General features: G+C 44.8%; 1 protein-coding gene and 1 non-coding gene across 4 annotated transcripts; one reads left to right on the forward strand and one right to left on the reverse strand.

Moving 5' to 3' along the window:
- Positions 1 to 21712: 21712 nt before the first annotated feature.
- On the reverse strand, positions 21713 to 111358 carry Tgfb2 (transforming growth factor beta 2). 3 transcript variants are annotated; one of them, XM_052737945.1, is made up of 8 exons: positions 107138 to 111350; positions 93602 to 93685; positions 51326 to 51489; positions 31671 to 31803; positions 31444 to 31554; positions 29556 to 29733; positions 27826 to 27979; positions 21713 to 24583 (listed from the first exon to the last, which is right to left on the reverse strand). In XM_052737945.1, the coding sequence occupies exons 1-8, from the start codon at positions 107481 to 107483 to the stop codon at positions 24425 to 24427; spliced, it is 1329 nt and encodes a 442-aa protein (XP_052593905.1). In that variant the 5' UTR covers positions 107484 to 111350; the 3' UTR covers positions 21713 to 24424. The 3 variants fall into 3 exon arrangements, with proteins under 3 accessions (XP_052593905.1, XP_052593906.1, XP_052593907.1); XM_052737947.1 differs by having other exon boundaries at positions 24443 to 24583; positions 29556 to 29618; positions 107138 to 111358; XM_052737946.1 differs by lacking the exon at positions 93602 to 93685 and having other exon boundaries at positions 107138 to 109516.
- LOC128110251 (small nucleolar RNA SNORA70) lies at positions 79095 to 79229 on the forward strand. Its single transcript, XR_008218195.1, has one exon. It is a non-coding gene; the product is annotated as a small nucleolar RNA SNORA70 (small nucleolar RNA).
- Positions 111359 to 120718: the final 9360 nt, after the last annotated feature.

The raw sequence follows: 120718 nt of genomic DNA on the forward strand, positions 1-120718 counted from the left end.
CCTAGAAGGGGAGGGTGGTTGTATTGTCATTTCTTAGCTTCTTCAGCACTCATCAGGCTGATCCCATCTCACACAGCCCAAAGCTTCGCAAGCCAGGGCTCCCTCTGCTTGTCTGAAAGTCTACCAGAGCTCCAACAGCTCTGGGGCTGCATATTCTCTGATTACCTGAGTCTCCAGCACCAGCCCATTGTTAAGACCTCCATCAGTGTGCTGGATCCTAGACCTTCCCTTTCTCTGCATTGCAGGTGGAACCCGAGGAGCATCTGTGGTCATTTCTAGGTCAGTCCCTTCCTCATCTCTACCTGACTCCTCCCATAGGATGCAGGTTTTGGAGTCCCAGGAGGAGCTTTGTATTACTGGTTTAATCTGGGCCTTCTTCCTCTATCAGGTCCCTGGCAATAAAAAAAGAGCAGGTCAACACCTCCATTTCTCCATATCTTTTATTCCATTTTCCCTTCTAAGTTGGAGGCCAATATGGAAAATGCCAGCCACAAGTACCCCTCTTGCTGCAGTTCCCCATTTATACCTGGTCTTCCCCAGGATCTTCTGGGGAAGATCTCCTATGGCAGTGGGCAGGCTGCTTCTGCAGGTGCTTGTGATAGCTCCTTCCCTGATGTGCTACACTTCCTGTAGAGACAGACCACCACATCACAACACCCTCTGTGAACACCACCCTCGTGCGATTTTATCTTAGGTGTTTGTCTCGTTCCCCACACCCGGGAAACACCACCATTGTTCTTCCTGCACTCATCTCCACTTTCATCGTATCCTGCAGACTGTAGGTGTGCAAGTGTTGCCCAAATCACCTCCCTGGAGGAGTCGTAAAAAAAAACATCGACCCCCTCATTCTAAGGTCTCAGCAACAAATCGATTCCACCAAAGTTCAGTCTGGGGGAATCAGTGAATTTATTAGGCTTCCTTACAGAGCACGGGAAAGGGGTGACTTACTGGAGTTGTGAGCCCTTTCCCCAAAAAGGCCACACTGAAAAGTCTTTACCTAGCGGGGATGGTGGCTTTTTCTCATAGCTGCATAAATGGAGGCTCTCTTCCCCTAACCCCTCACTGGCCTACATACTGCAGCCTCTCCCAGAGGCCATGTGCAATTAACAGAGAGGTGCATACAACCAGAAACATGGAGAGGCTGGATACTCAACTGAGGGCTGTGGCCCTCCCTGCCAGCATGAGGTTGACATGCTAGTCCATGCAAACAGTCACCAGGTCCAGCTGGGACAACCTTTTGCTATTGGACACAGCTGAACTCTGAAAGATGGTGGTTGTTTGGCTCAGAGAGAATAGTCCTTTTGCAGCAGTCACAAACCAAAGTTTGGCACTCAGAATTTGAAGTTGGGCAAGTGGATCTTATCAATAACCCCACATGTGGTCTGAATCTTGAGGTGACACAGAGTAAGTTCATGGGAATTTGAGGGTGTAACCCAAAACATTGTCCAATGCCCTGAATCTCACTGCTCTGTCCAAGCCACTGCTCTCCAAGCACTGTTGGAACCGTTTCCATCTGCCCAGCTGAGCAGCTGAGTCATTCATGTGAACGTTGTCCATTGGCATAGAACTCAAACACGTAGATGGGAAATGTCTTCAGGATCATGTCATCTGAGTCACGACAGGATACAATGACATTCCCAACCTCTCACAGGGAACAACACTCCAGAGACACCTTTATTTTCCAGATCAGGCCATTTCAGTCCTTTAAGACTGAGCCTTAGTTGTAGCTCTGACATTCCTTTTTCTCTGTGCTACAAGATTTGCTTTAGAAAGATCTGGATTATTGTCAATAAACATCAAAGGAAAGACATGCTGTTCACTCCCAGTATTTGCCTATTTGATTTCTGTCTCTTAGAGAAGTCTTTTTACCTTCACTTGCTGTGGGATGTTCTGTATGTCAAATGTGTTGCTGATTAGTCAATAATTAAAACACTGATTGGCCATTGGCTAGGCAGGAAGTGTAGGCGGGACAAGGAGGAGAATAAAGCTGGGAAGTGGAAGGCTGAGTCAGAGAGACACTGCCAGCCGCCACGATGACAAACAGCATGTGAAGATGCTGGTAAGCCACGAGCCATGTGGCAAGGTACAGACTTATAGAAATGGATTAATTTAAGCTGTAAGAACAGTTAGCAAGAAGCCTGCCACGGCCATACAGTTTGTAACCAATAAGTCTCTGTGTTTACTTGGTCGGGTTTGAGCGGCTGTGGGACTGGCAGGTGAGAGAGATTTGTCCTGACTGTGGGCCAGGCAGGAAAACTCAAACTACATTCACTTCTCTCTAAGTCTATCAGGAAAGCTTGGCCATTACCCTAGTGCATCATCATCAAACTTGGGTGAACAATTAATCATTGACTGGAATGCACTGAGTGAGGACGGGCTAAGCACATAGCACTAGATTGGCCACAATTAAATACATAAAAAGGAAAGGCAAATATTGAAGGCTCAGATCCAGCTAAGGGAATGAGACACACACACACAAATCCAAAAGAGCAATCCCCTACAGTGTGTGCTTTAATGACAAATACATTGAGGAGCTAACGAGAGGGTAAAGGGAATAAGTCTTGGAAAGTTTAATAGAAGCAGTGACATTCAGAAGAAAACCCATGTTTTCTACACCTTGGCAAAGGTAGAATTTCTCTTCTAGGCATTATGGATGGGATTGTCAGTCTGATCTCGAGAAGAGGCTTTCCCTGAGCATTGTGAGATGTCTAGTAGCACCCCACCACCAAGTTAGGAAATCAAAATTCATCCTATATAGAACAACTGGGGAAAGATGATGTTACCTGGGTGAATTTTTCAGCTCAGCCTTAGAGCTGAATCCTCTGTGCTCAAGAGAGAAGCCAGACAGCCAAGGGTTGGGAGTGTTGAACACACAATGGAAGCGATGAGCAGATAACAGGGAGGAGTTTTTTTGTTTTGTTTTGTGTGTGTGTGTGTGTGTGTGTGTGTGTGTGTGTGTGTGTGTGTGTGTATGGGGGGGATCTAAGAGAAGAGGTAGACCCGGGGCCAGATGTAACACAACACATAATTATATCTAGTTTTTGCTCTTGGGCTGATGTCTTGAATGTGATTAAAGTGCTCCCGTCTTGAGAGTGGAGGGTTTACAAAAGTAGATTCTTTGAAATTCTTCCAAATAAAGGGAGCAGATGGCTGCATAGAAGTGATTATCACAGGAGACATGTAAATATCTTTGAAGACATCCAAGGTCCTATAGGAGTGAATGTGATTACAGGCGTGGAATCCAAGTTCCTTTGCTGTGGTAGGTTTTGCCTATGAACTAGAAAGCTAACAAGAGTGCCAGGAATATATTGCTAGATGATATATTTCAAAAGAGCAATGTTTTCACAATTCATCATAAAATCTCTTCCCAGAGGGCTTTTTTCCCAGCATGGCTTCATGTGGGTAAAATCCCAATCAGTGCCACACATAGCCTCTGGTTTCCCCTAAGTGCCTAGTGGAGCAGGTCAGCGTAGAGGGAGGAACTGTCATCTACAAACGCTTTGTCACTCTGCTTATGACTCTGGAGGCAGGGACACGAAAAGGCACTGGCAAAGGCCAACGCGACAGCACCTCCTCTGTATCCAGGAAGGGACAACTTCAGCAAGCTCCTTGTCTCCCAGATTCGTTATGGAATGGTTCTGAGAGGCCGTGGGCAGCTCAGTGAGTCACTCACAAATACATCCTTTAGAAACAAAGAGAGGCAAAGAACCCTACTTGACCTCCTCAAGCTGTTCAGATGTAAGCCGCTTCCTGGTTTTTCTTGTTTTCAAGTCTCCAGGCAGACAGGTACTGAGAGGAAACATGAAGTGTCCGTCAAGGTCATCCATTAGGAGGGCTTTCCAGGAGCTGAGAGCGGGGCAGTGGGCTATCTCCAAAGCCTGGCCAGGCTTGTTGAATTTGTTTCCTGCAGTGCAGCAGAGCAGAAACAGTACCGATTCAGAAAGTTAGAAGCCAGAAAGCCTGCAGAAAAGAGGAGAAAGGGGTTCTGACTGTGTTGGGTGGCTAGCAGGACATGACTCTGGCCTTCTATCTTTGCTTGTACAGAAAAAAAAATATCAGAATCTTTCCAAGTTAAAAAAAAAAGTAAATAAAATCAGAGTTTTAAAGCAGCTTTTTAAAAAGAATATTCCTTTTCTTGTGATTTTCAGAGTGTTCTGTTAGACTCCAATTTGAAATGGCACAAGAAAAAATCGTCTGAAGAGATTTCTCCTTTATTGTGAGACAAGACCATTCTGATGGAGTCTGTGAAGCTATTGATGAATGTTAAGGATTTTGGTGCATGATATCTTTGAAGTTATTGATAAATATTAAGGATGATTTTTTTTACTTTTCTTTCAAAGGCATTTGCTTTAAAAAAAAAAAAAAAGTAAAGCACTTCATCATGGCCTACACTTGACTCGGTCCAGGACTATTCTTAGATTGATATATAAAGAATTCACTCACCACTCCCTTCAGGATTAAGGAGCATTGACCTTTGGAACATGGTCTTTATATGCATGTCAGAGTATTTTTAAGAATGGGAAAACCCAGGATACAGATAAACAACAACCAGTTCCAAAGGAGAGTTATTTTTAGACCTGAGATTCCAAAGTATATAAAACCACAGACACCCGAATGGTTCTCACTCTAGTCACATGCTTTCCAGTCTCCTCTGTACCCTCTCCACCCTTTCAGCATGTGCTCACACTCATTGGGACACACACACACACTCACAATCTTTGGATCCTTTTTGAGATGCAGTCTAACTATGTAGCCCAGGATAGCCTGAAACTCACTGAGATGTTTTTGGTGAGTGTGTGTTGGAGAAGAGTGGTGATAACACACAAACTTATTCTTACGGAGGCTTGGATTTTGTGTAGGGTTCCCCAAGAGCCATCTACTTTGATTGCTGAGACAGTCTCTCACTAAATCCAGAGTTCCTGATTAGACCAGGCTGGCTGGCCAGTGAGCCCCAGGGATCCTCCTGTGATCACCTCCCCAGAGCTGGCATGACAAACACAAGCCAGTATTAGAAAAAAAACGGATGATCACAGTGTTGGACAATAAACACACCACACAGCAAACACAACTCAGCAAGGCAATTCTTTATGTAAAAAGGCTGCGCCAGAACCCAAACCAGGCCAGCAACACCCTGGGACCAAGACGGCTCCCATCTTTGACATCGCACAACTTCATCTCATTGCATTGGTGGGAGGCTGACTTCACAATCCAATGTGATTTGCTAATCAGAGGAAAGAGAAGTGTGAACAAGTACATGTGCATGTGCGTGCATGTGTGTGTGTGTGTGTGTGTGTGTGTTCAAGAAATATGAGTCCTTGCCAGGCCAACTACCTTTGATAAACAAACAACTACAGCAGAAAACCTGAAGTGTTTCTCACCCACTCTGCCCGACTTGGAGCTGGGGATGAATCCAGGTTCTAGCATTTACATGTTAAGCACTGGTTACTTCTCCAGCCTGGATCCTCTTGCCTCAGCCTCCCAAGTGCTAGGATTGCAGGCATGCACTAACACATCTGACTAATACCTAGTTTTGATAATAACTCAACCTACAATGAAGAGTAAAATGGTACATTTTCTTCTGATGAAAGAAAGCCCAGTCTTTACGAGGCTTTCCCACGAGCCCTCGGCAAACATGTCGGGGTGGTTGCAAGCTCTCCTATACACACTGAAATCTGGCTCTTTCTCCTAGCAAGTCTTGTGCTCTCAAGGATATAATGGGAAAATTTGGCAAATGCTATCCCTTCTGCTGCCATTATGGATGTCCAGTCTCTGAAAATGTGTCAGATAGTCCATTGAGAAGATCGAAGATTCCTTACATGATATTGCATATGAAATCTATAATGGAAAAGAAAGTTTCCCTCACTTGAACTGACCCAGAGCACTCCACAGAGGCGTCCTCCTCCATTCTCACACCCTGAGTCCATCTAAGCATGGAGTACTGTCTAACAGGTCTCCCACGCTGCACTAAGATAGGACATCTGCTGCCCCTAAAGAGCTAATGGGCTCTAAAGATAGCCTGTACTCTCAGCCTACTCTAGAGAGAACAGTGGGTGGATGGCTCTGGCTCTTGGAAGAAACCAGTTTCTCTAGATGCTTTTATCCAAGTCATCTGAGTATAGTTATGTTCCAGAAATGGCATCCTATTCATAAAAAAACCCTAGTCAATTAATAAAAATATCCAGTATTTCTTCCAAAATAATCCAGAGGAAAGAAACAGAATGTAAGTAGAGATATAGACCAGTCATAGCTGGGTGGAGCAGGGAGAGGCTTCTGTACTGCTCTTATTACTTTGGTGTATGTTTGAAATTTTCCATAATAATAATACATTTCAAAACTCTTTCATGGAGCTATTCATTATTTTCAGTACTAATTTTTGAGTGTTCTCTTTCAAAGGGAACATTTTCTTTCTTTTTAAGATACTGCCTTTCTGTGTATTTATTTTAAGTTAGCAGACAAAGTAATGGATTTCATTACAGCATTTTTATGCATAAATGTCATTATACTTCATCCTAATCCATCCTCTCCCCAACTGCTTTCCTTCAGTTCCCCCATATGTACTTTCTGCTGTCATGTCTCACATATTCCGTGACTCTCTCCTTTAAAAATATGTTTTCTAAGCCAGACATGGTGGTGTACACCTGTGATTCTGCAGGCTCGGCACTGAGGGGGTGGATGCAGGAAGTTGGAGTCTGAACTGGTCAGAGCTACACTGAGATACCCTGACTACAATAGCAATAAACAAATGTACATGTTCCTAGTTTAATTCACACTGTGAGGACATTCTTACTGCAGTAACGACCAAGTTTGGGGAAACTGAAAGATAGCATAAACAATAAGACCCCCAGAGACCCAAATGTTAGCTTTACCAATTACCATCAGATTTTAGAGAACATCACTTAATGCCCTCTGGATTCAGCCATTCCCTATGTAACCAGGGATAGCAATGCCCACTGTATCATACAGCTGTTAAGGAATCCAGACTGGCAACAAAAGACCTCAATACAGTAGGCGCCTAACAATAACCCTAGGCTTGTTTTTCATAAAAAGCATCCACAGCATACAAAAAGTGAGTTCCAGGACACCCAGATTTACACAGAGAAATCCTGTGTCAAAAAAACAAACAAAAAAGCTGAATTACATAAAGCACATCATATCCTATATCTCCTTCCCTACCAAAAAATAAAAAGTGACTAGATCTTCACTTAGACACGTATTCATCCTACATATACTGAGCACCATTTGTATGCATTTAATGGTGCTGGGTGCAATACAGACTAACATGTGATCATGGCTATAAGATTCTGCAGCCTAGTGGTAGACAGATAGGTGAATTGTGTGGCCCCTTGGCGAAGAGGTAAAATAAGGACACGTGTATAGAAGTCCTGGTGTTCTGGGAGGAAGCTGTGAGTTCAGCCGGGAAGGGGTCAGTGAGCAGCGAGCCAAGCACCCAACTAGGGCATCCCACTGACAAGTGAGCCCTTCTCCATAGCATCCCAGGGCTCTCAACCGCTCTTCTGCCTCCTTTGGCCATATCCTAGGGAACCGATGGAAAGCCACCAAAACATGTCATTCACAGTGGAAGAAAACCAGAATAGCTTCTGGCTTGCCCATTCGCTTCAAGACAGTGCATCTGAACCACTAATAAACAGAGAGAAAAGCTGTGGTGAGATACAGAGCAGACTGGAGAGAGAGTCCAGCTGAGGGGCCGGGAGGCAGAGGGGAAGGGGAGGCCTGGCAAGCCCCCCTGGACATCAGGAGACTGTCTCTTGCAGTTTCTGCCTTCAGTCAGGGGACAAAGAAGGCTTGGAAACGGACAGTGAGAACTAGCTGGCAGGAAAGCCAGGGTGCGGAGAAAGAGGCAAGGCTCCAAGTCACTGGCCCCTCCTATTTTCTATTGGCACTATAAATACCATTCTAAAATGTTACGGTAACTTAAGGAGTCTCTTTTAGGAAGCATTTGGTAGTGAGTCACCAGATAGCTATGTGTGCACCCTGCTGTGACTCCGCAGAGCTCTGCCCCTGGCTCTCAGGGCTGTCTGTGTCAGAACCCCCACTCCATGACAAGGAAGAACTTTTACCTTTTTGCACAAAAGGTCACCTTTGCTGCTGTGGCATCACAGACCGCTCTTCCTTCTGTCTTGCTCTAGGGACTTCTGGAGAGGAAGAGGAGAGTTGTAAACCTGGATGCCATGAACGGGATCCACTTCTAGGAAGAGAAGGCTGAAACTAAAAGCAGTGACTGTATTGTTTCCGGAGCAAGACTGTGCTGGCTGGTTGTGTGTGTCAACTTGACACAAGCTAGAGTCATCAGAGAGGAAGGAGCCTCAGCTGAGGAAATGCCTCCAAGAGATCCAGCTGTAAGGCATTTTCTCCTTTAGTGATCAATGAAGTAGGGCCCAGCCTGTGGTGGGCAGAGCCATCCCTGGGCTGGTGGTCCTGGGTTTTATAAGAAAGCAAACTGAGCAAGCATGGGGAGCAAGCCTCCCTCCGTGGCCTCTGCATCAGCACCTGCTTTCAGGATCCTGCCCTGTTTGAGTTCCTGTCCTGACTTCCTTCAATGATGAACAGCAATGCTGAAGTGTAAGCCAAATAAACCCTTTGCTTCTCAACTTGCTGTTTGGTCATGGTGTTTTGTCGCAGCAATAGAAACCCTAGGACAAAGACCCCTTTTGGATCACAAAAAGGGAACTGGGCCCGGGCCTCAGTGCAAGGAAACTAGGAACCGCATCTTATTCCCAAATACACTAGGTGCACTTTCATCTGGTATCATGCCTATAGCTGTGGCCAAGCCGCCACGTTGGCCACATGACAAGTAAGTTCTACACATTTTCCCCTGGGAGACCTCCCTTAAGAAAGTCCTCGGGCCAGTAGCTGCCGGTAATCAAGGGTCTATACGGAAGACAAGTGCTAGCACCTGGATAAGAGAGGAAGGACCTTTGGGGTATATTTAATCCGGCCACACCCTGTGCATTGTTTACTGGTCTTAGGTTGCTATCTTTTGAATAAAATGAACTATTGTATACTAGCAACACATCTACTGCATGGACATTACATAGAAACGGTAACACCTAAGCATGGCTGCTACTTCTCACAGACACGGAGATGTAGCCTGTCATGTGTGGTATGTTTTTGTGCTGACAAACAGTGCATAAAGACACATATTCAAGGGATCATTACCTGCTTCTTTGTGTGTACTTAGCTTCTCCTAAGACCTGCGTGACTTAAGCCAATTGACTTGTGGTTTTTCTTTGTTTTGTTTGAGACAGAGTCTCTCTATGTAGATAGGACTAACCTGGAACACTCTATGTGATTCACACTGACCTTGAATTTACAAGGCTCTTCCTACCTCAGTGTCTTAGTTTGCTTCCTAGTTGTTGTGATAAACACTATGACCCAAAACAACTTGGGGGGGGAAAGGCTCATTTCATCTTTCACTTCTGGGTCACAGTTCATCACTGAGGGAAGTCAGAGCAAGGAGCTCAAGGCAGGAACCTGGAGACATGAACTGAAACAGAAGCCCCAGAAGAGTGCTGCTAACTGGCTTGCTCCCCTTGGTTTGCTCAGCTTGCTTTTATATACAACCCAGGACCATCTGCCCTGCGGTGGCACTACCCGCAGTGGGCTTGGCCCGCTCACATCCATCATTAATAAAGAAAATGGTCCACACACTTGCCTGTGGACCAATATGATGGAAGCAATGATTGAATCGTGGTTCCTTCTACTCAGATGACCCTAGTTCTTGTTAGGTTGTCAAAAACTATAACTAGCATAATCAGCTCAGAGACTTTACATTCCTCACCAATATTTCTATTTAACCGTTTCTCTTTGTTAGTAGTAGCAAGGGAGTGCTGGCTGATCCGTTAGCCACCAGCCACATGTGGGGCAGGCCACAAGCACACGTGAGTCTCAGTGTGTAGAGCACACAGCAGATCTTAAAGACAGGACTCTGAAAACGAATGTAAGATTTCTCAATAATCAAGATTTATATATATATATATATATATATATATATATATATATATTCTATTTTAAAGTGATAATTATTTTGATAGGCTATATCTAGAGTTCTTTTTATTCATTTCACTGTACTTTTTTAAAAGAATGTCAGAATGTCTAAACTAGACACATGACAGGCATCCTATAGAATTTGAGGGCGGAATCTGTGGAGCTCATGCATCTGTTGAAGCAGCTTAGCCAAAGCCAGGATCCAGGCAGCAGCATCTTCTGGTTTGGGGGCCAGAACCTTTCTGGCTACATCCCTAGAAAAGGGAAATCAAGGTCCCTGCACTGTCTTTCTGTGTAGGCTGCTGTTTACTGAGACTCTTTCCCATGGTGTCCAGGAACTGTGCTGCTTAGTAAACATCTGTATATAGTCCAGGCTGTGGTTTGGTTTTGGTTTTTCTTTTCTTGTTTTCTAGCTGGAAAAATCAAACTCAATATTGCTCTTCAATATACAGAGGTTGTCTTACATCTCATGACCCAAGAATCGCTAACTTTGTATCGGTGTTTGTGTGTATGCACACGAATGAGTGTACATGTGTGTATGTACCAGAGGGGCACATACATGTAGAGGCCAGAGGTTAGCTGTCTTCCCCAATCACTCTCTACATTATTATTATCATTGTTGTTTGGATTTTGTTTTCTTTTATATTTTGTGGGTTTTGTTTGATTTTCTTTGCTTTTTTTTTTTTGTTTTTGAGACAAGTTCTCTCACTGAGCCTGAGTGGTATTGATCCAAGTATGTGCAAGCCTTAGGGATCCTCCTAGCTAGAACGACAGGTCCACAATGCTTCACTTAGATTCTTTTTCTTCACATGAGAGCCGGGGATCTGAACCCAGGTCTTCACACTTGCGCAACTGAGTGCTTTCCTGAGTGAGCCATCTCTTCAGCCCAGAGTTGTGCATTTTCATAACTGTATTACTCCCTAAAAGATGAGTCTGGGGAAGAAGAGGCATAGTCAAACTGTGAGACAGGCACATAAAAGGGATTATGAATAAGTCAAACCAAAGCCTGACTTTTTAATAAGAATCATCTAATTTGGAAATTGTGATTATTCATGTGAGGGACTGAGTTTTGTACTGCATTCCTTGACAACAGTTTTATTTTCCTTTCATTGGTTTATTACCTGTGCCTTCCCTACTCAGGAAGGCTGATTGGCAGTGAAATAGAGTAACAGAACAGGCCTTGAGTGATAGCAGAGGAGGAAGGAGAAGAAAATTCTGCTTGCTCATAGAGACTCAGGACATGCTCAGAGCAGACTTTAAAATTCAGCCCTGAAGAAGCCAAGATAATCTATGGGCCACATTCCCCTAGTCTCATTAAAGAAAGCCTCCTATTACAACAGGAAAAAATGTATTTTATTTAGCAGTTGGCTATAAGAGGAATTATTGCATGGTTTTTTGTGTATGAGAGCACAGAGAACATACAGAGGTTATATATTTTACATTTTATCTGTGACACAGATGCTCTTCTCATAAACATTCTTCATCTCTTTCTTATGATGTCCAAACAAAATATTATTTGCTTTTAAATTTGAATAATATCTTTAAAAGTTAACAAACTTAAGATCCTCCTGTCTCAATCTCCCAAGTTCTAGGATTACAGACAGGTGTGTGCCATCTTTCCTGGCCATGATGCGAGTTTTTAACTGATTCTCTCTTTGGAAAGGGTCCCCACGCTCTGCAGATGCAGCTTCAATGGGCCATGACCATACTGCCCCACTACCATCAATCACGATGCAACCCATAGCACCCAGAAACCATCACCTCCCAGGCTTGTGGGGTGGGGGCTAGGCAAAGGGAACAACTAAGACAGTGGAGGGTCCCAGCAAGACAAGTCACCGCAAACCTCTAGCCATGCCTCCCGGTGGATTCCTTTCTTTGGTAAAGTTTTCCTTTGTGGGTTTCTTTGAGTGCTTGACCCATAGCCCATGGAATGTGTCAGCTTTAATTGCCTGTGTGGATTGGCACAAGTCATGCCTCAAAATTGGAATGTTGTCACATATAACATAGTCTTTCAGATGGATAAATGTGGAAAATGTTTTACCCATGCATTCCTTAGAAGCAACTGTGCTCTGCCATGGGAAGGAGGACCCGGACCAAACCTAATGAGTATATTCCCAAGGTACCCAGGTTTCATTGGCTTTTGGGATGCTGCTGCCTTACCCTATTCCTAGAAAAACAGGTGCCCCTCCCCCAACCCCATGGACATCAGACAATGGCAATTGCCTGCTGGAGTATTCTGACACTGTGGTAGCCAAGGCAGCTTTTCAAGAGAAGCGGGTAATTGAGTGTTGCGAGGACAGATGAGGGGTCTGAGGGCCTGGGATCCCTTCGTGTGAGGTTCTTCATTGAAGACCAACTTACATAAGTACTGCCTTAGAACCAGGTAATAGCTGCTAAGAAGGTCCTTTTGTAACAGGGTGCAGAATATATGACTCGCTACTAAGAATGATGCTGTGAGGCTAGCATCTAAGGAGAAGAAAAGACACTGGCGTGGGTTGAGCACCTTCTCTGTGCCAGTCGTTGTGAACTTAATCTCGAGTCTAGTAGTCAAGCCCTCACTGTGTGTTCATCTAATGTCTGTTTTCTTTGGGGATCGATTGTGGCCCTCTTGATAAATACAGGGCTGTTCGGATGGATCGATTCTTTGCTCCCTTACTCTATCGTTACCCTCACTAGACACCAGTTAGACACTGATAGAAGGATGTGTTTGGATCAAATAGCAAAGTAGAGCAAAGATCATTTCATATGCCGTAAATCCAGAAAACATTCTTCTTTCTACAGAAACAATCCTCATTCAAGGAACACAGTCAAACACCAACATGCTGTTACAAAAAAACAAAAACAAAAACAAAAATCAATCAAAATATTATTTGGGGACCTGAAGCTAATAAATGTATCTGTTTAAGGTTGGAGGTAAAATTAGTTTAAGTTGTTTTTACCATGAGATAGAGTTAACTAATCACAAAACCAGAACTTTCCATCAGCTGGGGAGGGGCAATTAATAACTGCCCCCAGGGAAGGAAGGTCTCTCTTCAAGAGAAGCCAGCATGAAAATTCCCATAGAAAATGAAGGCCCACAGGAAATGTCTAGTTGAGATGATGAATCACAGACGGCCCGGCATGTCAAACTTCCATTCCAATCTCTTTCAGGCGCCATCATGTGAAGAAATTGTTTTCATCCTAGGGTACATCTTTTTGGGAAAATAACAGTCTGTGAGCTTCTAAACATCTTGTGATTGATAGTTGACATTTTCCCAAGACATTGGGCCAGGCTCCCACCATGCAATGGGATGGAGGCAAAGGATGTCCTTCATAGATCAGCAACCTTGCAGTTGGAGAGCTAGACAGACATACAAGGATTTCCTACTTAAAACATGAAGCCAATGAGCCAGACCAATGATCCATTGCAAAGAACACTTACAAGTAAAGATGTATGGACTAAGGAGTACACTGTGTGACGCACTGGGCCACACTACAGCTTCCATGCTGAGATGTTTGGTTTTTGTATTGGCTATACTTTTAAATTTTCTTTTGTTTTGTGGGGAATCACAAGGACAGAGGGCAGAGGTGAGAAGACAAGGAGATGAAAGGGATCAGGATGCATGATGGGAATCTGCAAAGAATCGATAAAATGTTTGAAAAAATAAAACAAAAAAATGAAGCCAAGATGACTGGGGTTCTTGGATATAAGAGCATAAGACTGCTACCATGAGGCATTATGGGTATCCATCTTCTGCTTGAGAATTTTGAGAGAAAGTCTTTCAAAGACTAGTAGTCACAGAAAAACCATCTCCCACTGAAGTGGTCACATTTATGTGAACGTGTTTGTGGCACTGGACTACATCAGATTTTTTTTTTTTTTTTTTTTTTTTTGTGTGTGTGTGTGTGTGTGTGTAAATTCTTCTTTCTGTTTTCCCAAATTATCTCAGCAGGACTAGCATAGACCCAAGAAGCTGTCATTCCCAAGCCATCCTGAGGAAGTGAGTGGCTGTGATGGAAGCTACGTGAAACTTTCCCCATTTACTGATTCAGACTTTGATGTGACCATCAGCTTGGACCTTGGCTGGGGATGCTGGCTGGAGTCATGAAACATGGTTTCTTCACATGGCTTGGGTTTGCTATAGCACAGTGGCCATTTCCTCGAATACAAGAAAAACAGGTAAAAACTGTATTCTTATCTTTCATGGCCTAACCCTAGGTACCAAGGAGTTTGAGCTTCCACTGTTTTCTCAAGCAGGTTCCATATGTAGTGAGAGGAGTGTCAATGTCATGTAAGATGAGTAAGCAGGGTAGGATTGATGCAGAGGCCAACCCTGGAAATCATGGGTCTATGGGCTTTCCTGTAACTATGATAATTTGTCTTCCTCTTCTCCCAGATGCTATAAATACTTAAGCTGTCCTTTATGACCTCCCCTTTTTACACTATAGACTTCAGGACCAGGTGGTGTCACCTGTATCAGATACAGGTATGAATGAGATGCAGGTGAAATCCCATGCACATCATCTCCCCTGAGCAGTATTTCTGACCTCGAGACCGGGAAAGCATCCCCGCTCCCCACTGCATGCCCAATCTAGGATATGATTTCTTTCTCAAAATGAAGTGAAACATTGCAAGAGAGTAGGGAAAGAGGGCTAGAGGAAATGGCATGCTCTTAGCTAAGGAGAAGGGCCAAGCCAGTTAGCTTCCTCATTGCAGTGGCCAAACACCCAAGAGGTGTTTACAGGATGGAACTACCCTGAGTACTGCAGGGAGGGGGGGCCAGAGCAGAGTAGTTCACACCTTATGGTGGCCAGAAAGGAGGGGCAGGGGCAGAGGGGAGGGAGAGGGAAAGTAGAGAAGAGGGAAAGTGGGGAGGGAAGGGAGGGAAAAGGGAGAGAGGGGGGACCAAAAGAGAGGGAGAGTAAGTGAGAACACTCATGTGCCTATTGTGGGGCTTTCTCCTCACTTCTTTTTTTCACTCCAACTGAGTCATAATGTATGAGATGGTGCCACCTGAATATCTCTGATTATACCAATGAAAAGGAAAAACATACATGTGGTGATATATTGTGTCCCCCAATATATTGTGTACCCTAATAAAACTTATCTGGGAAGAGAACAGAACAGCTACTAGATTAGACATAGAGGCCAGACGGTGGTGGCATACACTCCTTTAATCCTAGTATTCTGGAGGCAGAGATCCATCTGGATATTCAGATATCTTCTCCCAAGGGCAAACTTCCCTGAAACCCCCTCAGTGATACACCCAAGAGGTGTGCCTTACTAATTCCCTAGGTGAGCCTGAACCCAATCACACTAATACTCAAATTAACTACCACAGGGAACAAGGTCTCTCACATAGGGTAGGTTTGAGGGAGTCCCCATTTCCTGGGCATCTCAAGCTATACTCAGCAATTCTATTTTTAACAAATGAACCAATGAATGTATGTATAACACGAATTGCTAAACGGTCTTATTAATAAAAAAAAAACCATGGAGCTAGATATTGGGGTAAAAACCCAAGAGATCAGAGGATAGGAAAAGCCACAGCCAATCTCACCTTACAGATGCCTCCGTCTCCAAAGAGACCTGCTTCCTGTATACACATGCCTATATGCCTTTCTGTTCTGCATTTCACTTCCTCTCTCTGCCCAGCTATATCATTTCCTGTCTGTTTGTACAGACCTCCAGACCTCTATGGTTAGTACTGGGATTAAAGGTGTGTGCCACCATGCCTGGCTGTGTTTCCAGTGTGACCTTGAACTCACAGAGATCCAGATGGATCTCTGCCTCTGGAATGCTAGGATTGAAAGTGTGTGCCAACACTGCCTGACTTCTATGTCTAATCTAGTAGCTGTTCTGTTCTCTGACCCCAGATAAGTTTTATTACAGTACACAATATATTGGGGGACACAATATATCACCACATGCATGTTTCCTTCTCATTGCTACAATGAGAAAAAGACACGCAAGGGCAATCTAAGAATCCGGAAAACCAAAGCGGCTATGAAGGGCTTCACTGGTGACCTCTCCCAATGCTTTCCTTTACTGAAGAAGCCACTGAGAAGTCAGTCACAAGGTGATATCACAGCCCCACCTGTGCTTCTCCTCAATTTAACTAACATATTTAATTAATTAATTAATCCATGTATATGGATGTTCTGTCTGCATGTATATATGTGTACCACATGCTTGCAGTGCCCATGGGGGCTAGAAGATGGTGTCAGATCCCCTGAACAGATGGTTGTGAGCCACTATGTAGGTGCTGGGAATCTACCCTGGGTCCTCTGGAAGAGCAAGCAGCCAGTGCTCTTAACCACTGAACCATCTCTGTAGCCCCAACAAACACAGGACTGGGAACCTATGTTAAATAAGCAGATGCCCAGAATCGGAAGCACAGAGCAGGCACAGCCACTATTCTGAGACTCCTAGGAAGGAGGAGATGGCATTCCCTAGACCCAGGACAGCAGGGCAGAGGCAGGACAGGAGCCACAGCATTTCTTCAAGCAGTCATCTTCCAGACTCTCCTGAAGACAGTGGTACAGCAGGGCTCCTGGGTGAAGTTAAGCCTTACTGGCCTCTTTGTTCTGTTGGTCTTTTTATATTTTGTCCCGATTTTGCCTGCTTGATGTTTGAGACAGTGTCTCACTTAGCAGTTGAGACTGGCTTAGAACTCACTATGTGCACTGTGCTGGTCTCGAACCTATAGTAATCTAGTCTGCACCACCCTACCGAGTGCTGAGGTTACCGGCATGGATCACCACATTCCACACAGGCACTGCAGTCTTCCTTAAAGATGCTGGTCACATAGTGGATGCTCAGTACCTCTCCTCCCTTTCTTGCCCACCTCCACTGTCTCTTCTGCCCTTCCGTTCTCGTCTGGCCTGGAGGTCTTCCTTTGTCTTATTGGTGTGGGGTCCCCAAGGGAAGTGAATAAGTTGGTATCAGTTTTTAAAACCTTGAGTTGTAATTATTTCTTATGCTGCACCCTTAAGGACATTAAACATACACACACATTATATGTGTGTGTGTCCATATATATGTACATATAATATATAGTATATGCTTATAATTATGCACATACATGCTTATATATATAAACACGTATCTGTATCTTCATACTTCATATAGCAATGATGGTATCTTCACTACTTTATAGTTTCATAGTAGACTGTCAGCTCTATAACAAGAAAATAAACTCCAGAGGTTGCTGGACCTCCTGAAGACTCAATGCCCCTCCCACCCCAGCTTCTTTCTATGTGTCCTCCTTGTAGGAGTATGAATGTAACGCAAGGTTCCTTCCAACAGCAGGCCATGAGCAAGGGGAAGGCACACACATGGCAATGGGAAACTCAATCCAGCACTGCCATTTGGTTGAAAGTTCTCTTCAGTTTTCTGTACTGTTTAACTTTGTTTCAAATGAAGAAATCTGTGTTCCACCCATGCTTGAGACCGAGCCAAGCTGCATGACTTCACACTGCCTTTAGGACAGCATTGGATTGCATAACTGCTGAGCTTGTTTGCTCCCAACATCCTGAGATGGAGGATCTGCTATATGATTCAGAACGGAGCATTGGGCCTGTGGAGAGGTCCAACCACGGCTGGCTGGAGTTGGGGACGTTAACCGAGTGACACATCTGTGTTCTTCCAGTTGAGCTGGCATCTGCAGCAGGGAAAGCCCTTCCTGAGGGAGAAAGCCTGGGAGCTTATACTGTCCTTTTCTTTACAGCTAGTTTTTCTTTGTTTAATTATGTCTACTCTCTTTGGGTGGACCATTTCTCTAGTTCTGATCACACAACAGAAAGCGTCCCTCAGTACATTCTGTTCCTTTTAGTAGGTCTCTACTCAATTACAGGAACATGCTCAACTCTCCTCCCAACAGCCATTACTTGCTGAAATTTAAAAAAGTAAAACAATTACAAAGCATTTTCAGGGAAATAAAGGCTCACTCAGGGAGAAGCCTAAAACAATCTTTTAAAGATAAGGTTACTGGAAAACCTTTTCTTTGCAATCTCACATAAAGTTAGGTAGGTAAGCAGGTAGATGATAGATAGATAGATAGATGATAGATGTGAAGTAGATAGATAGATAGGCAGACAGATAGAAAGATAGGTAAGTTTGGTGGATGATAAAGAGATGGTAGATAGATGATAGATAAATAGAGATAATAGGTACATGATAGATGATACATAGAACAAGATGATAGCTATATGACAGATATAGGTGATATATATTTACAAAAATGATTGAAATTAATTTACATAGATACAGAGGATAGATACATAATAGATAGATGATAAACAGATACCATGATCTAATATTTGTATTAATTACTCCAATTTCATAGCATCTAGTAAGCACAGTTTCAAAGGAAGTATGAAAATAACATTTCCTCTGTTGCCTTTGACCTGAAATGTTAGTAAACTCAGGGTCTTACTTTCCTTCACTGTAGGATGGGACTGTGGAGCCAAGGGAAGCAATAGAGAATGGAGCAAGCAGCTTTGGAGATGAGTAAAGAAAGAATGAGGTCTGAATTTTGCTAGAAGTACAGTCATAGTCTTTGAGAGAAACAAAGGAATTAGTTGCTAAAGATGAGTTTTCCAGGATCTTTCAGGATGCATTTCCTGCCTTTTCATGTCTGTGGGCACCTTGTAAGTCTCTAGCTTTAATTTTGTGAGTGAAATACATTAATTTCAGGTTAAGTACCCCAGGGATAGAAAGTCTGACTCCACCCCTTGAAGGTCCAATAGCTAGAGCCATGCTACATATCTTCCTTCCTGGAAAATCAACACTGATTTATGACCAGTGACTTAAACAAATACAGTAAGTGTTCAGGTTTTTATTTTTCCTTTAAGCAAGGTAGGAAAGATTGCTACCAGAACATTGATGTAGCCTTATGGGTTGAAAGAATTTGGTTCAATAGTTCAATATGCCTAGGAAGAGGTCAAGCTGCCCCTCTCCATTGTTAGTAAGCAACCACCAATTCCACAGGGACTTGGGCACTGAGGTTTCTAAAAGGTCCATGTTTTCCTTCTGACCTTTGTCATTGAAGACTTGGTATTAGGCTGACTCCTAAAGGTTGACTGACCAAAACCACACTTTTACAGGGTAGGTCCTAACTTTGTTCAATCACGTATTAATTACAAAAACAAAGGTTGATAATACAGTTCAGGGGAATAATTTAGCCTTTGTTTCCAGACAGAGCTGCTTTCAAATTCCACAGTACTGCTAGAGGGGAGTGGTATACCTCACTGGAGGATGAGACAGTCTGGGATACAGAGTGAGATTCCATCTTACAGACCAGAAGAAATGGAAAAAAGAAAAATAAAATCTACACCAGAGCTGTCTCATAGAATAGAACTCAGCTCAAAAGACAAAAAATAATTTTTTTAGTAAATAGTTTTAAAGAAAACCAGGTGACATTAATTTTAACCATGTGCTTTATTTAAACTCATGCATATCTAAGAATATTTAGATATATAATAGGTATAAAAAATGATTCTATTGAGAAAGTTTAAGTTTTGCACATGTTTGTACCTAAGTCTTTAAAATTTTAGTGGGTATTTTATACCTGTAGCCCATCTCAAGTCAGATTGGCTATGTTTTAATTTCCCAGGTACCACATGTAACTTATGTATTGGATGAAACTATTCTAGACCCTCCCCTTGCAAATGGTATGGTTGTGGGGGAGTGATCAATCCATTGTGAGTCCCCACTTACTCTCCTATAATATGGTGCTATATAAAATAGAGTTGGGGCTAGAGAGGCTTTTCATTGGTTAAAAAAGCATACTACCCTTGTAGAGGACCCAAATTCCCTTGGAACTTCAATTCCGAGAGGCCCAACACCCTCTTTGGGCTTCTGCATGAGTTTTACTCATATGTACACACACACACACACACACACACACACACACACACACGTAACTAAAAGTAAAACAAATCTTCAATCTTCAAAAAAGACATCTACATGTAAGGTTAAATGTGAGAGCAAATCGGCTGAGAGCAGTGTCTAGTGCCAGACCACAGTTACTATTGTCATGCAATGACATTCAACCACCTACTTTTCAATAATTTGGGGCCTGTCGTGTCATCAAAAGGCTAGTCCACAGAACTATGAAACATCCTCAGGGATGACTGATGGCTTGATCCATTTGAGAGATATGGGTCTGGAGAATTTTATACATTTGAGTATAAATTGAGGTGGAGATGTGTGGTCCCAAACCACAGTCTAGAAATGAAGAGTTCATTACTGAAAGGACTGCCATGACCCAACACAGAACAGGCATAAGAATATCAAAATGGATGCTCAATGATGAGTCGAAACAGAGCTTAGGATTTCCCCTCATGGTTATTCACAACAAGTAGGCGGAAATACAAGTCAGGTATTCTCCTCTTCACTGGAAAGTAAAGAAACATCTGGGAGTGTAGCACAGCCATACTACATTTTGGTCAGTGGACAGGGTACCCTACTTTCAGTCCCCAGCACTACCACCAGAAAGGAAGAAAGGAGGAAAGGAAGGGAAGGAGAGAGGGAGAGAGAGAGAAAGAAAAAGATGGAGGGAAGGAGGGAGGGAGGGAAGGAAGGAAGGAAGGAAGGAAGAAAAAAAGGAGGGAGGGAGGGAGGGAGGGAGGGAGGGAGGAAGGAAGGAAGGAAGGAAGGAAGGAAGGAAGGAAGGAAGGAAGGAAGGAAGGAAGGAGGAGTGATACAGTTAGTAAAGGAAGTGAATGGGAAAATTTCTATTGTTTTTGGGGCTGCTAGGTGGATCTTTTCCTTGTCTGGCCTGTATACTACCCTTTCATTCTCACCCATCAATTAATTGTGCTATGAACTGGGGTAGGTGACCGATTTTGACTAGCTCACTCTACACAGAACCCTGGACTCAGGTCAGAGTAAAACGCTTCCTCCACTTAAGATCAAACAAGATGTGATGGCAGAAACAAGTGACAAGATGGCAGAGAAGGGACCCATTCTCTATTCTACTTCCATGCTCAAACTGATGGCTTGTTTCTGTGACATGTGGACAACACAGTGGGCACCAACTAAGTTCTTGCATTAGACAAAGCAAGAAGAGCAGACCGAGTCTCATCTATTTTCTCAGTAATTCTATTTATTGAGAGGCTGGCAACTCACTTGAGAAGTGGGGTCACATAGGTAAGAACCAAGGAGATCTGAGAGAATGGTGTGTGTGTGTGTGTGTGTGTGTGTGTGTGTGTGTGTGTGTGTGTGTGTGTGTGCAGTGCTATGGGTAAAACTGAGACAGAAGTAACTGCTCTCAAGCAACGACCCCAGAGTGCACATGGCTTTTGTTATATCTGGCCGGCTCAGTAACTATCCAAGTTATGGGGCGACAGGGGATCCTGTCTAGACCAGTTCTTTTGGCCTTGGGTTTGGCAGAACATAGAACCAGAAAGCCTAATCATGGCCCAAATATCTCTGCATTTTTTTTTCCTGGTAGACAGTCAAGCTGGGTGGAAACTAAATCCCAAACAATTACCAAATAGTAATAAATGAGAAAATAAAAAGACAGCAAAGCCTTTCTTTGGGTCTTGATAGCTGTGTCCTGGCTCTGAAGCCGTAGCATGGTATTTCTGAAGTGAACAGCTGTGTGATAAAAGCACAGGAGACAGCTTTAAGCACAGCTTTTCCAGTGTACACAGTCACCTCTAGGTCACATGTGGTTTCTAGTCTCAAACATGATTCTTTGACAGGAAGAACACAGCAACATATAACTGAAATAATTTATTTACCACTAGAGCACCACAAAAACCAGACATACATTGTGTTAAAATACAGTATAATTGGTCATCAAAACACATAACAGCTATTCTTATATTCCATTCTTTAAAAACCATGCCAACCATAAAATTGTACTGTTGCTTAACACATACAATCTGCTGCCCCACCCATATGCTAACACACCCCCTGCCCCCCTCCTACAACCCCTCCCATGGCAATATTTACTAATAGGAAATAAAGACCTGTAGACCCCACAGACTTAGAGAGAGAGAGAGAGAGAGAGAGAGAGAGAGAGAGAGAGAGAGAGAGAGAGAGAGAGAGAGAGACTTAAAAAAGAGCAGTCAGTGCATTCAGAAGGAGAGACAAAATCATACAAAACAAAAATGTCATTTTATCTGAGAGAAAAATATCTGCAGAAATAAGAGGGGGTATACAGAAATAACAGAGAAGTGTAAGGGGAAGGAAAATGAACACACAGGCAAATCTGGGTTTGTGTTGTGTCTGATACAAGGGTCATTCACCAGCACTTGCTCTGTCTCTTTTTTTGACTTGCAAATCCTGTTCTTTGTCTTAATGAATTTTGAGGAAAGCTCCCCAAACAAGTATACCATATCAAAGACATTCTCTTCGTATTCACACCTCACTGTGTTCCCCTTTGGGTGAGACCATAAATATTTCACTGTTTTGTGGACTAGTTTGTATCTTGAAGCTAAGGAAGTGACGAGGATACCCTGCAAAGCCCACCGTCAGGTCCCGCCTCTCAAAGATGAGACCACCTATTTCCTCAAGCCAAAGCCAACCTCCGCTGTAGAGCATTCTCATTCAGGTGAAAGGAAGAACATTTTGACAATGGAGAATTCGGCTTGTGCTTTTTCAGCCTTCAAAGAATTTCTTTGAAAACCTGAACTTCAGGGAAGTTAATGAAATGATGAATGCTGGTCAGGACTTTTTCCTCCTTTGAAAAACCCAACCAAAGTGTATATCTTTCAGTTCTCCCCATAAAACCAAAAGCCTGATTAAAGAAAAAGGTGCTTTTTCTTTTTAAATGTCTGCTTTTTAACAGCAATAAAATTCCACAAATATATGAATTAAAGAAAGCCAGAGAAACTTTTTTTAGCCCAGTCACCAAGATTCTGAGTTCAGATTATTAAACCCTCTCTAAAACTACATTTGTGCTCAGTTCTCTGTCTTCACACATCTCCATCTTCCCAGGAGAAGCTTTGTCATCGGACCTGACGAGTTAGTCCTGACAGAGAAAAGATTGAGGACGACTGTAGAACTCAAGCATATCTTTTTGTTTTTGTTTGTATGTTTGTTTTTGTTTTTTTTATCTTTTTATGTTTGTTTGTTTTTGGAAAAGAAAAGGAAAGGGAGAAAAATGGACCCGAGTATCTTATGTCATTTAATGGACAATACATAAAAGACAAGCAGAGAAGATACTATTTAAAAAAAAAATGAATTTGTAGTGCAAGTCAAAATCTAGGGGTTTTATTCAAAGATACTGGCCAGCTAAAGGAAACAAACATACAATCTGAATGACCATTAAAAAAAAAGTCCAAATTTAAGTTCAATCTAAATCATAATCATTATTACAGAACATCAAAAATACGGTAAGGATCTACATATTACATATAAAGTAGTTAATGTTTTGATTTAATAGTTTGTAAAACAGATCTGCAGATGTGTTTTCAATTATGCTGGCTTCTAGACCCATCTATTTTAATAGTGTCAGTGTGATTACATATCCCAAGACAAAGGAAAAAAACCTGTATCGGCGCTCTACGGCCACTTCACGGTCCAAAGTCTGACAAAACACGTCAAAACAGGTCAACATTTCACTGGCTTGCTTAAACTGGCAAAGAATCATTTACAATTAAAAGAAAGAAAAAAAAAAAGCAATCTCCCAGAGTCCCACTGACTCCAGGCTTTCTTCCTTAACAGGCCTTCTCAGTGTATGGCCGCCCGTGAAGCAGGCAGTTGGTGCACAGCTCGTGTTCCTGGGGCTTCCACACTTTTGCAGACTGAAGTCCTCTCTATATAAGGACTCACAGGGATTTCATCCTGGTGTGACTGCCTGCTTTTCCGGCTCGTTTGAGTTCAAATTCCTTAAGCCATCCATGAGTCTGTGGCAAAGCATTTGGTCTCCATTTTATACACCTGTTTTGTTTTCCAAGGGCAATGAAAGGTTCATTATATAGTAACACACAATAAATAACCCACTGTTAGCTCAGAGGAAGGGACAGGGAAGGTGCCCACTGCAGAGCAATACAGAGGAACCAGGAGAAGCACGGCGAAGTGTGGGTGCAAACGATACGTACAACTCCACTGAACGGATTTCCTGTTTTGTTTTTCTTTCACATAATTAACACTAACAAATTCTTCCAGTGTTTATTTTTTCCTTTAAAAAAAAAAAAAGATGTTTTCTTTTGGTGTCTCTCATGAAGTAGGCGAAATGCAGACTGAAGCCTTCCGTGGTTTTTTGTCGCTGTAATCTCAGGTGCCAGTTTTAACAAACAGAACACAAGCTTGCAAAATGTTTGAACTAGTACCGCTTTTTCTCCATTTTTTCCTTTAAACACTGATGAATCAAAACTCCCTCGTGTCATAGACATCATCATCATCATCATCATCATCATCATCGCTGTCGTTGTCATGCGTCATTGTCACCGTGATTTTCGTGTCGTGGCTTTTCTGAGGACCTTAGCTGCATTTACAAGACTTGACGATCATGTTGGAAAGCTGTTCGATCTTGGGTGTGTTACCAATGTAGTAGAGGATGGTCAGTGGCTCCAGATCTTGGGACACACAGCAAGGGGAAGCAGAGGCTTCAGGATTTATGGTATTGTACAAACTGAGGACCTGAGGGACACAACACAGGGACACACACACAAGCAAGGGATTAGTTTCATTTGTGTTTAAATTTTGTACTTATGTGCATGTGTGTGCACCTACAAGCAGGGGCCAGAGGTTGGTGGTGGATGTCTTCCTCAGTCTCTCTCCACTTCATTATCTATCTATCTATCTATCTATCTATCTATCTATCTATCTATCATCTATCTACCATCTACTTATCAATCATCAATCTATCTATCATCTATCTATCTATCTATCTATCTATCTATCTATCTATCTATCTATCATCTATCTACCATCTACTTATCAATCATCAATCTATCTATCATCTATCTATGTATCTATCTATCAATCTATCTACCATCTACCTATCAATCATCTATGTATGTATGTATGTATGCATGTATGTATGTATCTATCTATCTATCAATCTATCTACCATCTACCTATCAATCATCTATCTATGTATCTATGTATCTATCATCTATGTATCTATCTATCTATGTACGTATGTATCTATCTATTTTAGGCTGGGTCTCCCGCTGAATCTGAAGCTTGTTGATTTGGCTTAGGTTGGCTTGGTCAATGAGCTCCAGGGATGCTCCTGTCTCTGTCCCTCACAGCCTGAGGTTATAAGAGGACATCACCACATCTGGCTTTTATGTGATTGATGGGGATATGAACTCAGGTCCTCATGCTTACCGCATTTTACACACTGAGTCACTTCCCCAGCTCAGGGCCACTGAGTAGGCAATCTCAATTATTTGTTTTCTTACCTCTAAGTTATTGTCAGACTGGCTTGTGTCCTTAGCAATGACAGACTTAGACTTTTCCCACAGGCTGCCTTTTGTTCTTTTTGTACATATTAAACAAATGATCCCATAAAAAAGTCTGATTACACCAAACTGTTCGGTTAGCAGATTTTCCTATTTTTTCCCCAATAAATCTACTGGCCTTTGCTATACAAAGGCCTCAGTCCTCCTGCCATATCATCTTGTTTCTATATAAATTCCATATAAGCCAAGGTTTCATGAATACCCATTTTATATTCCCACACAGGTTAAATGCTCCTTGAGTTCAGGGACTCTGCTCACTTTGTTTATGCCTTGTAACTCTAGGAAGTCTTGTCTGGACAGTATATGACTCATATGCTCAGGGACAAAATGACAAATAGAGGAATAATAATTCTTACAAGAGCTGTAATCGACCCTCAGGTATAGACAGGATGCCCGCCTGCAGTAGGATATCTTCCTGTCAAACGACTTCACAAGCCAATGAAATGTCACTTACATTTTCTTTTTTAAAAAATCCTTTTCCTTACAATGACTTATAATTAAGTGATGTTAAGAAGGGAGGAAAAATCAACATGAAAGCCACATAAATTCTTCATTTTGTTTCACTTTGATACAAAGTCTTCCTTTGTAGCCCACACTATATAATAGACCAGGCTGGCCTTGAGCTTATTATATAGCTCAGGTTGGCCTTAAACTCACAATCCTCCTGCCTTAGCCACTTGAGTTCTAGAATTACAGGTGTGCACTACCCTACCCAACTAGTTAATCTACAGTTCCAATTGTTCATTTTCTTTTATTTTGCTTAAATCAATAATAATAACTGGCCCTCCATTAACATTCGTCATGCTAAATGGGGATGACCAAGTTCAAGAACTAAATACCTAGTCCTAGAATAGAAGAGAAAGTGCTGTACATAGGTCTGTAGTTTTATCCCATTCTCCATCACAGGAGTGTGTGGCTCTTATTGAAGGAAGTGTGTAGGTTACCCAGTGATGACAGAGATATTTCCAAGGATGCCATTAATGTGTTAGTCAAACAAGTGACCTTTTCCTCGAGATTCCCTGGGATGTTTTCAACTGAGGACAAGAGACCTGTTGAGCACAGCAACACTGAATACTTTATTAGGCTACCCCTGGCTTCTTGGGGAACTGTCCAAACCACATATTTGTGACCATGACAGTTATTCTTCCTTCTCCTTGAAAAACAAGCTTGGCCTCAGCCTTCACACACTCCCTCTGTGTATCAGGGAGGAGAATTACGTTTCGACTTGGCATCTGGGCCCTGCCCGCGTTACAGCTACTGCCGCTGCAGTCCAGATGAAGCAGGCTGGCCAGAGAACTCAGACAAAGGGACGGCATGAGCCAGCTTCCCTCACATGGCCAAGCACGTGGTCAGCCCTGAGTGCCAAGCCTACAGGGGCACTGGGAAGATGACTGGAGGAGGGGAAGCCATGTTTGCTCATTTCAATTCCAGTCCAGGCAGGCATTTAGAAGTAAATAGACCTCATATTCCACTAATACATAATTTTGCATAAGCAGGAAAGAGCCATTTTTTAATAACACAGAATTGTCGAAAATAATTGATAACCCCCCAACTCTTGAATTCAGCCAAATGCGATCTCTCTGGCAGCAGATTCGTTTTCCTACCCTGCAGTGAAGGCAATGTTTCTAATGCCTCTTTAATAAGGAGATTTACAGAGCATAAAGAGCAGAATAGAAACCTCTCCTTGCTGCCACATTTTAGGAATTAAGCTCAGAAAGATGGAGCAATGGGGACTGGGTTATAAAACAAGCGGGGCTGCGATCCAAGCTCCGGGCTGCCACTTTTTTTGCTTTCATCTTGGTCAAGGCACCCACACAATCTAAATCTAATTTCTTTGTTTTTAGAAAAATCCTGTTTGAACAAGACCACGTCTGAAGTCTTCCCATCTCTAAAACCCTACATCATAAGCCACAAAGAGGAAGCCCATGGATGAATACATCAGTACGTAGAAAACGTTGTGCTCATCTGGGCTGGGGACGCATGGCATCCAGTCTTGGAACTTCTTGCTGAGTTAGTCCTCTGTCCTCACTGAAGAAACTTGATAAAATATTTAGCTATGTGTTCGCTTTGGGTCCTAGTCATAAAGATTTATAGAGACAGAAGTGGTAGTGCATGCCTGTAATCCCAACACTTGGGAGACAGAAGAGACAGGAGGATTGCCATAAGTTCAAGGCCAGCCTGATCTACATAGTGAATTTCAGGACAGCCAATGCTACACAATGAGATCCTGTATCAAAAAAAGCAACCACCAACAAAAGAAGTTATAGAGATATCCATCTTAAATATATACATTGTATTTCACAATAACTATTGAGTTTGGCATTGTTATTGTTGTTATTGTTGTTATTATTATTATTATTATCATTACTGACTTAGGCAAGAGTAGGAGAGACAAACAATTCAGATACGTACCTTGGTGTGCTGAGTGTCTGAACTCCATAGATACGGGCAAGCCCCAGCACAGAAGTTGGCATTGTACCCTTTGGGTTCATGGATCCATTTCCACCCAAGATCCCTCTTGAAATCAATGTAAAGAGGGCGAAGGCAGCAATTATCCTGCACATTTCTGTTAAAAGAAGAAGCAGTGGAGATTTGGGAGTTGATTTCACATGTATCTCACCCTGAGTCAAAAAAAATGACCCATTAACTCATTCCACTCATAGCAAACACCATGAAACTGGCTAGGAGGGCTCTCTTGTCACCTTACATGATGTCAACAGTGAGATACCATAATGAGTCCCTGGACTACTGTCCCGGATGTATTCTATACCCTGGCCTTTTTGTCTATGACCTGGAAAAATCAATATTTATCTTCAATGAATTAAGAGTAAGCGAGCAGACAGTTGAAAGGGGCAGAGTCCTTCCTGCTGAACAGCTACCATCCAGTCTCTACTGCTGTTTTGTGCACACAATGGACAAAATACAACAGACATTTTCAGAGAGCCCCTGGAGGCATTTCCCTTTGAGAATATATCCTATGCTTTACCACTTATTAGCTAGATCTAGGAATGAATCAGAGTTCAGGAAATATGGAGTCTTGTTGCCATAGCCACTGTCTCTGTCAACCGAAATGTCCTCCTCTACCTGTGACCTATGACACGGTGAGCACCTCATGAAGAGGCCCCTGCCCCTGATCCACAACTTCTAAAACAAGGAGTCCTCCCCCTATAGGAAGCACAGAAGGTCATGCATGCATCTTCCCCTTCAGGAATTCATGCAAAAGTGGCAAACAAATTCTTGCCGCTCAAGGTATGGCCATCAGCCTTCTTGTACCATCTTACTTCTATAACTCAGAAAGAGATCAGACCCCAGGCGAAGACTTTACATAAGTGATGGGTCTTACTGATATAGCCAAAATCTCAAGGAAACTTACATTTGTTTTGTGAGCAAAGAGTATTCAGAACTTATCAGAACCCAAGCACTTCAGAGAGACTTGAAGAAAACACCCCCGGGGCTAGTTTTCTCCCTTCCCACCTGGTTCATTGCCAGAGAGCTAAGGACCATAGCACAGAAAGAACTGTTGAAAGTCCTCAGGAAACCTCAATGATATGGCTACCTAAACAAGGCCTGAGCAAGGACAACACCAATTGACATGCCAGCATGGATGGGGTAAATGTCACAGGGCCCTGCTCCCAGATGAAGGTCTATAGATGATCAATGACGGCTAAGAGATGAAGAACTAGTCTTCCCCAGACATGTAACCCTTATTGGTTATCTAACCCAAAGTGATCAGCCTAAAACATGTATAAATAAGTAACACTAAGTAGAGTAAGCAGGTTGCATTTATGTGGTTTTTTTGCGCGCGCATGCGTGCATGCGTGTGTGTGTGTGTGTGTGTGTGTGTGTGTGTGTGTGTGTGTAAAACAATAACAGAAAAAGAGGCCATGAATTTGGGAGGGAGCATAGGATAAAAGGAAGGGGTTGGAGGGAGAAGTTATGTACTATAATTATATTTTAATAAAAAATAAAATATTTTTAGTTAGTCCTTGGGGAGAATGCTGTTATGAGATTCAAAAGCTTTACTGTCTCTACAAACCGGCCTTGAGCAATGACTTCAATTCAAGTCAATACATGGAGGCAAAAGCAAAGACAATGCAGGGGTTAACAGAAGCGATCATTTGTTTTTAGTTTCATTTCTTTACCTAAAGCAATAGGCGGCATCCAAAGCACGCTTCTTCCGCCGGTTGGACTGTTGTGACTCCAGTCTGTAGGAGGGCAACAACATTAGCAGGAGATGTGGGGTCTTCCCACTGTTTTTTTTCCTAGTGGACTTTATAGTTTTCTGATCACCACTGGTATATGTGGAGGTGCCATCAATACCTTAAAAAAACGCATTTGGGTAATAAATATTTAGCTTTACCTTTATCAAATATAAGCAGCAATATTTATATCATATAGTTTCCCCATGTATGCGGTCACAAACAACAGTGATGACTGCCGCAGCTGCATCGACTGGCTATCACCATTCCCCACAGAAACAGATAGGGCACAGTGGGCCCCCCACAAGCAACAATGAACACATCTAAATGGGCCTCTTGTCCAAAGGCAGTTCTGTGTTGAAGGCCAGGCGATGACTGGGAGAAGTCACTACAGAAGAAGTCTTTGACCTATGGTCCAAGGGCAACCTAGGCGGTTTATTTTAGTCCATCCTCAGCGTGGGCTGTGTTCAAGCTCTCAGCAACAGAGCACACAGCCATAGAGCATGCCTTGTCACCTGGTTCCGTCTTTCCTGAGACCATCAACCCAGCAGACTTTCCTAACGAGCATAACCCGAGGCGCAGCTAAACAGCCGTGAACTAGGTTCAAGTGAAACAGAACTCACCCTTACCTAACGCTATTTTGGGAAGCTGCGCAGAAAGAGCTTTTTCATTGATTTTATGGCATCCTCAACACTTTTCTGATTCCATCTGAGATTTAGAAACTTGAGCTCCCCAAAGCATGCTCGAGAGACTGCCAGTTTAAGCATTTAATCTCCACTCAAGAGAATCGTGGCTAGGTTAGAGACCAAAATAAATCTCTACACCTTCAGGGAGTATTTTTCCATGAGCAAGGGCCACCGAGGATTTCTAAAAGTGGATTGAGGTCCCAGGTGAGGTTATGAGGGAAGGCTGGCAGATGCCACATGTGTGGCATGGACTTCCCTTTCACCTCCTCACCCAACAATTCTCTGTCTCATAAGTCAAGTGGCATCTTCATTTACTCCATATGTTGATGAATTCAACTCAAAGGTGAGCAGGAGAAATGAAAGCCTCATTCTGTGTTTATTAGCTGCTACAGAAACCTGGTAAAGAAGCCACTTGCAGTAGTGGGTGCAGGCTAGAAAAAAGGTGCGTCCCAACACCGGGAAGGTGAGTTACAGAAACTGAGATGTGAGACAATTCTCTTCTTTAGTGAAATGTATTTGTTGATGCTTGAAATTTTGCTTGGGGGTGGGCAGGGTTAGAAATGGATTTCTTTGAATCCTTGTTATCTACTTCAATATCTCAGCAGATAGGAAGCTGGTTTGCTTAAGTGAAGAATTAAGGGCTTAATAACTGAGCAGTAGTTCACAGGGTTACTTAGCCAGTTTCGTCACTAGGCATGAAGCAGTGAAAATCTGGAGTATATTCCTTTCTTCCAATCCTTCCCACATAAAAGAAAGTATTTTCATTTTATCTTTTAATTGTGTGTGTGTGTGTGTGTGTGTGTGTGTGTGTGTGTGTGTGTGTGTGTATGCCCTTGAGTGCAGGTGCCCTTGGAGGCCAGAAGAGGTCGCCAGATTCCCCTGGAACAGGAGTTATAAGCAGTTGTGAGCTCCTTGGTGTGGGTTCCGGGGGACTGAACTCAGATCTTTTGCAAGAGCAGAACCTGCTCTTAACCACTGAGTCCTCTCTCCAGGCACACTTCGTACTTTCTTCTCTCTCCCACCGAGCAGATCATCGCCCAGATAAATGAAAGTTTCCGCCCTTCACCAAACAATGCCATTTTCACACGCAAACTGACTTCGCCCCTCAGAAGAGACTCTCAGAGTGAGGAGAAAGCCTCGGTTACCTGCAAATCTCGCTTCGAGCTCTTCACTTTTATTGGGGATGATGTAATTATTCGATGGCACGAAGGTACAGCAGGGGCAGTGCAAACTTATCTTGAATCCCAGGTTCCTGTCTGGAAAACAGAAAGTTAAGGAAGTCATTTGTACATGTGCCGTCTACGTCGTCTGCAGCCCAGTCACGCGCTGTTGGGCCCACATCTAGGGAGAGAAGAAGGAGGTGCCGGGTAACCTTTGTGGTGAAGCCACTCGTGCACGGCGTCAGTCACGTCGAAGGAGAGCCATTCGCCCTCCGCTCTCGTTTTCACAACCTTGCTATCGATGTAGCGCTGGGTTGGGGACGTTAAGTCTTTGGATTTGAGGATCTAGAGAGGGAAAAGAACAAGAGAAACCACTCAGCTGGATGCTGACCGGATTACCAAACCCAAACCGGTCACACTATTCCAAGTCATTATTGACGTTTAGCTCCAGGCCTGTCTTCATGCATAGCCATCCCGACAGTGTGGCTCCGTGCATGAGAACATAATATCAGCCATTTGTTCTGGAAAGTACAACTACGAAATCCGCTGTGTGTTTTGATAAAGATGGCAGCAACCATAAAGTCTGGTGTCAAAGAAAAGTGACAGTCGTTATTTTACTTCGCTGACAAAAGTTCCGTAACAATCCGCCGTATTATTTTTTTAATGCTATGAAGTTTGTGGCTTTGTTGTTCTGTCTCCTTACTTCTTTAATTTGGGGATCTGGGAGATGAGGGTGCAGTTCAGAAGACCCTCCCTCCCAGGTCCCTGGATTATACATCTTTTCAGAGAGAGAGAAAGGGCTTGCCCCTGTTTCCTAAATCTGCTGGCATTAAAATATGTGCCCTGCTTTTGAGGTAAACCTCTGGCTGGGATTTTGACTCTCAGTGTGATGTGTGATTTATGATGAAATCCTGCATCCTGCCATCTCAGAAGGACTTTGGGCAGGAATGGTCTGGCACAGTGTGCCAATCAGAGTCTGAAAACAGATCCGCCTGAGCACCAAGACTTCAGGAAGATAGAGAAGGAGCTGTGACGGGAAGCTCTAGGATTTCAACGGGGAGTGTACATCTGAGGCAGTTTCTACAAGTCTGTTTTAAAATGATCATGTTTTATGAACTAAACTGTGACCTTAAGTTTCCCGGAGCTCTAGTGAATCCTATGTGCGGCCCATGGCTTGCCCTTCAGCAGTACTGAGGGGCTCCAGGCATAGTGTTGTATACAGATCTTCCTGATTCTCAGTCTACTTTTGAGGGTATTTCCTACTTAGGGATTTGGTCCCTCCGGTAAATCATAAGCTTCTGCAGATCATGGGGTCATGCTATCAACTTGCAGCATTTCAAAGAGTAACACTCCACTGATTCAACAGCTACTAAAATGACTCTCTAGAGATCTAGTAGATAGATTTGTTCCCTGGTAAGCTGCAAAACCAAAACACGTTACCTTCCAACTAGTTGTTAATGCATTCTTCCCCCTACCACCCACCTGTGTGCACACATACACACACACACACACACACACACACACACACACACACACACACACACACACACACACACCTTCACAGTTTGCTTCAGATAATATGGCAACAAATGCTTCCTGGGATCTTTGGAGTTAGAGTACATTCACCCCAGGATTGACAAAGTACTGTGAGAAGAAAGAAGCCAGAATTGGGGCTGCAGTTCAGTGGGAGAGTGCTTGCCTGGCATCCCCAAACTAGAGAAGGAAGGAAGGAAGGGAGGGAGGAAGGGAGGGAGGGAGGGAGGGAGGGAGGAAGAAGGGAGGAAAAAGGAGGCAGGAAGGACAAAGAGAGAGGGAGGAAGGAAGGAAGGAAGGAAGGAAGGAAGGAAGGAAGGAAGGGAGGGAGGGATAGGGAAAAAAGGGTGGTACAAAAGAAAATAAAAACTGTAAAGGAGGGGGGAGGGAAAGACAAAGAGGAGGAAGGATGGAGAGAAGAAGGGAAGAAAAGAAAGAAAACAGACTCATGCATTTACATGCTCAGGTGTCCTTATGACCTTTGGACAAATTTACTCCACAGGCCTGTCCCAGGGGACAAACCCCACTAAACGGAAGAATGTAGGGGTAATCATGACCCTGTAAGAGGCAAGAAGTTCTTTTTACCAGTTAAAGAAAAACAGTGAATATGACTTGAGGGCTGGGTACAGTGGACTCCAGGCTTAACGCATGCTATTTGGTTTAATTTAATCCTCCAAAGATTCCTATAAAGTAGATTAAGCAAATGGAAAATCAGGGAGGATTCAAAGCCCGCCCCACCCCCAAGCCATTTTCCTACTTTGTTATGACAATCAGAGTGGAGCTATGGGGTCACGACCCTTTTTCACAGGATAGAAAGAATTCAATAATCAAAGCAAAAATCTTTGAAGAAGATTATACTAAATTTTGATGCAGGCGGAATGCACACCTAGTTGACTGAGGATGACATAAAACGTTAAAGACGCAGCCCTGCATCCATGAGTCCTCCATGGAGAAGAGCTGTCTTGAGCGAATAAGACACAACTTATCCAACTGAGAAGTGGCACAATGACAAAAACAAGAGTGGAAGTGGAATTTCATCCACTTCCCCGACTGGCCAATGGTTCGGAGCATGCCCAGACTCATCCTTCTTTCAGGACTTTTCTCCTAGTAGGTCTTCTATGAGGTGCTGCATTGTTAGGAGGAAATCTGGATACTTTCTGTGCTTTTAATAGCCTATTCATCTGCACATAATTAACACTTAGGGCTACTACCCAGAACAAAAACTCAGTTTCATTGTTGAACTAATTATATCTAAATTACATATTATATAATTATTTGATACTATGATAGAACAATTTTTATGATTATAAATTTTGAATGTAAAATTAAATGTATATCCAATGTCTATGATATATATGACACATTTACATGATTTCATCTACTCACACACACATATGCATATACATAATATCTAGTCTCACTGAGGACAAGAATATCATGACCATATTAACCAAATGGATGAAAAAGGCATACCGGCAAATTGATAGAAAAATTTTTATTCTCTTTACATTTCTGTACATGTGTGAGAGTGTCTGGAAGCACTTATGTCATGGTAGGTGTGGTGGGCGGAGCACAGGATACAGGTGTCGCTTCTCACTATCACTGTGTGGGTCTCAGGGATGGAACTTGGGTCAGCAGGGTTGGTGGCAGGTATCTTTGTCCACTGAGCCACCTCACCAGCCTATTGATGGGGATTCTGTTCCTTACAGGGGAGTAAATCTACATTATCCTGATTTCAAGAGGGGGAATAAAGGATAGCAAAGGGACTCTGGCTTTTTCTGTTGTGAATCCCCTGAAGAGTTAGGGATTGCGGCTTCCTCAACCACAGAGCACTGCAAGGCTCAGGCAATGAACAACTCACTTTTTTTTTTTTTTTTTTTTTAGATCAGAGAAGAGCATGCTGGATTGGTTTTATCCAGGGTTAAGTCATGAAAAGGCCACAAGTCAACAACCCCAAGAAAGACAGGAGGCCACGTAATTCTGGGACAGAGAAGTGCTGGTTTTTCTTTCTGCGCCAGTCAGTGTCTTGAACTCTCCAGACAATGACTTCTTAAATTCACTCACAGTCTTGACTCCACTCTTCTCCTGTCCTGAGCAGAAACAGGAAACAGTTGTTTCTCATCACTCAGAGAATAGTCCCCTTGCTCCTGAAGACTGTTATTAAGTCCCCTCAGCACGCATGTTTTCTCTCTAAGCTAAATAAACGGAGTTCCTTTAGACCGTGTTTAGAGGGGCAGACTCCCAAACCTTTAATCATCTGAGAGGCTAACAAGGACTGATGATGCTTTTTAAAAGTGTACCTCCACAGGCTTCATGGTTTCCCCCTCAGAACTGTCTAGAAAAGCTTCTACTCACACATTACCGTGGAATCTTCACTTCAAAGCTATCTTCAAAAGCTATACATGCCACTCCTCCATTCCCTGTTTATTACCATTTATCAGCATGTTAAATTAAGTCTAAAGAGAAGATGTATCCCAGGGAGTAAACCTGATGTCTCTCTTCACTGGGCCTTTCCTACATTCGAGAAGTCATAAAAGGTGTTGGGAAGGTAATTCTAGCAATAAAGTGCCTGTCCTGCCAGCAAGAGGATCTGAGTTCAGATTCCCAGTACTCACATGAAAAGTCGGGCATGGTGGCATGCATCTGTAACTACAGTACAGGAGCAGAGGCAGGAGGATTTCAGAAGGTCACCAGCCAGTCAGCCTTGCTGAATGGATAAGCTCCAGGTTCACTGAGAGGCCACTTAAACAGTGAAAGGCTATCAAAGAGCACATCCAATATTGATCTCTGGCCTCCACATGCATGTATACACACACACACACACACACACACACACACACACACACACAGAAGTCACAGCAAAAAAGGACTAGACCATTTTTAGCCTGTGCTACCTGAGCTGTTCTCTTGTCTCTAACCCAGGGCATCAGATGTGACCAGCTGCGGGGTCCTTCTGGATCCAAGGTCACTTGTTGCTGTGTTTCTTTCCATAACTTAGGGCAGAGGTAATTTGGTCAATGAGCAGCTATCTTTCTTGGCCCAGTTACCCAATGCTGCCCATCCATTCCAGATTCTATCCTCAGCTGACCAGAACCTGCGAAATTCTGGGGCTCTTCTAGAACATACTTTCTAACCACTTCTGGCCCTTGCCGGGTGAATTGTGCTTAGCAAACATCCATTGTGCATGTTTCCCAACTGGCTGATGACAGCTGCACTTGGTATTGAAATGATGCAAGTTAATTAATTGCCTAGAAGCTGACCAAAAGAAAAGGGAGCTAGTACTTCTGTGAAAAACCAGAGCGTTCTAGAAGGTATTCAGAAGGATGACTTGCTGTAAGAGAAAAGTGCGTTTTTGAAAAAAAGTTCCTCCAAAGAGTAATGAGAGTTACCACATGACCCAGAAAAGCCACTCCCACCTATAACCCAAAAGAATTGAGAACCCAGATACAAACAGATAATGTATATACCAATTATCTCAGACACTGTTCTTTTGCTATGAAGTAACACCATGACCAAGGCAGCTTATAAAAGAGCGCATTTCATTGAGGGCTTGCTTACAGTTTCAAGGGGTTTGTCCATGACCATCATGGTGGTTAGCCTGTCAGGCAGCAGGTGGACACGATACGATACTGTAGCTGTAGCTGAGTTCATATCCTGGTGCACAGGCAGGAGGCAGAGAGGGTGAGAGACTGGGTCTGGCATAGGCTTTAAAAACCTCAAAGCCCACCCCCAGTGACACACCTCCTCCAACAAGGCCACACCTCCTAATCCTTCCTAAACATTCTACCAACTGGGAACCAAACACTCAAATCTATGAGCCCATGGGGGCCATCCTCATTCAAACCATCACACCAGTGTCCACAGCAACATGGTACACAGAGCCAAAAGGTGGAGAAAGACCAAGTGCCCATCAAAAGATGTGTGGATGGGCACAACGTAATATATGCATACAGTAGACTACTATATACAGCCAGAGAGACAAGGGGAGTTCTGGCATCTGCTGCAACGTGGACAAATCTCGAGGACATCAAACTCAGTGAAGGGTGTCAACACAAAACCAGAAGCATCTCACTCACATGAGAAGTTAGACTAGGAGAATTTAAACAGAAAGAAAGTAGGATAGTGGTTGCAGGGGTTGGGGGAACAGGGTAATTAGTCATTATGGATAAATGGATGAAGTCTCTGCTTTGAATGATTAACACCAACACCACCAACAAATCCTAGCCTGGTGAGATGCTCAGTGGATAAAGGCCCTTTCTGCCATGGCTGATGAGCCAAGTTTGATCCTCAGGACCTACATGGAGGGAGTACTGACCCCCCCAAGTTGTCCTCTGATTTCAATTTGAGCAGCATTGCAAACACACATTCACATACGCATACACTGACAATAACTTCAGTTAACTGCAGTTTAAAAAAAAGGGAGGATTTGAAACTCCTGCCAGTGCACAGTGGTGGCTGACCTCACAGCACTGAGAGCGTGATGCCCACGGCAGTGAACAGAGACAGCCAAAAGGTGAATTTTAGTCTTTGTACATATTTTATCATGATATTTTTTTCCTAATTTTAGGTGTGAGAGAGACAGCTATAAAATAAATAACAAAACAAACACTATATTAAAAATCTAGAAGGTTTTCTGCTCTTTGGTTTTCAGTGATTTTCTTGAAACTCCTCTATTTCAAAGAAAAGAAGCGTTAAGGATTAAGGATGACAAAGGTTGATATGCTTTATGGAAAAAAAAAACATAACATAGATTAGCAATTAGCATAGCTATGTAAAAAACACCCTTCAACAACATGCTAATGTGTGAGAACATATATGCACGCACTCACATATATTCATTTCAAGTTGAGGTAATTTAAAGTTTATCTCATTTTTATAATCCTGTGTGTGTGTGTGTGTGTGTGTGTGTGTGTGTGTGTGTGTGTGTGCTCACTCACGAGTGATAGATACAGTGACCATGTAGAGGTCAGAGGGCAACCCTGACAAATCTGACTCTCCTTCCACCGTGTGAGTCTTAGGGATGAAACTCAAGTCTTCAAGTTTGGCAGCAAGCACCTTTACACACTGAGCCATCTCCCAGGCTCTACTCTTTTTTTTTTCTTTTCCAATAAAGAATTGATCTGCCGGGTGGTGGTGGTGCACGCCTTTAATTTCAGCACTCAGGAGGCAGAGCCAGGCAGATCTCTGTGAGTTCGAAGCCAGCCTGGTCTACAGAGCGAGATCCAGGACAGGCACCAAAACTACACAGAGAAACCCTGTCTCGATAAAACCAAAAAAGAAAAAAAACAGAGTTGACCAACCATAGTTCCTCACTGACTTAGAAGCAGGGGCTCCTAAGAGCTTGAAAATGAGATTCCTCTGTCTCAGGCTCAGCTACCACCCATGGGGCTGCCTTCACGGCATTACTGATACGGACAAGTTATATACAACATGTGTAAAGTACTCACGTCTCACCTTTGGCAAGACTTTAAGTTCTTCAGTGAGTTACAAAACCCCTACACAAAAGGATTCATTCATCCCTCCACCCCTGGAAAGTAGCCAGCTGGGGGTGGTTAGAGGTGAAAGTCACCGTGTTACCGAATAGTTTAGGGGTTTTTAAAAAAAGTAAAAGTATAGTTGGAAATTGCAGCCAGAGAAAAATCTTCACCGTAAAAGAATAATACTGTAAATCAACTTGGGATTTGGCTCGGGGCCAAGAGTGACATCTCTCCATGACATACCACAGCATTGCAAGAAGGTTGTGGGAACTGGACATCACTATCCGTATCTGGACATTAATGACCCTGCAGGAGAACGGAGGAGTCAATTCAACCAGTCTTCTAATGGAAAGGAGATTTCACAACAGGGCCATAGAGAAAACCTGCGTTGGCCTCACTGGTGCCAGGCCATCTTGCTGTGACAATCTTAATGTTTCCAGTGTTCCAACTGTCATTAATGTCTACGTGTGTTTAAATATGACTAGAGTTTCCAATAATATTTATTAATGAATACTGATTTAAGTGTACACTCTGTTGGCTGTGACCATGAACCTCTTGGATGTACTTGACACCAAGTTATGCACTTCTGAATCATAAAGCTCAAGACTGGAGAGACACTTCAGAGGCCAGCTGCTCCAGCCCGACCAGCTTACTCCCATCTTTCTTTTTGTAAAAGCCTCTCTTCACGACTTTACAAGAAAGGCCACCTGTCACCTCTAGATATTTCAAATTCTTCAGATTCTGCCTTCTCTGAACATTCCCACCAAGCAGGCTGTTAATCATAGTCCCACTGTCTTGTGGCTCTGCCATCAGTGGAGCTCTTCAAATATTTCCAAGTTTGTTTTTAGTCCAATAAAACCCCTGTGCAGTAGACATTACAGTTCTGAGTCTCACATCCTCTAGCTAAAGGGGGAACCCTGAAGGACTCATGTGCATTGGCAAAGCTTGGGAGCAAGGGCCTGGATGCATAGGGAAGAGGGTTTTCCAATATTGTGTTTTGCTTGCTCTAGTAAAATGTGAAATTCTCTCTCTTCTCTATGACAGCCCCAGTCATGAGGGGCAGTTTCCTTCAGGTCAAGTTCAAGGTGCTTCACTGTTCTGGTAATGGCCCTCCCACACCCCCAGTTCTGGGTACTGAACCCCGTGATTGTTAGGCAAGCGCTCCACCACTGAGCTGTATCTCTAGTTCTCTTTTTATTTTTAATTTTAGCACGGGGTCTCATTTAATTGCTCATGCTGGCACTGAATTTACTACGGAGTCCAGGCTGACTTTCAACCTACAACCTTTTACCTCTGCCTCCCCTTCTGGTAGTTGTAATTTAGGTCTGTGATACCAGGCAAAGCTGTCTTTTCCATGTCTCTCTAAAGATGAGTTCTTCAATAAAGTCCATGTGTGATCTAGAGTATGGAAAAGATACAGAGGATGGTGAACGTGGTCTAAGGGGCACCTACGTTCCTTATTTGGAGCATACGCTTAATGAAAATGACTTCATTTGGTCAGTAGCCATATCCATCATCCATTGAGTCAGGCATTCGGTCTCTGTCTCTCTGTCTCTGTCTGTGTGTTGCTTCCTCTCTCTAGCCCAGTCTCAGCATTTCCAGTTTCATAGGATGAGAACCTAAGACCCTGTATTTTGTATCACATTCCCATATGATACAGAAGCATGGAGCAGGGAACACTCTGGACTTCACTGTTGTAGTCTACATTTATGGAATTTATATTTGGATCACAAACACAAATGTCTCCCTTTCAACTTTGAAGTTGATTATTCTATCCAGGTTTTTAGCTTGCTGGATTCTCTCTGAATGCTGTTTGCCACTCAGTATATGATTTGTAGATATATTATATAATACGCATAGCTTCCTTTGGGCATTGTGTCTGTTACTGCTTACTCAATGTCTTCATCATGTTGGTGTCAAAGCTAACCGCCATGGCACCCAAACCAGAACCTGTTGCTAGATGCAGTTCCTTCCTGGCTGCTTGTCTCTGAAATCACACTTTATGGTACACTATCTACAGCCAAGAAAGTGGAATTTCAACAATTGAGAGCTGCAAGGCCTGTTTAGGTGAGCAGTCTCACTCACCTCCATGAAAGGACCGCTTATTTCCCCACTCTGTGGCCCTTGATGTTCCCTCTGCAAAGTGTCCTTGAAGATCATCAGTGCTGTGATGGTCTCAGGGACTTTGGGAGTTAGGCACACCCAAGCTCTAACTCTCTAGACCTGTGAGGTTTTAAAAACAACTTACATATTAGCTAAAATGTCACAAGCTGTAATTCTTCTGGTGCCTCTCTGATTTCATATGGCCATCTTGTTGTGGACACTGGTCAGATGACTATTAGGGGCCTGTCCTCTTCCATATGGTCCTATCTTAACTAATTATCCCACAGTGAATTTGCTTGAAAATCAGATCACAGTTTAGGAATAAGGGTTTGAGTATATCCGTGGGGAAGTGGGAAGAAAGCCAACTGCAACGGTGAGTATCACACACCATGCTGTGTAGACAACTTTGACATGTGTGACCAGACTGTAAAATCCTTCAGTGGAAGAACGTTCTTTCTGACACTCCCTTACTGGCCTATCAGCCTTCCACTGGCACCTTATACAGCCCAGTCCTGTATAAATTCCCATCACTAACAAACCTAGAAACACTTGGTCAAGTGATAAGTAAGTCACCATCAAAGAATGAATAATCAGTCTTTGAAAGTGGCAAATGAGAACTCCTTGGGGTTCTTTACACACCTGCAGACCAACCACAGCAGTTACACATATCTCAGAGAACAGAATCATGAAGGTCTGTGATAGGATGCTCCACGAGACCCTTTCTGCTGGGTTACATGTTACTAGGAGAATGCAAATAGGGGGAAAAGCAGAAAAGAGAATTGCCAAGTGATGGAAAGTGGAACTTTCTAGAGAATCAGAGCTAGGCAAAATTATTCTTTTCTTTTCCAGAGGCAGAAATGTAACTCTCTTCCCAGTCACACTGGGCCACCTAAGGGGTGCCTGACAAACCACGGCTAGCATCAGTAACCTTCTGAGGTGGCTCAGCACACCCAGAACTTACTACTTCTGCTAACACCATGTCCCATAATTGTCATGGCTCCTTTGTAATTGTACCCTTCCAAGAAGTCCTGAGTAATGTATGCCTGGCAAGGACTTCTCTGGAGCCTGCAGAGCCAGCCTGCAACAGGCGTCAGCTCTGGAAGACAGAAGAGAGTGAAAACAGACTCTCTGGAGCTCAAATCCCCTGTGTTGCCATGAGTGCTTTCTCTTTATAGTATATATATATATATTACACAGCTCGGTACTTGATAGACACCTACGGGATGCATAACCAAGTGTACCTGCAACCAAGGATAAGAACACATGGGATCTTTTTCACACTAATGTCACCAGATATGTGTTGAAACATCCTCCCCGCCCCCCTGCGTGCGCGTGTGCGCGCGCGCACACACACACACACACACACACACACTCCCACTCCTCCTCTGTGATGGAAATACCTTACAATTCTCTATTGTTCTCCCTCCTTTCGTTCGTTCTACAGATGGGCCTTTGTGCTGTGACTGCACATAGGCATAAACAAGTAAATTCACTTCTCCAGGTCTAAGGGATGAAAGAGACCTTTGTCACTTGAAAGAGCCAATGCTGCAGCTCAGAGGGACATGCGCGGCCATCGCAGACATCACACAGCTTAGAAGGGATTTGACAGACTAAATAACATCAGTGCAGGAGATCACGCAGCATAGCATTGATGGTTCAAGGCCACGAATCCTTTTGTTGGCTGAGCTTTCTCACTCCCTGAGGCTATACAGCCTAGTGCTGTCAGCAGATGTGGATGAGTCTGAAATAGGCCCATGACTCCCGGGAGCTACCTTCTGATTTTCTTATCTGACTTTTTATTCCGATTCTCTGGTCTGACACTAACACAGATGGGTTTGGAGAACACATTTCTAACACTTCATCCTACTTCCTGGTACCTACAATATACATTGCCTGTACTATAATTTATGCACATATTTACATTCAGCTGAGCATTTCCATTAGTGGTTGGGGCTATTCAGTACCAAGTTTTAAAAAGTCAAGAATCAGCTCTCTTTTTTTTTTTTTTTTTTGCTTTAAAAAGTATAGAGAGCTCAGGGATTCTCTTCTTAGTTTGATTCCTGTTGCAATGACAAAATACCCAAGGCTGTGTACTTTGTAAAGCAAAGAGGTTTATCTGGCTCATAGTTTGGGGGGCTGAAAGTGAAAACTTGGGCAGTCAAATCTGTTTGGGTTCTGGTGAGGGCATGTGAGTTACATCACAGCATGGTGAGAGTATGAGCCAAAGTGGCATGAATGAAGAGAGAAAGTCCAGCATATGGTAGCCTTACTTTACAATGTATGTAAGGGACACAGGAACGACACCACTGAAATGGCTGTTCCATGGCTGGAGGTGGGTGTTGTGGATAAGAGAGAGAGAACATCCAGAGGCATCTGGAAGAGTCCAGAGCCTAGAAAAAGAGAAACAGACTGAACACGGCCAGGGCTAGGGAAGTGGGGAGAATGGCAAGAGAGAAGATATCAAGAAAGAGAAAGTAGAGAAAGCTAGAATAGTGGGGGGGCTTGCCCTTATAAAAAAGGGGTGAGTCTGGAACAGCCTGGGGTTATTATAGTGGAGGGGGTGGGGGAGGTGAGAAGGGCCAGGAGTGTGGGTGCTTTGCAAAGTATAACAAGTAAATATGAGTAGGGACCGAGGGGGCCTGGAGGCCAGCATGGGCTTTGATATGCTAATAGGTGCCACAGATATATGTCAACAGAGAGCCATATGCCCCTTCTGCCAGAGGAAAGGGAAATAACTCCCTTTCTTAGATAAGTATCCCTTTCTCACATTCCTGAGGAATGCTGATTTTTATCTAACCACCAGAAATCCTTCTATAGTCCAGCTTGAATCGGGCTTAGACTCAATTTTGGACCAAGTCAGTGGGCCTGCCCTTTTGGGGGGGGGAATTGGGGTACCCTTTTGACCTGACATATAACAAGCCACTTGTGGGGAAAGAGTAACTCAGTCTCCCTGGACCTAATCCTTACTACAACATGGAAATTAACCACTGTCAAGGATCTTCCTTCAAGGCACTAATTTCCCACTATGCCTCACTCCTCTGATGCTCTATCACTTGTCAACACCCTTCCACTGGAGATGATGCCTTAAATGCATGAGCCATTAAGGGAAAAACCATTCCTAAACCCAAGAGTATCAGTTCCATTAACTTGTTACGGAATCTTATTTTTTTAAACCTACATTGTTATTATCTACTTTGCCAGTCGCTAAATAAATAACAGAAAATGGGTAGGCAAGTACATTTCTTTCTCCATAAATATTTGGAGAGAGATCTTTAAAACCCAGGCGGGACATTTTCCAAAGCTAAAGAAGCAAGTAATGGTTCTTAAAGGACCTGTTATGATGTCACACATTTATTTTAACAATGATCTCGTTATGAAACCTTTCTTGACTTCACTCAGAAGCGGCTACAGAGTACTCATTATGCCGGGAAGAGGAGCAGGGTGAGGGAAAAACAAGATGAAGACCAGTGACCGCAAGATCAAGTACCGTGGTGATGGAGAGCATCAACGAGTACAGCTGCCAGCAGGGCTGGCTCTGTTGGAAAGGGGACCCCGAGGTGACAGGCAGGGTGGGGCCCAAAGTCACCAGTGAGTCACAGGAGGGGCAAAGACCTAAGGGACTGAAGGAGCCAGACACACGGATAGCTCTAGAAGTGCATTGTGGATAGAGAGAAGAGTAGACACGAGCCTTAGCAGGGAGTGAGTCAAGCGTGGATAACAAGGTCTAGGGACCAGCATATGGGAGCTTCACAGTAGTTGAAATCAGAAAGCAGCACTTTTCAGACAAGTATGGCCAAAGGTGTGGCTGGAGGGACCTGATTTCATATCTAATGGAAAGTCAGGGCCATCACCATCTGCCTTATTGTCTAAACTCTCCAACAGAACTGTGGTAGTTTTCAAAAAGTAAACCAATAGCACCTCTCCAACATCCAGATCTGTCCCTGAAGAGGTGTCCTCAAAAGCTGTGAGCTGAGCCTACTTCTAGAACAGAAGTTCCACCCAAAAAACTATTTTGAACTTTATCAAAACACCAGTCACAAAGTAAGCGTGTGTTCTCCCTTGGAAGAGACTTTGGGCTTGAGGAGATTATAGAAGAGTTGAGATAGCAAACATCTGTAGCAGGATAAAAAGAACTTTATTGAAAATCAATTCATAGGGGGCTGGAGAGATGCCTCAGTGGTTAGGATTTCTTCCAGAGGACCCATGTTCTGTTTGCAACATCCACATTGGGAGGTTCACAAACCTTCTGAACTCTGTTCCTGGAAATCGGATGTCCTCCTCTGGCCTCTGCAGGTACCGGCACATGAGGTGACATACACACGTGTAGGCACCCACTCACACACGCAAATTTAAAAACTAGAAATCAATCCGAAACAGAAAATCTCTTTGTCGGATGATGAGCCAGGAAGTAGAAGCGGAGGGTAGGGAATGAGGTAAGGGATTGTCCCCATTGATTTGATTGCTTTCTAGTAGTTCTTCAAAGAGACAAATGAGACATGTCACAGTTCCCAGCTCACTCACTGTCCTCCTTAGTGATTTAATCTGGCAAACGCACAAGCCATAAAATGACATAAACAATTGCCAACCCCATCACTCTACTCTGCTCTACTCATAACAGGAAACAGATCAGATCAAGCCCAACCAGAGATAATGGACAACATCATAGTGATCTTCTAGTCACATGCTAGTTGTAGAAGAAATACTGCCACCCACCCACCCCCCAGGGGGCCAGTAAAATCCAGATAATGGTCCACCTCTGCTTCAGATTTGCCACACTTGGAAGGCACATTACCTCAGAGACTCATTCAAGAAAACCTTTCCCTCCAGTTCACAATGTAGAGGCTCAGAGAGAAGGGGCATTTGTTGGACCCAAAAGCTAAAATGGAAATAGGTAGGAAGCAAAAACAGGCCCGGGGCTGACTGGCTACGAAGCTCCTCTTCTCTCTAAATGGCTCATGAGCAGATGGTGTGGGAAACACTCTTTAATGCCCTCAGGCAAACTCGTTGGGGAGCAACCAGGAACCAGACTATACCATAGGGACTACAGTGCTCAAGCTTTGGTTTGTACCATACAGGAACCGACTGTAAAGACGTTGTTCTACAAGCATTCAAAAGAATGCCTGGGAAACTACAATGGTAATTGCTGGGGAGACAGAGCCTGTGTGAGGTTTTCATGTGTGAACCTGATAAATTTCTGACAAACAGGTGGTTGTATTTGTAGTGTACCAACTTGCAAATATTTCTAGCCACAGGACTTCCTTGGGATCCCAAAAGGGCAAAGCTCTGCGCTCAGCACACATGGTCCCAACCTCACAGCCTTGTGCTTTCTGCTGCTAAGGTGAAGATGTCGAGAATATGGTTCCTGGAGGCAGACAGCTTGGGTGGGAATCCAGGCATGGCCCTCCTCTAACCCAATGGCAACAAAGTCACTGAAGTTCACCAGGCACCAGTGTCCTTGTTATAACAAACAGGAGATGGCATTACCTACCCTTTCTAGGGTTTTTATAAAGAGTGAATGGCTTTTACACACACACACACACACACACACACACACACACACACACACACACACACGAGAGAGAGAGAGAGAGAGAGAGAGAGAGAGAGAGAGAGAGAGAGAGAGAGAGAGATCACTCATAGCATTGTGCAACACACGGTGAATACTGGATGTATTAACAATAATATCAATACTGTTCTATTGTTCCTGGGCCATAATATGGAAAAAGGAGTAATAGCACTATTAGTTACTATTGCATGATCAGGGACTTTTTTTAACTCAGTCAAGAAGGATTGGTGTCTGTGTGACTTTCTGAGTCCCAGCTACTCACACAGCTAGCTGACTCCAAGTAGTATCATGACCTAATGGAAATGATAACTATTCAACTTCCTTCTGAGGCAGGCATGCCATTTGATCACTTTGTAAAACCCTGAGATACTGATGGCCTTGTGTAAGGAGTATTTTTTCATACATCATGGCTGTTTTGTTTGTTTATTTGTTTTGGAGGGGGGTTGAAATGGTTCCTATGCTGTGTATGTCTCCAATGTGGCGCCAGAGGTGAGGTCAGTCTTAAGGGGATTGTATGTTGTAAAATTCCATACAACAGGAGCACAGTATAACTTTTTTTTCAGTAGCATATTTTGCAAGTCTAATTTAACAGACAGTCAGGGTTTTCTGGCTGACCTCTTTTTTATTTTATATCCCCTTGGGCAATATGAGAAATGAAAGCCGAGAGTCTCAGTCTCTCTCTCTCTCTCTCTCTCTCTCTCTCTCTCACACACACACACACACACACACACACACACACACACACACACACATATACACGAGTGGGGGTGGGGGAGGAAGAGGTAGTTTTCATTAACTCCATTAGCACTGTTCTCCCTACAGTAGCTAGGAGTCCCTCCTTTCACATCTTAAGAACCCAGATCTCTCCAAATGCAGGTCTAAGCCACCCATCATCCACCCTAACTTCCAACCTAAAGCCTCAGAAATGCACATTTCAGAATCTTGCATAGATGAACTATGTAGACTGTCAGCTTAGGTAGGGGATGACTTGCTTTCACTACTAAAATAATTCAATTATTTACACACAGGTGTGCATTAGTGGGTTATGAACACGTGGGGACACACACACACACATACACACACACACACCCTCACACCCTTCTGCACAGTGCCCTGAAGAATCTCAATGTATCTTAATGTGTCTTCCAGGAAGCAATCTCCACTGCCTCAGAGTCACACACAGTCCTCTAGGGAGCAGAATATCAGAAGACAAGGTCGTCAAAGGACAGCCAGAAACTTTAGGGCTTAATCTCAGAACAACCAAATTTTTCAAATAGTTTAAGATCTTCCCATTTAAGCACAAAACCATTTTTTTTATTTTTTTATTTTTAAAAATGATATTTCAATGAGCTTGGATATAAAACTCATAAATCTATTACAAATGTGTTCTGTTCTATTCTTGTAACTTAGCCTCACTGCTGCCGTTCAAGGCCATTATCATAAACATCAGTTGCTACTCTAGGCTGAAAGTGTGACATGACCAAAGGCCGCAAAGACACCGCCACCCTCCCCACTCCAGTGACAACTCAAGTGGAAAGATGATGAACAATAAGGAAAACGGGGTTTCCATAAAGGGTCCAGAAGCAGAAGTCAGAGGACAGCTGGAGTGTCAAGGGGACAAACGTGGGGGGGGGGGGGCTTTATCCAGGGTAGGTTTTAAGTAAACGGTCCTCTGCAGACCTTGCTGGGTTTTCTGACCAGCATCACTGTTATCCTGGTAAAAATCTCAAGAGCAAAGGGTCATCACAGCTGTTGGGGCATAGTCCACGTTCCTCCTTGTCTAATTCCATGTTTCTCATTCACGTTCTTAACTAGCAATTCATAATCCAAATGAAAAATGGCCAAGGCGGCCTTCTGATAATCTAGCCATGGAGGGATTTATCTTCCTATTGAGGTTCTGAGTCTCTTTATTTTCTGGGCCTTGGCAGTTTTGAAAGGCAAGAGTGTTACATAGTTGAGTTCCCGACAGTTTAGGGGTTGCTACTGTCCCTGACTTTTCTGCCAGAAATGTCTTCTTTGGGATTCCCGTGTGCGGTGACACTATGGTAACCATAGACCCTACTCACAGTCCTCTCAACTGGAAGCTTAAACTCTCTTCTTGAGCTTTTCTATTCTCTTCTCTATTCAAGAGACTCCAGTCTATTTGTATCTGTCGTTCACATCACGAGCAGCCAACACTGTGGGGATCTCTGAGAAGGGACACACCCATCAAGAGCTTACTAAGGTCTTCCACCTGACCAGCCTCATGGGACCTGTCCCTTCATAGAGGTGAGATGGCCCCTGGGAGAAAAAGAAGTCCTCAGCAAGCCAACTGTCAGAGGTCACCCATCAAAGAATGAGTGAGGCTGGGGGGCCAGAGAATAGCCCAGCAGGGTGCATTGCAGGCAACAAGATCTTAAAGGGCTCAACTTCAACTGGCTGAAGCCACATTCCAAAACAGCACAAAGAGAACGGTCCAGGATTCTATCCTCAGCGCAGCGGAACATTAGTGATCTAATTGAAAACTAAATTCCAGAAGAAAGGAGATGCTCAGATATAGACATACTTGTTTCTTTGGGCCACGTTGAAATTTACTGGACGCCTTTAACTCCCCTGGTGCTTTTCACAGATGCCAGTATTTGCTGACCTTCCCATTCTCACTCGACTCCCTGGACCAGTTTTCCTCGTTTTTCTTCTCTTCTGGCTCTTACCAAAGTGTATTAGTTTGATTTCTTTCACTGTGATAAAGACCGTGACCAAAAGGAACTTGGAGGAGGAAAGGGTTAATTTCATCTGACGCTTCCAGGTCACACTCCACTGAGGGAAACCTAGGCAGGAACTGGGGACAAGAACCTGGAGGCAGGGACTCAAGCAAAGGCCACAGGGGAACATAGTGGCTTGCTTTTATACTGGCTTGCTTTCCATGACTTGCTCTGGCTGCTTTCTTATATTATCCAGGACTGTCTGGTCAGGGGATGGCACCACCCGCAGTGAGCTGGGCCCTCCCACATCCATCACTAAGTAAGAAAACACCACACAGGCTTCCAACAGGCCAATCTTAGGGAGGCATTTTCTCAGTTGTGGTCCCCTCTTCTCAGATAATTCGAACTTGAGTCAAGTTGACAAAATCAAGACAAACAAACAAACAAAACACCCAACCAGGACACAGGGGACAGAGGAAAGGATCTTTAAAGTTTGCTGTGAGCAGGAGAGAAATGGCCAGGAGCCTTGAAAGTCAGAAACAGATTCCTGTCTCACGCCTGCCGCTTAGTACCCTTGTGACTCTGACCTGTCACTTAATCTCTCTGAGACTCGATTTAGCATCTTTCTGTATAAGGTGGAGAAAGGAGGTAGACAGGGCAAGGGTCGCAGTCCACTGTGGTCACGTAACACCTCTGCTGAAGTGGCCACAGGACAGTCAGGAGCGCAGACACAGACATGCATTGTCCTGACGTCGGCTGAATCAGCACTGTCTATGAGGCATGCGCTGCCCACCGTGTGCTCTGGGAACACATGTGAAGACGCAAACACCCACTCTAACAAAGGGTCTATTCTAGCAAAAAAGAAAAAGCTCTACATGCCCCCTCCACCACTAGTTCCTCATCCCTACTTAAGAGCTATTCAGACCGGCAGTGGGTGGTGGCGCACGCCTTTAATCCCAGCACTCTGGAGGCAGAGCCAGGCGGATCTCTGTGAGTTCAAGCCACCCTGGTCTACAGAGTGAGATCCAGGACAGGCACCAAAACAACACAGAGAAACCCTGTCTCGAAAAAACAAACAAACAAAAAGAGCTATTCATATATTCTCATGAATTCACACATAGCATGTCCATGTACAGTAATATCCCATTTTCATAATGAATATGAGGAAAAAATCCTCATCTTGATTATCCAATTTTCCAAATAATTAAAACCCAGAACAACAAAGTTTCTGCATCCAGATATCAATTGTTTCTTTTCTTCAAGTAAGCCCCCCTGTGACACACACTGCTAACGAGGTGACCTGGTCTTAACCTCCTTCCATCTCTCTGTTACATTATGTCGCTACTCTGCCTGGAGGTCACCTTCTGCTCTTCACAGCTGGAACACCTTATCATAGGTACATGCAATAAGGCTACCAAAGAGTCTGTTGTTGGGAGCTAATGGTTTAGCTTAGTGGTTGAGTGCTTGCCCGACATACACAAAGCCTGATTCCAATACACATACACTGAGTCTGATTCCCAACACGGCAAAAATAAATAAATACATACAAAATAAATTGGAATGCCTATCACTACACAGCTGCTTCTGCTCAGAATGACCCCTCACCTTGTTTTAATATGCTCTAAGGTGTTTTTGGAAGCCTTTTTTGAGCATTGGTTCCTTGCTGAGAGTTCCCAGGCTCTGCCCTCTACACCTGCACATGCTGTTCACATGACATGATGACTTTATAGCTGTGTGTTTGCACATCTGCCTTCCTCACCAGATGCAAGGCTTTACAGAACAGCTTCATAGTGCATGTATAGTGCAATCTTATTGAGGACCCCCTTAAAATGGAGTGGGTAGGGGATGAGTGTCTGCATTTCTCACAGCTCCTGGGTCACTCAAGCCTCAGCGCACAGCCTTCACCTGAGGCACTTGATTCAGAGTCGGCGTCTGAAATCTCAGGAGCCCCGTTTTTCATCTGTGTTTCACACAGCTGCCCAGCGGCTCTACTGACAAGATGAGAGGAGAGATGTCGTGGAGACTAGCACCATGTGGAACAGCACATGCGCATGGGGGCTAGATGGCAGTACATTGAGGGATGGTCTAGTCAGAGACGGGGAGGAGGCAGTGAGCTGAGAACCAGACAGGTTAGAGTAAACAGGAGATGAGGAGGAGTGGCAGAGGCGGGGAGGAAGGAGGTGAGGGAAAGGTGAGAGGGAAGAAAAGGAGGAGATCCTTCTCAGCTGCCCTGCTTGGGGTGGTCTGGCCTGTGCATTCTGGCTTTCCAGACCACAGGCTTGACCTGCGGACTAAAGTCTCCCAAGGTGGGTACTCCAGTCCTTCACACAACTGAGGGAGAGTGTGCAGCATTGGTGCCCCTTCTAGGCCTCTTCCTCGCTGAGCGATGAAGGACCAGCCGTTTAGGTAAGACTAAGGACAAAGCAGGACTCACATCACACAGGTATAGAAGAAAATCCTGACAACAGAAAGTATTTCACCCACTGTGCAATGCGAACAAAGGTTACCTGATACAGTTCGATCCGTTGTTCAGCCACTCTGGCTTTGGGGTTCTGCAAACGAAAGACTCTGAACTCTGCCTTCACCAGGTTAGAAGCATTCTTCTCCATTGTTGAGACATCAAAGCGGACGATTCTGAAGTAGGGTCTGTAGAAAGTGGGCGGGATGGCATCTGTAAAAAGTTAGGGCAACGGTTGAGAAAGATTAAACCTACCATGCTCTCAAGAAAGACCACAGTGTGCGAAAGTCCCAAGGAGCCATATGGGAAGTGTCTACAGAATTTCATCTCCAATGGCCAATTTAATACCATTAACAATTTAACCAGGAACAAAACGAAAATCAACATGTGTGTTTAGTTCCAGGAGAAGCAGATTAAGAACGATTAACAAACCATTTCCAACCACGTCTGAAAGCAAGCAGTTAACCCTGTCTTTTGAAGGCTGACAGACCAGTGGAAAACCCTAGATGGTTACGAATTGGAACAAGTTCATGACAGTTGATGGCTGGAGAGAGCTGCCGGGCTCGCATACACTTTAATCAGATATGCCAAGAAAATAGCTCCTAAATGGCAAGACTTCTGCCCGTGTGTTTTTTTCCTTGAAAGTTTGGCTCCAAATACTCCACTCCTAGTCAGCCTCACGGACTGAGTCGTTTATTACTTTTAAAGTCTGGGTTTTCAATGCATGTGACCAAGTTATGATAAGAAAATCTGAAAAAAAAATAGACCCACAAACTACCCACACCTGGTCCAGCCCTCAAACTCTTGGGTAACGTAATCTGCAGGTAGGTGGAAGGTGATCCTAGCTATGAGAGACGAAAGCACCAATCCCTTTATTTTGGAGCCTTGTGGGAGACAGCATTTGTGATCATACACAACAATTTCAAGACCATGCGTTGCTTAGAATTTTGTTATTATTTTCTAGCAATTATCATTGCCTTTGAATATGAAAGTGAGGTTACCTTAAGACCCAAGCAGGTTGTCTTGCCTCTCTGATTTCACCCCCAACATTCACTGAGCACCAACACTGGGCCAAGAGACCACTGGTTTTTTTGAGTGTGTTTCTATAATCTTCCAAATTTTTCCTATAAATTTACCTTCCCCATTCCAGAATATTCCATCTAGTCTAGAAGCTGTACTTCTTTCTGCTCTTTGTACATTCACAAGGCCTCATTACAACATCATCATTCACAGTTATGTTTCTCTTTAAATATGTTGTTTCTGCATTGTGTTTGTTTATTTTGCTTTCCCTGTGAAACTGTAAAAATCTGGAAAGTAGAGACTATTTGCAAGGGATTTCTTCCCCCTCCCACCCCCTATATATTCAGGGCAGGATTCATGAAGGCATGGAATTCCCCAAAAATCTGTTGATCATCAATGGGAGTCTTGAATGAGTCAGGTATCTGGCTATTGACAACACTAACTTACTAAACTAGCCATTTTGCTGACCTTAAATCAGATGTAAATGCCTCTCATGAACCTGTGACAATTCTACTGGTGTGGGAGGGCAGCTAGAAACAAGTGGTGTTCCTCATTTAGGAGCTCTGCGGTTTTAACCTCATGGGTGCCTTTTCTTATCTCTCCCCACAGCCTTGAGACTGCAAATTCAGGCTCATGAATTCCAAGTCAATTGCCCTATGAATTCAGGCTTTGTATCTGGCAAACCAGAACTCTGAGAAACAAACAAACAAACAGCCCCACAAATCCAAAATAAGCAGATTTTGGAGAAATGAAAGTATTCACAGACACTGTGATGGCCCTCTGTGGACGAGATGGTGGGAAGACCTCAGACCAACAGGGCGTCTTTAGAGTTCCCTGGCACAGCAATTCTATAAGGTAGCTGCTGAGACAACATCGACCTTTTCTTTGCTTGGAATATACCCATCCCAGCAATTAAGATTCCTAGTCCTGTGCTAAGCAGCACAGCTGAAAACAGCTTAGTCGCCCTGTCAGAGCAGGCCAGGCTCCTGGCTTTCCACACTCTCTTGGCAGAACCTTCCACAGGAGGTATGGCCACATTCATCTTCGCTTATCCTCTGTGTTAGACAGCAGAGGCTTCAAACATCCTTTGAAAGCACATCCTGGAAGTGCAGGGCCAGTTTTGTGTGTGTCCTGTCATCAGCCAGTGTAAACATCTTCTTCCCCCCTTCGCTTTCACGTGGAGCCCCGCCCCCGGACCCATTCTCCGTCCACAAACAGCCATCTTTCACACCCCTCCGCCACGATCTTCTCCTTCATCAAGTTTGTAAATAAGTGCTTTCCGGATTTATTTTTATTCTCTTTTGTGTTTATTAAACTTTGAACCATTTCCCCCCCATTCTGGTCTTCTGCCCATACACACGCGTTTCCTTTTTATGGCTGCCTCAGACCATGAGGTCAATTTTGTTTCTACTTCTTCTAAGCAAATCTCCAAATGATCCTGTCCCAGGCTTTTGAGCTCTGAAGGAGCGTCGGCAAATATTTACAAGAGCAGCTTGATGGCTAAGTGCGGTCCCTCGGCTATGTCCCTTCCCTGCATCCCAGGCGAACAGTCCTTTCTGCTGGCTCATAGAACCATTTAGACAGCTTAAATTTCAACTGGCTGCTAATACCCACCTGCATTTAGGTTCCAGGTTCGTAAGTAAAAGTAGTTAATGCGCAAGGGGGAAGGACAGCTGAGCAGTCCCGACCAGTGTCTCTGGTCAGGTTTTGGCACCAGGTGAAGCACCCAGGCCTGGAGGAGGATGTGACAAAGGAGCTCGATAAAAGCTTCTGACCCCCGAACCACCCCTTCTAAGGGAGCGTCCCAGCTGTCCCCTACTGTCCTTTGCTTACTGATCACAAGTCCTCTAACCTGGATGAGGGACTTGAGCAACTTGCCAATGTCCTCTCATTTGGGGGAAATATCGCTGTCAATTGCTCTGACCGTCATGGGTCAGTTTTTACCAGCAACCAGAACCAGAACAAGGCAAGCTCACTCCTCCAGCTCGGGGTGCCAGAGCAGCAGGGTAGGGGTTTAATGGTTTGTGCAGCCCAGATCCACCCACTTAGCCTTGGAGGAATGAGCTGTTTCCTCTGCCTCCTCCAAGAACTCACTTGCCCCTCTGGGATGGGTCCTTGCTATAATCCCCTGTAATTCCAATCCCAGTTTCCACTCTCGCCAGGTGGCCAGGTATTCTAACTTGACTGGCGCCAGCTTACCCACACTGACAGCCTGGTCCACTCCTCCCTTTCCATTTCTGACCCACTTTTTCTACTCAAGCACACTGACTTTCCTTCAGCCCTCTGGCTTTCATACCAGCCGCTGGCTCTGTTGGTTTCCCACATGCCTTGCCCTCAGAGAAAATCATGTGCATCGAAGATTTCATGTGTCATGGATTGGGCAGTCTCCCCCTCACCTTGCTCTGGCTGTACATCTTTGCTAAATCAAATCTGGAGAATTGGAGAGCTGGGGGATGGGGATTTAAGTGCTCAATAATTTGCAAAGTAACTGTATACAGAAAGCTAAATGTAGCATTTAATCACATACTACTTCATAAACATTACATACTGACTAGAGTCTGTTCTGAATAACTAATTTATTATATAGATTGTATTCTCTCTATATGAGCACGTTGGGCTCAGGTGTCTTTTATTGACAGTTACTTACTTCCTCATAGACCAGAACTGACTTCTTGGGCTAGTGATCAGAGCAGACACACAGGGGCTCCATACTCCAGCTGAATGAAAGGCACCGCACTCCAGCTGAATGCTCTACAGTGGCATCTTGAAATCTTTAATCATTTTAAATTAATGTTTTGTGAGTAAAGTCCCACATGACAATGGGGTATGAGACTTGGAACCTCAGCTCCTGCACTGATTATCTCCCAGGATTCTCTGTCTCTACCGTTGGCTCTCTGGGGGCCCCATCCTCATTCAGTGTTCTTAGACTGCCTAGTGACCACTGTTAGCTTCTACACCTAGAAGAACTGGGGTCAGGCACACAATCCAAGTCATTTCATGGTGGCAACTGCCACATTCCTTGGTGGCAGTGCCACAGTGCAATCAGATGAACATTCATTGGGAACACACCTCCAGCCCACTCTAGCTACCAAGCACAGGCCACTGTGGAGTTTACCATATCTTGGGATAGAGCAAGAGATTTATGGGGCAAATACACTGGCTTGGTAAGGCGTCACAGGCAGCTAGGGTCAGAGGGACCCTAGCTTGCTGAACATGTGAGGTAAAGGGCAGGACCTTGGGTGCCTGTGAGGTTCTCAGTGTAGAAATAACACAGTTCCAGAGAAGCACAGTATCCAATAGCCCACACAGGCAGATGGTGGAAAGAAATGGAGAGAGACAAAGAGACAGAGACAGACAGAGAGACATAGAGAGAGAAATTATGAAGCAAAGCAAAAAGTTCTACATGCTATGACCTTCCTTCCTCCTTTCCTTCCCTCCTTCTTTCCTTCCTTCCTCCGTCCTTCTGTCCTCCTTCCTTCCTTCCTTCCTTCCTTCCTTCCTTCCTTCCTTCCTTCCTTCCTTCCTTCCTTCCTTCCTGGTGATACTAGGGATCTAATCCAGGGCTTCGTGCATATTATGCAATTGCTCCACAACTGAGCTATATCCCTAGCTGTTCTAGAATTTTCTACAACCCCTCTTTTTCTGTTTGCACAAGAGACCCCATGGTTTTCTTTTGAAAGAAGACCCCTCTGCTTTGCATACCTATCCCTGCTACAGCCACACAGAACAAGAAGCTCTCCGGGCAGGAAAGATCTCAGCGAGGATGTCAGTTCTAATACCAAATCAAGCGGAGCTTGGCTGAATGCAGCAAGGACAGGACCCTGCTTTTCTGAGCCTGTCTCTTCATCTACGTACCCAGTCAAATAGATAGCAAATGGTGCTGTCGGGGTTACATGAGCAAGCAGAAGGGAAGTTGGAGCCCTGGATCTTGCACAAAGCTACCAAGTGGCCATTGGGCCTTTGTGAGTGTGCCCGGGAGGAAAGCTCTTGCTGCCTGACAGAATTCATTAGAGGCAAAGAGAAGGAACAAAACCAGCAGCATGCCCCAGGGCACTGTATAAAGGGCTCTGTGTGTTCCAGTTCCTGTCCCCTTTATGGGGAGGGGCTAGTCACCAGAGTCTTCACAGTTCACCATCTTCCACTTGTTTTACCGAAAGTTCTGGACACTCTAAAGGGTGACAATTCCATCTTCCCACCCTCCCCCATAATGCTCAAATGCGGTCTCAAAAAAACCATGTCAGGTACACGCTCATAGTCTCAGCAGTTTTGGAGGCTAAGATGGGAAGACTCACGGGTGTGAAGCCAGCCTAGAGTACACATGAACATTCTAACTCTAGCCAGGGAGACACAGGAAGAGCAAACAAAACAAAACACAAAGAAACAAGAGTGAAGAAAGGTCTTACATATGTGTTCTGATGAAGAACAAAGAAACAGAATCAGTAAGAAACCCCTGGCTATCCAGAGCTCAGCCCTTAAGCCAGGTAAGGCTTTAGTCACAGTCTAGTGCATTGGTGCTCACCCTGTGGGTATCAACCCCTTTGGGGATTGAATGACTCTTTCACAGGGGTCGCCTAAAACCATCGGAAAACACAGATACTTACATTACAATTCATAACAGTAGTAAAATTACAGTTATAAAGTAGCAACGAAAATAATTTTATGGTTGGAGGTCACCACAATATGAAGAACTGTATTAAAGAGCGGCACGCGTTAGAAAGGTTGACAACCACTGGTCTAGAGTTTATTCCCCCATTTAGTTTGTTACACCACAAAATTGACAAGGAAAAGACAGATGACTTGTCAAATTCTTGGCCAGGGATCTACAGGCATTTACTGTACTTGTTAAAACATTGGTTCTCAAAGTGAGGTTCTGGGCCCACGGCATTGAGCTCACTTGGGACCTCAGACAAATGGCAGTCATTGGAGTAGGGGTTGTATTACACCCCAGATCTGAGAAACCCTCCACTCCCCAACCCCCAATAAAACCTCCTGCCACACTGACTGGTTCCTAGGTGGTCAAGCCTAGTGCTGCTAAAACAAGATGATCATTAAGCACCAGGAGAAACTCTTGGTGTCCAACAGCCACAGTTACCTAAAGGGAACCCAGCAGTGGTCTTTGTCCTTGGGGAATTTCCAAGACAAACAAGAAAGGTCAGTGGGTCAAAGTGAAACGTAGATGGTGTGGGTTTGCAAGGGATTGCTAGCGGTCTGGGGAGGTTTTGTGTCTTCTCCTCCCTGACGTAGTCATACGCTATCTGCACTTCAAATCCAAAATGGACTCCCTCCTAAAAGCCAGAAGAGGCTTCCAAGTCAATGTACTTTGACAAGAGTGAAGACAAGACTCCTGGGGCAGGGAAAATTAGGAAAACACAGGACGGGAAAGAAATCTCTCACCCTCGGATCTAGTTTGTGTTTCCTGTTCGCTGAGAGTTGAAACACATGTGCACAACTGAAAAAATTGAGATTGCCCACAAAGGCATCTCTAACAAAGATGTTAATAACAATCTCTTACTTAGGCCAGAATGTTTGTGGCCTCAAGCTTAACTGTCAAACATTCCCCTCTCGTTAAATCTAAACAATACACCTCATAAAACTAGTTTACAGTTTCATCTGCCAAAGGAAATTCTTTAAGATAAGATAAATACATAAACCGGCTCGTATATTTTTAGTTAATTTTTAAACCATATAGCTTTTAAGTTTTGGTGAAAATTACACTCTTTGAGAGATGTGACTTAAAATTATACAGTCATCGTAGTGGCAGCTAAAAGTGAGTCTCTCGAGAAGCCAGCATGGATATCTTGGCCTTACGTCTGCCTCTCTCTAACTCTCCACCTTTAATCTGAGGTGTGTAGTGTCCCTTATCTTGTTTTTGTAAGCTTGCTTACTTTGCTGCGTTTTGACTCATCCTGAAATCCTTTTCTGCAGTGTGAGTGAGGAACTGCTCTGTCTGAATAGAGGTCCCTAAGTGGGAAGCACTGCGCGGTTGGATCACAGTGATGGGCTGCCATCCCACTACCTTAGTCCTCGAAGACTAAGGACAGTGGACAACGACATTTGGAACGTTTCTTGGGTGAGTCTTGTACCTTACATTTGGAGAACTACTGACATAAAGGACAGACAGCGGGGGGGGGGGGGGAGGTCACAAATAAAACAGATGCACAAAGGAATAGCTGAGCTTTTGATTTTAAAATTACAGAGGACATATGAGATTATAGCAACACAAGATCTCTAAAAGTCTTCAAAGGAAGACAACACAATCCTCCTGTGCGTTGTCCACCATTTATCTTGAGGAACTTTGAAGGCACCCATGCCTGGGTATCTGAGCCCCTCAAAGTCTTGTGAACTAGATCAGGATGGGCTTTTCTGGAGTCCTTAAGTGGTTCTGACACACAACCAGGACTGAGAACTACTGAGGGAAGCTGGTAATGCTTGTCCTAGAGAAGAGAGGAGTTAGGGGCATCAAATCCCTTAGGGGTTCCAACACTCCATGAACTTGGACCTTTCTGTAGATCAAGGGAGTCACAGTTAGGCTCAATATATAAGACTTTGGTTTGCTGTGTGAGTATGAGTGAGAGCGTACACGTGTGCACGTGTGTGTGTGTGTGTGTGTGTGTGTGTGTGTGTGTGTGTGTGTGGTGTATGTGTGGATGCATGTATGGATGTTTGCATATGTCTGCACATGCGTGTACATACATGTGGATGCCAGAAGTTGACCTGGTGTGTCTTCCTCTATAATTCTCCACCTTATACACTGAGGCAGGGTTTCTCACTGAACCCAGAGCTTTTAGATTCAGCTAGTCTACCCAGCTTGTGCCAGGGATCTCCCAACTTTGCCTACTAGGTGATGAGGTCACAAGTGTGCCTATTAGGCATTTACATGATTGCTGGGGACCTGAACTCCAGTCCTTGTTCTCAACCCCCACTAATGTGTAAAGAATTTTCAGAAGAGCTGGAGAAGTAAGTAGAAGGACCCACCTGTCTTCCAGGATATTAAGTTCCAATGCTGTCACAAGAATCCATGTCCTTGCAGAAATATGGTGTACAAAATCTGGTGGCTCTTCACACCATTCTCATTTTAATGGTGTCCACATTGTTTTTGTCCTCTGAATCTCACTGTGAATGAATGTTCTTTCAATCTGAGGGTTTTTATCAGTATCTTAGACCTACTGGTTGAATGGCAGGTAATTCTTTTCACAGCCACCCTTGAGAACTTCTGCCACAGACAATGCTGGTCCAGTCACATTGAGTTTGACCATAGACTATGCTGGTCCAATCACATTGAGTTTGACCAATCTTCCCTTCCAGCTCCTCCATTCATGAACTAGGTAGGGATGAATAAAGTATTCCCATCCCACCACCTCCTCCCCATAAAAAGAAGGAACTGATCAGATTGCATTCTCTGCAGAGAAGACCATCCCACTTCAGAGATAAAGAAATGAAGTGTGGGGCAAGCGAAATAACTTTTAGCCAACATCAAGGTGAGGTGGTATTTTCAATCAAAAGCCCTTTGATTCTACACTCTCTGCCTTTTGTGAGAAGAGCCTCCCCTCCCCAGAGTGGACGGTATGAACACCGCCCAGTACGAATGCTGGCATTTCATGGACTCTTGCAAGAAGAGCACACAGAAACTGGTCCATCTTCACAAAGGTCAGTCTGAGAAAGTTTGATGCCAGGATCTACATCTTCACTCCCTAAAAGGATCCGTCACCCCCTGCGCTGGTTGGGGGAGCTGGAGTTGAACACTGTGACTATCCCCAGTAAAAGGGACATCACTAACTTCAGTATTGCCCACTCTTGTTCAGACTTGTTGCCTACTGCCCCAACCCTAACAGCATCCACGTACTGCACTGCTGGAACCTTCCAATGAGCAGAAGAGAATTCTCGTTTCCTTTCCCATGACAGACTCCACTGCCCTGCAGCTTAGCTGTGATTGGTACAGACTTGTGACATGCTTAATGAGTATAATGGTCCCTCATTCCTGACATCCTCTGTGTGCGGGGAAGTAGTTTGGGGGTTTATTAGACAGCCCCCAAAATGCAACAAGACAATCAACCCACCCAATGGTGGGAGGGCAATAAATCAGCTCCTATTTGTGTGTGCACAGGCGCAGCCAGCAAGAAACCAAGACAATTGTGTTTTGGGGTTTTCTGAAATTTGTCTTGGCACACTGGATATAGATTCAGTTTCACCACCACATCCCAACACTGCTGACATTCAAGTCACAGCAATTTAACATAAAATGACTGAGAAATAAACAGCACCTCGGCCGTGGTTTCTGATTTTCTCTCCAGCCATCCCACCTATTAAATGTAACAGAGCACCACAGCATCTGCAATTTACAGTGGAGGGGGACGGTGTCAGACTTGACATGCTGCTGGCAGTGGGGAGCCCAATTGTGCCAGCATCAGCTTGTGTGACTTGGCCTTCATCAAGCTGCTATTTGAGACCATGCACACTGTCAGCAGGAGTGTTTGGGCCCCTTCTTACATGTGAAAAAGAAATGTAAAAGTAAAATAACAGTAATGCTGGCCCATGGTATTTGGTTTTCTTGAACTGTGACAGACATGGAGTTTCTACTTTCTATCCCAAAGTTTCCATTACCCCCATAAAACCCCACCTCTTTAGAGACACCCATTTCGCTTACAGTTCCAGGTTTCTCAGCCACCTCTAGGCTGCCTGGGAATTTCTGGGCTTCACAGCAAAAGATGTGGGTACTGCAAAAGGCTACCGGTTAACTTAGAAGCAATCCAGAGAAGATAATCATGAAAAGAGCATGGCTGGACCCACATTTGCACAGCTAGATGGCGGAGGTTTCATATCCTTCCATCATGGCCTTCCAGGAGGAGGCTGCCCTGGCTCTTGGGATAGGTTACTTCTTGTCTGTTTGCTTGTTTTTAAGATAGGATCTAGCTATGTAGCCCAGGCTGGCTTTGAACTTGTGATCCTTTTGCCTCAGTCTCCCAAGTGCTAAGACTGCATGCATAGGCTACCACTACTCAGCTCAATACTGAGACCAGATGTTTGGAATCAGTTTTACATGGCACAATCTCATTTTTTATAACATGTCAATCTTTTTCCTTCCTTCTTCCTTTCTTCCTTCATCCACATCTGCCTTCCTTTCTTCTTCCCTCCTTTCCTTCCCCATCTCTTTCCCTTCCTCCCTCCCTTCCCCTTTCTCTCCCTCTCACTTTCTCCTCTCTCTTCTGCTTCATTCTCTTTCTCTCCTCTCTTTCTTCCCTTTAAACTATGCTTTTGGGAGCTGAAGAGATGCCTCAAGGGTGAAGAGCACTAGCTGCTCTTACATAGATCTGAGTTCATTCCCAGCACCCACGTGGTGGCTCACAACTGAGTGCAACTCCAGTTTCCAGGGATCTGACACCCTATTCTGGCTTTCAAGGGCACTGCATGAACATGGTGTGGGTGAGCACGCACCCCCCCACACACACAAAACACCCATAGATAGATAGATAGGTAGATAGATAGAGATAGATAGATGATAGATAGATAGATAGATAGATAGATAGATAGATAGATAGATAGATAGAGATAGATAGATAGATAGATAGATAGATAGATGATAGATAGATAGATAATAGATGGATAGATAGATAGATAAATGATAGATAGATAGATAGATATGTACATACATACATACGTATGTACATACATACATACATACATAGGTAGGTAGATAGGCAGGCAGGCAGACAGACAGACAGACAGATAACAAAACATCTGTGCATTTTGTTCTCTGATGTCCAGGAGACAATCCATACCAGTCACCCTTTTGAACCACCAATGGCATCTAAAAGGCTGAGACCCCACAATATCAATGTCTGTACCCTAAGCAATTTAACAAGTCATCTTGAACCCCTTACTAAGAACCATATTTCATTTTCCTTTCTCTTGACAGATTGAGAACCTGAAAGATTAGGATCTTTCTACAACTACACCAAACACTGGCAAAGCATGAGTTAAAAAACACAGCCCTTGACATTATGGGACAATCTCACTTTTCCTTCCTAAGCTCTGTATGCTCACTGTGAGCTTCACATCACAGGCAGAGCCGCTTCTTACTAGCCTGAAAATTGCGCCCAAATCTTAAAAACAAGCAAACAAACACACAAAAACAGCTCACAGCCAGGATCCTAGTTTGCTTTCTACTGCTGTGATAAAACACATGATCAAAACAACCTAAGGGGAAAGGAGTTTCTTTCAGCTCCCAGCTCCCAGGTCACAGCCCATCATGACGGGAAGTCAGGGCAGGAACTCAAGGCAGGAACGGAAGCAGAAACATGGAGGAGTGCTGCTTACGGGCTTGCTCCTCAGGCTCATCTTCAGCTACCTTTCTAATATTCTCCAAGACTACCTGCTCAGGCATGATACTGCCCATAGTGGGCTGTTCCCGCCCATATAATCACTAATCAAGAAAAATGTCCCCCAGACTTGCCTATAGGCCAATCAGATGGCATTTTCTCAGTTGAGGTGCCCTCTTTCCTGATGACCCCACTTTGTATCAAACAGACAAAAAACTAACCAGTACAGCCAGTCTGAGTTCTTCATGTTTCCTTTATGCTTTTGCTTATGACCTTTTCTTTCTTTCTTTCTTTCTTTTTTTTTCCTTTTTGAAGGGCAGTCACTTAACCACTTTGAGATGCTATGCTGATGCACTGCTCTGCCTTAAAGCTGGAGTTAGTAAGTGGCAGGGCACACCCTGCTAGAATGGTAAAGTTATTCACCAACGGAGCCAAGTGGCATGGACTGTTGTTAGGAACATCTTAAATCCATGACTTGGCAGAGAACAAATAGGAAAAGGAATAGACGATCCTGATGACCCAGTCTGATGGAAGTAAAGCAAGTACTGTGACGCTCAGTCTCTGCGACTCTTTGGAGTGATGTGAGTGTGTGTGGAGGGACTGATGGCCCTCAGGTGTGCTCAGTGTTAGCGGTGTCCAACCCCTCTGACTGTCCAAGACAAAACCCTCGGAACTCAGACTCAGCTGTCTCTGAAAACTCCCACTGTACAAACGTTCTTTCCAGACAAAGGCCAAGCACAGGGCTCCAGGGGAGGCCCAGGTCTGTCCCCAAAGACAACGGCTTCTGATTTCCCCTCAGCCCTGCTTAAAAATTCTGAGACCAGTTTTTAATGTTTTTCTCCTCACCATATCTTTTCTATGCAAAAGCCCCTATGTCCTTTCACTGTTTTTCATGTTCACTTTTTCTGGTTGTTCTTTTTGCTTCAATCTTAAACTCACTCCCTTCAGCCTGAACATAATTATAGAGGCACATGGAGGACTGTTACCTGCCCTGAACTTACACTTCAAAAAAAACCCCAAGAAACACCCCTCTCTCATATTGTGGATATTTTATTTTATTTTTACTTTTCATCCACACTACAATTCTATGCATTTCAAGTGCATAATAAAATACGACTCGACTCATCCATGGGAACTAATTTATAGACTTTTGTGTGTTTGTGTGTGTGTGTGTGAGAGAGAGAGACACTAAATAGCCCTCACTAGAGTGGAACCTGCTGTGTAGATCATGCTGGCTTGGAACACATGGAGATCTGCCAGCTTCACAAGGGCAGGAATTAAAGGTGTGGCCACTACACCTGGCCAAGACACCACCATCCTACACAGATATGCGGAGGCATCTTTGTGTGCAGGGTTTATCACTTATCACTATTCTGTGTGGATTTAGTTTGGTGGAGCTGATTTTGCAGTAGAACACACTGAGAGGAATTTGAAGGTGGACACAGTGGACCTGGGCATTGATCATCTTGTTACAGGATGCTTCAGGGGACAGGGTATCAAGTCAGAACAATAGTCTTGCTTATTCCTCTAGATGACCTACATTCACAGCTAAGGAACAAAGGGTTGAAGTGGATAGAGTCCTCAATCCACACTAAACTCCATCCCTGTGCACTGTGCTGCTCCACTCCAGCTGGGGCAGCCAAGTCTGAAACTACGCTGTCACCTGTCACCGTGAAGGGGCTTCTGATTTACCTAGTCGTACACTTCAAAATAGGTCAGCAGGCCAGCTGTACGCCTACTGAAAATGGCCAACAGGGCAAGGCTGAGCAAAGTTCTGGAATCCACTTCGTCCCAGCACACCCAACCTGTACTAACCAGCACTGAGACTAGCTTCCAAATGCATATCCTCCAAAAGCTGAGTGACCAGTTCGGAGTTTTCTTTGTGTTAAATGGCAGCTCTCCATCTGAACTGGAAAGATGGTGAGGTGGGTGGGTGAACTGCTCGGAAGGATGGCTGAGTTCCTCACTACCTACACTGGCATTTCAACAGCCAGCCACTTGGTGCCTTACAGAAAACACTACAGGCTTCCAGGATGGAGCTTTCTGGGGGCTCACGGGTATGTGCACAGGGTGTACGCTCTTCCCTCATGCTGTTTGTATTGGCCACACAGATATGGGCAATTAAGATAGGGGAGCATATAGGAATTACAAGAATCCAGATGAACTGGACCATGAGGGAACTCTGGAGCACAGCCAGGGGTGCGGTGCTTATTTTAAGAATCTGTTCATTTGGGCACCGAGTAGCTCTCTGGGCTTCAAGGCCAGGCCACCATTTATAAGAGGAGCAAAGGGTCTTCAAATCTAGAGTCTTCGCTGCAGAAGCAGTCCATGGCAAAGCCCTTCCAAATGTTTAATGTGCTACTTTCGTAACTGAACTAGGTGAGAGCAAGCTCTACAGCTGAGCTGCACTCATTATTTTTGTGTGGGGAGGCCACAGAATGTCCATGTTTTGATCCACTCTGAGGGATACTGGGAAAGAATACTGGACAGAAACAATACCCGGAGGCTTGGAGAAAACTTTGTGACCGGGGTCAAAACTCAGTGGGCTCCAGAAGCCCCCACAGCCATGGTTCACATAGGCAGCTGGGCAGATGAAATGGCGTAAATGACTATTTAATCTTGTCAGTGGCTTTCCTATGTGTCTTGACAGTATTTATTAAATCATCTTTAAAAAGGAGTTTTGCAGAAGATAGGCCATTACTTTGCCAACGTGTTAGGGTGAAAGCGAATAGAGAATTTCCCGAATGCCACAGTGGAATGCACACACATACCAACGTAACTTGAGTAAAGGTAACAGTAAACAAAGGTATGGAGGTGGGAGATTTTCACAAAGGAGAGTTCGTCTGCTTGTTCACCTATACCCTGAAGTTAGTGGGATCTTTCATTATGGCAGGAGATGTGTGGTGTATCATAGAAGACACCTACTTCTTGTCACATTGCCATGGTCTCGTTAGATCCCTTTTAAAGATTAAACATGTCAGAAAGATTCCTGTTTGTGTAAACAAACGAAGAACTGGGCAGCTCCACAGCTGCCTCCAGATCAATTAATTTAGCATTTGTGTGTAGAAGAAGACAGAAGTACAGATCTAGAATCTATATTTCTTACATGACTGATTTGTACACTACATACTGTACTACAGCGTGCTCATGTGACTCTGCCCGAGTGCACTGGTCTACACTGGCCAGAGGAGCCGGGACCAGAGTCACTTGTTAGCTCTCCTGATTTTCTGCAGTGCCCTTCACACCTGGGGATTCACCCTGACACTGTGGCCAAGAGGAGGGACTCACACACCTCCTCTGCCACCACCGCAAACTCCCCTTCACTCTCCCAACCAAGATGCTCCTGGGCAGAGTCTCGGGAGCTCAGGCTGGCTGACCCTACCATATTTCCCATCCTACAAGCTAGTTCCAGGTCTAGGCAAACATCTCTTAGAATATAAAATATGTGTTAAGCAAAAGCACCATATAAAAGCAAATTCATCCTTTCTCTCAAACACTTAAAAGCCACAGGATGCTGATGAATGCTAACCACAGTCCCTGGGGTCTTCCTGGGTCTTCCCATCACATCAGGTGCCTCCATCTTTCTTATTTCACATGAGCCTGGTACTTTTGCAAAATGAGTAGTAGTACCTCCCTTTTCTACTGAGGAAGCCATGGTCCAGAGAGAGCCCGAATGGTTTGATTGAAGTGACTCCCTGTACCTCTTAGTGCTGACTCAGTGCTGCATGCTTGATGCCTGAGGTGGTCTAAATAAGAATGGACCCACGACTCACACATTTGAAAGCTTAGTCACCAGGGAATGGAACTCTTTGAGAGGATTAGAAGGATGAGGAGGTATGGCCTTGGAGAAAGTGTGTCACTAGGGGTGAGCATTGAGGTTTCAAAAGCCCATGCCAGGCCCAATCTCTCTGTCTCTGTCTCTGCCCACCACCCCTGGCTTGTGGACCAGGATGTAGCTCTTAGCTACATCTCCCTTACCACAGCTGCTGCCACGCTCCCCACCACGATGATAATGAAGTAAGCCTCTGAAACTGTAAGCAAGCCCCTAATTAAAGGCTTGCTTTTCTAAGAGTTGCCTTGGTCATGGTGTCTCTTCTCAGCAATAGAACAGTGACTGCGACAATTTCTGAGTTCCAGTCTAGCTTCCCCTGTGAAATATAAAGTAGCCAGTGGAGCCACACATTCCCTGTGGCATGCACTCTAAGGCAAGCAGACTACGAAGGTCAATTATGAAACCTTCATTATATTCCAGCCTGAAGAGATAGAATAACATTCAAACACATAAGCTGCCTTTCAACCAGCTCTGAAAGGATTCCTTCTCTTGGTTGTTACTGTGAACAGCTCTTTTTAGTACCAAGTGCAGAAGCCTCCTCCTCTAAGTGCACAGTAGCCTGAGGGTGACAGTACCTGGAAGGGACCATGATGGAGGATGATTTATGCTCAGGGATCAGCTGCCAGCCGCTCACAGTATACAATGCCCTTCCCTGTACAGTACAACGGGAACGGGCTGGAGGTGAGAAGGAGGAAGAAGGAAGAGAAGAAGGAGAAAGAGGAAAAGAAGAGGGAGGGAAAGAGAGAGCATATGGTGGCGTCCCTGTGATTCACTGGGGGATGAAGATGTCTTTCGATGGGCCTGCTCTTTTGTTCATGATGAGCAAGGAGAACCTGGGTCACAGGCAATTATAGCGATGGGCAAAATAGCACAGGTGACAAAATGATCGTCACACTCAGGGACAAAAATCACTTTTGGGTGCTCAAAACAATCCATAATTGTCCTGATGTTTAATGTACTTCCTAAATTTTCCTCTGGATAGAGGACAGCTGTGAATTCCTTTCCATCAAGAGCTCAGTTGACATGCGGCAGGCATTTGGAGCAGCCCAACACAGACTTTTGAAAACTCTAGTTGGGGCTCTGTAGATAGCTCAATAGATAAAGTATTCACCACACAAACATGAGGACTGGAGTTTGGATCCTCAGAACTCACATAAAAGCCACCAACTGAACTTGTGACATGGACAGGCGATGCCTGAGGCAAACTGGACTGGTAGACTAGCCCAATTAGCAACCTCCAGGTTCAGTGAGAGACCCTTCATCAGTGAGTAGGGCAGAGAGCAATTGAGAAGACAGCAAACATCAACTTCTGACTTCCACACACACTTGCAGTCATGTACACATGCACACACACACATGTGCATCCACACACATACATGCACATACCCATACCTATGTGCACTCACACACATGCATGCATACACACCAAACCATATTTGCATATTCAAGTAGCAGAAACAACAGCAACCCCCGCTTGATCTCTGACTGTCTATGACCTTATTTTAGGAGGGAAGTTGGGAGCTCTTAGAACTAAATGTGCCTTTTCCATAGTCCTGCTCTAATTACACACAGGGTCTGATTCTACATCCATTTCTCTGAGGTGCCTGGGGCCTCTGCTTCCAGCACCCAGTCCTGCAAAGGACATGGATAGACTGTCTCAGTATTTACGCTGTATGTATGTCCATGCAGCCTAATGCCAGGAGGAGTTAGACACGGAGAGGCAAAGAGGAGAGACAGCATCTTGAACTTCAAGGGCGTGCTCAGCATTCTAAAATATCTGTCTTGTCCAGACGGAATCCTAAAAGCATTTTGAGTCCAGTATAATAAAGAGGGTCAACATAGAGGTGACTGTGTCTCCAGGCTTCAATCACAGTATCTTGTCTTGTGAGTCTGGTGAGGGTAAAAGGGAGTGAGAAAGTCATGCATGAACAGCTCCTGTACAGTGACCCCCGGGGCTCTGGAGGAATCTGAAATGTGCCATGTGGGAGGGGCGAGCAGAAGTGAGTATTAAGAGGAAGGTTGGGGTCCACTATAGATCTGACGGTGGGCACCATGACACCATCACACATGAACCAGTTCCCCCATGTCTACTAAAGATCTTGGACAATACTTTACCATGTGTTGCTGGGAGGGCCCTGGCGACATTTGACATTCACAGTAGGCATGCACTCCCCATGCTCTAGCCAGGCTTGTTTGGAATGAAGTTCCTTCAGCAGGCTCTCACTGGTCAAGACCATTGTTGTTCTGTACCCCTGACCCAAGGCTGTCTGATGCAGCTCAGTAAAGAGCCTTTGATTTTAGTTTTGACATGTGTTAAGCCCTTCAGTTAAAATCTTCCAAGTCTCATGGCCAGGGGGATGAAAGGTTTCTACGCAGGGCTGCTGCTTCTCAGGAGGAATTCCTACTCGCCTCTGAAGTCATGTTACCTTGCGGGGAAACCCACAGCCTCATTGTACCTATGAACTCGGGATCCCCTTATGGGACTCTAGCCAGACCCCATAGGACCATGCATGCTGAAAGTGTTTGGTTTTGCTAAATGCAAAATGATAAAGGCAAGGTGTTATCACTGCACTAAAACTTACTTTCATTGAACAAAACACACAGCACACACACACATCTTCAGTGAGAATACAGTAACATGAAGCAAGCCTACCTCCATTTTTAATCATCCTTTCCTCCAACAGGTGAAGTCTCAATACACCTAAAATACTCAAACAGACAGTTTCATCACCCTGTGGCCCCAAACTCCCTTTCCAGATGCAGGAGTGTTCTGTCACCGCCTTGCCACTCTGCCACCTCCACACTGTGCTCTCTCCACTGCTCTAAGCACACCATATCATTTCCAGTCTCCAGACATGCCAAGAGCTTCTGGCACGCCAACATACCTACATCATGCTTCACCTAGAAACCCTTGACATGAGAGAAATTCTGTTCACCCTGGAAGGTCCAGCCTCGGCTCATCACTCAGAGGGCGTATTTCTAGCTCTTGGCAAGCACACTCAGCTTCTCCCTTGTGCTTTTTGTTTGTTTGTTTCTTTCTTTCTTTCTTTTATTTTTCGAGACAGGGTTTCTCTGCATAGCCCTAGCTGTCTTGAAACTCTCTCTGTAGACCAGGCTGGCCTTGAACTCACAGAGATCCTCCTGCCTCTGTCTCCCAAGTGCTGGGATTAAAGGTGTGCACCACCACCGCCCAGCTCTCCCTTATATTTTAACAACATTTGTCATGGAGTAATACAGAGTTCTTCTTAGGTGTTTATAGTGCTATGAAAAGGTGACATGCAGTAATAACACCTCACTCTTATTTTTCATTTTGAATTTACCAAGTCTACTTACTTTCACAAGCATAGCCATTAGCTATTTGGATCTAACTAAAGTTTTGAAAATATCCCCTCAGTTCGTAGACACAGGAGGACATGGGTCTTCCTCGAAGAAACATGAGTTTAAAGGCAAGTGGGAATTCCCATTGAGAAACAGCTGTCCTGAGTAGAAATCCTGGGTCCTCTGGGCCATGGAACTTTTTAATATGACCACACTAAAATCAAAGTCTCTTCCCTGAGCTGTGGCAGACAGCCTTGAGTCAGGGATAGAAAATGATGCTGTATCTAAATCCTATCCTCACTGCGCTCACTGCTCAGAACAACTGTAAGAATGACAAAAGGCAAGAAATGTGAACATAGCAAATACTCAATGCAGAGTCATATTATTAACACCATTCTGGGAGTGGGAGCGAAAGAGAAGAGTAACGTGTACTCTGAGCTGAAGTCGATGTCTTTCCCATAAAGGACTACAGGAAATGTCACAAATCTCAAGACAGCAGCAATATGGAAAAACATGTAGACAGAGCCATCTTTTTCTCTGCCTCAAGGACCCATCAAACAGCATGGCTCTTGGGGCTGCTCCTGCTGCATCACTTGTAACTATTGGTAACAGGAACCTGTGGCAGAGCTGATCCTGACTCAGTAGGAGAAGTCTTAGGAAACCACCTGCTCTTGTGGTTGAAAGAGTTGTTGGTGTGGATAGGTGACACGACTCAGTCTGTGAAGCTACCTGCTAGGCCTGATGACCTACTTGTCTGATCCCCAGGACCCACAAGGTAGGAGAAAAGCAACTCTTCCAAGTTGTCCTCTGCCTTCCATGGGTGCACTGTGGCATGTCAGCACATGCGTGTGCTCGTGTACACACACACACACACACACACACACACACACACACACACACACACACACAGTAAATGTAATAAAAGTTTTTGTTTGTTTTTATAAAAGAATGATGACTGCTGGGTGGTGATGGCACACGCCTTTAATCCCAGCACTCGGAAGGCAGAGGCAGGTGGATCTCTGTGAGTTCGTGGCCAGCCTGGGCTACAGAGTGAGTTCCAGGAAAGGTGCAAAGCTACACAGAGAAACCTTGTCTTGAAAAGCAAAACAAACAAACAAACAAACAAAAAAGACTGACAACCGATTAGATCCCGGAAAGCCAGATATATAAGGAAACTTGCAGCAAATGGAATTGCCATCAGCACTTCCCACAGGTGAACACAATTGACAGAGTGCTTTCCTGGGCATAACCATCTTTTTTGTAACCTCAGTGTCTTTTGGCTATCTCACTCACATAACTGCCAGGGCACGGGGAGTACACACTGTGGACTGAACAATTTCTCATCCCCACCCGTCTGCTGAGTGAAGAACTGGGTTTACCAGCAGACAAGCCACTGTGCAAATGCATGGGGCTGAAACCGAAAATTGGCTGAAAATTGTGACCAAGTCTGCCTGATTCCCGGCCCACAGTCTTTCTACTGTTCCCTGCCTCTGCCTCATAAAGATTTGCTCTGTAGTCCTTCAAGGGATGAGAATGAGAAAAGAAAAATCCAAGAACAATCAAACTTGGTACAGGGAAGAACGCTCTAGAAGAGTTAGGCACAGAAGGGACCAGAGCCACCCCTGGGAGCAGCCAGAGTCTCCTGTGATGAGGTCCAAGGGGAGAACTGGATGACAGGTCATACTGTACTGTGACACAGTAGTGTAGACTAGTTTTAATTGCTCCAACAGTCAATTTCCCGAAGAGAAAAGATGGAAAAGGAGCCAGGCAGCATCACAGCAGAACCACGCTTATAAAAAGTGAATTTATGTTTTGAAAGAGATGACATGGGACCCACATCACTTGTTGCTTTCAGCAAGCCTTCTCTGGCCAAGACTTTTGTCACTTCCTACTCAGAACTGTCTGCTGAGGCTCAAAGAAGAAACTTCAGTCTTGTTCTGACATGTGGACGTTTAAACCCTTGCTAAATCCTTCATGGAAAATCTTCCAAGTCTCATGGCCAAAGGATCAAGGGTTCTGACCAAGGACTGCTGCCTCTTAGGAGGAATTCCCACTGGCCTCTGAAGTCATACGACTTTGAAGAAGACTCAACCTTTGGCTTGTGAAGTAGAGGTCACTTCATCCGGCTCTAGACAGACCCAAATATGTCCATTTTCATGGAAAGAAGTAGTCTTGCTAAGTTGTATTGAGTAACAGTGTGCAATGCATGTAGCCCTAGAAGCCATCCTCAGAAAATGAGCACCTGATGACATGTTCTTAGCTGATCCTCTGGCCCCTAAATACCTTTTGAGCTTCATCTTCCAGTCTGCAAATAAGGCCACCACAAAGTCCCAGTGAGTGGACAAAAGAGCGAAACCCAGGTCATGAGCTTGTAGGGAATCCCCTTGCCACTCACTCAGACTCAGAAGGGCTCACTAGGGCTTCAGTGTGTAAACCCCAGTCCCTCTTGGGAGACAGATAAGGTCACTGTCACTGGTTCTATGGGTGACAGTGGTATAGGAGGTGCAGAGTGTTCACTGGAGATCTCTCAAGTGCCTGCAGTCCATTGTAAACATCCTAGCTTTGTGGATCCTCCCCACAGGTCACCCTCAAGTTCATGCTCACAATAGTTCTTCAGATATCTGAGTTTCACCTCCTGCCCTTTTTTGGTCAGAGCCTATGGTATGTATGAACTGTCCTTGAACTTGAAAATCAGGTGACTCAAATAAGTGTTGAGTCAGTACCTGGGAGGCCAGACTCAGTAGGTCTCAGGCCAATCACAGTAGCTCAGTCTGACCTCATGATGTCAGTGCTGCCTATAAGGATGCCTCCAGGGCAATTCCCTTTTCCCCCCCATTTTTCAGATGAGTGGACTTAGGAGAGTGAGGTAGTTCTGTTAGCCTGCACTGAGAGAGCCACATGGCAAACCACAGGACTCCATGTTAACAACTGCCAAAGGCCTGGAAGCCGGCCTTTGCTCTGTCCAGCTGCCTCTTAGCCTCTGAGATGACAAACTTTGGTGGGACCCCCCCTTTTACTTGCCCTCCCTCCTTTCCTTCATGGGTTTTATTGGGTCCAATGTCCTTGTTTCCAGTGTAGAACCACCCTGCCTGAACTGAACGTATTAGAGACCCCACAGCTAATTGGTGAAGCCAGAGAAGAATTGGTTTATAGCACACCTTCAAGCCTTCATTTCAAGATTCAGGTAGAATTTGTTATCCAAATTTGTTTCTATCAACAGAATAGAAAGGGGCTTGGTGGTTAAAAGTCCTTGCTGTTCTTCCAAAAGATCTGAGTTCCTAGCACCCATATGTGGCAGTGCACAACCACCTGTAATTCTAGCTCCATGGGCTCTAACTCCCTCTTCTGGCCTCCATGGGCACTGTACTCCAGTACACATAGCCACACATACACACATAATTAAGTGTTTAAAAGATGTTTAAAGAGAGAGAGAATAGAGTGCATTTAGCATGTTTGCATTTCTACAACTTTCAAATACCCCATGAACCTGCTAATGCTTTTCTACCACATTGTTTTCATTGTTCTAAATCTACTTCAATACACACAGCTACTTGGGTTAATTACTTATGAAAGAAAGGAACTTCTAGTCCTATAAAACAATGAACTGTGAAAAATGTTCATTGAAAATAAGGTACATTCCCAATGTGTAAAGTATTCACAACACTCATGATGTTTAATGCCATTCTCCCCTCCCTCCTCTCCATCTTCACCTGGTGCTAGGGATGGATCTCATGGGGCTTTGTCTATGCTGGGCAAGGGCTCTACCACGGAGCCACACCCCCAACCCTTCCTTTTCTTCTTTATAATGATGTTCTGGAGGGCAAAGAGTGAATTGCTTTGTGTGTTCTAAATAACCTGTGAATAAACTTTCTGTACACCTCATTTCTATAGAACTGTTAAAATAACCAAAAAAATTTTACCAATGGTGAACTCGGTGGTGTGGAGAGGAGTACAGGGCAGAGGGCAAGCATGCCTGGGTCACTGCACAGTGACTCTGAGATTCAGAATGTGGTGCTTTTCCACCAGTACATGTTCACACTCCACCTTTCCTGATGGGGAAACCCAAAGACCATAGCCCCTACTTGCAATACCCTCCACGGAAAGTTCTTCAGAAGTCACTGGCTGAATCCACTGAAACTTCTAACTTCTAAATCCCTGACTCATGCCCTGTGTCCCACATCTTGTGAGTCCCCTACACAACAGCTGTGGTTAAATCCTTTGATTAAAAAAGAAAAAGAAAAAAACAAAACACGCCACACATTCATGATTGGTGAGTGGATAAAGTTCTCCTACAAGGAGTGCCAGTTCCTGGGAATTCTTACCAAGATGCCCAATGCCAAAAGAGGCCCACATGACATTGCCTGTCACTCATACACACACACACACACACACACACACACACACACACACACACACACACACACAGAGGCAGTTCAAAAAGTCTTTGTTTCTTGATGCAGATTGTTCTTTGCAATGGGAGAGGAATTTTGAGAGATCCACCACACTTTTCTGTCTTTCCTCTTGGGCCATTCCCAGGATCACTTGAAGACACCTGATCTGGTGCATGCTGACCAGCAGAGATGTCAGAATCTGCCGAAATGTGAATGTAAGCCCATGCATGCAGTAGGAGTTGGGTGGGTGACAAACTCCCCTATCTCACAGATGCCTAGTTTCTAAAGTTGAGATGAGTAGGTGAAAGAAAAACAGTGGGCCCTGGGTCATACACTCCCAGGGTTTGCAAAGGAGCGCTCTCAGAAGAGTAACAAACACATGTGGTGCCCAAGGATGCCTTAGCCTTGGGCTAGGAATGGGGAGTAATGGTTTCAAGAATTCATCTTCCACAACCAGACTTCTCTACCCAAAGGGTAGCCAGTTCAGTTCAAGCCAGCCACTTCACCTCTCTTCTCCCTAACCATATGCAATATGTAAAGTCATCCTTTGGGTGTGGTCTCCGTATCCCAGACAGTGCTCATAGGACACAGCAGTACCCTGAGGCCTGAAGAGGAAAAACCTGACTGTCCACAAAGAAGAACCCTGACTCCTCACTTTACTAAAGAAGTGCAAGCCACTTAGAAACAGCCACCAAGTCGGGGGAGTCAGGAGTGAGCCATCAAGTACCTTTGTGAATACAGCCCTGCTGAGCCTAAATGTGTGTCTTGGAGCACATCGAGGCCATGCTAAGGATGACTGCTCTTCCATGGACAACACTCACCAAAAAGCTTCACTTCACACCTTTGCTTCTAGAATTTTCCACCTCTAGCAAAAAATATTGCTTTTGGGGCGAGATTCAACCTAAGCAGAATCTTCCAAGGCAAAAGGACCAGTAGCTGAATAAGGGCTCCTGCAAGGGGCCTAGGGGAGGGAGGTCCTTCTGTTTATATTTCCACTCTCCTTGGAAGACAGCCCTGGCCCTGCAGGGGGTGGAGGAGCTCACAGGACCTTGTCCAACACTAAGGCTGCATTTTCACGAAAGCACTTCAAAGTGAATTCAGGGTTTATTTTGTGGATAAATTAAGGATAATAATGGCAACCCAACACGCAGGAGTCTCCTTAACCTTGACTTATCAGGTTAAGGGATGAGAGTTAACAAGGTACAAGGCATGTGTTCTTCTCTGGCACCTAGTGATTTCTTCAATTTGAAAATAGTTCTTCCTTGCCCTCATCCCAAATGCCCCTCTGCATGTGTATATACCTATGTTCACACATTCATGCACACACATATACACACATACACAGACACACACGCATGTACACACATGCATATACACACATGCATGTACACATACATACACAGACACACACATACACACACACCCAAAAGATCTCATTTGGCTGCTCTTACAGACACAGTGGTCAATGCAAACTTTTAAAGTCCTGCCTCAATCCCACAATCCCTTTAAAATAAAAGACTTAATTTGTGTGTGTGTGCATTGTGTATAAGTGTGTGTGTATGTGAGTGAGAGTGTGTGCGTGTGCATGTCCATGTGTGCCACACAGTGCATGTGTAGGTTGGAGGACAACAGGTAGGAGTGGCTGTCACTTTTCATCCCCTGTGTGGGGCCTGGGATGGAACTCGGGTGGACAGGCTTCGCAGCAGCAAGTGCTTTTGCCCACGGAGCCATCCTGCTGCTCCAACACTTGCTCTTCTTCTGACGTAGAGAGCCAGGCTGGCTCAGACTTCCAGGGTTTTGCCTGTGAGCTTGTCATTGGTGCTAATGAAGATGTTGTATATGAAGGTAAAGAGATTGAAGGCTTGAGACTCAGCATACATGGTTCTATCCCCAGTTCCACCACACACCACTGTGGCCCTTAGCAAACAGCTTGACCTTTTACTCAGTATCCAGGAACCTAAGACTTTAACACCACCACCTGACTCCTCGGGCAGTTGGGAAGGTTTGAGAAAGGAAAACAACGCCCCATCGGCTCTGCTTCATGCATTAGTTATTGGCACTGCTGGCCCTAAACCAGCTGTGCTAACATATAACTCAGACCAGCACAGGGTTAACAATGGGTCATACACATGACTCGCCTGCACGTTCTCCGTGTATCGAGGAGGGTTCAGCAGAGTCGACCTGACAGACAGTGAGGATAAAGTAGAGCCACCAAAGCAAAATATTGAGCACTGTGTCCGGAACATGGCGAGCACCCCAAGTGGTTTACTCTGTCATCTCCTTGTAGGTCCTGAATTGTCAGCAAAGGGATTGTTTGTGGCAAATCTTTGTTTATCTTCCCAGGGAATTCCCACTCAAGCATCCCTCTGATCACAGAAGCTCCATAGCCAGCAGTCCAACCAGCCCCTATCCTACTTAGCTCTGCTCTTCATCTCAGAAAAGGAAAAAAAAATCTGTTAAATATTCCACTCACAAGGTAACAGGCCTGGAATGCGCGGCATCTCAGGCGGAGCTCAGTTGTGTCTTGGCACCAGATACACACACTCTGCAGCCTGGGGCCAAACTGCATTTGGCCACTTCATACAATTCAAATAAAGATACTGAAAATCTTCCAGCTTATAAACATCTGTACTGTTTGCTAATCAGAGGACTTCATGTTTTTTAAAAAAAGTCATCTAACGAGAACTGCACATACGGCTTACTCCTTTTAGCTGCAGACCTTAGCATATTCATAGTTAATGTTATCTATTTCCAGAGAGGAATCTCTTCAAATATTTAGACCTGGGCCATTTTCTTCCCAGCGCTTATGCTCTGATTCGTAAACGACACTGAAGTTTGGGTGACACGATTGGTCATGGACTTGACCTTCTGCTTAATGGGAGTGAATGACAACAGCATCTTTGGTGGATGGGTGTCATGGTTCTGCCACTTAATCATCTGAAAAAAGTAGTTTAGCCTCTCTCTGCCTTGGTTTCTCCAAAAGAGAAATGAAGAAAATACAAATCTTATGAATGCTAGCATCAAACAAATCGAAGTCTCCAAAATGCTGGCCACAGGAAGTACTCCATAAGCATTTCCGTTACTGCTGAGCAAATACCAAGTGTGGATAAAAGGAACACAGCAGGTTCTCAGCCAAGGTAACTGGTTCCTCAAGTCAACGTTTTTAGATGCAGTAGGATGTTACCAAATGAATTCAATGCACATAAAGGAAGGTGTAAACCACATTGTAGTATGGTCTGTGAACATTTATCCTGGTCTTCCCCAGCTTAGATCACACACACACACACACTACACACACACTTGGAAAAATGAGACCTTTCCATAGATCTCCACTTGCCTTCTGGATATTAACCCCAGAAGCTTAAAATAAAAGCCTTTGAGGAAGAGTTAGGAACACTGACAATGGGCATTAGGGAGGAAGGAAGGAAGGAATGAACAAATGAAGGAATGAAGGAAAGGAAGAAAGAAGGGAAGAAAAAAGGAAGGAAGGAAAGAAGAAAAGAAGGAAGGAAAGAAAGAAAGGAAGGAAAGAAGGAAGGAAGGGAAAAAGGCAGACAGGAAGGAAGGAAGGAAGGACTCATCTCACAAGGCTGCAGAAAACGCTGCATCCCTTCTCTGCCTTCACAACGCTAGGTACCAGTGCAGCCAGCTGTCCCCTGTGGGTGGCAGGTCACACTTCAGTGACTGCTGGGTGACAAGTGGACTGCCAGCAGACATCCTTCTGGAGGGGTTGGGACTTCCCAGGAGGGTAGCCACAACACACACACACACCATAGAAACAGGTGAAGGCTTTCCCACAGCTCTCCTTTCCTTTCCCTCTCCTCGGCCTCACCCATTCCGCCCAGGTAATCACAATTTATGCCCTAACAGGTAAGGAAACACTAACAAAACCAAATGCATTCCTAATGAATGAAAATGGAGGAGGTGGTGGCCAACAGATGCCTTAGTCGGCACTTATTTCAACGACGATGTGGGAGAGAGCAGAGCAGCATCAGTCAGAGAGAAGATACTTTTAATTCAGTGACACCCTCAGGGACTGCAGACTAAATCTTTCCACCCTGTTATCCGAGGGTCTGGCGAGAGCTTTCCCCAGCCACAGACACACATGTACTGGGCAGGCCTCAGCTTCCCAGGGGTCCTAGGCAGAAAAGCATGGGCCAGAAAAGAGTAGGACTTTTGTTCGTTCCTGGAAGAAGGGTAAGTACCTCCCAGTGTGGAGTATATTAGAGTGAAGAGCACAGAACTGAATGAATCACAGGCTGACACGGGGTGGGGGTGGGGAGGGATGTCCTTGTGGTTAACCACATTTTACTGGGGATTTTTATTGATTGCTGTTGTATTGAAAGAGACATGACTCAAAGGTACCCTAGCCACAGCCTTGCAAAGCACTGGGTTCTACTGGAATTCAGCGGCTGTGGATGTCATGAGCCACAGTGTGGGGTGGGAAAAGGTTTGTTGACGTCACAGATAGCTGCTTCTCTCCTCTGACTGCTGATGAACAGGCAGACTTTTCCCTTTCTTTCTGGTTTTGAGGCCATGACTGATCTCTGTGCAAGCAGACACTAGACTCTCTGAATGTTAGCAGTGCTTTCTCTTACAAGTTGGTTTTATCTGCCAGCCTCCTGTATGTTCACACTGTGCTGTGCCTATAAATCTACTTATTTAAAAAAAAAAATCTAGCCAGGCGGTGGTGGTGCATGCCTTTAATCCCAGCACTCAGGAGGCAGAGGCAGGCAGATCTCTGTGAGTTCGAGGCCAGCCTGGTCTACAAAGTGAGTTCCAGGAAAGGCACAAAACTACACAGAGAAACCCTGTCTTGAAAAAAAAAAAAAAATCTGTATTGTGTATAATAGTTCTTTTACAAGTCTATCTCCACAAAAAGGAGATAAGCTACTTGATGGCAGGGGTAATAAGTTTGTGATATCAGAAAGAATAAAAATTCTGCAGTCAGTTAAGTCAATCAAGTCTCTTTCCTCCCAGGGGCCTGGTGTGCGGTGGACACTAACAGCAGCCTCCTTAGGAATGTATGCAGCCTGTTGCCTATGTGGATGGCTCTAAGCGACCTTGGAGACATTTTTTCTGGTGGCTATTGATGTCTCTGATCTCAGTGGCAGGCATGTAAAGTATACAGGGTGTCTTAGGGAAGCCCCAGGGTTCACAGGATTCACATTGGCCAGGTCATCCTGTCCATTGGCAGCACCAAGCTGTAGACTAAGGAGCATGCAGTTGAGGTCCTTTGTAAAGCCAAGTTCAAGTTCCCTGGCTGCTGGAAGATCCATACCTCAAAGAAATGAGGTTTCCCCAAGTGTAATGCAGATGAATCTGAAGACACATAGTAGCTAAGAAAAGGCTCATCCCTGATGGCTGTGGGGTTGAACAATTCCCCAGTCGAACCGTGGACCCTTGGATGAGTGGTGGGCCTTGCACCCCTTGAGGCTTCCCTGTGCTCTCATACACCACAGCAAATCATATTCAGTAATAAATCCCACATCCTAAGAAGACAGCAGCAGCAGCAGCAGTGAGAGCACCAGTGATCTGAAGCATAGCATCTGGGAGCTCAAGAGGAGTGCAGACACTGTGCTTTAGCCCAGGAGGTGGGGCCTTTGTACCTTTCTTCTTGAGGCCTGTGTTCTTCTTCCAAGCAAGTGGTCTTCCCACAACACAGCCCATGGACGGTGAGAATGGACTGAATAAATGAGATAAAACTTCCCAGGTTGAGACTTTCAGGGACAGTCCATACAGAACTTAAGACGAGAAGGTTAAAGGAGCGAGACAGTTAAGTGTGCCATCCACTTGGGGCAGGAAGGAGGAGGCTCCGGAAGTGAGAGCCATTGTTTACAAGCTTCTGGACCTGCGTTCAGTCCCTGGTACCCATGTGAAAAGCTGCTGCGTGTGACTAAGCAGACCTGTAGCCCCAGTGCCCCAGGGAAGTGGAGACAGGAGTCTAGGCTTCAGGCTCAGTGAAAGATACTATCTCAAGGGGAAAAGGTATGAGTGTAGAACAAAACACCCAGTCCTCCTCTGGCCTCTACACACATCTACAGAGCATATACATGGAATTCACACACACACACACAAGTTTAAAAACGTGGGCCATCTACTTTGAGAAACTTGGCTTTGACCAAGTTTTCTGAGGAAGCTGGGAGATGGGAAGACTGCCTCATTTGACATCCTCTCACACTGGCACACTTTTAACTGGACACGGTCCTGTTGGACTAGCTACAACACTGTTGTATGGAGGAGTTCAGGAGCTCACTCTTCCGGCTTAACTGAAAGTCTAAAAATGCCACGCTTAGATGCTCTCCACCTACCACCCCAGGACCTGGCAGCTACCGTGTCCGGCAGCCACCGGGTCTCTTGGAATCTACGAATTTGACTGTCGTTGGATACCTCGTATTTATAAATGATATCTGCACCATTTTCCCCCTCACAGAAACTTGGACCTCTTCAGCTTTTCTACCCTTTGAGACGACATCGGCCGCTCCTTTCACTGTCTATCAACTTGATGCTAAAAACATGGGCTGTGATGCCTACTTTTTCAATTGAATTCTCACAATAGAAAAGCAAGAGAGTTAAGCGCTTCAATGGCGACCAGGAAATGAATACAAGAAGGGCAATTTCTTCAGTCCTTATGAGGCTTGGAGCATCTCTGTGTGTTAGATCATTTTCTTCTTTAAAAGGCATTAAAAAGTGAGGTTTTAAAAAGCAAATCCGCACTTTAGAGAAAAGCAAAGTGGGGTTCTGAAAGGGTAGCAGGCTTGCTGGACTCTAACCTGGTCTCCTCTGCGCAAAACCTGCACTGTCTTGCTACTAGTTTGTGACTTAATTGTTGGTCCGTGGGTGGGTGGCTCCCTTCCTTGGCTTATTGACAGCAGGTTGGTGGTCAACAAATGAAAATGTTAGCATCTTCGAAGTTGGAATGGAAGGACCACCTTCTGATCCACAAAGCAAAAGAAACAGAGCCCCATTACGGACACTCATCTGTCTAGACAATGACTAAACAGGGTCCCTCCAGGGTTAGACTTGAGTTTCCTCTGTTCAGCCTGTTGGATATTTAGCAATTAAAAAAACAAGATTCAGAAAGGAAGGAAAAAAAAAACGGTTTAAAGGCTGCAGTTCTGATCTAACCCCTCCCCCACTACCCAGAGAGTAGTTTAAAAGTCATTTCAACACAGGCTACATGTGGTAACAGTCTCAAGCAGAAATCAGATTGAGACAAAGGGGACCCTAAAAATACTCGTGAAGTCTGGCTACAGATACAAGAACACAGGCCCAAGTGTCCCTTTATAGCCCTTGTGACAGCAACTTGAACTCGCTGAGGGAGCAGGGTCTCACCCAGGTATTCCTGCAGCTGGAGATGAGAAGCCACCAAAGTGTAGCTTCCCACTTTTCCTGTGGGCTGGGAAGTCACTTCTCCCTGCTCCTTCTGTGCCCTGGGGATGCTGAACTTTCCCTAACTTAGAATAAGGAAAACACTACTTTTTTTTTTCTTTGAAGAATGGTATGGGGATTTTGATTGAGATTACACTCAATCTATAAACCGCTTTTGCAGGGATGGTCATTTGACAATATTAATCAATCCATGAGCATGGGAGGCCTTTCCATCCTCTAGCGTAGCCTTAATTTCTTTCTTGGGAGTTTTAAAGTTTTCATTGTAGAGGTCCTTTGCCCCCTTAGTTAGGTTTCCTGGAGGGTAATTTTTTTAAAGCTATCATGTATAGGAGTGTTTCCCTGATTTCTTTCTCGGTACGTTTATCATTGGTGTATAGAAAGTCTACTTACATGTTAAGTTTGTATCCTGCCTTTTGCTGAAATCATTAACTCTGACACAATGTCAAACTGCCTTCTAAATATTTATGTTTATACCTACAGACAATCTTATTCTCAGCCTTAAACTGAGAAGTCTTTCTGTCCATCCAGCAGGATGAACACAGAGACTCATGGCTGTACAAGGTGCTAAGAATAAATAAAACAAATCAGGTGATTGTTGAGAGCTCAACCCCAAACAAGACATTTCTACCATCCCCTCTAAGGCTCGGGGACACTTCAGGAGAGAGGTGGAACTAATGTAAGAACTGAAAGATAGGGAGAAGCTAAGATGTCTTCTGGGCGAGACACTGCCATTCCAATCATGTGATCACCACAGCTGTGGGTGGATCTACCCCCAAACAGGCCTATCATCAAGAGTCAGGCATGGACAAGGGAAGCGGGGAGGGGGAAAAGAGGAAAAAGGAGACGGGGAAGGGGCCTAACTCCCACTGCTGACCTATTTGCTACTGATGAATTCAGAGAGGGGAAGTCATGGCCTTCAGTTGTCTATCTACTGCCCACTGCGCTGGACTCTACCGGATAGTTGCAATTCAATGGTCACATAGATGGCCTTGGTTAAACTTAGTGGGTTATAAAACACAATCAAAAGTATGAATGTGGAAGAGGGACCGGTAGGGATGAGGGAGGAGCATGGATAGAAATGGGAGGGAGATTCTAGGGCAAAGAATTAGAATACATCACATACATGTATAAAACTGCAAATAACAAAATTAGTAAGAGAAAGGAAAAATCCTACATGGAGGGAAAAGGAAGTCAGTGTTCCTGCATCAAGGTGGAGATAGAGAATAACAGCCTCATGGTGATAAGATTTTTATTTTTTAAGCCTATTAATACTACTACATTTGGTGGACACAGCATTCCTCCGGGTAAGCAATTAGCTGGCCAGCCTGCCATGCCCGGAGAAATGAAAGCATCCTGTGACTAAAACCAGACCTCTCTCTCTTTTCCCCAGAAGTCCTCAGCACAATGCACAGTACCTTTTCTATTACAGCGCATATTTGCAAAATCCAGCTCCTGTCTCATTTAACAAATATGTATTGGATGCCCGTATCTGCCACATTCCTTCCTGGGGTTGTGGGGTTGACAGGCTCGGCAGGAACTGTTACGGAAATTTTGAGTCCTGCTGGTTGATGGGTGCTGGTAGGAGACCCCGATCTTTTAGCAGGTGTTAGAAAAATCAATGTGCTTTAAGCAAGTAGTGATTGCTGAAATTCACCTGGCTGAAAGCAAAACAAGAGGAAAAAACAAAACACAGATGTCTAGATAAAGGTAAGGATTTGATACCGCATACCGTAATTATTAACCAGGGAGGAGAGTAATAAGGACTCCTGCGTCCTGCATCTAATGTGTAGGGAAAAAAATAGTTTTGCTCTTCAAAGAACATGTGTGAGTCCCTGCTTTACTCTGACGCCAGTGTTTGAACCCATGGGTTTCATAAGCTTCTAAGAGAGATACACAGTATTTAAAAGAATGAAAAAGAACAGAAAAAAAAAAAACCCACATCTTTCTCTTTGTTGGAAAAGAACGACTTCCTGTACATGAGACACAGATGGTTCCCAGCCCCTGGGGTCTCTTTCTGTCATCTCACTGCTACAAATAAAATCTCACTTAAATTTGAAGTTTATCCCTTAAGGGAAAGCAGGTAATAGGATGACTCTGGAGTCAGGCAGCCCAAGTTTATGCTCTGGCTCTGCCATCTGTCATCTGTGTGACTGTGAGAAAATGACACGAGCCTCTCCTTTCTGTCTATAAAGCAAAATAATAATGGTCATATATAGATAGGGCCAACACAGATATTAGCCCAGAGCCCAACTATTCAGCCACTGACTGTTAGCAGTATTGTTCATATTTTTGTTTGTTGTGTGTATTGGTGGGTATGTGAGTGTTTATGTTCATGCATCTTGGGTGCACATGTATGTGTATGCATGCAGAGACCAGAGGAAACTCCAGGTATCTTTCCTCAAGTGCTGCCCATGTTTTTTATCTGACACAAACACGTTCTCTCATTGGCCTGGAGCTTATCTAGTAGGCTAGGTTGGTTACCGGGCGTCTAGGGATCTGCTTGCCTCCCACCCCCTCCAGTACTAAGTCACCCCCCATTCCCCAACCACCCCCATCTCCAGAGCTAGGATTACAAGCACATACCACAGGCCTGGCTTTTTTATGTGGGTTCTGGAGATCAAACTCAAGTGATCTTGTAAGCCCTTTATTGCCTGTGCCCTCTCTCCTGCCCTTATATTAGTAGTAAAGACACAGTCCGCTTTTCTCATCCGTCAGCATTCCCACCCTAGATGCCCTTTCTTCATGCAAATATCCCCTCAAAATAAAATACGGACAGCTGGGCAGAACCACACAGTTTTATTAGAAGAAATAGGTATCCGTCCAAAACAGAGGCTCCCAGATCACCTGGGCAGCCTTTTGAAAGCTAAAGATGCTGGGTCCCTCCACAGACAACTAGCTGGGTCAGAACTTATCCAGATTGTCACTAGCATGGGTAATGTAGGCTTCCCAGTTGATTTGGATGCACCGTGGAGGCGGGAACTCCTGAACTAGGGTTTCCATGCCAGGGCAAGTGGTTTTTACGTGTAAAGCTCAGTCACTGCATACCTGCTGGCCAGCCATGCTGCTGATTCACCTTGTTCGGTTTCTGAAAAACAAACTTCCCTCTCCCCAACAACACTGCTAGAGTTGATGACCCTTGAAGTCACAGTGGTCTCAGGTCCACTGGGAGCTACCTTCCCCGTTTCCCGAATATGGACAGTGGATGAAGAAAGTAGCTTCATTGGAAAAACAAGCAACGTGGACCAGGAAAAGCCCCCTGCTGCCGATGTGAGCAGCTCCACGAAGGGAGTCAGCTCCACTCCAGAGCAAAGACACAATCCAACTGAATATTAGAAAAATATGCTCTGACCATTTAGAGTTCAGAAGGATCCAAAACCAATTTAGACTCCAGTTGGTGGACAAAGTTCACATTCAGCAAAACAGCTCCGGCAGTTGCATCATACACACAACAGGGCAATTCAGAAATACAGATGTCCAGCCATGTGCAAAACAATGCTCTCATTTTTTCTTCCCCTCCCCACCGCTGACCCCGAGAGCAGGCTGGGGAAGCTTAGCATCTGCTGCTACTAAGAATAGGCTGTGCCGATGATTATCTATGAACTTGTAAGCAGTACGCCACCTTGCACATTCAGGGGTCCTCACAGCAGAGAGCTGTCACTGCAGCAGGGGTCACACGGCAGAGGCCCTTGCCCACCAGAGCAACTTTGCAGCTTGTTCATTGGGTACGCAGCTAAGAGTCTGACTCTAGGATCTGCAGTGTCCCTATCAGGAGACCAAAGTTCTCGACTCTAGAATCAAGAGGATAACATGATACAAAAGCTTAAGTCAGCAAGAAGTTCACAGGAGACTACGAGGAGAAGAAGAGCTGGCTCTCTCTAGCAAACTGCTGCCACCCGAGGACTCAGAGCTTCAAGGATAACTAGTCAGATCCTCGCTGTGGACAACCTCCACAGACACCTCCAGGCATGTCAGGGCCAGGAAGGGAATCCAGGACCCTAAGGCAAGGGAGGTAAGCCTACTTCAGCATTTTTCTGACAAACACAAACTTTATACACCACACCAAGACATGCCTCAGAAACCTGGTACTTCCAGCCATATTTCTGCTACCAGCAAAACTCGTCTCCACTGGAGGAACAAGTCATTATGAAAATGAAAGGAAGTGACATGTCTGTCTATCTTTCTAACCTCAACCCACTCAGCATTCAGTCAGTCTCCCCTAAAAAGCTCTTCAAAACTATACAGACAAGGCCACAATGTAGACTTAGTGCATATCCACAATATAGAAAAGCCTTCAACACTGGTGAAAACTTTCTCTCTTTCCCAACTCCTCCACCGACCCTGTGACGGCCAGTATCATTTGTTTAAAATGCTGGCTGTCCTCTTCTGCAGGCCAATCCTAATGCATCCTCATTTTCTCCCTGTGCCCTCTTCTGACCCTTCTAAAATCGGACTTGGCCATGCGACTTGTGGAATATGGGTGGGGACTGTCACCATGCTTAAGTTAGGGTCACTGAATGGAGATCTCCCAGAGCATAATATAGTCAACTCAGAAGGCATACTATAACAATATGAAGAGGAGGTACATCTTTGCTGTGGGCCATTGGGATTGACAGCAGGGCTTTTGAGGTTGACTTCAAGCTTATAGAATAATACTGTATTTCAGATTCCAAACAACCATAGCATACCATTACATGCATGTCTACAATAAATAGGCTAAATGCATCTTCTCAATGAACCAACTTTGAAAAATAAGCACTTCATATAATTCTACAATTCTATTCTCCAGCCTCAGTCTTTAAAAGGAGATCTCTTGTAAACAAACCTCAGTTTTTCAAAGACTACAGGAAGCCTTCCTGGCTGCTTCACGACTCGTCAAGACGGCGGTCACGCAAGCTCATGTGAAAGGACAAGTTTGCTTCCAGAGAACATAAAACACTTCCTGCTGCTGCCAGGTGGCCAAACTACAATCTCAAAGGTCATCTTTCAGGTTGCAAATATCCTCTCCCTTCAGGAGCTATCCTTTCCCTAAGCCATGTTAGACAATTCTTCTGGCCTCTGGATGCCTTGCTTCAAACCGATTATATAGGGTTGACTTTTGTTTGGGTTGTTTGCTTTGGTCTGCCTGACTTCCTCACTAGGTTCTAGAGTCCCTGAAAGTGGGGTCTGTGCTAGTTAGCTGTAATTGTCAACTTGGTACAGCCTGGAGTCACTTGAGAGGAGAAGCTCGGTTGAAGCATTACCTAGACCAGACAGGAACGTCTGAGAGATATTGCCTTGCCTCTCGACTGCTGGAGGAGGGCCCAGCCCATCATGGGTGGCATTATCTATAGGTGAGATCCTGCACTGTACAAGACTAGCTAAACATGAGCCTGTGAGGGAGCCTGCGAAGCAGCATTCCTCCGTAGTTTCTGCTTCGAGTTCCTGCCTTGGGTTCTTGCCCTGACTACCCTCACTAATGGACTGTGACCTGGAAGCCAAATAAATCCTTTCCTCCCCTAAGTTGCTTTTGTCCATGGTACTCGTTACAGGAACAGAAGAGAAACTGGGAGAGCCTGTGCTATACTCCTACACACTACACATGCCATCTGCACACTCAATTGATAATTCTTGTTCAGATAAAGGGATGGAATCAGCCTCCCAGTGTGAAGGCTTGCTGTTTAGAACTTAAGAATTAGAAAGCAAAATCCAGCCCAACAGAAATCTTTTTGAGCACTAAGAGGCATGGCTTTACACATTGCTTAACTCAAAAACTGACTTTGATATTTAAACCAAGGCATTTCCATTTCAATTTCTTATATTGGGCTCAGCTGGACAGATCCAAAAATTTGAGAGACTACCTTTCTCCTGTGCACAGGGAAAGGTAGACTGCCATCCTTGGAGGTTAAGGCATGGTCACCTATGAGTTCAGTGCTCTGTGTCCCTGGCCACTGAGTCAAAGGGGACTATTACTAAACATTACGGCAAGCGCATACTCCAATAGCTGCCACTTCCTGTTTGTCACTACAGGATGGGAGAGCCAGGGGATGGATATTTTCACACACAGAGGGCTGCCAAAATGGTTTCTTAGAAGGGAAGAAGGTGAGTTACTAATTACTCAGAATTACCAATTAAAAGTGATCGGGGCAGTGAGACAGCTGGATAGGTAAAGGCACTCCCAGTCAAGTCTGACGACCTGAGTTCAATACCCGATTCCATATAGTAACGAGGAGAGAAGTGACTTCCACACTGACCATATGCACACTTGTGGCAGCGCACGCCCCTCCCCCACCATACATCAAAATAAAGATGGCTTCCATGCACACATGCACAAACGTTCACGGCCCTTGAGCTTACGCACACAATGTCATCATGGCATAGATGTACATGGAAGAGTTCTTGGAAGATCTCACTCCTGTGCCTTACAAAGATCTTGCTGGCCAGGTGGTGGTGGTCCACGCCTTTAATCCCAGCACTTGGGAGGCAGAGGCAGGCGGATCTCTGTGAGTTCGAGGCCAGCCCAGGCTACAGAGTGAGTTCCAGGAAAGGCACCAAAGCTACACAGAGAAACCCTGTCTCAAAAAAAAAAAAAAAAAAAAAAAAAAAAGATCTTGCTGGACTTCCTGCTTCTGCCTGGGCTACTCTGTACTCCATTCTCAACTGAATAGCCATAGTAAACCTTTAGTAAAACTACCCTGTCTTCAGAGGAAAAGCCACAACTCTTCACTGGCCAATGGGATCCTGCATGAACTTTCCCCCCTTAGCTTCCTATTCTTATCCCCTAGGATACTTTGATAATCCTAAAACATGCCGGGGACAGTTAGGCTGCTTCCTGTGCAGTGACGCTCTTCCCACACAGCCACACTGATCTCCTTCCAGTCTCTGCTTAAATATGTCTTCTTAAACAACACTTCCATGCCCCGACTACGTGAGAACGTTACTCATCCCTGCATCTCCCCAGACTTGTCCTACTCATTTTCTCTGGCACATTTGTCAGATTGTGTCCTCTCCTTCACTCTGTAGTATTGATTGTCTTCCATCACCAGAATCAAGATCTCGAAAGGCAAGAGTTTGCTTCTGTGGTATCCACTTGGTGGCAATATCATGGCTCCATTGGTGCCAAGGGCAGAGACTCAGTAAGTGCTGGTGAGTAGATTAGTGTCTCATAAGTATCTCATTGGTTTCCCCCAGACTGCTGCCAGCATTAGACATTTACTTGAGGATTCTATTGATACCTGTAGTTACTGTAGAGATCTTTCCATTAAAGCCTTGTTGGGGAGTAAAATTGACCCTCTCGGCTCTCCTTCTCACACCTCAGTAGGGAGGTAAGTCCTGAGAGGAGAACTGGGCAGTTCTCGAAACAGTATGAGGACCAAAAATAGATGTAAAACCAGGACTGAAATTGTCCTATTAGAGGATAAGATTCAGAGAACTGAGTGGTTCAAAACTCACACCAGAATCCTGGGGGGCACAAGCTGCACAAGTCAAATCATGACCATACTTTCTGAGCTTGGTCAGATTCTCACCTACTTTAAGACAAATAGTGTTTGGAAAGTGAAAAGTTCAGTACCAGAAGAAGCTTAGCTTGGTCCAGACAGTGGAGTTCACACCCGTTGTTGGCTAAAGAGGTAGTTCAGTGGTTAGAGAGCTTGCTGCTCCTGCAGAGGAGCCGTGTTTGGTTCCCAGCACTCATATAGCATCTTGGAACTGTCATAACTCCAGCTCCAACATTCAAGAGCCTCTTCTGTTCTCCTTGGCCACTGCATGCACATTGTACATGTGTGTGCACGCACATACTCCCCCCCCACACACACACACGCACGCAGGAAAAAAAGACAAAAATAAAAAACTCATACACATAAAATACAAAAGAATCTCCTTCAGAGCCCACAGTTGCCTAGTTGAAGGCACTGGAATGAAGGAATTACTCCCTTGTCTGATGCCAAGATGCTACTTACCCCATGTGCCCAATTCACTTCCCTGTACACTCAAGGAAGGCCCTTCCCTATGGCAGACAAGGAGCAAGGACTCTGCATGATACTACCAGTAACAGGTCTACCTCGTTGTTTGTAGGTACTTTGGAAAATGGGAGGCACATAGTGAGAACTCTGAATGGGCTCCGGATTCAGGGGCCTTCCCTTGCTGCAGCAGCTGATCAAACAGAGGCCCTGCTGGATCTGAAGCCTTCCACATGGGCGTCTGTGAGTAAACAGACGTGCATCATCAGAGCATGCACTGGCTCTCACAGCTGCAAACTTCAGTGACATCAGGAGCACCTGCAGTCTGTTTAGAGCATGCAACCTACCAGCTAACCCCACCAGTGCTTCTGACTCCGCTGGTCGGGGACAGGCCCCAGGAAGTTGCTTTGTAAGATGCCTTGGGACATACACAGACAGGCTATGCTTCGAATGCCACCTTTCAATCTTTGTTTTTTAAGATTTGTTGATTTGATTTTATGTGTGTGAGTGTTTTGCCTACATGTGTGTTTCTGTACTGTGTTTGTGCTCAGTACCTTAGAGGCCAGAAGAAGTACCAGATCCCCTGGAACTGGAGTTACTGATGGTTGTGAGCCACTGGGTTGTTACTGGGAACCCAAACTGGGGCCTCTGAAAGAGCAGCAAGGGCTCTTAACCCCTAACCATCCCTTCAGCCCCCATCTTTAAATCTTAACGGAGTCACTGAAAAACCTTGTACTAAATCCTTAAATACTGAGTTCATCTTGTGACTGTTAATCCAGGCATTCACAGAAAGACTATCAGCTATCTCTACTGCTTATCTAAGTTTGGAATTCCAGCTCCTTCCTTCCTCCCTCCCTCCCCCCTCTCTTTCTTCCTCCCTCCCTTCCTTCCTTCCTTCCTTCTTCCTTCTTTCCTTGCTTCCTCCCTCCCTCCCTCCTTCCCTCCCCACCTCTCTTTCTTCCTCCCTCCCTTCCTCCCTCCCTCCCTCCCTTCCTTCCTTCCTTCCTTCCTTCTTTCCTCTCTTTCCTCTTGCCTCCTTGTTTTAGACAGAGTCCAGCCCGGGCTAGCCTCAAACTCGTGATTCTCCTGCTTCTGCTTCCCTAGTGCCAAGATGATAGACATGGTTCCATACCCAGCCACCTCTATAATTAGGTACATCCAACCTTTTGACATTGCAAAAAGATGTCATCTACAAAGTTCACGCTTGAGAAACACACAATTGGATTTTTAAACATTGCAAAAAAAAATCGCATAAAATTTTAAGTATGTTTGCATTTAGCTGCATCCATAGCCATCCTCAGCCATGTACAGCCTGAGTGACGGACAGATTTGTGGGCGACCAGCTTTTACGCTTAGACAGGTTAACCTCGCCTTTATGTATTATTGGGGATGACGAACTCAACACAAGAAAATGGCTCTTCAAGATCACAGTCTGTGACAGCATGGGAATAACACAGACTGCTCGAGGAAGCATCAGGTAGGTCAGCCTGTCACCAGTGTCAGACCCCTACATGTCACCAGCACCCATATTACCTGGTAAAGAAAGGAAGAGGCACCCCACCCCGCTGCTGCTATCTGCTCCCCACATCTCCTTGGAATGGAGATAGTTCAAACAAAGTGACAGGGACAACACAGGCCGACTTCACTGAATGAGTGTTTGAATCACGGGCATGGAGAGAAATGCACTCAGATCCTGGATGCTTGCACCTGGCAGACACTCATGTTTTTACTCAGTTACTATTTCTAAGACAAAATAAAAGTAGAGTGCACTGCACAGAAATCTGCCCTCCCTCCAAACCCCCCTACCCCTGCCGTGTGTGTGTGTGTGTGTGTGTGTGTGTGTGTGTGTGTGTGTGTGAGAGAGAGAGAGAGAGAGAGAGAGAGAGAGAGAGAGAGAGAGAGAGATCCCCATGACCAGCTCTTTTGAGATAGGGTCTCTCATTGGTCTGGAGCTCACCAATTAGGCTAGAAGGGTTGACCAGTGAGGCCCAAGGATCCCTTGTCTCCAACTTCCTGGATTACAAGTGTGCCGTTATGCCTGGCACTTCCACGTGGGTTCTGGGGATAGAACTCAGGTCCTCCTGAGTAGGAGGCAAGTGCTTTATTGACTGAGTCATTTCCTGGCACCCTGTTAAGGGGTCTGGCCTGGAAGACCTCAGAGGGGTCTGCCATGTGGGGTGGGAAAGCCTCCCAGTATATGGGAACCTAGCCAAATCTGTGCCTCATGCCCTCCTTTACTCTCAGAGATGTTCAGGACAAAACCAGATTCCCCAAGGAGTGCTGGAGTTTCATGTGTCATATTCACTAAAGGAAGAGGAAAGCTCTAGGCAACTGCTAACTGAAAAATAACTTCAACAAAACAGGAGAATCTAGGGAGAAAAACTACTCCAGGAACCAGGAAAGGGCTTGGCCTGCTTGCTGGGCAGAAGGAGGAAAGTCACCTAAGGCAGGAGGGAAAGGAGTTACAAAATGAATGAGAGGAAAGCAGGAAGGAGTGAGTTTGGAGCCCGTGGCTAGGGTGGAGCAAAGCCAGGTCACACCTGGATTCCAATGTCAGCGCCACTATCAGCCAGTTCTGGGACAAGGACAAGGAACTCACTCCTCCAAACCACAATTTCCTGAAGAAAGGAAGAAAGAAAGAAAGAAAGAAAGAAAGAAAGAAAGAAAGAAAGAAAGAAAGAAAGAAAGAAAGAAAGAAAGACAGAAAAAGAAAGAAAGAAAGAAAGAAAGAAAGAAAGAAAGAAAGAAAGAAAGAAAGAAAGAAAGAAAGAAAGAAAAAAAAAAAGAGACTGTCCCCCATCTCCTGTCATTAACCCGTCCGAGAATGGGTGGTGTGACCTGGGTGACAGGGATGTAGAGGGGATTTGACAAAGGGTCTGCCTTTACTCACTTGTTTCCATTTTCCCTCCCAAACCACTGCTCAGTGAGTGGCAGGAAATAGCACATTTAACTCTTTGCTTTAGAGAGTGGAAGAAAGTACAAATTCAGAACTTAGAAACCAAATGAAATCTTGTCTCACACAGAGCTACCCCAGCACAGACTGAACATTTTACTGTGTTTATTCCCATTGTTCCCTCTAGCCACCGTGAGGCCTTCAACACCGAAACAAAGTGATAAACACATACTCTTAACAGAACTGGGGCTATTGTTTTGTTTTGTGCTAGAAACCCTGAGCTCCGGCCACTCTAAGTCACAGTAGTTCCTAAGAGGCCAGGCATGTCAAGTTGCAAAACAGGAGAGCCAAAGAATCAGGCTTCAGCCAGGGCAGTAAAACCATTCCCTCTGGGTCAATGCAGGACCTCCACGTACATTTCAAGAGTCCTAACTCACTTGGTCTGCTTCTTTCTTCCTGTGCATGGCTCAGGGACAAGTCAGCCACTGAATTCCTTGAGTGTTGGCTCTCTGAAATCTTTTCTGTGGACTCACTGCCCAGAACACAGTAGGCATTTAATCAATGCTAAGGGAACAGGTGATGCTCTGAATCAGAACGTAGCAGACACCTGCGGGTTTGGTGCCCCTCATTCTAACATGTGGAGCTGAGGGGCTTACACTTGGTCTCCAGGTTCAGGTAATTAAGGGACTAACCTACGACAAGTCATTTTCTCATGTAGCAATGAAGGTTATAGGTGACAGCATCAACATGGATCTCTCAGGAGCCTCCCTCTTTCACTTTAAGGGGAGGAAGAATCTCCCTTCATTTTGGTTTAGTACAAGGAACATTAATTAAACTACACTGTGTCAAAAATAGGAACGCAGACACAAATAAACTCTGCAAAAGGAACCTCCCATTAACATCCAGGCCTTACTAGATCTTGGGCCCTTCAGAAAATAGCCTCTGTGGGGATCAAAGGATCAATACTTTAAATCCCTCTGTGATCCCTGGCACACACAGCTCACACCTGGTAGTCATTCTTGCACATGGGGCAGTGTGTCACTTCCAAGCTAGTCATCAGTTCTTCTCATGAAATCGACTAGAAAATTCCAGGCACTTTGGTGACTGCTCACCTACAAGCTGTTTCTCAAAATCCTGTCTCCCCTCTGACCAGTTCCCCACTGGAGACAGACACAAAAGACTTGGTATCGCCATGTCAAAGGAGGAATAAAGTGGACAAGTATACTCACCAAGGTACCCACAGAGCACCTGGGACTGTCTGGAGCAAAAGCTGCCCACTGAGCCAGAGGGTGTTGTAACAACTGGGCAGACAGCTAGGAGTTTTAAAAAGCAGTCATTAGCTATTTTACTGAAGACATGCCCAGCCCAGAACTACACTAAGATTCCAAGTAGAAAAGGGACTTGCTGGCTAGTCTTACCATCCCCCCACACCACCCCTCAAAATAGCAGGCATCTGATAACCAGGGCAGGACATTAAACACTCAAACTCTTTGCTCCCACCCCTGATTTCTAGTCCCTGATCTCGTGTTATGCCATACCCAGCAGCCCACATTGTCCTTTTGACATGCTCTAGTAATAAAACAACAATTTACAATTTATATACTGAACTGGGGAAAAGTAATACCTTGAATTATACTAAGGATGAATAAGAAAGGTCTTGACCTCCTTGGACAAAAGAGTCTATTGTTCAGAACAAAGCTTGAGTCTTTGCCTGGCCTAGGTTTCACAGTTCTTAAAAACCACCTGTCCTCATTTTTCACCCACATATGAAACCCCTTTCACGTTTGGGTCAGAAATCCCAGGGCCTGTTGATTTAGAGCTATGGGCCTACAATGTCAAAAGTTAGCATGTTTTGAAAGAGAATAAACATGTCTTCCTTAGAGCTGGACTACTGGGACACCATGAGGCTTTTGTGTTTAACAGAATGGCAACTAGGTCAACATGTTGCTGCCTTATTCTTAGGGGAAGAAAATGCACTAGAAAAACTAAAACAAACAAACAAACAAACAAACAAACAGAAAACCACGTGGACGGACTTGTGTCTATCAAAGGGAAGAGAAAACATTGCTGAGGGTTCACAGCAACGGCTTTCTTCTCTCCAACAGGACTTTTGGAGGAGAAGATGGGGATTAAAATCCGTTGATTTCCCCTGAATTTATCCATGTTTCTGTATATATACGACAAACATGTTGCCCCTACCTCCCCAAAAAAGGTGCTAGATTTAAAGACTAGCAAATAAAAGGCAATTGAGCAATGCAGACCTTTCCATTATCTGGTTTGTGTGGTGATAGAAGCCTTGCCTACGTCCAAGTCTGGCATGAATACAGTTCTTTCTAGTGCTTCGCATGGGTTTGGAATCCGTGTGCCTTCTGTTGGCATGCTTGTATGGGTGTATCTTCGAGAGGTAACCAATGCCCTTCAGAACAGACTCAAACCTTCTTTTAACAAGACAAAGGCTTCATGGACTCCTCCACACTGATGCCTTACCCCTGTACTTTAAATAGACAGTAACAGCCCTTCCCACACCCCGTAACTGACCATCTCCAACATTCAGCCCTCTAACAAGCCCCCAGCGACACATGTTCACACATGTGTAGATTTCACTTTCAAGCCAGAACACTCTGGTTCTGAAATGGGGCTCCGCATTGCCGGTGTGGCAGGGAAGGTGAAGGCTAGTGATGACCCTTTCGCTGAACATGCCACTGTCATCTTGCTACCATATGCTGCTTCCAGCCGACATCTGCGCCCATATGTTCCTCCCAGTAAGCAACTGTGCTGTTTACTTTTAGAATTTCTCCACAGTCTGATAGGGAGAGGGTATCCCTCACCCGGAGTATAAACTGTTTGTCACAAGATTAGCAAGTTTTCTCTTTCATATCTGACCTTTACAAAGTCGTGCTGAAAGTTATCCTAAATAAAAATCTTAAGGAACATAATCAGAGACGGGCAGCGACGCGGAGGGAGCGGCTTGCTCAACACTTGTTCCTCTGTGTGATGGCCCTATGCATTTCTTGGGGGGAACCTAAGGCCTTTCCCTGGGAAACAGCACCTTCTTCAGGCCAGTACATGCCCTGATACAGAAGAGATACCATTCTGCCCATTGAATTCAGATGGCTGACACTGCCCAAGGTCACCTAGACCTCAGGGACACTGGTAAGGACAGAGGGAGGGAAGTGCTGCCCCCTTGAATCCTTAAGTATGCACCTTTGGTTTGCTTCTGTTCCACTATGAAGTTGAAATATTAATATCCTTCCTTGTTCCTGTTCTTTCTGCCCTGTTCTGTTGCCTTTTGTTTGTGTTTTTGTTTTTAAGCAGGTTCACAGGAAAGGCATCTCTGGTGGAAGTCAATACCCCAGACAGTAAGATCACAGACTGTGTGGGGGCTATGCAGAGAACAATCGTGACTTCTCAGGCCACAGAAAGCAGCCCTCGCTATTTCAGCAGCCAACATGCAACTTATACACAACTGTATAAGCGGCGATACGGATGCACTTTTATTTTTTCAGGTGACTGAGGTTCTAGTTATCTGTGATGCTTTGTGAGATAAGAAAGACAATGAAAACCCAGACATAATCATAGTCTTAGAGATGAAACTGTTCAGAAGAATCTGGATACTCATAAATTGAGAAAGAGGAATGTGAATTATACAGACTATAAGATGGAGTAGTGTGTTTTGCATGGACACTTTACAAAGTAACTAAAGACTGTGATGTAAATTATAAGTTCTGGGGGCTGTTTTAGCCTAGGATGGTAGGACAGGAAGCAATGAGACGAATCCCCCACTTACAAAGAAAGGGATACTTTTTCTTTTACCAGCTGGTTGCATAACCCTGAGGGACCCTGAGGTCTGGCCAAAGGTCTTTCCAGGGTGTAAGTGACAAAGAGTTGGACTAGTAGTTTTCAAATTTGACTATGCCCAAGTATCCCCTCTGGTGTTTGCTATGAATGCACATTTCCAAGCCTCTGTCTCTCCCCTCCTGGTTATCATTCATGGTTGTAGAAAGGGTTCCAGAAACCTGTATCTGGGCAAAGAGGTCAAGAGTTCCTAAAGCACATAGTTTACAAACCATCTGGGAATACTGTGTAGAATCGGCTGAGTGTAATTAAATGGCATCTAAAACTCTCAGTCAGAACCAAAGAGATGGCTTGGTAGTTAAGAGCACTGGCTACTCTGGCAGAGGATCCAGGCTCAGTTTCCAGCACCTAGGTAATGGCTCAAAACTGTCTGTAACCTCAGTTGCAGGGGATCCTACATGTACTTCTGGCCTTCAAGGGCACTGCATGCACATGGTACACACATTTACATGCAAGCATGCTCATACACATAAAATACACATATCTTTTTAAAAGTTTCAATAAACTTCATGTCAAATCAGCTCCTGAAAAATCCTCCCAAGCTCTTCGTACAGACACCCACAGTATCTCTCCTTCAATAAGAACAAATGTACAAGTGGGCGCGACCTTTTCCTGACAGTACTAAACTACAACAGCTTTCAACTGTTCTTAGAATGCGCCTACAACTGTTACTGGGAAAGAGAATACTCGGGGCTTGACTCAAGGCCTTCTTTCCGTAATGGGGACGCCTGTGAAATGAGAGCTGGTCCTATACCCACCATTTCATTACTGATCGTGATATTCCTGACAGTGGGATTCTTCTGGACTATGTCCCCCTCCAAGCCAGAGCAGTGCCCACCACTCCAGTCCACAGAAACAGAAAGCATGGGTGTCACAGGAAGAACAGCGGCAGGTCAGGGCGCAGTTCCCTTAGGCCCGCCTAGAGACTTCAGCTGACACATTGAACAACCTATCAAGCTGATGGAGAGGTCTAAGAGCGGACACTGTTCAAATCAGTGAGGGTTGCTGATGTTGGTTTGTTTTGTTTTAGTCTTTCACAGGGTCTCAGATACAAACAAGACAGTGAAAGACAGGCAGCCCTGGGGTCTCACAGAAGACAGCTCTACAGCGGTCCCTGCCGTGTGAGTGCCGAGTGAAGGCTGTAATTCAGCTTTTGTAATTCAGCCCCTCCACTTCCAGACCAGGCAGGAGTTCGGAAGCATGCCTTCCTCTGTCCCCGTTCTCAACGTCCAGAGCTTCAGATGCCAAGGGATGAACTTGGATGTGGAAAGATACACTAACAGAGAGCCATCCCAGGGGACAGTTTCTTCAATAAATGCTCTTCCTCTGCAGAGAAATGGCCTTTATCTGGGATTGCTCTTTTCTTCTCCTGGCCTAGGGTCAGAGAACACCGTCTACACTTTTCAGGACTTTCTGAGCTAGCTGCTCAATTACAGAACTTCGTTATAAATCAAGTAGGAGCAATTTCAGTGTGATCATGAATATGTCAAAACAGAATGAAAATGAGATTGAACTGGTGGATGAACTATGAATGGCCCTCTAAAAAAAGAATTTCCCCAAATGGAAAAATGACAAAGTCCTACCACATCTGGTGCAGACAGAATAATCGGCGATAAATTTGGTCTAAGAAGCACTGAAATGACCAACAATGAAACCAGTCCAAAGCTTGGAAATTAAATTGCATTTCCCAGAATATTCCCACTTACGCTTTGGCAACAATAAATAGCCCTGTGCTGTTAAAATCCACCAAGAAGAACTACCCGATCGTTCTGATGGTGTTGCTTTCAGGTGGAATGATTGCAGAGCTCACCAGCCCTGTGGTCATGTCAGCCTGTTTCTTGGAGCCAAATGGAGCATTCTTGTTCACAAGAAGGAAGGAATGAGGGTTCTGATGGCAGCCCGAGGTTATGAATGGACGGTGATCTGGGAACTAGCTTGTTGGGACATAGGTGGTGTTTGTCAGTGTGCTGTGGGCAAGATCGGGAAAGTCACATGAACAGAGCCAAGATCCAAGCCAGGGCATTTTTCTTTTTCTTTCATGAGACTGGAAAGATCCTGCAGAAAGAACTTCCTGAAACAAATATCACAAGAGAGCAATTCTCACATAGTTACTCCATGACTGTGCCTTCAGATATGTGGAGTCTCCTCTTCAGGAACAACCTGCCTCCTAATTACCAGTGTGGAAAGAGCCAGGAAGGCCTGAGGCCACAGAGACACTCTCCCTGGGAACGGAGATGCACCGAGCCGGCTAGTGTGAAGGAAAACAGCTGCCTGCCGAGGGTTGGAAATGCATTCAAACTATTTTCAGACGGTTTGGGCTTCACAACATCCACAGAGTATTTTCCATCTGCATTTGGTTTCTCAAGTCGTTGTGGCTGAAGAAAAATCCAAGCCAAACGTTTCTAACTTATCAGGCCTAAGGAGTCCAAGTGCTGTTGGAGAGAATGCAGGGATGGTAGCAGTCCACAGGACAGGGTTTGCTCAGCTCCACGAAGCTGCCCCTCTTTCCAAAGGACCTAAACCCAGTCAATTTCCTCTTGAATAGCAGTTTTCTGGCACCAGTGAAGTGGTGTTCCTAAGCTGCCCTAAGAAATCCAGGGTACAAATTCACGGAGGAAACATCATACAGTATACTATTACCCAAGACCAGAGGGCTCAGAATAGGTGCTCCTTGTATCATTGGTTTGGGTTCATTTCTCCTCCTCAGATCATTTGGGATGACTCCTGAGAAGTCCCTTCTAGCCCTGTCTTCTAGCCTCCTCTTTGAGACTCCCAATCTCTAAGCTCCTTCACTGGCTGCAGCCTTTGTACATGATAATTCAGGGCTAGGTCAGAGGTGCACCTACCCTGCTTAACCATGCCTGTCTGACCCGGCTCAAAGCTCTCTCCAAATGTCTTGCTCCCTTCTCAATAGAGTTTCTCACTAGGGGAGCTGGGACAGGAACAACACTATGAGGAGGTGAGACCTGGCCCTAAGGTCCAGAAGCAGTTGTGGTTGGTGTCCTTATCACACTTACTATACCCATGCTTTGTAACACTAGGACCAGCTGTTACTTTCTTCATGCTTGCAAACTGAGAAACTGAGGCCCAGGCAGGTGAAGAAGCAAGAACCCACACTACAAGGCCAGTAACAGCAAAGACACACTTTGATGTCAATGTCACAGCTCTGAAAGCCTATACTGAGAAGGCCATGTTGTAAGTCAAGATAAGACCCCACTCTTACAGCCCCCACTCCCTTCTTTTTGGAACAATCTTCTGTGTATCCTCTTGTTTCTACTTATTGGATCTGGCTAGCTCTAAAACTCAGACTCATTTTGCCTTCCCAAATCAATTAATTCTCTGGAAGCATCATAAAATGTTTGGGAGGGGTTACAGTACAGGTCAAAAGCAAGGACTTGATAAATCATAATTTTACTATCAACCAAGCACACAGATAAAAGTTAAACATGTTGAAGGAAAAAAACCCTCCAATTTTGTGCAATCTTCAGAGATATATTTGCTTTTCTAGGAAACTATTCTGAACTTTCAAATGCAATTCTACACAGAACAGAGTCATTCTCAAATGGATTGACCAGTGACGTCAGGTCAAGAAAAGCCATGCTAAGCTACTCAGAGTGGCACATGCCTGTGACGCTAGCACTCAGGAGGCTGAAGCAGTAAGATAAAGAGTTCAAGGTTGGCCTGGATTGCATATCCCAAGGTCTGGCTTGCATATTAAGACTCCATATTTACCAAACAAACAAGAAAAGTAATGGTGTCTGTTTCCTGGACTCTGGATTAAGGCTACTGTTATCATCAGGGAGCAAACCCTTTATGTATAGAATGTATCACTGATACACCAATATCTGTATCCTCGTATGCCAAAATGGAAATGCTAGCATCAACTTCAGGGCATGACTTATGAAGATGAAATGAGGCCTGTGTAAATATTTCAAGCCCGCCTGGCCCACAGAAGTGCCCAGTAAAGGTTCACTTTCTTCTTGTCCATATCAGTATAATTCTCTAAAAATGCAGAACCAGGAAAGGAACCTGTGCAGCCTCAGCCCAGAGACACTGAGTCCTCTCTCCCCTGATGTTTAAGAACAGCCTTTATCTCCAGGTTTCCTGGTGCAGGTCATTTTGGAAGTTCAGTCCTGTTCAAGAGGCAATGCTCACTCATTGAACATTTACTGAGCAAAGACAAAACTGTGCTAGGTTTTGTAAGAACAGAGGGGAATCAGGGCAACTACAGAACCAACCAAGAAAAACAGTGAAAGGAGGTAGAAATAAGGAATAAACAGTGGGGTCAAGATCTTGGGGTACAGAAGAAGAGCCAATTACATGTATTCAGAAAAACCAAAGATGGTCTCTTATGGAGGAACCATCTTCTTAAGTCTACAAGAATCTTCAAAAATAGTAAAAGACAGTTCACCCCGTTGAAGAGACAACATTCAGGGCCCAGAGACATGAAAATGTTTGGATAAAGGACAGATGTAAAAGGTTCCCAGAATGTAGTGTTCAAGCAGAGACTTGGAAAGGGGAAGAACTGAACAGGAAGAAAGCAGAGCTGACCTCTGGTCTAGAATCCTAATTACTTAAGAGAGCTGAGGCCTAAAGGCCACCTGAGAAACAATCAGAGTGAACAAGGGAACTGGATCCACTGGGTGAAACTTCTACGGAATGATTCGGGGATGCCAAGACACCCCAAGACAGTGGAAGTGGTCTGTGGGGCATCACATTTAAATACCTCTAAAATCCAGACCATCTCCTAACCATTCAAGCTCTAGAATTAACTGGAGTAATCTTCCCTTTCTAGTGGTGTAAAAGCAGTGGTGCATCTTAAAGTCGATGGCATTTGCAACTCAATGAACAATGACTGGCATGCAAAGGCCTACTCAACGCCAGAAGCTGCCCAGGGCCTCTTCACACATCCAACCTCTGCCGTCTGTCTGTCCACTGAAGCAGGTGGCTCAGAGTAGAAACGTGAAGGTCTGCCAAAGCTCACAAACACAGCGGGGCACTAGGTAGGTATGGGCACAACAACGGTTTAACCACCCTACAAAGGGATACCCATCACCTTGAAGGGTAAGGGGCAATTTGGATTGGGAACCAGGGGTCAAAGAGGGCTGGATGTGGAGTCAAGGTCGTCCAGCCAGCACCGGAAGGAAGTGTGGTGGTGAGAGACTACAGCCAGACACCCACCTCTGGCTGTCAGAAGTTAGAAAAGGAACAACCGCCTACCCAAGAAGGCAGCTTGGGGTTAGAACAAGACACAAATTCCTTCTAAACAAAAGGTGGAAGTAAACCTTTTGGCCTAAACAAGCCTGTTCCAGAATCCCTAACAGGTTATTAAATTTAAAATAAAATACCTAGAGAACCATGAATTCCTGGGTTCAATATTATCTCTGTTTAAAATATATTAAAAGAGCAGGACACAAGCACACCAGATGCTTTTAAAAATGACAACAGAAACATCTGTTTATCTCAGCCAAAGCCACATTTCGTCAGGCTGCTGGGAATCTGCAAAGTGGATTCCTTGCTGAGGCTGAAGGACAGACCGGAAATGCGAGGAGACAGCGGAAAGGGCTGCTCCGGGCAGGCACCTGCTTGCCGCCCACCTCACTTGGGAACTTAAGAAGGAGATGGCAGGAGCAATGGGAACAACAACGTGAGCCAGAAACCCACCCTTGCACACTTCTCCCGGGCTCCTCCACCCTGCCTTCCCGAACCTTCTGAAACTGCAGCCTTAAGTGTGTTGTAATCTCTGGGCAAAGGCCCCGGAGTCACTGACCTCCTCGATTCTAACCCAGATTTGATGTGGGTTCAGCAGTGAGTCATTAGCCCTTTTTTCACATCCCCATTTCCTCCAGGAGAAACGATTTGTCATTCTTTCATATCTTTACACAGAAGGTGCCTGAGGAAGTTACATCAGCATCTTTCCACCAAGGAGAAGAAAACTTTCAAAACCTGCGCCTCCTCTCCTTGACCACGGGAGGCGCTGTGGAGACGCAGAGGTGTGGTTAAGTGGACCACACCTGCTCTTTAATCTTGGGGAACCCCCAGCCTTTAAAACATGGAAGTCTACTCAGAGGAGGCAGCAGCCTCACTTGGCAACGAAAACTACCTGCCTGTTTCAGCTACAAACCGTGTTTTAATTTGAGGCTTCTCTCGCCTAGTCTGCAAAGTGAAAATGAAGGAAATCTTGCAGTCGGGCAATGCGGAGGAACTCAAGTGTAACCACAGTTAGGCATTAGAAGTAGTGCTGGCCACAATGCCATAAAAAGAGGGAATCAACGACTGGCCTGTCGTGCACGCAGAACAGTCATGATGGAAGTCAAGAGGTCCAAGCCAGCCTTTATTCTCCAGCCCCTCACCCCACTCCCACCACATATTCATACACAAACATACAGAGACTCAGGAGAGAAGGTAAAAATACATCTTACAGTAAAGCTACTACTGTGTTCTGCTAATATTCTCCTTCATTGGGCAGTTGGCCCAATAGACCAGCAGTCTGTATACAGAGAGACAGATCCATGAATTGAATGCTAAGTCACATTCCTCAAAACCATCATGCCGTTGCTATTCAGTCTACATCCCACAATTTCACTTGGAAAATTACAGGGGTACCAGAAAAGGAGAATTGCTTAGTATTAAATGTTTAGCCTTCATGTGAAAGAATTACAAAGGAAACCTAGCTGTGGTTTTCCAGGCCATATACTTCAGTCCACCTAATTCTAAGAGATGGAATAAGCCAACATGGCTATCGACTTCCTTTGCTTGCCCAGGTTACAGATTCCACTCAAACTGGAAAATCCAAGATCATTCTTCTATTCTTTTTTTTCTATGTGCTGCCTGGCATCTGAATGATACTGACCAGTATTCCTAGTAAATGAGGGACCAACCCCATTACTGAAGGTCAATGAATGGGAAGCTTGATTGTCTCTAATGTAGGAGCTCCAATATCACAATCATAAAGTATATGCCATACAAAATAGCCTAACCCATATTCTATTATGATTATTCTCTATTTGATTATTTTATTTTAATATCTTTAGATCATAAAGATACTTTATTGTTGCTATTACTTTTAAAACAGTACTAGGAGCAGGATTCAGCAGTCCAAGCTAAACACCAGGGAACTGTGGCTTCCTACTATGGGCCACGTTGAAATTGGAGGCTGGATAATTCTCTGGTATATGGAGAAGGTGGGTAGGCTGCCCTCTTCATTATGAGAGGCTAGGAATATCCCTGGCTTCTATCCCTGGCAGCAGCACCCCACCTCAAGACTATGAAAACTATCCGGACATTATCAGTTGTCACAGCAGAGGCAGTGTGGAGCAGGGAGAGGGAGGGGCGGGTTACAACAGAGCCAGAGTCAGACCTACAACATGTGCCTGCTCTGCTGTGAAGACAGCAGAGAGGAGAGCCAAGCATGTGGTCAACTCCTACAGTCCCAGCACTAGGGAAAATGAGACCTGAGGGTCATGAGTTTGAGGATGGCCTAGACTATATGACAAGTTTAAGGCTAGCTTGAGCCACACCATGAGGCCCTTCTTAACAAAACAGGGTTTGGGATACAGCTCAGTGGTAGGGATTGCTTCCTTGCAAACGGAAAGCCTCAGACTTAAAACAAACAAACAAAAATAGACAAAAAAGAAAATTACTTCCTCTTACCCATCATGTCTCTACAGGTTTTAATATCAGTTTAGATTCTTCTTAGATGTAACAGAGTCACTTTTTTTCAGAATTTCTAAAGCCTTGTATGGTGTCTTTTGAATATCTGCACCTTGAACTTCAAAGGGATAGTCAAAGTGTTCGACATCCACTAATTCCTGCTGGGCAAGCTATCGGTAAACTCCAGCCCAACTCCGCTTTGTGTCTTAAACTAACAGTATGCGAAAAGATCAATATGAAGAAATTCAAAACTAATCAGATCCCTTCTTTAAATGTTGACATAGTATTATTTATACCCCCATAAATACATTCTTGGCTAAAATTCATACTAGGAGCTTGGCACCTGGCCAGTTCTATTAATATCTACTTTATTTATACAGCACACTTGGCCAAGGATAATATTTAAGACAAAGTATGCCTGAGGGCATATACAATATCTCTTATATTTTCACTTTTAAATCTCCACATTGCTAAAAATATTGAGTTTGAACTTCATAAAATGTCCCACCAAGGGCCATCAACCATCTGTAGTGATATACAGTCACCGAGTATAATTAGGGCGTATTTGTAATACTTGAGCTGAAGTCACTCCCCAAACACTAATAAGTTGGTGGGGAAAAAAAGAAAAGAAAAAAGAAGCGGTGATCTTTCCCATGCCTTCCTCTATGCACTTATGGCCCTCTTCAGATTCACAGCAAGACAGAACAGGCACACACCCTCCTTTCAGGCACCATAGCAGCAACAGCCCAGTCCCAAGTCAGGCAGAAAGCGCTGAAGAGGGAAAGCTGGCACGTAAGCCAGTCCTGGTCACACTTCCAGTTTTCTTTGCTTTAAAAATACAATGGAATGGTTTTCTTTCTTTTCTTTTTCTCTTTCCCTTTCTTTTTTTCTTTTTTCTTTTCTGGAAGCTCTCACTATATTCCAGGACTTCCTAGTCCTGGAAAATCAGTTAACCTACTTTCTATAAAATTATCCACAGTCCCTGCACAGTTGTGTTGAATCTACTATTAATAAGACATTCTACTTCTAAGTGTCTACACTGAACATAGGTTTTTTAAAATCTATTTTTCATGTGAAAATATGATAGCATATGTGTGTATATATACATATATGTATATATACATATATGGGGGGGCATACACAAGTATATAGTGTTTAGGTTTTCATTTATTTGAAGGCTCAGGGGTGGGATAGAGATGAGAAGCCACACATTAATCTTAGATGATACTCTCAAGTCCTCCTGATATCCCGGGGAATGTCTCTAATTTGTTCATGACCATGGTCCTGGGTTGTCCTGTCTCTGCTCACCTTCATCCATCAGACTGAAGTGCTCCCTTGGCTAGCTCCCTCCACACCTACACAACGTGAGACTGGATCTTCTGTCTCTGCAAACATCCTGGCAGCTAATCTGAGCTTTTGCAACCGAACACCGAAGGAGGACTTATTCGGCCCCCTATAACATACTTGTCTGTCAGCCCAAATATCGGTAGAATCAACACACACACACACACACACACACACACACACACACACACACACATGCAAGAGAAAGCTAACTGACTCAACCCTTCGCTCAGCCTCAATGGTTCTGGACTAATTACAATGAACTCTCTTCGTTAGCCTCGCTATGGCTCCACCCCAGATAGAAAGCCTTACTTCCCAGGGGGAATAAACAGGGCAGAGTGTAAGTGTCGCCACTGTGGTGGTTAGGACCATAACTATAATAATAAAATCATCCTGCTGGGCAGGGTTCCCTGCATCTGTTACGCCATGAAACAAGAGACACTACAAGGTAAGAAAAGTGACCAGAAAGAGTGTGGGTAGACACTCTGAGGACACCAAGTGCAAGACAAGGCAAGCTGACTAGCTACGGCTCGTCAAACTAAAAATAAATATTAGAAGAGAAAGCACCACCCTGCAATTCTAACTTCTGGGATAAAATTACCAAGATGGCTGCATTATCTATTTAGGCAAGACACCGCGGGGACTTCACAAAGGCAGCCAGCGAGGATATAGGGCATGAAAAGGGGAGGAGAGAAAGACTCAGCCAATGAAAAGTTTACGACGGGGACTTGGAACACAGGGATGCTCAAGTTTTTATTTTTTCTTTTGGTGTTTCTTCTGGTGTTTAACCCTCTCAGGTAATCACCCAGCGATGTTGCTGCTGCAGTCTCAATCACGCTCTCTCCCCTCCTCTTCTCCCTGTTTTAAAGAACTCTGAAATAAAACTACACTAACTGTACTTCTTCCCTTCCCCGCAAAGAGCTCCACAATAAATCACTGCTACTGTATGCCAGCTGTTTTGAGGATACTGCTCGTAGGGAAACAGGGTAAAAATATTTTTTAGAAAAATCAGCTGTCTTTTCTAGATTCTATTTCAGAATGCACAGGAGTCCCCACTGCTTAAGAAAGCGCTGGAGCAGAGTTCAAGGTTGAAAAAGATATCGGAGAATACCCTAAGAAAAATGACCTGTTCTCAGCCTAGTGAGGGCTAGCTAGAAAAACAGAACGGGAAGTGAAACCTACTTCAGCCCAGTTAGAACTGTATTTATCCTTTCTACTCTCCAAGTGAGGTCAGAAGGGGACTCGGGACATGGTTTTGCGAGGGGAGGAGTGTGAAAACACCTACACAGAGAGCACCAGAAGATCGAGGATTTAAGGGGTTTCAGTGTTGTCACCCCCCCAACACCCTGCGCGCGTTTGGTGTTGGTGATGCTGACATTCTTAGGGCAGTGAGAAACAATAGCAAAGGCTTGGGGAGCCCCCAAATAGGTCAGTACGGAAAGGGGGTGCCTTTGGGAAGGCTAGTTTGAAGGCACTTTTTTTTAACTCTTTGTGTACTGGTTGGAGGACACCCCCACCCCCACCCTGCGCCAACCCAGCAAAGAAAACAAATCTATCAAGGTCCCCCTAGCCTAAAGTCATCCGGAAAAGCGCTTTCCTTTTGACAGAAGGGAGCTGACTCCCTAGTTGGTGGACCAGGGAAGAGGGAGAAATCCAAACGTCTTTTAAAAAGACTGAGGCGTTTGGGGGAAGGGAATTATAGAGAAAAAATAAAAAATAAAACCTGCAGATCTCCATCCCACGACTGGAAAGGAGGTGGAAGGAGCGAAGGACAGAATGGAAAGGGGGCGATCGGCACCTGGGGACCTGGAGAGGAAAGGGCGGACGCCTAGGGCTGCTGTGGGTCTGTGGAGCTCCGGGCCAACCTTAGACTTGGGGATGGAAAAGGCGAAAACCGTGGAAACCGTACTTACTTTCGGAGGGGAAGTGGGACGGCATGTCGATTTTATAAACCTCCTTGGCGTAGTACTCTTCGTCGCTCCGCTCGCGCTCGCAGGCGGCTGCCCTCCGGCTTGCCTTTTCCTGCAGTAAGTCCCTGGTACTGTTGTATATGGAAATCACCTCCGGGGGGACCTCGTCCGGCTCAGGATAGTCTTCCGGGGGGCTGGTGAGCTTCAGCTTGCTCAGGATCTGCCCGCGGATGGCCTCGATTCTCTTGCGCATAAACTGGTCCATGTCGAGGGTGCTGCAGGTAGACAGGCTGAGCGCCACCGGGACCAGATGCAGGAGCAAAAAGGTTCTCAGCACACAGTAGTGCATGTTTTTAAAAGGTGGGAACGTTGCTGTTGTTGTTGTTGTTTAAAGTAAGAAAAAAATATAAAAAGAAACCAATAATTCTCAGAGCAAGTCAGGTAAAGTTTTTTTTTTGTTTGTTTTTTTAATGCGAAACTTTTGCAAAGCAATCAAAAGTCAATGCCCGATAGAAAAACGTCCCTGCTGTGATTCCTTTAAAAAAAGAAAGTGCAACGCGTTCCCAACGTGGAGACAGTAATATGCAATGCTCAAGCGTGGGGAGGGGGTTCTCACTTTAAGGAGTAAGAAAGGTTTGTTTTCCCCCCAGGAAGGGAGGGAGTGAGTGGCTCTGAAGTAGAAATAAACTTAAAAGGAAGAAATGGAGTTCTGTGTGTCAGGCTCGGGTGCGGAGTGGCGGATCTGAACTCGGATCCTTCGCCCAAAAGGGAAGAGACGAGAAGGTCCGGGGACTGGCAGGAGGCGCGCAGGGCCGCGGGGAGCGCAGAGCGGCGGCCGGGGCTGCGCCGGGCTCTAACTGAGATGTTCAAAGACCGAGCGGCTGGGGCCTGCCTTCCACACGTGTGTGGATGAGTGTGCGTGTGGATGTGTGCGCGCGTGCGTGTGTGTGCGCGCGCCGAGGGCGAGCCTGGCGAGCCGCGGGGAGGCAGATGCGCCCCGGCGCGGCTCACTCGGGGACTCGGTGGGGTACTGTCCGCCCCAGAGATCCGCCAAGACCGGAGCAGGCAGCGACGATCCTGCTCCTGCGGCCGCGCTGTGGCCTACACCCGGCTGGGTCGCTCCACGTTGCAGCCGCCGCTGATGCCTGCAAAGGGGGTTAGGTTCCAGCTCCGTCCTGCAGATCCTCCTCCTCTTGCTCCAGGCGGCCACCGGGCGACAGAGATCGGCCACCTCCTTCACCCCCTGCGGAACAACACCGCCTCCTGGGCGGGTTGGCTGCGGGGCGCCTCGGAGACCCGCACCCTTCCCCAGCCTCTCCTGGCTTCCAGCAAGCTTGCACTTTCTCGGTTAGGGTAAGAAGGGACTTGCGACCCTAAAATAGACCTCTGCTGATACCTACTCCTCTCTGCAGCCCGGTGGCTTCAGGACGGCTCCTTAAACCCTAATGCTTCTACTCTTCATCCCTGTCGCCTGCCCTAGGGCTCAGCTCTCTGCTTGTTCTCTCAATCTCTCGCCCCGGCTCTCTGGCCCACAGCGTCCGCAGCTCAGCTCCGAGCAAACCTTCTGCTGCCAGCAGATAACATCACGATCCTGCCCGGAGCAGAGATTTATAAATGCTCCCCAAACCACGTGTTTGCCTTCAACAAAGTGACGCGCTAGGATTACAGTCAGAAGTCCTCTGTTACTAAGACCACGAGCTCTCGACCGTTGAGGGGGTGTGGAAAAGGGGACGGCCCGTGGGGGAGGGCCACCGGCAAGAGCCATTTGGAGCTGTCTGATCGGTGAGGGCTGTCGGTGGAGGGGCAGGCAGCTAAGCATCTCGTTTCTACATGGAGGGGCTCATTCATTCGCAGCCTTCCTGGTTTTTATTAGTCTGTTTACAACCAAGCCTTCTGTTTGTCTGTGAACTAGCAGAAAACCGGTCCACCTTTCCTCCCCATAAAGGAAGCATTGCCTTCTTCTTTCTATGGCTTTCTCCTTTCTTCCTAGACAGGGACTATCCACCATCTCCATTCTGCCCACAGCATACATCTAGGAAACCTGGATTTTAAACGTTTGATGTCTACTGTTACATAGTACTCATAGCCTTACATTTTCTATACCGACCTGTCCAAATTAGATGGATACCAGAATCATTCTTACCACTGTCCCTTTTCCTTTTCGCCTTTAGTCAAAGTCAGCATTTCAGTTTTAGCAATGACTCTGTGGCCACACTGACTAGACAGATAATTTAAACTGGAAACTGTTGAGTATTCCCCCAAAGTCAAGATCTCTATATTATTTCCTGGTTCAGTCATTTCCTAGTTCAAACAGAACCGAGCCTTTGGGGATACATGCAGTAGATGTGTGTGGGAGGGACTTATATTATTAATAGAGGGAGCTGGGTAAATAGCAATGAGAGCTGGCATACATTCCATACAGCAAGGAAGAATATTATTTATATTTCACAGACAAGGAGGCAGAGGCCATAGGAAGTGAAGTCCGTTGTTCTAGAGAACAGGAAGTGGTGGGCCTGGACTTCGCAGGGAAGGCCCGCTGCCTGAGTTCTCTCTCACTCTGCCATTCTAAGAAACACCAGTTCCAGAACATCTGATAAACAGGGATTCTGAGGTCAAGTCAGCATGGGTGATGCAGAATAGTCTACTGCCCTCTTACAGAACCAAGATTCCCACTGTCATGGTCTGTGTTCTAAGAATCCTGCAGCAAACTTCCTCCTTTATCACCTCCCCACCCACCTTGAACACAAAATTCCTCTACTCCACCGACCCTGTAAAACCCTGGAGAGAATGAATTGTTCCAACATGCACCTAGATGATTCTGAAAAGTATATGAAACCGCCATCATCGGCAGACTTCTGGTCAGCTTCAGATGGAAAGAGCTCTCCCAGCAGAATCGACCAAGAGCTAGTGTGAGGCCATCTTAATCCAGCTGCACACAGAAGACATGGAGTGGGAGCTAGAGCTACCGAGGGCCAATGTCACTTGGAACACTGCGGCTTGTTGGGGGGTGCTGCTATGATAATCTGCTCAGCACCTAGGTAGGGCTTCCCTTGAGGCCAGTGAGCATCTCACCTGGTGCTTACTGAGACTAACCTGGGGAACAGGCACAGGTGCATCTTAGGATGAGTGGATGCAGAGAAGGACATGGGCAGAGCAGCAATAAGCCCCGTATTAACATGTACTCCATTCATGCAGACATGCACCCCTCTAACATCAGTAACCACACTCTTGTCCAAGATATACAGCTCTATATCCCTTGGGCCTGAGACTGGACCTCTTCCTAAGAGGCTCCTTTAGTTTTCCCAGAGCCCAGGAGGTGACAGACACCTTCTGGGATGGGCAAGCATAATGACTCAAGTCAGCAGGAGGAAAGGAACCCTTTCTGCCTCACAGGAGAGGAGTTCTCAAGAGCTGTGCTCCTTACCACAAATGGATTTGTCTTTAGCAGCTAAGGCCTTTGCACCCCATAGTCAGGAAACAAAGCCACCACACCTATTAAGGCTGGTATGTACTCGGGCTCCACAGGCTGTCTGGTAAAAGAGCACATTGTGTATAGCATCTTGACCTCAGTGCTCAGAAGGACCACTCCAAGAGTTCAAATTCCTGTCACTGTGGCCTGTGAACCTATCAGAACTATTCAGAGGCTCCATTCATTTCATGACCTGTGGGACTGGGAATATACGCAGAAGACTGTAAGGAGGAGTCATTATACAAGGCATAGGAAGTGTTTATAACAAAGTTGGAGCCTAGTGTCTGCTCATTAAGCCTTAACTGCCATTATCTTATCCTTCCTCTATTGCAGTTAGGGGCCACTGTCAGGCATGTCTATGTCTCGTCTCCTTTCTTCATCAATGGGTCAGGGGAGGAGCTACATGAGTCTGCTTCATGGACACACATGCCTTGTTTAAAACTTAGGGTATTTTGCCCCTCTGTAATTGCAGAATGAACAGCTAAAAGCACACTTTTGATGAAATACAATACGAACTTGCTACCAAAGTTCAATTAGGCATTCAGCATCATTAAGGTCTCTTAACACCCTGAAGTGAAAGGTTTGGTTTCTAGGCCAGCAAGGTTGAGGGTGAGGAAGCAGCTGTGTCCAATCGAAGCCCTGAGTGCTCATTAACAGGCCTGTTATTCACTTCAGTGATGTGGAGTGCATGCAAAACAAAACTGCGTGTGCCTGTCCTGGGGTCTGTCCCTCATGTCACAGCAACCGTCTGACCTGACCTCTCCAGCCTCTCATCAAAAAAAAAAAAAAAAAAAAAAAATTATTTATAACAATTCCGAAAGCTTTCTCAATACCTCCTAGCATTAGAATACAAAAACAGGAAGTGGGGGAAATATACGAAGCTGCAAAACATTTTTTTCAATCATCAAATTGTGACAATAAGTGCAAGAATAATCCTTTTCCGTTCTTATTGTAACTTACATCTTTACAGTTATTTGTGTGTGTACACCTGCCATGGCACACCTGTGGGGGTCAACGGATAACTCTCCCACCGTGTTCTCTTCCTTCCACCACGTGGGTTCTGGGAACGGAACTCAGGTCACCGTGCCTTCACCCCTGGAGCCATTTTTCCGCCCTGTGAGTTCATCTTTGATTCCACGACTGAAAAACAATGCTTGGACCACATCTTTTTTTTTCTTGGGTTCCGTGTACATTTTAATAAACAAGTTTAACTGTGGACTAAGAAGTTTGCTGTAGAATAATAAAATAATAAAAGGGGCCAAGCAGGCTCCCTCAGTAAAGTCCTTGTGAGCGTGAGAACCTTGGGGTGATCCCCAGTATCTACAGAAAAGCTGGATGTACACGTGCAGCCCTAGGGTTGGGGAGACAAGACAGGAGGCTTCCTGGGGTGTGGTGGCCAGCTGATGGCACCAGTGACCTTCGGGCTCAGTGAGAGGCCCCAGCTTACAAAATAAGACGGAGGGTGAGGGGGGTGATAGAGGAAGACACCTGACACCAACCTCTGGCCTACACACACACACACACACACACACACACACACACACACACACACACACACACAGAATAACAATAATCTGTCACTATTTTATCTGGCAACTGTAGATTGATCTCAGTAAGAAGTGATGAGACAATGTCAGGGAACACGAAGAGAAGGCCTCAAAGAGACCTGTGGTCGAAGGGGAAATGGTTAAGTTGAAGAGGTGAAAACAAGGAAAGGCAGAGCCCAGGCAGTCTTCAGGCAGTATGTGCTGACAATGCTCGTGGCCCAGCCACTCACGTCTACCAGCTTGGAGACAGTTCCGTCAAGAGCACAGGTACCTAGCAGCTCGGGCTGCCAACCCTCCCCGGATTCCTCAGTGACGCCTCTGCTTTCTTGGCTCTGGTGAAATCCATCCACTAAGATGGCACTTAACCAGTGGCATAAGCACCCAATGCCAGTGCTGAGGTGCAGAGCCAGGAGCAGAATCCCCTGTCCGGTTTCTGTCCTCTACCGCCTGTGTGGTCCATAGAGACGCCACACGGAGCCAGGGCACTGGGGAAGACGAGCGAAGTATTTGGGCCAAACAGAAATTCAAATGAAAGAAGAGAAGGCACCTGACAGAGGGCATCGGGTTAGGGTTCTCCTCAGTGAGTCTGAGAGAACACAAATGGAAATGTTCTTGCGTGTGTGTGTGTGTGTGTGTGTGTGCGCGCGCGCGCGCGCGCGCGTTCATCTGCATACTGGGTGCTTGTGTGTGGAGGTCTGAGAACAACCTCTGATGTCATCCCTTAGGCTCCATCCACCCTTTTGTGAGACAGGGTATGTGACTAGCCTTGAATTCACTTAGGAGGCTTGGCTGACTGGCCAGTGAGCCCCAGGGACCTGCCTGCCTCCACATACCCAGCAATGAAATTATAAGCACATCTACCATGAAGGACTTTTTTTTTTTTTTTAAAATGTGGGCTTGGGGGATCAAACTCAGGTCCTCTTGCTTGCAAGGGAAGGATGTGACTGACTGAGCCATCTCCACAGAGCCAAATGGAAGTACTTTTAAGATGTGTAAGTTGTAGGTGAATTTATCATCATTCACCTCAGGGGGCTTCAGCCTGTGTGAAATTCCAAATATGTACAATTCTACTAGCAACATCAAAACTATATTTCATCAACGTGGCCTTTCTACTGCCTCACTCTGCAATTTAAAAACACAAAAATAAAGCAGAAAACACAGGACAGCAGTAATTGCATAAAAAGAAAACCTCTTTGTGGTTTTTATGACTGATGGAAAAACTGGTAAATAAGTGTTTTAAGAAGTAAAAGTATATGTTAATAAGTATTTGTGAAAGCCCAGCTAGATGGCTTTGAAAGTCCTGACCACAACTTTCTGGTGACTGCTTCAACTCTCCAAAAAGAAAGTTCGAGAACTTGCAGACTTAATGAAAGTTCCTTCCTATTAATGAAATTAACCACATATTTATCACACAGAAGGCCTGTGAGGATGAAGCCATGCTCAAGCCATTCATCTGTAAGAAAGGCTTTGACTTTCCCCTTTTCCGGTTATAGGGGCCATGTGACACTCCATGTCCCCAGGCCTTTCCTCTGAATAAGCAGTGGATTCTCAACATCATCTCACCATCCCATTTTGAAAATACTCACTCTACAATTTTAGCAAATTATATAAAACCACACCATCGCTAAAGTAGAGTCTCCAAGAAGTATGGGGTTGCAGGCAAGCCAATCTCCTCCATGGGAAGAAAATGGGTAATTAATAAAGATGAGGAGGCCGGCAAAATGCTTCCGTGGACAAAGCTCTAGAAGCTCTAGAAGCCGGAACTCATGCAAAGGTGGGAAGAACAGACTACAAGGTTGTCCAAGTTGTCCCCAGACCTTCAGGCATGATGGCATACACAGCCCCCCCCCCCCCCCCCCCCCCCCGCCACTAATAAGAGGAGAAAGATGGGGATTAACAGGCATTTTATGTATTCGGTGTACTCATAAAAACACTTTGGAACATGAACAACAGAGAACCTTAGAAGTAGAAACCAGTGGTGCCCCTTACCATTCAGTACCACTACCGGAAACAAGAAGTACAGTAGTGGGGCTGTAGGTTGACTCAATCGGTAACATGTGTGTGTCACCACATCTAGCAACCTGAGTTCAATCTCCAGGACCCACGCAGTGCAAGGAAAGAACCAGCTCCCACAAGTCGTTCTCTGCCCTCCACATGCTCAATAATAAACTATAACTTAAAAATATTTTAAGTTCCATGGTTTGCATAATACTAATTTTTCATGCTGACCTTTCCTGTTTAATAAAAGCGGTTGCTCCCCCAAACCAGGGACTCTTGGAAAGTTAACGTCATGTACCGGAAAGAGTTGTATCTGAAATGTTCTGTGATCAATCTTTCTACAACTTATGGTTTCTGAGTCTGCTCTATATGTCTTTTTAAAAACAAAGGCATCTTTACAGTTCCTAAAAAAATGGCAAGCTATCCATCAACTAAAGAAAGAAATCAAAAACAGTGTGTCATGGTGACCCAAGTCTCAGTGACTCGGAAAGGACCTTACAGAAGACCAGGTTTATTTGCTCCTTGGAGACGTCTGTCTTAGGATTTCATGTTGAGCAGGACCATTAGTGAACACACTGTTCTAGGGTCAGTATGGCTATCTGACCAGCTGTAACAATTTAATCAATGCCAGTTACTCTCACGTAGAAAGCAAGTACTCAATTTGTGGGGGAGAGAAATTCCATCAGAGGATTCAATGGCAGCAGAAACTCTGCCACCTGGCGGACAGTGGTATTTTACAATTTCCAGAAACCCAGCATGTTCTCAATCTGCTGAATATTTTCCTCAGTTACTACATCGCCTGATATGAAATCATATTACTTGTCTAGTACGAATCCCTTTTAAAAACTAGCACACTTAACACTTTCAATTCAAGGATATTTTTCTATTACTGCACATAAAATAAAATTTACAGTTTTTAAAGTGTAACATTTTAGCAAACATCCTTGGTCAGGAGCTGGGGATGTGGCTCAGTTGGTAGAAAGCTTGCTTAGCATTTGGAAAACCCTAGGTTTGATGTCTAGTGAGGGATAAAAAGGTTGTGCTGGTGCACATGGGTCATCCCAGCACTCAGGAGACAGAAGCAGGAGGACCAAAATTTCAAGACCATCCTCATGTTGAGGCTAGCCTGAGCTACATGAAACCCTACTTCAAATAAAAAATCCCTGGTCAACAACAATGGGACATCTGCAACTATGCTTGAGTCAGCTGTTCTGTCCTAGATGCTAACATCCTCAGCTAAAATCTTTATAAGGCATAACAAAAACTCCAGCCGCTGTGTTAAGTAAAGGCCAACAGTCCAAGGCAATCCACTGCACCTCAGTACTAAGACCATGGGTATCAGACAGCACCCAGATAACCAAAATAAAAACTTTTAACTATCAGACATGCTCAGGAAGACCTGTAATGGCTTCTCCAGCAACACACTGAGCAATAAACTGACCTCAATGATCAAAACACACCCTGTGGGGGATAGAACTCAAAGATGCCATTGCCAGGAAGAATGGCATCTCTTGTTACTTAGTGTCTGAGTCTGTCTCACACTGTCTCACATGCTCATGTCACACTTGAGACCACTAAACATGCTCTGTTCTCTAGAATCTAATTTGCTCTAAGACATTAGTAGCTACTAACACAGTAGGCATCCTTTATCCACAGGGGACAGTTAAGGACGCCTGAAGGGCTGTCTTGGAACTGGAAAGCAGCAAGCCCTGTTTATACTATCTTTATTCCTCTATATACTTACCTATGGTTACGTGTATAATTAAGTTCGGCATATAATTAAAAATAATTACTAAAATATACTGCAATAAAATAAATGCACACTCTAAAAGTAGCCCGCCATACTACACATCTTTTTGCAACCTCCATCATTTTCCTAAGTCAACAACTTCACCTTTTCATTTAAAGGAAGCCTTTTAACAGCTGCCCTTTGGTACGAACTGCCAGCACCCACTGCTGTATTTGCCATTGTTCGGGTTATTTAAAGACAAGTACTGCAATATAATGGCCAACATGGCTACTCCTGGGTTGGTAGTATATACCACGTAGACACAGTGGACAAAAGGCTAATTCATTCTCAGGCAGGATAATTAACATTCTCTCACGCTGCTCAGAATAGCACACAGCTTAAAGCACACGGATTACTCCTGAAATTTTCCTTTTAGTATTTTTGAAACATGGTTGTCCACGGGTAACTGACATTGCAGAGGGCTCTATCACGTTCACGAGGACTACAATAAACCAAGAACACAGGTACCACTTAAAAATCAGCTTTTACTCATCATGAGGCACAGGGAAGAAGGAAAAGAGAAGAGAAGAGTCAGGCTTCCGTGGTGCATGCTCCCCTGGGAACTGGTCAACCTGCTAAGGTGAACTCTCCTTCCCTTTTCTCACTAAGGAAGAGACAAAGACTTTTTGGTATTTCATCAAATATTAGTATTTCTCAACGTAAGGCTTGTTTTCTCAGACTCTAAAAAATCAGTATTACAAAAGATCTTACTATATTTATATACCTCTACTACATTTGACATTTAAAATTTCACCTATACTATTCATGACCACATTTTCCGTGACATCGTTGGCATGTTTTCATGTCTTCAGTGATCATTCTGAATGGGAGACGTATGGAATTTCCAGGTAACGTTAACATCCTCAAATCACCGAACTTGTATGTGGTTTTTGATCTATTAAAAACAATTCTAAAACAGAGCATTTCCTTTGAGAAATGAGGACCTTGACCTGAACGGGATTTCCCAGGAGAATCAGCAGACTGCTGAGTAACTGCTGCCGATGCTGGCATCTCTGAAAAGGTCCTCTGCCCATATGTCACATCCTGTGAAGTCAGGCACTTGCGGGTCACGGTGTGCTGTGCAGCCTGGCTTCTCCTCGCACCGCTGCCCTCGTGGAGGATAACAACACATTGACCCTGGACCTGAGCCTTGGTTACACACTCAGAGAACCCAGTGCTTTTGTACAAAGACAAATATTATTGTGTGGATGTTATGCTTCCACTACCCAGTATTTGGGGATAACTGCTGTGTCTGGCGGCCGACCTGCTGTTTTCAGAGCTGATGTCAACTCACTGTTTATGTCCTTTCCATGGCGGGGCATGCTTTTTTGCCTAAGACTGGTCTGGTTCTACAAAGGCAAAGAGGCAACTGTCTAGAAGCCTGGTCAACAGCTGCAAGGCCACCCACACACACACAGGGACACAGCTCTCAGCTGTCCACTACGAGCCCAGTCAGTGTTGACCCCATACAAATTTGGTGTTCCCACTTTGATGTTTATGAACTGATTGCATTAAAAATGCAGTATAATGATTCCAGGGTTAGAAAAACTGTTATTATACAAAATGTGGTTAACACCTCATCATTTAAACCGGCTGGGCTAATAACACCCACTGTGTTGTTTTCTATTTCCCCTCACGGCTTAACATTTGCTCTGGCGGCAGGTCCACAGGTCCAGTGTGCACTGGGACAGGAAGGAACCCTCAGATGGCAAAAGGCATTTCCGGAGGAAGCTCCTAAGGAGGGACCCGGGCACAGATGGAACTCTGCAACAGGGAATCGCGTTACTTAAATGGTGGCCAACAACGTTAGGGCTGGGCAGTTCCTCAGTGGTGCACCATAACCTACTCATGCAGTATATGGTGACAAGACATGAAGTGCAATGTATTCATTCTAAAACCTCACTCATGCTAAAACCCCAAACTCTTTGTTATTAACAGTGACCTAACACTTAAGGACAACAGCGTTCCAGACCCTTTAATTATATAAGTGTGTATAACATACATACATTTCAAAATATGTCCCCCAAACTGGACAGCTCAATTACTACTAAAATAGTACGTGTGTGTGTGTGTGTGTGTGTGTGTGTGTGTGTGTGTGTGTGTGTAAAATGTAAAATGAAAAATGTATTTCCTCTGTTATTTCTCCCACAGTTAAAATGGTCACCAGCCATCTATCTGTGCCAATGGCTACCAGAGTGCAGAGGGCAGGCATACACTATCACCAGAGGGCAAGGAGGGCACTGGCTTAGGAAAACCAGGTGCTATGCTCATTCTGCTCAGATACAGCTGCTGAAATCAGTCTTTCAGTATGTATTCCTGCTATGATTAGAAGGTGAGAAAGGGTACCTCAGGTAACAACACGCAAGAGGTCCACCCCACACCTACATAAAAAGCCATCAATGCTAACTCCCCAAGTTATGCTCAGTAAACTAGATAGAAAATTCTGAGGCCCTCCCTCTAAGCTAGAATATACATACTGGCTAACAGGATCAAGGATTATTTATGAACAGCTAGAATTTATTTTGCATCTATGGAATTGTGACTCAGCCTTGCATTCAAACATGTCACCATTCTAAATGCCTCACTGCTCACTGATGGTGCTGTCCCAGGAGGATATGATTAACAGGGCTTCAGAAAGGCCACCAGTCCGGCTCCACTGCAGCCATCAGGGAGATCCACCTGCCCTGCTGGCTAAACTTCTGACTCCTGTTTGCTTCACAAAGGAATGAGAGAGCTGTCTGTAGGCATGGAGTAGTTCTCACTTGTTTCCAAAATTAGTTTTTTTCTGCCAGCTCACCTCAAATAGTCTTTGTGCTCATAATATGAGTAGGGCTGAAAATCCTCTGCATCCAGGACACCCAAGAAGTGACAATGAGAATCGATCATCTTCATCACAATGATGACTGTGGGGAACGGACGGGGTCATCCTCTGTCAGATGGAAACCAAAGCTAACACAGCACCAAGAAACCATAACCACAGCTTTGCACAAGCTTCTTCCTCTAAGGCCCTTAGTAATACAAAACCTCAATTCCACTACAGTAGCTTTCTAAAAAAAGTTGTTGGGGTAGTGCTGTCCAATCAATGCTATCAAGATGTGTGAATTCACTTTCAAATTCTATTAGCTATAAGGCAGTAAATGTCAGTAGCTAAAGTGTGTAAGTTAAACCCTGGGGGCTGGAGCAACGGCCCAGCAGTTAAGGCACTTGTTGCCCTTGCAGAGGACCTGGGTTTGGTTACCAGTACCCACATCTTGGTTCACAACCAATGGGTTCCAACACTTTCTTCTAGCCTCTGAAGACATCAGGCACACACGATACACGAACATACATGCAGGCAAAATACCCAAAGGCAAAAAATAAGTAAGTTAATTAAAAAAAAAAAAAAAACAACTGTATCACTGTTTACTTGTCGGCATGCTTCCTAAGAAACATCAATGTTACCTGGTATGGTGGGATGCATCTGGAGTCCTAGCTACTGAAGACGCTGAGCAAGAGAACCCCCTGAGCCCAGGAGGTTAAGGCCAGCCTAGGCAACACAGTATGCTGATCTCTTAAATTTTATTCAAAAATAAAAAGAATTATGTCATGGGGGGGGGGGGAAGGGAGGGAGGGAGGGAATCTTTAAGTCCTTGTTTAAAAGTGAAATTCACACGGCACACACACACCGAAACACCAAACACATTTCATGGCACTCCAGTCATGAAAAGGTCCTTCCCATCTCGCTCGTGACTTTTTTTTTTTTTTAACACTTTATATAATGCAAATAACCAAAAACTATATAAGGAAAAAACGGCTGCCCAAAGCCTGCAATGGGCCAACTTATTTATCCGCTCTCCTATTTTTTTATAGAAATGTTCACATTCCTTCAAGATTCCACTTGAGGCATTTTCTCAGACCTTACAATTCCTCAGCTCTCTGCAGCATAGCACATTTTCTACATGTTTGCTGTATCCATCCACACTTCAGGCTCGAGCTACACAGCGATTACATTTCCTTTTGCCTTTGTTAGGTATCCGTAAATTGCTTTGTATTCGTGTAGCCTAAAACGCCGCCACAGACAGCAGGATTAGTTTGGTTGATGGTCACAAGATAGTCTTGCGTACAAAACACATTTATCAAAAAGCCCTTGCAGCATTCCAAATATCGAAACACCCTTTCTTTGCTCATCTTTTTTACTGAATCGATCTTTACAGGAATCAATGTTTTGATCATTTATTTTGATGTGAATTGGTGTTGTGCCTGCATGTGTGACTGTGTGATGGTGGGAGCTGCCGTGTGGGTGTCGGAACTGAACTGAATCCCGTGGAAGAGCATCCAGTACTCTTAGCCGCTGAGCCATGTCTCTAGCCCACTCAGGTGTTTGCTTTTCAGTAACTCTAATGACTCATTCTTGGCTCGTCTGAGGTACCAAAGGTGGCTTAGAGCTATTCTATCCAAGGGGTGTTGAAGGTATGTTTTTTTTTTTTTTTGGTTTTTCGAGACAGGGTTTCTCTGTGTAGCTTTGCGCCTTTCCTGGAACTCACTTGGTAGTCGAGGCTGGCCTCGAACTCACAGAGATCCGCCTGGCTCTGCCTCCCGAGTGCTGGGATTAAAGGCGTGCGCCACCACCGCCCGGCTGAAGGTATGTTTTAAAATCTGTTAACTAGCTCTTGAGTAAAGAGAACCCTGTGTATCCTGAAAATGAGTCAGGACTCCAATTCCATGCTAAAACACTAACCTATCACAATGACTCCACGTGACTTTCACTCCGAAATAGGTATTGCGTCTGACTTTTAAACAAC

The sequence above is a fragment of the Peromyscus californicus genome, unplaced genomic scaffold, assembly GCF_007827085.1.
Source record: "Peromyscus californicus insignis strain IS unplaced genomic scaffold, ASM782708v3 Scaffold_14__1_contigs__length_90479793_seg_2, whole genome shotgun sequence".
In the NCBI taxonomy this organism is placed as follows: Eukaryota; Metazoa; Chordata; class Mammalia; order Rodentia; family Cricetidae; genus Peromyscus; species Peromyscus californicus.

What these genes read in the sequence shown, in the direction of transcription:
- Tgfb2 (XM_052737945.1), bottom strand. Translation starts at nt 107,483, where the DNA reads ATGCACTACTGTGTGCTGAGAACCTTTTTGCTCCTGCATCTGGTCCCG. An exon ending in AACGGATCGAACTGTATCAG is followed by an intron (nt 31,804 to 51,325) that starts GTAACCTTTGTT and finishes TTCCCTCTCTAG; the next exon opens with ATCCTCAAATCCAAAGACTT. An exon ending in GATGCCGCCTATTGCTTTAG is followed by an intron (nt 27,980 to 29,555) that starts GTAAAGAAATGA and finishes TTCTTTTAACAG; the next exon opens with AAATGTGCAGGATAATTGCT.